Source organism: Trachypithecus francoisi, unplaced genomic scaffold (genome assembly GCF_009764315.1).
Source record: "Trachypithecus francoisi isolate TF-2019V2 unplaced genomic scaffold, Tfra_2.0 Contig01440, whole genome shotgun sequence".
Classification (NCBI taxonomy): Eukaryota; Metazoa; Chordata; class Mammalia; order Primates; family Cercopithecidae; genus Trachypithecus; species Trachypithecus francoisi.
In genome coordinates, this window is record NW_022681431.1 from 14,750,637 (window position 1) to 14,874,151 (window position 123,515).

The 123,515-nt window shown below is 42.3% G+C and overlaps 1 protein-coding gene across 4 annotated transcripts; it reads right to left on the bottom strand.

Annotated features, from left to right (window-relative positions):
• Nucleotides 1-77,994: 77,994 nt before the first annotated feature.
• STMN4 (stathmin 4) lies at nt 77,995-98,934 on the bottom strand. 4 transcript variants are annotated; one of them, XM_033229269.1, is made up of 8 exons: nt 98,825-98,934; nt 86,429-86,519; nt 85,122-85,217; nt 84,405-84,485; nt 83,783-83,991; nt 82,688-82,879; nt 81,943-81,996; nt 77,995-79,592 (listed from the first exon to the last, which is right to left on the bottom strand). In XM_033229269.1, exons 2-7 carry the CDS (start codon nt 86,439-86,441, stop codon nt 81,976-81,978), a joined length of 612 nt encoding a protein of 203 aa, XP_033085160.1. In that variant the 5' UTR covers nt 86,442-86,519; nt 98,825-98,934; the 3' UTR covers nt 77,995-79,592; nt 81,943-81,975. The 4 variants fall into 4 exon arrangements, with proteins under 4 accessions (XP_033085160.1, XP_033085168.1, XP_033085159.1 ...); XM_033229277.1 differs by lacking the exon at nt 84,405-84,485; XM_033229268.1 differs by lacking the exon at nt 81,943-81,996.
• Nucleotides 98,935-123,515: the final 24,581 nt, after the last annotated feature.

The window sequence follows — 123,515 nt, forward strand, 5'->3', positions numbered from 1 at the left end:
ATTCAATCAGTGCTGAAAATCTTCCCCCACACCCATCCACCCACGAGACACCACGCCCAGATGGTGTTGTAAATTATTTTTTTTAACCTTCAAGGAGCAAATAAATAACTCATCTCTTATTAAACTGTTTCAGAGACAAGGAAAAGATAAACATCCACCCAACTAATTTTATGAGCTAATTTATAAGGTTAGTACTATGTCAAAACCAGACCAGAATAGAAAAGTAAATTATACACAAATCCTACTTACATTCATAGATGCAAAAGTCCTAAATACAATGCTTACCTTTTTGCCTTCTTGTGTCTTATCCAGGATGTCTACTCTGGATGAAGCTCCTGCTTGCTGTGCAAGGAGATTGGTAAGGTCTGGTAAGGAAAGTGTGATAACATCTTGGGTCTTTAACTCTAGTTAAATTTCCTCACTGTGTTAACTCATTTGCCTCCTTCCAAGGCCTCTTCTCATCATAAAGGACTCCCATATTAACATTATAGGACTTTTTCTGAGCCATATGAACAAATGACATCACCAGCTTGTATTTTTGCTGTTATTTATAAAAGCAGTAGTTTCTGCTTATCATGGTGAATTCAAAGTACTGCCCTAGGACTTCATCAAGACACAGTACGTGATCTATAAAGGCAAAGACAAGTTTAGGAGCCTCTAAGATTCACAAGGCCTTGGCCAAGCCTCACTTACAGAGTTTGATTTGCCATGCAACTTCCAGAGAGATGCTTTTTTTTTTTTTACGAAGATAGTTTTCCTCCCTTATGAGGGCAGCTGAAAAATCAAGAGTGAAATTCAGCTGAGATAAGTGGATTATTCACTAGCAACTGCAGAAATCTACATAGGGTGGAGTAGAAATTTACATAGAACAGAGGTCCCCAACCCCTGGGCCACATGGCAGGAGGTCAGTGGTAGGTAAGTAAGCAAACCTTCATCTGTATTTACAGCCATTCCCCATCACTCATATCACCACCTGAGCTCTCCTTCCTGTCAGATCAGCGGTGGCATTATATTCTCACAGAAACATGAACCCTACTGTGAACTGCACATGCAAGGGATTTAGGCTGCGAGCTCCTTTTGAGAATCTAATGCCCAAAGATCTGTCACTGTCTCCATCACCCCCAGATGGGACTATCTAGTTACAGGAAAACAAGCTCAGGACTCCCACTGATCCTACATTATGATGAGCTGCATAATTATTTCATTATATATTGCAATGTAATAATAATAGAAATAAAGTGCATAATAAATGTAATGTGCTTCAATCATTCCCAAACCAACTCCCCATCCAATCCTCCCAGATGTGGAAAAACTGTCTTCCATGAAACTGGTCCCTGGTGCCAAAAAGGTTGAGGAGTGCTGACCTAGAAGATAAGCTGAGATCGTAAAACCCAGAAAATCTGTCATTCAAATATAAATATGTTGAATATGTTACATACATATTCTATTAGGTGAAACATATTTAAATTAAGTCCTCTTAGGCTAACTAGACTGCTGTTGACTAGTTCCTGAAAGAAGATGCTCGTGGGTGGCAACAGATGTCTGGGAATAAAAGGACAGAGTGCCTGGAACAGGCCTTTGCTAGCCTCTTAGATCAGAGACTGTGTGCAAACCTGCATGTTGTCTCCCTGTTGTATCCTGAGCTAAGCAAACTGAAACCATACTGCTGGATCTTAAACTGTGAAACTACAATACTCTTGGGAGCTTATCATCAGCTTGCAAGCTGTTGAACAAGACCCCGATAAACTTATTACCACTGGGGACAGGATATAGACTTGTCTGCACTAGAATTCTAACCTTCACCCTAATCCACTTAGCCCCAGCCCAGCTGCAGACATACAATTTCTGATAATGCTTCTTTTTCTATCTGTGTTGATTTTTACTCACTATTTACTTTGGCAAGGCATACTAAGACCTCAGCAGCTTGGAGCTAGCAGAGACATGAAAATGTCTGAACCAAATGGAGTAAAAGCTGTGGGATATCACCCCAACTTCAGAGGTAGGCACAGAAAAGAGCAGTCACATGACCATGCACATTTTTTCCAAAAAAATATGAACTACATTAAAGTAAGGATTTTGTTTTGATTGACTCATTTCTGCATCCCAAGTCTAGATCCGTACCTGGAACACTGGGCATTGGATATATATTATAAATATGTATTACACAAATTGAGGTTTTAATTCTGGTAGCAAGCAGGACTGGGTGTGCAGTTAGATGAGTGTATTGTAGGCAAAGTTAGGAGTCAGATCACTTACAGGATCTCATCCACCCAGTCTCTTCATCAGTAGCAGGACACAAACCACTGAAAATTCCCCTGGGCCGAAACAAAGTTGAATCACAAATTTTAAAAAATGTGATTGATGTCAGACACGCCACACATTTCATTATCAGAAAACAACAAAAACAGTGAGGCAATGTCTAGGACAGGGTTCCTTAATCTCAGCACTGTTGACTTTGGGGCCTGTGGGGGGCTGCGCCATGCATCTTAGGGTGTTGGTCAGCATCATCCCTGGCCTCTACCCACTAGAGGCCAACAGCACCCCCAACCCCCAACAGTTGTGACAACCAAAAATGTCTTCAAACCTGGTCAAATATCCCTCTGGAGTATGGGGAATGCGGGATTTGCCTCCTTTAGAGAAACACTGGTCTACAGTTTTGAGAACAAAAAGGATACAGCCACCAAGTTGTCATTCATATGTGAAGGACACTGCCATGTTCAGATTTCAAGTCATGTAAGATACACCAGTCTTAAAGGGGAAAAATTACTTAAGAATATATTGCAGCCAACTGAATCATGAATCAAAATCAAGTATGGAGACAAAAAAGAAGGGGCTGTGAGTAATAAACCAATATCACAATGACCTTCATTTCCACCGTAATGAGTCTAAATGTGGATTTATTTTCATTTGTATTACAAAGGATTCAGAATTCAAAATAACATTTTCAACTTGAAGATTCATGTCTTTCTTCAATTCTGGAAAATTCTCTATTTTGATTGATTGGGTTCTAGCCAATGGAATAAAATCCTCCCAGATACAATCCTGTCTTCTCTTTCTACAAGCTGGAAGCAGAATACATCAAGACCCTAAAGGACAGCAGAACCTCAAGATGAAGAGAGTTGCTGCACCTCAGTCACTCTGTGGAAGACACACTCAACTCGCATCAGGCTGTTAGATGGGCATAAACTTCTATTGCATTCAGCCAATATATTTTGAGGCATATTTGTTATATTAAATAGCAGTTAGTATCATCTTAAACTAAGATAAGCCAAGGGAGGCATAAAATAGGTGATCCAATGCCGGGAAGGGCAACGGGAATTCCCAGATGAATTGCAAAGGGAGGTCCCAGGACTACAACTGGGAAGTGGTCAAGAGAGCAAAGTTAGTCCACATTAGAAATGAAGGCAGAGGGCTCCAGGAGGGACGAAATCAGAAGGAAAAAAAAGATGGGGATGGGTGGGAACTGGTGAGATTGTGTGAAAAACTGGATCAAGCAGTATTTTGCATTGTTAATGGAGGATATACAAACAGCAAGAAATTCTAACAAAGCCAAGAAAAAATAATCCAAGGAAATCTGCTTTGGGAAATAAGAAGTTGACACAGAAATGTGAACCAAACATCCAACTTAGCTCATCGGGGAGCAATATTCACATTTTCACAATATTGCACACACTGAGTCTTGATCTAAGCAGAAATGTGCTAGAATTCTGCTGTGAGGATATCTGTGCATACATGTGTGTGAGATGGTGTAAAAATGTGAAATCCTTGGCTTCCATCATTAGAAGTTGCCAGATAATTTTGACGACAAAAAAAAAAGTGGGCAAAGGATATGAACAGACATTTCTCAAAAGAAGACATTCATACAGCCAACAGACACATGAAAAAATGCTCATCATCACTGGCCATCAGAGAAATGCAAATCAAAACCACAATGAGATACCATCTCACACCAGTTAGAATGGCACTCATTAAAAAGTCAGGAAACAACAGGTGTTGGAGAGGATGTGGAGAAATAGGAACACTTTTACACTGTTGGTGGGATTGTAAACTAGTTCAACCATTATGGAAAACAGTATGGCAATTCCTCAAGGATCTAGAACTAGATGTACCATATGACCCAGCCATCCCACTACTGGGTATATACCCAAAGGATTATAAATTATTCTACTACAAAGACACATGCACACATATGTTTATTGCGGCACTATTCACAATAGCAAAGACTTGGAATCAACCCAAATGTCCATCTGTGACAGACCGGATTAAGAAAATGTGGCACATATACACCATGGAATACTATGCAGCCATAAAAAAGGATGAGTTTGCGCCCTTTGTAGGGACATGGATGCAGCTGGAAACCATCATTCTTAGCAAACTATCACAAGAACAGAAAACCAAACACCGCATGTTCTCACTCATAGGTGGGAACTGAACAATGAGATCACTTGGACTCGGAAAGGGGAACATCACACACTGGGGCCTATCATGGGGAGGGGGGAGGGGGGAGGGATTGCATTGGGAGTTATACATGATATAAATGCTGAATTGATGGGTGCTGACGAGTTGATGGGTGCAGCACACCAACATGGCACAAGTATACATATGTAACAAACCTGCACGTTATGCACATGTACCCTAGAACTTAAAGTATAATAAAAAAAAACTGAAAAGTCAAGAAATAGTAATTTAAATGTCTATTTAGATTAATCTAAATAGCAAGAGAAAAGGTATATACAGTGGTTGCCTCTAGGAAGTAGATATCTAGGGTGGGAAAGAAAGGCTTAGGAGGCTGCTCTTTGTCATTGTAAACATTTTGCTACTATTCAGCTTTCAAAAATATGTACATGTAGGCTGGGCGCAGTGGCTCATGCCTGTAATCCCAGCACTTTGGGAGGCCAAGGCGGGCAGATCACTTGAGGTGGGGAGTTCAAGACCAACCTAACCAAGATGAAGAAACCCCGTCTCTACTTAAAAGAAAAATTACAAAATTAGCCCAGCGTGGTAGCGCATGCCTGTAATCCCAGCTACTTGTGAGGCTGAGGCAGGAGAATTGCTTGAACCTGGGAGGAAGAGGTTGCGGTAAGCCGAGACTGCGCCATTACACTCCAGCCTGGGCAACTAGAGCAAAACTCTGTCTCAAAAACAAAAAAAAAAGTACATGTATTCCTTTGATAAAAAGAAATATTTTTTAAAAATAAGAATAAAGTCCCACTTCCATCAGGTATTTCTCGTGCAGGGCAGGCAAACCCCGAAGTGAAGCTTAGCCCACTGGGTTTCTGGCTTGGCCCAGGAAAGAATTCAAGGGCAAACCAGAGGCAGAAGAAAACAGCCTTATTGAAGTGTTACAGCTTGATGACTACACCTGCAGAGCAGGATTACCCCATAGGCAGTGAGTAGCAACTCAGAGCACTTTTGCAGTCATATTTATGCTGACTTTTAATTGCATGCAGACTAAAGGGTTGTTTATGTAGAAATATCTAGAGAAGGGATAATAACTTTTGGGTCCTTGGTTCATTGCCACACAAAGGGGCTGTAATGCCCCAATGATGCCATGGCAATGGTAAATTGACATGGCACACTGATGGGCATGTCTGATTGAAAGTTGCTTTGCCCTGGCCCTGTTTTAGCTAGTCCTCTCAATCTGGTCTTGCGCCAGAGCCAAGCCTCTGGAGTCAAGTCCCGCCTCCTACATTATTTCCAATCTTCAGCCTAGATGCAGCATACTTTTTAAATGGTTTATATTCAGGAAAGAGTTAAATTTACCTTAATTGCAGGAGGTAAAAAAAATCATTGTGCTCTGATGTTGCCTTTTGTGGAGTCAATTGATTATTTGGGTTCTCCCTTCAAAAAAACACTGCTAAGAGAATAAAAAAGGACTAGTGCTGAATGTTAGAATCATTTACGATGGGACTGAAATCTAATGAGCGTGCATTTTAGTCACTAAAATGTTGCTTCAGAGTTATAATAAAGAACAATTAGATGGATCTGTGATGCTATAATGAAATGCTATTTCAGCCTGTAAGATGTGAAAAACCTCTTTCTATAAAAACCTCACCAGTGGGCACATTTTAGCTGTTGCCATATCTGCATCTATAGTAACAAATAATTTACACACAATTTGTCCCTCACAAGAAGAGAGTAAAGAAAACACAAATGGTGGTCATGAGCATGTCAATCATATACCTACTCTCTATTTCCAAAAGAAACCCAAGCTCAAATAGCCCATTCCACTGTCAGATCATGGGTTTGAATTTATGTCCAAATTATCAGCTGAGGAAACGTGCCAGTCATGAGGTCTGACAGTGAAAGGAGAGAACACAAAGATCAGAATGAGTGAACTTCCTTGTCTCTCTTCAGCCAACCGTGCCCTACTTAAATTCTCTTCTCTAGTGTTCCTCTTTTTCCACCTTTATCTGTCCATCACGTTCCTCCTCTCTTAAAGCCTCCTCCTCCCATCTCCAATGCCCCTGCAAGGGAGCTTTGAGAAGGCTAAAGATCACTCTAAACCCCTTACTTCCTTTTTCCAGGCCCCCTGTATAGCTCCTGGAAGGAAGTTTTGTTACCCTTATGTGAAGGTGAATGTCTTTATTGATTTTTGAAAAATTCAAACATCCAAATCATTGATTCTAGTCCATGCTCGGTGAATGCTTGATACTGTTTTTGGAACTGAACTGTGCTGGCATCCAAGCTAAGCAAAGTCAATGGAGTGAATGAATAAAGCTTGTGCCAGCCCTCCAACAGGTGTTGACAGTGGGCTGTACATGGGTCATCTGAAAGTTAAGCAGAAAATAATGCTATTCCATCCGAGCCCGAGCCAGCACATGCTAGGAGTGAGAGAGCAGCCACCTTGCTAGACAGCTGCTATCCCACTGGAAGAGAATATTCGTCCTCACTGATATCTGACAGGCTATATTAATCCAGAGAGACTGGAGAGCTTGCCTTCTGCTTTGAGGTCTCCTCCTCCTCCTTCTTCTTTTATTTTATTTTTAGAGACAAGGTCTCTCTCTGTCTCCCAGGCTGGAGTGCAGTGACACAATCACAGCTCACTGCAGCCTCTAACTCCTGGGCTCAAGCTCTCCTCCCATGTCAGCTTCTTGAGTGGCTGAGACTACAGGTATGTGCCACCACGCCTGTCTGATTTATTTTTATTTATTTTGTAGAGACGATGTCTGGCTATGTTACCCAGGCTGGTCTCAAACTCCTGGCCACAAGCAATCCTGCTGCCTCAGCCTCCCAAAGTGTCCTCCATTGTCTTTATAAGAGCCAGCTCATAAGGGGTAGGGAATTCGTCTTGTGTCAGCATCTGATTTCCCACCGCCATCCCTGCGAAAGTGAGGGCAACAGCATTTCTGTGCAGGGAGATTATGTGAAATTCTAACGGGTGGAGAGTGGGAGAAAGGAACGTGTTTCAAAGGAAAAGTAAAAATAGTTGACAAAGGGAGGACAACCCCCAAACAAGAAGGGCCTTCTTATGAATTATATTAATTTTCCCTGCCCGGCCACCTTTCTCCCTTGTTTAGGGGAAGCATGGTGCAGTGGAGAAGAACATAATTCTGCAGCTGGGCTAGCTGAACTGGAATCTTGTCTGCCAGAATACTTTAGGCAAGTTAGTTAACCTTGGGGACTCGGGTGCTTCATCCCTACAAGAGAGCTATAGCACCTATATTGCTGAGAGGATGAAAGCAAATCTATTGCATTAGTCCGTTTTCACGCTGCTATAAAGAATCGCCTGAGGCCGGGTGCGGCAGCTCACGCCTGTAATCCCAGAGCTTTGGGACGCTGAGGTGGCCGGATCACGAAGTCAGGGTATCGAGACCATCCTGGCCAATATGATGAAACCCCATCTCTACCAAAAATACAAAAATTAGCTGGGCGTAGTGGCATGCACTTGTACTCCCAGCTACTTGTGAGGCTGAGGCAAGAGAATCGCTTGAACCCGGGAGGCAGAGGTTGCAGTGAGCCGAGATCACGCCACTGCATTCCAACCTGGCAACAGAGCGAGACTCCCTCTAAAAAGAAAAAAGAAAAAAAAAAAAAACCGCCCGAGGCTGGGTAATTTATCAGGAAAGGAGATTTAATTGACTCACCATTCTGTGTGGCTGGGGAGAACTCCCTCAGGAAACTTATAATTATGGCGGAATAAGAAGGAGAAGCAAGCGGCTTCTTCACAAGATGGCGGAGGCGGGGAAAGTGCCACACTTCTAAACCATCAGATCTCATGAGAACTCACTAACTCTCTCGAGAACAGCATGGGGGAAATTTCCCCCATGATCCAATCACCTCCCACAACGCCCTCCCTTGACTTGTGGGGATTACAATTCGAGATGAGATTTGGGTGGGAACACAGAGCCAAACCATATAATCTATTAGTGCTTAAAACACTACCTAGTATCTTGTAGGTAATCAAGTATGAGTTTTCGTAGCTGTTATTTTTATATTGAGGAGCCTTAGGCCATGTAGCTGGGATGGAACTGAACTTCCTCCTCCCAGGGGCACGCACATACATAACCCAAGATTGGCCAGTCAGAGCACCAATTCATTAGTCTATGATAATTTGTTCCTAGGATGTAAAGAAATGTAAGAAACATTGGGAATATACTTCTTAACATATTATGGGAATATAAAATGATATGGCAACACTGGAAAACAGTTTAACAATTTCTATAAATACGTGCAGCTACCATATAACTAAGCAATTGTACTCCCATTTTCCCGTGAAAAATAAAAAGTCTTGTTCCCAAAAAAGAAAACCTATACACAAATGTTTATAACAGTTTTATTCTTAATAACCAATAATTGGAAACAACCAATATGTCCCTTAGTGGGTCAACAGTTAAACAAGCTGTGGCACACCCATACGGACTACCACTTCCCAGTAGAAGGAACTACTGTAGACACATGCTACAACCCAGATGAATCTCCAGGGAATTACACGGAATGCAAAAACCAATTTAAAAAATTGCATTCTATATGGTTCTATTTACATAGCATTGTTGAAATGACAAATTACAGAAATGGAGAACAGATTGCTCAGGGTCAAAGAGATGATGGGGACAGGAAGGAAATGAGTATGGCCATAAAAGGACAGCTTGAAAGATTCTTGAGCTGATGGAAATGTTCTGTGCAACGTCAGTGTCATAAGATGTCACTATTAGGGAAATTGGGTAAAGGGTACACAAGAACTCTCTGTATTATTTCTTATAATCGCATATGATCCTACAGTTACCTCAAAATAAGTTTAATTAAAGAAAAAAACCACCAAAAACTGTCCCAGATAATTTTAATGTGTAGCCAACGCAGAACATCTGATCTGTTTCCTCCCTATTTGTAGGCTTTTTTGTGTTTAATCCCTTCTTTATTTTGCTTAAATTCTACAACCTATCATTTAAATCTTTCTTACTAACACTTTGAACTTCCTTGCCTTCCATATTTTCATATTTAAAGAGAGTTTCCTGTAAGCAGCATTTAGATAGTTTTTTAAAATCCAATCTGACAATCTTTGATTTTTGTTTATCTATAATGAGAGTATTTTGTCAGTTAAACTTAAGGTAATTAATATTTTGAGTAAATCTATCATCTTATTTTGTTTTATCTTTGTTCCTTTGTTTTTTATTTCTTTCTTATCCTTTTTTGATTAATTATTTTTATTGTTTTTTCTCCATTAACTCATTAATTCTATGTTGTTTTAATCTGTACCCTAGAGGGTACAACATACATCTCTGACTTAGTATATTATAATATAAATTCATGCATTTATCACCTCTCTAAATTAAAGGATCATAGAACTCTTAATTTACCACCACCAAACTTTTTGTGCTATTGATAATGTGTTTTTATTCTGCATGTATTTAAACCCCACAAGACATTGTTGTCAGTGTCTTATATAGTCAACATTCATTTGTATATACTTATTTTATTGCTCTTTATATCTTCCTAAATTTCCGTGCTGCCTAGCTGGAAAGCATGAAGGCAACCTTTGGTTTTTCTTTCCATGCACTTCTGCTAGTGACAAGTTCTTTTAGTTTTTGTTTGTCTGGAATGTCTTCTATATTCTTTCTTCATTTTGAAAAGCATTTTAACTGGATATAATTCTGCATAGGCAGTGACTTCTTTCAATGCTTAAGATATCATTCCTTGCTGTCCTGGCTTGAGTTGTTGGGGTTGAAAAGTCACCTGCACTTTGACGTTTATAGGTCATTTTTCTCTGTCTCCTGTTAAGATTTTTTTGTCTTTGGACTTTAAACATTTTACGCTTGGGGCCTAGGTATGGATTTCCTCTATCACACCACTATGGATTTGTTGCACTTATCATATATGTGACTTGAGTCTGTCATCAATTTGGGGAACATCTCAGCTAATCGTCTTCAAATATTGCTTCTGCCTTATGTGCTCTCTCTCCATCTGGTATTACAATCACACAAGCACTTTCTCTGGGTTCCATGTGTCTCTTACACCCCTTTTCTATTTTATATCCTTTCGACTTTCTCAGAGTTTCAGTCTGTATGCTTTCTACTGACCATTCCTCTAGTTCTTTTTTCAGCAATGTCTAATCTGTTTTTAAATCCATGATTAAATTTCTAATTTTAGTTATAGTATTTTTAAGTTCTAGATTATTTTATAGGTTCAAGGTCTGCAGTGAAATTTTCCATCTTGTCGTCTTTTCCTTGAATATGTTAATCATGGTTATAAAATCAACTTCTGATCATCCCAATATCTAGATCACCTATGGGCTTGTACATATTGCCTTTTCTCTCCTTTTTTTCTAATATATTGTTCTGTGTCTTGGCATGCCTGGTAAATTTTTTTTTGAGTGCCGGGCATTATGTATGAAAAACTATAGAGGCTCTGGATGGTAATATATTATCTTACTTCGAGGAGGGTTTATCTTTCTTCTGGAAGGCAGGTGAGGATGAGAAATTGTACCTTTATCCAATCAGGAGCTGGGATGATACCAGGCCGTTCTTCAGTCTTTGTGAGCACTAGCCTGTTCCTCATTTGCCCCTTCCCCTGGAACATAGCCTTCTCTGGACAGGTCCTGAATGTCTAGTGTCTTTGTCTCTGGAGAAGACCCTGACCCCCTGCCATCCCCAAAGACCACACCCCTCCATGCGGCCCTTCGCTAGGACCCTTTCTCCTTGTGCATTTTGTTGTTCTGGACTTTTCTGCCTTCATCAGAGCCTTGCTCTCCCAGCTCTGAGAAGCTCTTCCCTTGAGTAGTAACGTTAGTTTAATTTCAAAAACTACTTTTTCAATTGTATGACATGGAATTCAATCCTATTTAGTGGAATGTGGCTAATGTATAATCTATCTTTTTTAACAAAGGTCTTTGATCTGCCTGCACTTCGCTGTGGGACACTGGATGAGTCACCATCCTTTGGGGATTGTAAAAAGGGCTTGGTGTCCTCTCGCTCACACTTCATAACTCCACGACTCTCATGGCACACACCAGAGGACAATATTGTTGTGACAAGTAAACTTAGATGGGACATAAAAAGGTTAGCATCAGCAAACATTCATATTTTTCCAAAGGATAGGCCAGCATGGATAACATGGTGAAATTCTGTCTCTACTAAAAATAGAAAAATTAGCCAGGCATGGTGACGTACCACTATAGTCCCAGCTACTCAGGAGGCTGAGACAAGAGAATCGTTTCAACCTGGGAGGCAGAGATTGCAGTGAGACAAGATCACACCACTGCACTCCAGCCTGGGTAAGGGAGCAAGACTCCGTCTCAAAAAAAAAATTTTTTTTAATTTAAAAAAAAAAGAGAATTCTATCAAGACTTGTTATCTGATAAAGTTACAGGCAGGACTGAAAGCAAGGAATGACAGGATCTTGGCTCAATTGTCCACGCCACAGTCACACGTTACACAGGGTCAGGTTCTGAGGTCTACAGCAAAAGATAACACGTAGGCTGGTAGACTGTAGAAAAATATTCTTTTTTTTTTTTTTTTTTTTTTTTGTTGAGACGGAGTCTCGCTGTGTCGCCCAGGCTGGAGTGCAGTGGCCGGATCTCAGCTCACTGCAAGCTCCGCCTCCGGGTTTTACGCCATTCTCTCGCCTCAGCCTCCCGAGTAGCTGGGACTACAGGCGCCCGCCATCTCGCCCGGCTAATTTTTTGTATTTTTTTAGTAGAGACGGGGTTTCACCGTGTTAGCCAGGATGGTCTCGATCTCCTGACCTCGTGATCCGCCCGTCTCGGCCTCCCAAAGTGCTGGGATTACAGGCTTGAGCCACCGCGCCCGGCCAGAAAAATATTCTTGAAGAACTCTTAAGTAGCTAAAAAGGACAGTATGCATAACTAGGGAGGAGACCGATTTTCCAGTTCTTCATAGGTTCAAAAAAGTCTGTTTTTCTTTCAACAATAGAACTTAAGTTGACCACCAAAGTATTTAGTTTCTATTTAAGGGTTATATCATATTTTATGTATTTAATTAGTTAGTTACTGAGAAGGGGTCTCACTGTGTCACCCAGGCTGACATGCAGTGGCAAGATCATGGCTCACTGCAGCTTCGACCTCCTCAGGCTCTGGTGATCCTCCCACCTTAGCCTCCCAAGTAGCTGGGACTACAGGTATATGCCTCCAAGCCCTACTAACTTTTTGAAGTTTTTGTAGAGATAGGGTTTTGTCATGTTGCCTAAGCTGGTCTCAAACTCCTGGGCTCAAGCTATTTTCCCACCACAGTCTCCCCAAGTGCTAGGATTACAGGTATGAGCCACCACGCCTGTCTTTAGAGGTAATATTATATTTTAAAATGTACCTCTAAACACTAAAATCACATTGATGCTACAAGAGACAAATAGGAACTGAGACTATTTAGGGAAGAGTAGATTACACCTCTCAGTGTACATATGGCAAGGGAGGTGTGGTGGGCATCAGTTCACTGAGAAGCGTGACAATGCAAATTACCAATGCTGGTTTCCCTCCACAAGTGTGCAACTAAATTCCCATGAGTTAAGTGTATATATTATATGCTTTTTACTGAGACAGATTATGGGTGGAGGAAGTAAAAGGCTCAAAGGTAAGAGCTACAAGTTATGGAATACAAATTAAATTAGCCAGGGCACTGAAATTCCTAGCTGTGCCACTGTTTCTCAAGTGACAGGAAAATAACTTGGAGTTTAACATAAAAATCCTATAAAAGATAAAAGAGAGATCGCATATCATGTGCCTCTATTAGTGTGAGGTATCACACTTATACTCTTTTTTTTTTTTTTTTTTTGAGACTGAGTCTCGCTCTGTCGCCCGGGCTGGAGTGCAGTGGTTGGATCTCAGCTCACTGCAAGCTCCGCCTCCCGGGTTTACACCATTCTCCTGCTTCAGCCTCCCAAGTAGCTGGGACTACAGGTGCCCGCCACCTCACCCGGCTAGTTTTTTGTATTTTTTAGTAGAGATGGGGTTTCACCGTGTTAGCCAGGATGGTCTCGATCTCCTGACCTTGTGATCTGCCCGTCTCGGCCTCCCAAAGTGCTGGGATTACAGGCTTGAGCCACCGCACCTGGCCTTCACACTTATACTCTTTTGACAATTGAAGTGCTTTTACTGATGCAGAAATAGATCTAAGAGGGAACCCAGCCCATTTATGGGGACCTACTCTCTTCGTCTAAGACTGCTCAACTCACTGACCACATTTCCCACATGCTGGATAGCTGTCAAATGCCTTGAGTTGAGGGATCCTAGTTGTTCTGAGCTCTCTGTTATGTTTTCCCTCCACTTGGGCTTAAATAAGCAAAGTAATAAGTTGCAATAACAATGGAAGTATGACTTGCTGGCTGAGATCAAATATATATATATACACACACACACATATGTATATGTATATATACACAAATATATGTTTATGTATATATATGTATGATATATGTGTTTGATTACTTTTGTGTGTCAGTGTGACTGGGCTAAGGGATACCCAGAGAAGCCAGGTAAAACATAATTTCTGGATGTGTCTCTGATGGTGTTTCTGGAAGAGATTAGCATTGGAATTGGTAAACTAAGTAAAGAAGATCATCCCCACCAATGTGGGTGGACATCACCCAGTCTCATGAGGACCCAAATAGAGCAAAAAGGTGGAGGCAGCGCGAGTTAGAAATCTGTTCACTCTCTCCTTGAGCTGGGGCATCCATCTTCTCCTGCCCTCTGACATCTGAGATCCTGTTTCCCAGCCTTTCAGAGGCTTGCAACATCGCAAACCTCCTCCTCTCCTTCTCCTCCCTCTTGTTCAGGCCTCAGACCTTGCAGTGGGACAATGAGACATCCACCATTGACCAAGGGCTTCCTGGTCCTGGGCCTTCAGACTCAGTCTGAATTACACCACCAGCTTCCTTGTTCACCTGCATGCAGGTGGCAGATCTTGGGACTTCGCAGCCTCCAAAATTACATGAGCAAATTCCTATAATACTTCTCTCTAGAGAGAGAGAGAGAGACGGTTCTGTTTCTCTGGAAAACACTGACACACACACACACACATTTATACACACACATACACATACATACCATGATACTGGTGTCATTTTTATGAAAAAATTCTTTACTTAAGAGGAAAGAACTAATCCACCACCCTTTTTTCACATTGGGCAAGGGCAGGTGTAATTAAATTAAAAATATGCTCTTGGTTGACTTCTAAGCAGCTCTGTTGAATGCAGCGGTGATTCCAAACACTGATCCACAGTCTTACAACCAACAGAGCAATGAAGCAAGGACACGAGCAACCAGTAAGAGGCCGTCCTGTGAGGGTTGATAATAGCTTCTTGCTGCGTAGATGGAGAAGAATCTGGACAGAGAGTTGTGACAAGTTCATGCCCAAAGCTGGTTGGGCTGCTCACACAGCATGTGCATAAATGCCAATAATTAAGCTCCACTAGATGACAGCTGGGCTGTCGCTTCCCACATCCTCCATGCTGGCCTGCCTGAACACAGGCATTCATGCCTTGCCTGGCTTTATCTAAATTAGGCTCCTTTGTAGGAAATGATATCTGAAAGTAGCAACAATAACCAGAAGCAGTTACATTTTGTGTTGATGGGAAATATTAGTGCAAATAACAAAAAAAGAAATGCATATCCAGTGACTAATCTCTTGTGGGAACATTTCCATGGATGGACTTCCCACATTCTTACTTTCTTTGAAATGGAGATGTCAGCATCTTTCCCAGGACTCTGTTCCTGAGGGATTATGGTTGCTGGATTTATTTTGACATCATCATTTCACAATAAGAAGTGTCTAAAGAAAGATGTATCTAAAGAAGTGTCTAAAGAAAGACTTTGAAGACTTCATGAGATAATTATAAACCCATCAGAAGTGTCAGGTGGCCTGTAATAGTGGCTTAAAACTTGGGACGCAGGTAAAGGTGTTAAGGAACAAGTCCTCTCATTCTTTTCTTTTTATTTTTTAGTTAGTTGGTTGTGTTGACCAGAGATCACTAACTTATGGTATGATTGCACTCTTACACGATTGGGTCACACACAAGGAAATAGTAAATGGTTTTCTATTTCACCCACCTGCCTATCTTTTACCCTTCCTTTAAACACATTTAACAGACTCTTGACTTTCAATTAAGCTCCAATTTTTAAAATTCTACTCTAACACTTCCCGTTTAAAGTGCAACCATACTGGGAGAAAACAAATCCATGTCAGGATGTGGCTGGGTCCTGAGTGATAAGCTCAGCTCTCAGAAGCCAGCCATGCCTTGCACAGGATCCAGATCCCTTGGGGGCAGTTACAAGTCATACCACAGCTCAGGGACTGCAGTAGCTCTTACACCTATAATGCCTCAGGTCTACTGTGCCCATGCACTATATTAGGGCTAAGGATAGATATAAAAGCCACGCTCTGTGCCTTCCAATACACATTAAAGGGAGAAGAGAGGCATCTGATATGGTTTGGCTGTGTCCCCACCCAAATCTCATCTGGAATTGAAGCTCCCATAATTCCCACGTGTTTGGGAGGAACCTGGTAGGAGGTAATTGAATCACGGGGGCAGTTTCCCCTATATTGTTCTCGTGGTAGTGAATAAGTCTCACCAGATCTGATGGTTTTGTAAGGGAAAACCCCTTTCACTTGGCTCTCATTCTCTCCTGTCTGCCACCATGTATGACGCGACTTCCACCTTCTGCCATGATTGTGAGGCCTCCCAAGCCACGTGGAACTGTGTCCATTAAACCTCTTTTTCTTTATAAATTACCCAGTCTCAGTTATGCCTTTATCAGCAGTGTGAAAATGGACTAATACAGCATCTTTGCTATATCATGCTGAATAGTAAATACTGGTTAGAGATTTACAGAGGGTGCAGTGATGGGAAGGTAGGCACTGAGTAGAGACTGAGGAAGGTGCCCAGGAGGCCCCTAGACCATGCCTGAGAGGTCTTTCCATCTTTTCTATTTTTCTGTTTCTTCCTATGCTACCATTTCTTCTTCCTCCCACTTCCTTCCTTCTTCTCTTCTTCTCCATATTTATTCATTCTCTTTTACTTTCCCTTTTCTCTTCTCATAGCTTTTCCTCTCCTCCCCTACTCAGACCTCCATTTTACTACCTGCCCCCACTACTCAAACGGGTAATGCCTGTGAATGTTGAATTTCTTGTTATTTTCTCTAAATACCATGTGTTTTTCATGTCTCTGGACTTTGGCACATACATAAACAAGCACACCATATGTTCCAAAAATGTTAGGTCATAGTCATAATGTAATACTTCCCAGCTAAACATCAATCTCATCCATTTCAAGCCTGAGGTTTAGTAAGAAATAAAATATGGCAAGGGGGGCAAAAAAAAGAGTTCACTTAAATCTGAGCTGTTCTCTGCTGAGTAATATAAACAAAATATTTTAGTAGAAAAGTCTCACTGCAAATATGAGTTATATTTTTAAAAAGGAAAAGGCAAAATAGACTTTTGTGGATATAGAGCATTCAATAAGCATCAAAACCATTAGTTTGAAACTAACATAAATCATCTACTTTTAGCCTGACCTTTAATAGTGCTTGTGCTATTGGCATTCTGGGGGGATATTCTATTGTTTAGACTACCTTTCTATCATCAAAATTAAAATCTTTTATACTTTAAAGGATACCATCAAGAAAGTAAAAACAAAACAAAAAAAAGAACGACAGAAAAATGTTATAAACTATGCATCCGATAAGGGGCTTGTATCTAGAATGTATAAAGGTGTCTTACTATTTAATAATAAAAAGGCAAATAACCCAAATTCAGAAATGGACAAAGGACCTAAATAGATTTTTCTTTAAAGAATATACACAAATGGCCAATTTTCACATGAAAAGATATTCAACATCATGACCATCTGGGAAATGCAAATCAAAACCACAATGAGATTCCACTTTACATCCACTAGGATGGCAACAGTAAAAGAAACACAATAACAAGTGTCGGTGAGAATATGGAGAAATCAGAACCCTCAGGGACTGCTGGTAGGCATATAAAACAGTGTAGCTGCTTTAGAAAACAGCCTGGCAGTTCCTCAAAATGTTAAACATAGAGTTACCACATGATCTAGCAATTCTCCTCTACACAAAAACTTCAGTGCATGTTCACAACATACATAGCATTCAAGAGAGTCAAAAAATGGAAACTATCCCAAAGTTCATTAACTGAAGATTGTATTAAAAAAATATGGACTATATCCATGCAATAGAATATTATTCTGCAATAAAAAGAAATACAATGCTAATATATGCTACAACATGGATGAACTTTGAAAACATTACACTAAGTGAAAGAAGCCAGTCACAAAAGACCACCTATTGTACGACTCCATTTATGTGAAATGTACAAAAAGAAATATCTATAGAAAAATACAGTAGATTTGGGGTTGCCTAGAGCTGGGAATAAGGGGAAAGTGGGGCATAAAAATGGTTATTCTTCTTGTAATACTAAAAATGTTCTAAAATTGATTGATTGGCTGTACAACTAAAAGCCATTGAATCGTATACTTTAAGTGTGTGAATTGTATGGTATATGAATTGTATCTCAATAAAGCCTTTAAAAAAAAAAAAAAGACTTTCTGGGACATTACAGAACTGATCCCACAAGCACCCACCCCAGCTCTAAATGCCAGTAGCACTTCTTCCATCGTTGTGACAAACCACTAAAATACCACAGAAATTTCCAAATTCCCCCTGATGGAGGGAACGCATTTCCCCCTTATCGAGAATCACTGGAAAAGAATAATGCTGAGGCCAGGTGCGGTGGCTCATACCTGTAATCCCAACATTTTGGGAAGCCGAAGTGGGTGGATCACCTGAGGTCAGAAGTTCTAGACTAGCCTGGCCAACATGGTGAAACCCCATCTCTACTAAAAATACAAAAATTAGCCAGGCGTGGTGGCAGGTGCCTGTAGTCCCAGATACTTGGGAGGCTGCGGCAGGAGAATCGCTTGAACCTGCGAGGTGGAGGTTGTAGTGAACGGAGATTGTGCCACTGTACTCCAGCCTGGGTGACAGAGTGAGGCTCTGTCTCAAAAAACAAAAAACAAAAAACCACAAACGAAATAAAAATAATGATAATGCTGAATGAGGTGATGAACGAGCACACTGGGGATGCCCAAAGCTCTTGCCATCAGGTGCTCATGCAACAACGAAAACAAAAGTCTCCTCCACTGTTTTTTCTATAAACTACAGGAGAGTCTAAAATCAGGAAAAATAAAATGAACCTTCCTTTAAACCATCCTACATGTTTCTTTCAAAAATGCATTGTGACATTTTCAAAATTCATTTTCTTTCAAAATGCATTTTTCGATGCACTGGCATTGTGACATTGGGAACAATCTCACATTATTTTTTCTGAGGCTACTTTCATTTCCAAAATAGCCAAACATTTTAATCTCTGAAATGGGGGTGTTTTCAAACCCATAATCTAGATAGGAAATGATTTCTGACAGCCTGTAAGAGTGTCTGTGATGCGGTGCTTCCACAGCTCTTCAGTAAAGAGCAATCTAATTGAGAGAAAATATATTGACAATCATGTAGGCAGAGGAGAGGGTGAATATGGAGTGAAGGATTAGAAGGAATGATCTCAGCTCAACATCATCAATGCTTATGTAACAAAAAGAGGTCAAACGTGGAATAAGAAAAGTCAGACCAATGAATTATGTGATTAGTTAGTGAGTGAGAGCCAGAAACTACCTGAGTATCACTGTTATTACACTGGTTGGAATGACAGCCAGCTCATAGGACTTAATATATTAATCACAGCCCTTTAATCTCTGTACATGCTCATTATCATCATCTCGTAAGCATTGGAGTTACATTTTTTTCATCAAACACAAACAAAAAATGTTTTATTTGAAGGAGATAACCCCATTCTGTCCAAAATTGAATGCTGTAAGTCGGGTGGGGCTAAGTGTGGAGTCAAAGCTATCCCTACATGTAGGCCAGTGGCTAATTCTTATCCTAAATGATGAAAGACCTGAGCAGTACGTGATGTGTAGATACATGTGTTGGCAGAACATTTGTCACCCATGGGCTGTGACATGGGGAAGGCAAAGACCAGTGATGGGGTTCCAATTTGGGAAGACATTCAAATGGCACCCACATGTATAAGGGTCAGGCCTAGGAGATTCTAAACATGCAGCCAAAGCAAGACTTGAGAAGACAGATGAGAAACAGGAGATTGGGGTAGTTGTGGTTAAGAGTCTAGACTCAGAAGCTAGACTGGGTGACTTTGAATTTTAGTTCTGCCCGTCGCTCACTGTGTAATGCCGGATAAGCCATTTAACCTGTCTGCGCCTCACTTTTTCCATCTGTAAAATGGGGTAGATAGTCTCTGCTTCAAAGGCTTAATGTGAGGCTTTATTGAGTTACTCACCCAAAGCACGTCGAAGGGTGTCAAGCGCACAAAAATCCCTGGAGCTTTAGTATTCCACCAGGAAAATCTGCTACCAGTTGCTCTCCATATGTACTCCAATACACTACCCACTAGATATCCATGTTGGGGCTGCTGGGAGTGATGGCTTTTCCTTCCTCATAGGAAAACACACCAGGACTAGGGCTATTGGAAGAAGCCAAAATAGTGATTTCTTGTGCTTATTTCTTCTCTTGAGGGCCATTGCCCATTGTAACTGGGAAATGGTCTCACGAATGCCCAAGCCAGAAGGAATTTCAGGGATGTGAGCCCAATTCATCCATTTGCAGAGGAGACAATGTGCTCAGAGAGGTGGTATGAGTTGCCCAAAGTCACTCAGCTATTACAGCAAAAGTAAGCATAGACCCTCGCCACTTACTTTAATACTTTTTTCTATTTCACCATGATTTGGGGCTAGATCTGAATGATTCAACCTTCCACATGGAGGCACAGTGGCACCAAACTAGGGGGCTGGGTGTGTGGTGCTCATAGCATCCATCAAAACCCTGGGCAATTCATCCCTCGAGCTCCTTCTGCATCATCCCGAGATCGCCAGGAATGGCCCAGCTGTCACTTGGAGATGTGAAGAACTCAGGAGGACTCCACAGAGCCTCTTGCCCAAGATGTGAGTTTGGAGACACAAGTGCCTCTCTGAGCTAAGGGTAAGCCCAGAAAATGCCATCATGGACGTTCTCAGGAAAGCTTCAGCAACTGCAAGCAGGGGACATGATGCAAGTCAAAGGAGAAACCAAAGGGGGCAGTTTAAATTTAAACCAGCACAGCCTTCAGAGAGCCCCCACCCTATGCCGAGAGTGCCTCAGTCCTTCCCAGCAAGGAGTTCACCTTCATATGAGCCATGGCAGGGCAGGGATGACTGCTTTTTTCCAGCCCCCTAAAGATACATTATGATTCCCTTTGGGGGCTATCATGTGACAGGGCAAATTGAAAATATTTGTTTTGCAAACTTCACCCCAACGAACGAGACTATGGAAAAGCATGTCATCAAGTGCCTGTGGATATTGTGCTTTGGAAGCTTAAGCGGCCTCTGGATTTCAAGGGAGTGGATTTCATGAACCCTTGATAGATTGTCAAGCCCAAGATAAGGGGTCAAGTCTAAATTCGGAACTTGCCATCTGACTTTTGAAAGGCACTTGCATAGGAACAAAGGTTACCCTTTGTTAACTTTGTTAAAACAATTAGAGGCAGTAATTAAATGTTTCAACCCAATTTCACATATCAAATTTAGTCCTAATTCCAGCTCTTCATGAGAAGAAACCATCTTCAGCCTGCAAATATATTTCATTTCAGGTCCTTTGGTTCAGGAGCCCATGAGGGAATTAATCAAAACCCTGGTTATACATAAAAAATAAAAAATAAAAAAGCAAGGGATTGAGCCCCAGCTAAATTCCCGCACAGTTGCAGCAAGTTTTGATTTACCTGGTGCTTCTAAACAGATGCTTCTGAATTCAAGGCCATGTCCCTTGAACCAACAGATGGTTCTGAAAGGTCATGAACTATTTCGGTGTCCTGATTGGTATTTATTGACACGTTTACCCACACAGGGGACGTTACAAGCAAAGAAATCCTCTATTCTTAGTTAGAGCTTTGGGTTCAAACCCAAGGGTCAGCCCCAAGCCATGGTGAACCAGTATCCATAACCTAGATCAGTGGCTTATAAAACTTTTTGGCCTCAGGATCTCTCTGTATTCTTAAAAATTGATTCACAGCCCCCAAAAAACTTTTGTTTATGAGAGCTGTATTTGTCAATATTTACCATACTAGAAATTAGAACTAATAAAATTCTTAAATATGTAGTGATTCATTTAAAAATAACAATAAACCCATCACATATATAAACATACATAACACATTTTTATCAAATATGAGAACAGATTCTAAAACAAAAATAATTAGTGAGAACAATGGCATTGTTTTACATTTTTGAAAATCTTTCTAATATCTGGCTGGAAGACACCTAGGATCTCATATTTGCTTCTGCATCCAATCTGTTGCAATATGTTGTTTTAGTTAAGCTATATGAAAAAAACTCATATATTTAATTGCAAAATAAAGAAGTTTATAAATATCTTTTTTAGATAATTCTGGATATTATTACTGCTCCACAAAAGTTCAACAAATAGTAATTTCTTAAGGCAAAAAAAGATATAAAATTGTGTCAATTAACTTTTTGTTCATTAATGTGGCTTAACAACCACGGTCTATTTTGCATTTTGCATGGATCTTTTACTCATGCTTGATTTCAGAACATCACACAGTAGTTGTTTGGAAAATATTGATTCACTAAGTTATTCATGTCTTCCAAATGTTGACACATTTCCCTATTACAGTAACAAAAAATCATATTTGTTATTATCACTTCTGGTCTCATCAGAAATGTGTTTAATGTTGGGCAGCTGTCAAGCTAACAGTGATGGATGTAAGGTTTTCAAAATTCCATTTTTCTAATGTCTAAATATTCTCTTGATAGTTTGAATTGCATCATTGGCAACAAATCCATTCAGTGCATGCATATGTCAACACATTGGAAAAGATAAAAAATTTCATGGTATATACTGAAAATAGTTTTATTTAACAGATCCTTCTGAAAGGGTTCCGGTAAGTGCCCCTGCCAACAAGGTTCTGTGGACTACACTTGGAAAAGCACTGGTTTATATGAAAGGCTGGTGTAAGGGCTGCCCCATGCCCCTCCACCTGTATCTCACCTTGGTTCCCTATGTGGCTTAAATAGAGGAAATGAAATGCTTTCCTACTCCCTAGTCACATGAAACAAATTCCAAAATATGAAATAGCTATCTAAATGGGCAAAGAGATTCTAAGAACCAAGAAAGCAAGCCATATAGAAGAAAGAACACTTAACCACTTGACTCCTCTCCCAGAAAGCCCATAATAAGCAGGTGTTCCTAGACTGCTGACTGGTACAACCAAATCCTTCCTGGTACAAGAGTAATAGAGAAATTTTGAGCACCCTCCACCTCCCAACAGCCATAGCATGAAAATTTCATTCCCTGCACTTCTTTTTTAAAAAATGCATTTGTTCTTAATATAAGGAGCGAGATCCAAAGTCTACCAAAGGTGCTAGTACTTCCATTCAGGAAGTAATCAGCAAAATTCCAAAAAAAAAATTTTTAAACCTGCATCTAAGTGAAACTGTTTCTAATATTTTCCCTTTGTTCTAAGACCAGTATCTCAAGACAGTTTTCAAATGACTCTTTGATGCTTTCTCCAGAAGCTGTTTTAATATTTTATTTTCCAAAGTAACTTTTGGTTTTAAAATTGCATTAGGTATATTTTCAAACATACTTAGAAGTGCTAAAATGATTAATTGGGGGGTGGGAGATTAGGCTAAGACAGCTCCAACACCGTGGGTTCCCACATAAGCACACCAAAACCCAACTGAATGTAAACAGTGAAGGGAAACTTGAGCTTAACCAATCAGAAACTGCCAACTCACCTCTAACTAGAGACTTTACCAATCAGGAACCTCCAACTAACCTCTAATTAGGCATTTTCCACTTTAGCCAATCAAATATTTCCTTCATCTTGCTTCCTGGAACACCCTATAAAAGCTCCCCCTTCACACTCCTACAGTGGAGCACTGAACCACTTGGGGTATGGTGCTGCCTGATTCATGAATCACTGAATGCCCAAATAAACTCATTGAGATTTTAATGTGCCTAAGTTTCTCTTTTAACAGAAGTTAAGAAAATAAAGAACCTCCATATAGTCTTTACCTAGATCAACAATTATTAAAATTTTGTCCACATTTGCTTCAGTTATTTCTTTTTTGCTTTCTTTTTTCTTCTTCATTGAAGTATGTTAAAGCAAATTCCAGACATCAAGTCATTTCACTGTACATCATTCAAAAGGCATTTCTAACAACAGTACTTATGTAACCATGATGCCATTATCACATGTAATAAAGTTAACAGTCAACAGTCATTCCTTTGTTTCCTGTGATACCCAGTCCATACAAAATGTTCCCAGTTGTCTCAAAAATGTCAATTACATTTAATTGATTCAAATCAGAATCCAAACAAGGTCCACTCATTACCTTTGATTATTATGTCTGAATTCTCTTTTAATCTAGAGTTTTTCTTTCTTAGTTTTTCCTATGCCAGTCATTGACATGTTGCAGAAACTGTTAACCACGTATAAAATGTTCCAAACTCTGTATTTGTATCCTTGTGGTGTTTGCTTGTTTCTCCATCTTCTTTGTGTTTCCTGTAAATGGTACTTAACCCTGCAAGCTTTATTAGATTTAGGTTCAATTATTTTTTTTGTAGGAATCCTTCATCAGTAGTGCTGTGAGCTTCATATCACATCACACCAGGAGGTATACAATCTCTAGACACTCCACAGTTAGTGATGCATGATGGATCAATGAATTCAGAAGGTAGCAGTCTGATCTCCTCTTCTCCCCCATTACAAAGCTTCCCATCAATCTTTCACCTAGTGCTTCATCTATTGGTGATCATTAACTGCTGCAAAATGGTGAGTCTTCATTTCATGATTGCCTTCACAGCTTTAGCTGGAGCTCTTCTCTAATAATGAACTCTTTATCTCATCATCTAGGGCTTTGTGATAACTCTGAAATACAGGTCATAAGAAAAGATGGAATAAATGTCTAATTCTTTACTTTTAGCTCCTGGCTTTTGAAACAAGTTACTTTTACTTTTGTTCCTTCCAGTGCTGTTCAATGAGCTTTTCCATAAGTATCATTTTGAACCCCTGGCTTTTTATACAGTAAGTATGTTTCAACCAGTTGCATTCATTATTCTTTTTAATATTCAAATATCTCATCTTCGGCCAACAGGAGCCCCTTCTTTTTGGCCCCTGTGTGTTTTGAACATGTACTGTGCATCTTTTATAGCTTACTTTTAGGCCCAATGGAACATTCCAGGGTCTTAATGTATATTTCCTTTCTCACAACTGCATTCAGTTATTCTCCAGGGTTCTTGGTGTTCTTCAATAGCAGCAGTATTTAAGATCATAGTCTCAGTCAATGGAATGTACCCATTGATTATGGGCTGTCATTTCTTTTTAGCCTTTTCAATGGACAAATCTAGAAAATATGTAATTTTGAAATAAAAATTTAAAAGGTTCATACTAATATTTCCTATTCGGGTATTATAGAGCTTTACTTACATTCTCTAATTTTTCACTTATAGTTCCCTTTTTACACTGAAAATTTGGTTTTCAAACATTCCTAATATAATTATTTGTAATATCTTATGCATAAAAGAGATTCAAAACAATAATTCCAATGTTACCCCTAACAAACTATGGAATGGAACTTAATATAATTTTGCTTTATTATGTTTCCTTACTATATATTTCACTAAAAATGTACAGTCAAAATACTGTTTTAAATATTAAGATAGAAATAATATTTTTCTATCTGTGGTTTATTTAAAAACTAGGTGTTAGTGTTCACTTTAGGTTGTTTTTCATTTTTAGATATAGTTTTTAAGTATGTAATACATGTATAGGTTTTGGAAGCCAAAATTACATAACAAAATGTATATTCAGAGACGTTTCACCTCCAAATCTACCCCACACATTTTTCTCTTTCACCTGTAACTGGATACTTTTCCACTTTATGAATGTGCCATCCATCATCAAGTCCTTTATGCTTTATTTTTATGGTGTTGCAATTGTTCAAGTGTACAACCTTGAATATTAGCTATTTGATAGCTTTTCTCATAATGTCTTTGGGATAGAGTCTTAGAACTGGAATTGCATGGTCAAATGATCAGTGACTATGATACTTTGATACTATGATACTGCCAAATTCATCTCTGCAAATGTTACACCATTCTGACTTCCCGTCAGCAATGTGTTAGACTGCCCATTTCCCATGCTTGCCAATGAACAAAGCTGAGCATTTTTTGGCCATATGTTAAATACCATGTTCATTTCCTCTTCTGTGAAGTCTCTGTTGATATTTTTTGCTCATTTCCCAGAAGCTCTTTTAAGATTGTAATTATCATTTCACTTAAATTAACCCCCAAGTCATATTAGACCCTAGACTAAGAAATCCATCTACAATCTATTTCCATTCTCAAGTTTTGTCACTATGTTACTCAACAAGGGCAAAAAGATAGGCTTTTACAAAGCACCACCACAGTCAAAAAACTGCAATGTCAGCAGTATACGATGCGTACTCCATTAAGTTTCATCCTCACAGCAGCTCTGTAAGGGAATATTACTATTACCGCCACAATAATTTGAGGAAATTAAATTTTAGAAATATTAAATAACACATCTAAGGTTACACAGTTAATGACAGAGCCAAGACTCAAACCCATGTCCGTTTCATACCAAATTTTATGCTCTTTATACTAGGCACTGCCTCATGTTGTCTGCCTTATTATTGTTTTAAACTTCATCTGGTAGCTCCTAACCTTTTTAATGTTTTATATCTTATTTCCCCAACTAAATTATAAGCTCCATGATATGGCATTTTAAATATACAGTTGTTTAGGTCTATCAAATTCAAACTATCTGTAGAGTATAGCCATACACTTCTCTGTAGATGGATATTAATACTGGTTTTTGTTTGTTTGTTTGTTTTTAGACAGGGTCTTGCTCTGTCACCTGGGCTGTAGTGCAATGGTGTGATCATAACTCACTGCAGCCTTGAACTTCTGCTCTCAAGTGGTCCTCCCACCTTAGCCTCCCTGGGACTACAGGTGTACACAACAATGCCCAGCCAATTTTTTTAACTTTTTGTAGAGACAGGGTCTCACTATGTTGCCCAGGTTGGTCTCAAACTCTTGGGCTCAAGCAATCCTTCTGCCTCAGCCTCCCAAAGTGTTGGGATTACAGGCATGAGCTTCTGTGCCTGGCAATGCTTTTTCTATCAAGCCTATATTATATATGTATTGTGTGTGTGTGTGTGTGTGTGTGAGAACAATAGGCATACATATATGTGTGTGTATATATATTATATATTATACACATGTTATATATACACACACACACATACACATACATATTCCTTCCTGTCTACATATCTAGGGAATGGTGCATGTATAGAATGATGAGTAAGCCAGATAGTTTTGGAAAATTAATAATTGCAGCAAGGCTGTACAAGGGCTGCCTGATCAGCATTCATCCAGTATAACGAGTGAGTTTTAAAACGTGAGATTAGGCAAATACCTCGAGACTGGAAAAGGCTATTCAAACTAGACCACAAAGTCAGATAGGTCTGACTTTGAAACTTCTGGAAACCTACTAATTTGGGGAATGCATAATAAAGTATTTGATAAATTGAGCCAATACATCCTGATTCTAATTTGACATGTTAGAGAAAGTGGTTGGGGGAATATCACTGAGGACAGAGGCATCAGAGGAGTGAAAGGGGAGAGAAGAAGGGGAGTGTATTGTGTATATCACCGAGACTGGGCCATGCTGGCAACAGTTACAGGCACCATCAAGATACAAGAGCCCGGGGTGGGACAAAAGTGAAAGTCATTTCTGATCTAGCAACAACTATAATTATAAGATATACAGATACACATACACAATATCATCTAAATATAAAACCCCTATTTATATGCTTATTTATATTATTAGGAGAGAAGTGAGAATATAGCTGAACTTAATTCCTTGTTTTGAAAGGGCATGATGCCCAAAAGATGCCATTTTACTCACCTCTGCCAATTAACAAAACATTGGGGGAAATTAAAAGTAAACAGCTAAATTCTACCAAAAATAAAATGTACCTATCATGTTTTTAAGAGGTATATTTAAAAGATAGTGACTTCAAATATTTAACAGTTACGGATCATATAAATGTCATTTGTGCAAGATAAGCTAAAAAACGAAGGTTATATTATTAATATCACAGTTGAGCTTAATGCAAACAATGTGAAATAAGTCAGGAAGGCCACTTTACACTGGTAAAAGGTATAATTCACAATGAACACGTATCATGAATATTATGTGCTGGATCTCTCATCTCCTGCTGCTCTTTTTCTAGCTGTCTCTGCTCCAAGCACACTGGTTTACTTCTTGTGTGAACACACCGGGAGTGCTCCTGCCTCAGGGCCTTCGCACTTGCTGTTCCTGTTGCATGGATTGCTGTAGCCTCAGAAGCTGCAGGCTGACAGCTTCACCTCCTCAGATCTTTGCTCAGCAATTGTCTGATAGTGAGGTCTTCACTGACCGCCCTGTTTAAGGTTTCTACTCCCTTCCCCTGACAACAACCTGTCCTCCTTCCCTGTCTTATTTTTCCTTATAATCTTTATCTCCACCTAGCATACAAGTTGTTTTACTTATTTATATTATTTATTGTCTGTCTGCCTCTAGTGGAATGAAAAGTCCCAGGAATTATTTATCTATTCTATTACTAGACTGAGAACTAGTAGAGTTCCTAGCACATATTGGGTACTCAATAAAGAGTCTTGAATGGTGGAATGAATAAGTTATATTGTATTAGAAATAGAGAAATTTATACAAAACAGTAGTAAGGAGGAATTTAAAATAGCAAAATAATAAAAACTTGAATGAGTGCTTAAAAATACACATGTATGATTTAAAGTTTGATACAAGCAAACATGGAACATTTACACTAACTTGTCATATATTAGGCCACAAAATAATTTCAATGTGTCTTTCAAGGAGAGTTTGTACAGGATGTGTTTGTAAAATTATTGTAATAAAAATGGAAATTAATAACTAATGGGGAAGTAGAAATAACCTTTCCCAAATAATTACTGGATCAAAGAGTACACCAAAACTGCAATTACCAATTATTTACAAAATGAAGCCATGAGAACATGATATATCAAAATGGGTGAATATCCACCAAAGATATACCCATAGGAAAATTGAATGCCTTAACATTTTCATTCCTAAATCGTAAAAACGTAATAAATGAACTAAACATTCAGTTGAGGAAGTTAGAAAGTGAACCCCAAAACAAACTTCAACAAAGTGGGATGATATTGATAAATTTTAATTTTTTTAATATTTAAATATTTTTTAAATTATTATATTAATGAGTTGAAATAAATATATTTATAAATATATACAAGTGTTAGTTCTTTGAAAAAGAAAATAATGTGGAAAAATTTCTGGCTAGTCTACTCAAGAGAAAAAGTAAAAGCAAAAAGTCCACAGTTATATAAAGAAGGAAAGGGAAAGTGGATATATCTATATAGAAAAATTAAATGTTACAATAAAATATAATACTCACTGCTTTCATGTGTTAACATTTACTGAAGACTTTCTATCAGCAGACACCTGTCTTCTCACTTGGTTTTCAAAACCCCAGTGACATTGCAGGTGGGATTAAATACACAAGGGATTTATTGAGGGAGAACACCTGTGAGAGGCTAATGGAAGAGTGTTGAAAAAGTCCAGGAAAGTCATCACATGGAGGGACAGAGTTGACTCCTGTGGAGGAGAAAGGGAGGGAGGGAGGGAGGAAGGAAGGAAGGAAGGAAGGGAGGGAGGGAAGGAGGGAGGGGAAGGGTAAGGAGGGAAGGGAGGGAGGGAGAAAAGAAGGAAGGAAGAAGGAAGGAAGGAAGGGAGGGAGGGAGAAAAGAAGGAAGGAAAGAAGGAGGAAGGGAGGAAGGAAGGAAGGAAGGAAGGAAGGAAGGAAGGAGAAGCAGAAGGGGAAGGAAGGAGGGAAGGGAGGGAGGGAGAAAAGAAGGAAAGAAAGAAGGGAGGAAGGGAGGAAGGAAGGAGGAAGGAAGGAAGGAGGAAGGAAGGAAGGAGGAAGGAAGGAAGGAAGGAAGGAAGGAAGGAAGGAAGGAAGGAGAAGCAGAAGGGGAAGGAAGGAGGGAAGGGAGGGAGGGAGAAAAGAAGGAAAGAAAGAAGGGAGGAAGGGAGGAAGGAAGGGAGGGAGGGAGAAAAGAAGGAAGGAAAGAAGGGAGGAAGGGAGGAAGGAAACTGGAACAGAATGAGCCTTAGACTGTAATGCAGTTATAAGATAGTCTGGGCAAGGCTGATGGGAGTCCTCAAGGGAAGGAGAGCACTCACCAGAGGAGCCCCAGGCATCTCAGAACCTCGACTGCTTTAGAATCCCTGCTTTGCTCTGTCATGGCTGGGAGCAGCCAGGGGAAGCCTGGTCTCAGCTTGGACGCTAGTGGATTTAGAGCATACCACTTGAGGGACATAAAGGAGACTTGAATAATTGTAGAAAAATGCCATTCTATTCCTACATGAAAATATTCAATGAGTCAAAATTTCAGTCCTCCTCAATTTGGATTACACAATTCCAATAAAATATCCAACAGAATTTGGAAACAACCTAGAAAACTGTTTCTAAAGTTTTTCTTTTGTTCTGGATTGATAACTTCATGGTTGGCCATGATAAATTTGAGCCAAAATAAAAATTATTTTAGAAGAGTCATTCTATTTGATTTTAAAGCATAAAAGTATATTTATGAAAATAATACTGGAACAGGTATGAAAATATGGATTAGTGGGACAGAAAATAAACTCACAGAACTATAATATATGCACAAGGATGTATTATGTGTTAAAGCAGTTTAGAACATTCAATATGAACAAAATATGGATTATGCAAAAATAGTAACAAATAACTGGTTTGTAATAATTTAAAATCAGAATCTTACCTCAATCCATACATCCAAATGAATTCCAGATGGAATAGTTAAACTTAGGGCAGGAAATAAAATCCAAGAGCATCAGAAGAAATAATAGATAAATATTTATAGAACTGTGTGGTAGGGGAAATTTTTCCAAACGTTAAACCAAAAGCAGAGGCCTTAAAGGAAAAAAATACTAGATTTAACTAAATAAAAATTTAAAATATCTGTGTATTAGAAAACAACAAAACAAAAATAAATAAATATAACTAATTGGGGTAATATGTGCCAAACTATTTCAAAAGTTAAATAGCCTCCTGATATGAAGAGCAAGTGTAAATCAATAAGAAAAATGTACACATTCCAATAGAACAAAAGTAAGGGACATTAGCAGATAATTCACAAAGTAAGAAATATAGAGGCGAAAAACTATTTTTAATGTGTTTAATCTTACTAATAACGAAAGAAATACAAATAAAACCAATGAAATCCAATTATTGGAATCTATGTTTGAAAAGATGATTCTATCCTGGAATGGTGAGGGTAGAGAAAATGGTATAGCATTGGTGTGAAGTGTGAAGTGGGTTAACTTTATGCGAGGTAGTTTGGCAGTATATTTCAAAAGTCTTAGATTTTTATATCTTTTTTGAGCTAACAATTCTTGGAATGTATCCTAGGGGATTAATCATGAAAGTATGCAAAAAACTTGTCCTTATGGGTAAACATCCCCTCACTGTTTTTGTAAGTCAGTACACACATTTTGAGAAAGAAACAGTCAAAATACTCATTGCCCAAAAAAACTAATTTGGTTAGTTATGATATGTGCTGGCAAATGAATATTAATACAGCCTTTAAAATATACTGTTATAAGAGGAAAATTAATAACATGAAAAAATGTTAATGACACAATTTCAAATGGAAAAAGCAGATAACAATATGTGTATGCCAAATGATTCAATTTTAGAAATACTTTAGAATATATATGCAAAGATAGGTATGCATGCATAGAATAAAGATTGGAAAGCTATCAAATAAAATGCTGTTTTTACCTAAGAGGTAGGATTATTTTTAGTTTTTACTTTTTGCTTATCTATACTTGCCAAATTTCGTGTAATAAACATGTGTTGCTTTTCTAAAAAGTCAGTAAAAGTTACATCAAAAATTTTAATTCACTTGAAAAATGTCTTTCCTATAGATACTATCTGTGACAATAACAGCATCCGAGCAGGAAGGGAGAGAGGCAAAGTCCATCATTTGTCCAAACTGATTTCTCTTACCATATGGAATTTACATTTGTGTCCCATGGGAAAACCTAGATGACAAAAACCTAGGGGGACATTTTTAAAAATGGGACTCCCAGTCTCCAGGTCATTTTTGTGCAACTTCCACCCCCAACTCCTATATTTTAAACTCACAATTTTCTTTTAGGTTTTCCTTGGGTTGCATGTTCCAAGCATAAACTGAATATGAGTTTGTTCACAATTCTGTCTTGTGACTCTGACATCCACACTTTTAAAAGTTAGCATTCCAAGGAAATTAGTGAGTACATTCCCACTCTTCAAAGTTCATTTTTAAAATAGCTCTCCACCCCAAGACTCCCTTTGTCCCCATGTAGCTACTGTTGATGCTTCTGAGATTCATGAGAACAGTGTTTCCTCTGTCAAGTGTTTCAAGTTGCAACCTTCCAGTAATCCCCAGAACTTTAGACACCTTACCTGCACTTATTACAGCACAAATATCTTCTAAGACCCTTTTATCCAGCTACAGTGGAGCATGACTTGATTTCCCCGCAGTATCATATCAGTCCCTTAAATCTGCATAATTTAGAGAAAGTATCAACCCCTTAAAATCAAAGCTCTCCAGTTCAAAATTCTGTATGTTTAGGGGTGACTCCACCATCAAGTTAGAAAAGGATCAACCATACTGCATCCCACATCCTTCTCCTATGATGATCTACTCCAGACCCACAGTTGTGTTTGCACCTTGAGTGAGCCTGTCCTGGCCATCCGTTCACTTATTCATTCAATAAATATCTAGTGAGCACTTACTTTCTCCTGGACACTACATTAGGCACTAGGTAGAAATTGTGAAAGAAAGCCAATGGGGTTTCTCTTTTGCAGAGTGTATACTCTATTGAAGGGGATATCAAATGAATGAACAAATTCTTAAACATTGTGATAAATGCCAACATAGCTAATATAGTGATGAGGCAAAAGAGAAAAAAGAGATTTATTTAAACAGAAAAAGAAGGCTTGCCTCTCTGAGGAGGCAGCATCTCAGCTGGGACCCAAAGGACAAGAAAGAATATCATCTGTTATGAGGGCATGCAGAGGGTCCAGGCTGGGCTGCTGTTGGCCAATGCACGCCTAGTCCTCTTCTTGTGCTGCCAGATGTCCATTATAATTGGCTGGAGTTCATGCCAAATCGGAGGGCCTCTGACATACTGAAATGTTTGAACATCACTTCTGGATACAAGTTAACAGAATAGCATGAGCAAAACTTGTGCAGCAGAAAACTTCCCAACATGTTTAAGAAATCTAAAATCAGCTGTCACGATTGGTAAGTAGTGAGGGGGAGGCATAAGGGAGTAAAGTTTGCAGAAACAAGACTATGGCAAAAAATAAAATTTTCTTCCATGTTCCATAGAAAGCTACTAAAGAACTTAAGCTCAGGACGATGGCTCAGTATGATTTAAGGTGTATAAAAGTTCCTATGGCTACTAAGTGGAGAAGGAATTGGAAGTAGTCTAGGAAGCTACCAATTAATGGTAGCCCAGCTGAGAAATGATAATCAAGATGGGAGATATGAGAGATGAGGAGGTTGGCAGTTGAAATGGAGAAAATTGAAGTTCTTAAACGTATACATCTGGGAGGAACAAATGATAGAACTTGCTGATGAAGTTGGTGAGAGCACAAGAGGAATCAGAAATTCAACCAGATTTCTGACTTAAGTCACAAGTGGATGTTACTTTTTACTCAGAGATGGGAGAGAAGAATTTTAGAAAGGTGGGGTGGGAATCGGTTATTTAATTTGTAACAATTAATTTTGAGGTGCCTGTAGCAGAAATTCAAATGGAGATAAAAAGTCAACATGACCCTTCTGATGTCCCTACCAAATGCTCTGTGTATTCAATGTGTTCAGTCCACTCTCACTTAGTAAACTTGGATGATTCTCAGCTCTGTGTGAACTCTGGAAAGGGTTCTCCTTACAGCTGCCTATCATTGCTCTCTCCTCAAATGTTCTCATCTGGCAGCTTTTGTCTTTTCTGGAAATATCTTCGTTCATCTTCATTTTCTAGAAGATATAAAAATTTGGCTGCTGCTATACTCAGCATCTGAAAGCATTGTATTTTTATCTTTGAACGTCTTTCATTTTTTGGGAAGATAACTTCCATCTGTATAATTTTCACTGGTTTTCCCATGATGTGCCTAAGTGTGCTTCTGTGTGTGTGTCTACATGGCTTGCAACTTAATTCTTTAATCAATCAACTGATAATTATCAATTGATTGATACATTTTTGCTACTTGGCAAAGTTGTTCAGTCTTGGTGTCTTCAAATAGTTTTATAGCTCATTCTTTCTATACTTTCCTTCTGAGAGTCTGAAGTGTGCATGTATGCACTCCCTATGTCTCTTACACTCTCTTCTCTGTTTTCCATCCTTTTTTCTCTGTTTTTCAGTCTTGCTATTTTTTTCAGATCTGCCTTCCAGTTTACTAATTCTTTCTTTAATTATATACAGTCTTGTAACTATATAGTTACAAGCCATTGAGTTCTTAATATTGTTTTTATACATATAGAATTTTTGTTTGTTCATTTTGTATAATGTTCAGTTCTCCGAGGATATTAAAAATCTTTTTTTACAAATCTCCTTAAATATAATAAAGATTTTCTGTCTCTGATAACTCCATTATCTAGAACGATGGGTCTGTTTCTGTTATCTGTTTTTAAATTCTGGTTCTTATTGTATTGTCTTGTCTTGTCTCCTCCCAAGCCTAGTTGTTTTTTGTTGTTTACTAGACATTTAAAGTTCTGGATGTTGATATATTCCTCTATAAGTTATTTACCTTTGCTTTTTGCAAACAGCCAGGAACACCAGCAGTTCTGGATTACTTAAAGATAATTTCACAAATAAAATGATTTGAAACTGTTAATCCTGATCCATTTCTTATTTAGCATTATTTCTAAGGTATAGCTCCTTGAAGTTTCAACCCAGCGTGTTTCTTGGAGCTTCCATATTTGGTACATACTGAACTGTAATTTTTATACCCACCGGCCACAGGCTGCTGTCAGAAACTCTGTTCAAATTCTTAGACACTCAGCCATTTCTTCTTGAATTGATAGTTTCCCCTAAGAGAAAAGAGGCCACAGGGGTTCACCTCTGTAGATTTCCTTCTTATCCCAGATTTTGGTTGGCTTCACGATTTTTCACTGCTTTGTTAATAGGGTTGTTTATATCTTCTATATTCTTACTGATTTTCTCTTTACTTTTCTATCATTCATTGAGAGGGGATATTGAAGTCTCTGACAAATTGCAGATTTGTTTATTTCTCCTTGCAGTTCTTTCAGCTTCTGCTTTATGTATTTTAAATCTATGTTATTAAGTGCCTAAGCATTTAGAATTGCTATGTCTTCTTGGTAATTTTATCTCCTTATCATTATAAAATGACTTTCTTCATTATTCTTTTCCCTAAAATCTACTCATTCTGATATTAATATAGCTTTTATTTAATCATTGTTGTCATGGTATATGTTTATCTATCCTTTTTCCATTAACTTATTTGCATATTTATATTTAAAGTGGATTTGTCAATAGCATATCATCGTGTCCTGCTTTTTTATGCAATCTGACAATCTCTAATTTTTAATTGGAGGTGTTTAGACTATTTGCATTAATATGACTATTTTTATGGTTAGATATAAGCCCACATCTTGCCATTTGTTTTCTACATGTTCTATCTGCTCTTTGTTCTTTTTTTCTCATTTTTGCTTTCTTTCATATAAATTGAGTATCTTCATGATTCCATTTTAAATACTTCATTGAAATATATATAAACTATACATTATATGTAGTATATATACAAAGTATACATTATATAATGTATATATACAAAATATACATTAAATATAATGTACAGATATAAAGTATACATCGTATGTGATATATAGATATACAAAGTATATATACATCAAGTGTAATGTGTGTGTGTGTAGTGGTTTTATACATAGAAAGACACATAAACACATATAGATGTATCTTTGTTTTATTAGTTTAGTGGTTGTGTTAGGGTTTATAACATGTGCTGTTAATTTATCACAGTCTACTTTCAAGTAAATATGGGCTTTATGCATAGTATAAGAACCTTACAACAGTATACCTCCACTTTCCCCATCCCAGGCTTCATGCCATTGTTCTCATACATTTTACTTCTATACACAGTATAAACTCCATAATATTCATGTTATAAACTCAAAAATAATTTGGCTTTAAACAGTCAATTGTATTGTAAAGACTTAAAGAGATTTAAGATATTATTTTAAAGTCTTGTATTTACCTACATACTTATCATTTCTGATGCTTTTAGTTTTCTGTGTAAACCCAGATTGCTATCTAGTATCATTTTTCCTTTCCCTGAAGAATTTACTTCAACATTTCTTACAGTAATGATCTGCTAGTGGTAACTCTGTCAACCTTTGTACGTCTTTACATATATACATATATAAAGTTTATATATATAAAGTATATATTATATATATAAAGTGTGTGTATATATATGTATATATACACTTTAAGTTCTAGGATACATGTGCATAACGTGCAGGTTTTATACATAGGTATACATGTGCCAAGTTGGCTTGCTGCACCCATCAACTCATCATTTACATTAGGTATTTCTCCTAATGCTATCCCTCCTCCAGCCCCCTACCCATCGACAGGCCCTGGTGTGTAATGTTCCCCGCCCTGTGTCCAAGTGTTCTCATTGTTCAATTCCCACCTATGAGTGAGAACATGTCTTTTTAAAAATATTTCTCAGCCAGGCGCAGTGGCTCATGCCTGTAAACTGAACACTTTGGGAGGCCAAGGTGGGTGGATCACTTGAGGTCAGGAGTTCAAGACCAGCCTGGCCAACATAGGGAAACCCCCGTCTCTACTAACAATACAAGAATTAGCCAGGCATGGTGGCACATGCCTGTAGTCCCAGCTACTCAGGAGGCTGAGGCAGGAGGATCACTTGAACTCGGGAGGCAGAGGTTGCAGTGAGCCAAGATCACTCCGCTGCACTCCAGCCTAGGCAACAGAGAGAGACTCTGTCTCAAAAAAAAATTTTTTTTTAATTATCTTACCATTGTTTTTTAAATAAACTGTTGTTAGATTTCTTAAAGATGTAAATAGATTAAAAGAAATGTCACTGGCCCATAATTATACTAAATTTAATAAACTTTTAGTTTGGTTCCTGTGGTTACTATTAGAAGGAAAAACCCTTAAATTGTGTTTAGTAGAATTTATTTCAGTAAGGAAAAGAGAAAAGAAAAATTCATCATTTGAACAGCCTCAGAACCAGAACAGGTTCAAAAACCTCTAATCTGCAATGTGATCAGGCAGTATTTAGGGACAGAAAACAAAAGTGAGGTACAAAAATGGCTAAATTGGTTACAAAGACTGAAGACTTCCACCCAGGCTACAATGGCTATTGCAATTCCGGACTGCTTGACTTTTTTCCCCTTAAAAGTTCGGCTGCCTTTAAGACTCTCTTGATCACTGGTCTTAAGTAAGTTGATTCTTGTGTTTGAGATTATCTGAGCTTTGCAACCTGAGTGTTTATAGCTTTCATCAAATTTGGAATTTTTTCAGGTAGTATTTCTTAAAGTGTATTTCTTCCTAACTTGCTCCTTCAGGGACTCCTGTTACCTGTACATGAGGGTGCTTAAAGCTATTCCACAACTTACTAATGTTTTGTTTTTTTAAAAAAAAAAATTCCTTCATGTGTTTTATTTTAGTTTTTATTTCTATTACTTTAAGTTCTCTAATCTTTTCTTTGGCAGTGTTTAATTCCATCTCCTGAATTTTTTACAATAGGAATTATATTTTTTATCTAGGATATTGGATTTTTCATGGATAGACATTTGTGTCCTTTTAAAAATATATCTCCCATGTCTCTACTTAACATGTTCGATTTTTCCTTACCTTTTTGAACATGTAGGTTTCAATATATGTATAGGTCTTAATAACTGTTTTAATATACTTATCTATTAATTCTATCATTGCTAGCATTTCTGAGTCTCTTCTGTTGATTGACTTCTCTCCTTCCACTCTTTTGCATGCCTAGTGATTTTTTAATAGATGTTAGCCATTGTGAATTTTGTCATGTAGCATGCACTGGCTTTTTTTTTTTTTTTTTTTTTGAGATGGAGTTTCACTCTTGTCACCAGGCTGGAGTACAGTGGCATGACCTCAGCTCACTGAAACCTCCGTCTCCTGGGTTCAAGCAATTCTCTTGCCTCAGCCTCCTGAGTAGCTGGGATTACAGGCACACATCACCATGCCTGATTAATTTATTTGTATTTTTAGTAGAGATGGGGTTTTACCATGTTGGCCAGGCTGGCCTCGAACTCCTGACCTCATGTGATCTACCCGCCTCAGCCTCCCAAACTGCTGGGATTACAGGCGTGAGCCACTGCACCCGGCCTTTGCTGGATATTTTTGTATTCCTATAAATACTCTTACCTTTATTTTGGGACACAGTCAAGTAACTTGGTAATAGATTGATCTTTTCAAGACTTTATTTGAAGTGTTGTTATATAGGATGAGAGTGACCTTTTTTCTAGGGCTAATTTTGCCCCACTATTGACCCAATACCTTCCTGCGTGTTATATGGCATACCCTATGAATTGCTAGGGTTTCCATTCTGGCTCATGGGAACACAAATTACTTCCAGTCCTTTCAGAGTGCCAGGGATTGGTCCCTGTATTTCCTTTGTGTAGATGTTTTCCTGGTATTGGGTAGTTTACTGGCTTGCATGAGCAAATCAGTATGCAGCTGTAGATCCAAAAGGGACCTTCTGAAGATCTCCATATCTCTCCATTCACATCTCTCTCTCTTCTTCAGTACTTTGTCATGCAAACTCTGCCTTGGCATCTTCACACCCCAATCTCTTTCATCAACCTGGGGAGACCTCTAGGCATTGACTGAGTTTCTCTTCACTGCAACCTGAAAACACTATAATAAAAAGGCTAGGGACATCCTTGGGATCATCTTTTTCCCCTTAGGCACCATTATCTTGTGCTGCCTGCTGTCCTGTTTCATATATGTCCAATTTTTTAGTTGTTTAAGGCAGGATAAATCTGATACTAGTTTCTGCAATCTGGCTAAAAGCAGAAGTTGTCACTATGTACTCAGCTCACCACCCATGGCTTCATGTATATAGTATAGTGCAGCTATTCTAATTGTTTTTACTGGGAAGGTGTATCCTGGTTTTGAAGTTTCCTATCTCACTCACCATGATCTGAATCTCCCCCTTGTTCTTACTAGGTATAACTGCTTAGTTCATGCCATGGCTTACCTCTCCTAAAATTACTTTTATCTATACGTTTTCTTCTGAGTTCTCTTTTTTTTTTTGAGAGAGAGAGAGAGGTTCTTGCTCTGCCACCCAGGATGGATTGCAGTAGCACAATCAAAGCTCACTGCAGTCTCAAACTCTTAGGTAGAAGCAATCCTCCCACCTCACCTTCCCAAGTAGCTGGGACCAAAGGCACATGCTACCACACCTGGCTAAGTTTTTTTCGTTTTTTGTAGACATGGAGTCCCACCGTGTTGCACAGGCTGGTCTTGAACTCCTGGGCTCAAATGATCCTTCCATCTTGACCTCCCATCCCTTGAGGTATATAGTCAAGGGTTTTATCGGTCCCATAGGTTCTGTCTCTGATATCTTTTTCAGCACATAGCCTCTATGACAATGACAATCACATTTTCCCTCTTAAACGCTAACCTCTGATTGTTATGTAGCCTCACTTTTTCCCTGTATTTTAAACATATTTTATTAAAATAATTCATTGTATCAATAATCTTATTTTCTTTATATGACATGTTTTATTTTTATCTCCTTTCCTTCCTCTTCATCCATTTCCATATATCTTATCATCATAAGTATTACTCACATTGTAATCTTCATTACCATCACACAATCCCAGCATATCCACCAATTCCAAAGTTTCCCAACACAGTTCCACAGCTAGAGACTAGTTGAGTAAGATAATTAAATGTATCTTTTTCCCACCAGTATCAGATAACAGCTTGAGAAACTCCCTTAATGCATGAGCCATGTTTGCTCATTTGGGACTTTGTGCACTTGATTTGTAGTTATTTATACAGTTTCAGTCACCTATGTGATTCTTCTTCCAAATGATCAGCCTTCTATTTTCATAGCAGGCCCTCCAGTCTGCTAAAGTCCTTTCTCAAGTAACAGTTCCTCTTGTATCCGGCAGAAGAGAACCCTGAACCCGGCTCTGAATCAGCATCCTTCATAACTATATTCACCCACTAGCACCCTAAGGCAAATAGATGTAGATATAGATATAGATATAGATATAGACACACACGTACATACATATATTCTTTTTCTTGGGGATATTTGATTAAAAGGAACAGTATAATCCATGTTTGGACTTTGGCTAAGCTACTTTTTCTATTTCTATACTCTGCTGAGATAACTTGGGCTACTTTTACTGGGGAGAGGTCTTTTTCATCCAGTTTATAGACAGGCCTAAATTGTCTGCCTCAAGACCCTTTTTTCTGCTCCAACTTGGTTACCACTTTGTCTTCTGAGAGATGGAGGGCACTATGGAGTGCTGTCTTCTTGAAAGTAAGAGAAAGTACCACACCATCCTACATCAGCCAAATTAGAAAAGAATTACAAAGAGAAACAGTCCGAAAGGGATATTGACTCAAGAAAAACAAGGAGGCAATCCCAAGTGTGAGTAATTTTTGATTTCTTGGTTTTCTCCCTTGAGAGCACCAACTCCTAACCCAAAGTCCTAAATGTGTCCCTGTGTGCCTGATGCTGGCGCACAGCTCCCAGAACCAAAAGGAGGGTGGAACCCAGGAGAAAGCCTGGAGCTCCCCCTAATGCAACTTAAGGCAATCATTTTATTGGACTTTTTCTGATAAAAGAAAATCTTTGTGTAACTTCTTCCTTTCTCCTCTTTCTCTTCTTCTGAGTGAGTGGAAAGAGGAAAAAGAGAAGCATAGTCTTCAGAGATACCAAAAAGATTCATGTATAGTTCAGAGGGAGAAAAACAGAAAAGAAAGAAGGGAAGAAAAAAGAGAGACAGAAAGGGAAGGAGGGAGAAAGAAAATAATGAAAGAGGAAGAAAGAAAATAAGGGTGGAACAGGAAACTAACATTCCTGGAATGCCCATAATGTTTCCCAAGATGTGCTAGGAACTTCGCATAGGTTATGTGATTAATGTTCATTACACTCTTAAAAAGAAGTGTTTTCTATTATCGCCATGTTATAGAGAAAGCAACTGTGTCTCAGACAAAGAAGATAATTTTGTTGATGCCAAGGTACTGTTTGTTCAAGGCCTGATAATGACCAGAAAGTGGTGTATGAATAAATTGTTCCCTGATAAGGCATGTGGTCATTCAGCAATGATGGTTAGTTGGCAAACCCTGGGAAGAAAAACATGAAAGATCTTAAAATTTGGAGGACCTGGGAGATTTTAGGGGAAGAAGAGTGAAGAGAAGCCACAACTGATAGTAACTGAATAGGCACTGTGCACACAGGGAGCAAAGATGTGCCCTCAGAGTCAGTCAGCAGACCCTGAGTACCACTGAGTTTGGGAATGGGTCACTGTTTTGAAGCACAATGGAGTAATAAGCTACATATAGAAAGAAAGGCTTTTTCTTCCCCAGGGACCAAAGGAACCAGAAGGTCCCCCGTCTTAGACTGGAAAGTAAAAGCAAATTTGAACAGGTAACAGATGGACACACAGTTCATTCATTTACTATTCCCTGCAAATGCAGCAACATGGGCTGGACGCCATGTTACTAAATGAGATATGGTTCCCATAACCCATCCAATCGGGAAATGAAATAAAATAGGCCTAAAATTCACAAAGAAAAATTTAAGGTAACTCACAACTGAATACTATCAATCTGTATACATGAAACTTCTTTATAATCTTTATCCTCAAATTCTTTCAAACTGCAGTAAATTTGTGAACTTGAAACAGCTAACTGAAAAAGATCTCAGATATATTTCTGCCTGATTTATAATGAGGATTATTAGTATAAAAACCAAAATATATGTCTATAAGATTGTGTATTGTAAAACTAAGAATTAATGATTTTGAAAAAAAAATTATCATTATGCAGCCCTCCCTCCAGTCAAATAATCTATTGGAATAACCAAATGTGTGGATCATTGATTCTTATTTAGGTTGGTAATTAAAGTCATTAAGCTGATCCACTAGGTTTGAAAAGGAATAATGCATTGATTACCAATGAAATCTAGGATAAACATTAATTTGTAACTAAAATATCCTAAGTAGAAGTCAATTGTCCACCTTTGGGTAAAATAACTTGTAGGATTGATCAAAAGGAATCTGTCAATTTAGCGTCAACTGGAGAGTTAAAAAAAATATGGAGGCCGGGCGCGGTGGCTCAAGCCTGTAATCCCAGCACTTTGGGAGGCCAAGATGGGCAGATCACGAGGTCAGGAGATCGAGACCATCCTGGCTAACCCGGTAAAACCCCATCTCTACTAAAAAATACAAAAAACTAGCTGGGCGAGGTGGTGGGGGCCTGTAGTCCCAGCTACTCAGGAGGCTGAAGCAGGAGAATGGCGTGAACCCGGGAGGCGGAGCTTGCAGTGAGCTGAGATCCGGCCACTGCACTCCAGCCTGGGCGACAGAGCGAGACTCCGTCTCAAAATATATATATATATATATGGATAGATAAGCACTAAGGAAAAAGTCAGCCCATGTTATAGGAGCAAGACAAGATGGTAGCTGAGCCAGTGGATGCCAAGGAATTGGACAAGAGAAATTAGCTCAGAAAAACAGGTGAACGCGAACCTTAATCACCTAACAAAAAGTGGCCATTGAGCATGAACAACAAGGTAAAATTGTGAAAGCTTCTGTTTTATAATGAAGTAAGCTTCCACCTATGACCCTAGGAGCACTGCCAGCCAAAATACCTTTGCTAGATTTATATGGTTTGTGAGCCTAAAATACCAGTACTTGTGTGTGCTGGAAATAAAAGAATATAAAGCAGAGAGGGAGAGGTGGGAGGATTTGTCAGCTCCAGATTCATCAAGTGGAGCTTGGAAAGAGTAGAAATTTAAAAGTGAGGATGTTTAAATCCCACTCTAGATGTTGGTGTCTTTCGCTGCTATTTTCTTCCCATCCTGCAACCCAGAATTCCACTGTTGTTTGTTGCAGTGACATTGGGAGAAAGGCAAACAATGGGAAAAGAAAGCAAAAGGAGAAGTAACATTTATTGAGCACCTAGCTGCATATCAGGCACTTTGCTGTTTTATTACATACATTATTACACTTGATTCTCAAAGTACCCCATTAGGTGAGTTTTATCACCCCCACTTCAGAAATGAGAAAATGAGGACTCAGATGTATCCTTGCTCATCTCGTGCAACTTGTAAGTTGTAGGGAAACATTTTTGAGCCTAGATCTGTTTAAATCCAAAATCAAACAGAGGCTGCCATATTTGAAGACGCCCGTGAATGGAAATAGCATAATATTACCCAGAGGAAAGCAGTCAAATACCTTCCGTGTCGTGCCCTGTCACAGGCTTTGACTGTGACAGGGCATCCCCTTCAGGTGCCATGCTATTGTTCTTCTTTGGCCATCGGGAGGAGGTTCAGACATATGTGACACTTTCCAAAAAAATGCAGGAGACATGGCCACATACACACAATAAACCGTTAGTGAGGATGACTCCCTGGGGAGACAAGACATATACAAGCAAATACTCAGTGTTCTTGCATTTTCGTGGGATTTTAATGGGTTACATTTTATCATCAATCATAAATTGATTATTCACAAGAAGAAACGTGTTTTTCTGAAAAATGGCTAGCAACATATTGATCCTAAAACATCAAGGAAAATGTGATGAAGTAGAAAATTAATGGAGAGTAAAGAAGTGAAAGTGTTTCAGTCTTTCGAGAATATGGTAATAATCCCGGGCTAAGGTACGAATGACTTATTACTAATGTTGTTAGCCATGTCTTGGACACTGGATTGATTTGTCCAATAAAATTTATCATTAAAGATCATTTATAGGAATAATTGCAATCAGTAGTATTCATGAATAGATAATCCAATTGGAAAATATTTCTTAGATGCCCCAAAACAACAATTAATATTTATTGAGCCTCCGTTATGCACTAAGCCTTTGCTAGGTTGGTGCCAAAGAAAAAGAACTTGGCCAGGCGCCATGGCTCATGCCTGTAATCCCAGCACTTTGGGAGACTGAGGCAGGCTGATCACCTGAGATCAGGAGTTCAAGACCAGCCTGGCCAACATGGCAAAACCTCATCTCTACTAAAAATACAAAAATTAGCTAGGCATCATGGCGGGCGCCTGTAATCTCAGCTACTCGGGAGGCTGAGGCAGATGAATTGCTTGAACCCAGGAGGCGGAGGTTGTAGTGAGCTGAGATCATGCCACTGCACTCCAGCCTGGGTGACAGAGCAAGACTCTGAAAAAAAAAAAACAAAAAAACAAAAAAACAAAAAAAAACTCAACTCCATGTTGGGGAGACCTATATAAGCATATTAAATTACAATCGAACCTGTATGTAATATAATATTTATTAACCTTAAAGGAAGAAAATGAAGATAGATTCCCTATGTGTTAGTGACTATTCCATTGGAAGGGTTTGATTGTCATGTGAATTTTGGGGATGAAACAGGATTCTCATATATTTTAATATGCTGTTGTATGTAGTCAATCTCCAAGAGCATTAACAGGCAATCTTTCGCACACTTGTTGGACCAATGGAACCTTTCTTCGTGGAGCATTTTTATGAAAACCACACTGAGAAATGGTGGTGGTGGAGATAAAACATGAACAGAAAATGACAAAAATCCACTATGGAATAAGATAAGCATGTTAAAAGAAGTGCTTTCTGTCACTCTCAACACTCCAGTTACAGCTCATAAATCACAGAAGAACATGCAAAGAATAGCGACCCCTGCAGTTTGCACAATCTTGGCGGATTTTCATGACCTTGCTATATCAGCCATTATTATCAAAGGATATAATCTGATAGCTCACAGGCATCGGCTCTTCCAAAGCCATAAACATCCCAACACCCTCTCATCACTATAGCAACCCTATCCCAATTACCAATGGTAACAGCCTTTCTTGTGAAAGTACACATTTTTGCAGAACTGGTGCTCAAGCTCCGGGAAAGAAAACACCAGAGCACCACCTGGTGGGCATAACTCTCTCCTGCAAGCTCCCAGACCACTTAGAGGGGCAATGCCTGGCACTCAGAATACCAAGACTTCCTTACTGCACAGATAGAGCCTCCCCGTTCTCAGAAATAGCATGACTATAAAGAATTGGCACAGAAATAAACCTCCATCCTTATCTCAATGGAAAACAATTCCTAAGCCTAGTGGAAAATTCTGGATACATGATAGAAAGCCAAGATGGAAAAGTAGGAAGGAGAAAGTAGAAATAGAAGCATAAATTTGGTCTTCAAGAAATGGATTTGAGGGAGAGGGGAGGAAGAGCATCAGGGTAAATAGCTAATGCATGTGGGACTTCATACCTAGGTGATGGGTTAAGAGGTGCAACAAGTCACCATGGCACACGTTTATCTATGTAACAAATCTACACATCCTGTACATGTATCCCAGAACTTAAAATAAAATAAAATAAAATAAAATATTTTTAAAAAGGAAATGCATTTGATCTGGAAAATAAAGATCCCTCATGAACTCTTTAATGAGATCCGCTTTATCTACTTTAGTACTCAATGAATAGTGAGGAAATAAGTAGATAAATATAACCTTTAAAATGAATGTTTCGCCCCATGCCACAAGGGATAAAAGTTGATCAATATAAACATAAAAATAGTTTAAGATAGCCAATTATGAAACAGCAGTCTAGCAATACCCTTGAAGTCAAAGCACTCTGAGCCCTCCTGGTTTTGTGACCCCATTTAATATTTAAATTCATTTGATTTGATAGATGAGTTTCTAGCATCTATACCAAAAGAATACTTATTAATACATCATACATTTTGTTCATGTCTTGTTCACTTTTAAAGTTTTCATTTGTCTTTTTCCTCTGGATTCTGGCAGAATTTTCCACCTTGGCTTGACTATTTTATTCATGGTGAGTTTACTTATTTACTCACTTATAAATAAAAACGTGTGTATATATGTATAACCAATTCTAATGCCTATCTCAATTCTGATACGTATTTATTTTCCTGAAATACTTCCCAATATCATAGGGATCTTCTTATATTTTTTTTTTTCTCTTCTCAGCCCATTTCACATAAATCTATTTTCTTACCTTTTATCATTAATTTGGTCTATAGCTTCTGGAATTTTTTTGAGACAAAGCAGATGCTATTTAAAATATATTTCTCTTTTCTATGCTAATGAACAGTTCTCAAAGCAATACCAACCATTCCTATGCAACTTAGTGCTATGAAAGCCTTGTTTTGTGCTTTGTCTCTTTTCAGTCTCAGATTGCATTTTCCCTGTTGACACATCCTTGAACAAGGACAATTCTACATGACACTGGCATCGGTGAGTGTCTTTGGGGCCATTTTGCGTCTCTCTTGTTTCTGTGGAGTCCTTATGACAGAACATAAGCTAAAGGACTGGCTGGTAATCATCTACATTACCATTCAGTGACACAGCAGCTGGAGGTGACTGAAAAGAAAAAATCCTTAGGGAGCCCCAGGAGGCAAAATTTACCTTGTGCAGTCTCTTTTGCATATTTTATTGAAGTTTTCCCTATCAAATCTTGTCTATGGTTTGACCTCACTACAAGGTTCCCAGGCGGCTGTGCCTGGCTTTTTCCGTGGCTTTGTTTCTGGAGCCACTGTTTTCCTAGGACAGTGGAGGGAGAGTCCCTAGGGCCGCTCTGGCTTTCTGCCTGAAAGAGCCCTGCGGGACCCCAGCCTCCAGTTCCTCCCACTGCTTTCAGATTAGGTTGCTCCTCACTGGCAGGAGGAATTTCAAGAAGCATGTGTTTCCTTGTGTTCCTGAACCTGCCACCACCTTTCTCCAAGTTAGGGTGTGTGGTATGCAGAACCCCAAAGATGGCCCCCCAAGATGCCCATCCAATGGAAATGGGGTTCTTCAACCACCAGTCTAGCTGCTGCTGTGAAGAGATTTTGCAGGTGTCATTGAACTCCCGAATCAGTTGACTCCAAGCTATCCTTAGAACAGCGCCACAGAGATTATCCAGGTGGAATTGATTTAAGGACAGGAGCCCTTTAAAGCAGAAGGGAGGGGCAGAGGATTTGAAACATAAGGATTAGATGGATCCTTGCTGGCTTGAAAATGCAGATCCCACATAAGCAGGAATGTGAGTGACCTCCAGCTGCACAGAGCTGGTCCCAGCTGCAGCCTGCAAGGAACAGAGGACCTCAGACCTACGACCGGGAGGAACCGGAAGCTGCCAACATGAATGAGCTTGGAACTGGACCTTTCCCATAACTTCCAGATAGGAGTCTAGCCTAGCCAACCCCTTGGTTTCAATGTCATGAGACCCTGAGAGATCCAGCAGAACCCAGGCTAGAATCTTAAACCACAGAACCACAGCTGCTAAATGGGTAGAGCTTTAAGCTGCTGAGTTACAGCGGCAAGAGAAAATGAATACAGGATGTATTTGCGGGCTACTTCTAGAATCCCCTCTGCTCTCTTGAGTTGAGGTTGTGCAGCTTTTCTTGGGAAGGGAGCTTCAAGTTAACCCTCAGTGCCTGCCTTCAATCTGGTTCTATCAGCACGAGATGTAGCAAAAATGCTTTGAGATGGTATTCCCATGTTACAGAAGGGTAAAACTTGGAGATATTAATTTGCACAATATCACACAGCTACACATTTTTAAAGCTAAGATTTAATGCAAGTCCAAAACTCATCTTTTTTCAACAGTACTAATTTTTGATGATATGGTTTTGCCCATGTCAGAAATGTCAAATACATGGCAGGTGTTTCACCATTTCCTTCTCCTCCTGTACTCACGTCAGACGGCTCCCATCAATCACAGGGCTCTTTTGCACTGAGTCCAGATGAAGTCTCAGAATTCTTCCCAAAACAGGGTCCCAAAGCCTACAGTTAGCTACAGTGATTGAAGCTGGTATAAGAAATGAAACTATTTTCCCAACTCCAGACTAATCCACATCAGATAAAAATCCACCACCTGTTTTTCTCTATCCATCTCCTCCTTTCCTTCCCCAGTTCGCTAAACACCTCTTCGGTCTTCTCTTTTAACCACTTACCCAAACTTTTGACCTGGAATGCCACAAATCTAAAAGACCTTCTATTCAGCAACAACAGCCCTTTGGAGACATATCAAAATCCTTTGCCAGTTTAAGCTCTGCCTCTGCCATGTGTTGCATTCAGCACAGAATGACAAGGGGTGAGCAGCAGTGTTAGAACAGATGTGACACATCAGCCTACCACTGTAGACTGACCTTTTTGGAGGAAGCTTTTCCTACCCTCCCAGACTAGGTCAGGTCTCCCAGGTGCACATCCTCTTAGCACCATGTCCTTCCCTACAGAGAACTTACCACTTTTATTCCAGCCTAATTTTCAGGTATTTTTTGTCTTCCCCTCCAGTGTCTTTGCTCCATGAACAAAGGCCACAACTATATTTACCCAGCATTGTCTCTCAGCACCTAGCACAATGTCTAGAACGGCATTCAAAATGTTGTTTGGTTTCCCTGTATTCTGAGATACCCTCCCACCCGCCATGCAATTTTTCCCTAGTGAGCTTGTGGCGTTCAGTGATACCATTTGCATAAGTACAGAAGGATCTAGGCTTTGCTGGACATCTTTGGCTTTTCATCAATATGTCATCAGTCAGACACCCGAATTATTAAAGGTTACATAGCCCCAATTCTGGGAGGGGAAGCAGTGGAAGAACAAGTTGCAGAGGCTGCACCTGAGTGGCTCTGTTGAAGAGGGGAGGATGTCGGAGCCTACAGTTACCAGACCCTGTGCTCCTTGCATCCTATTGATCTACCATCTCTAATGTATTTCCTCGTGGTTTAAGTTGCCTGCTTTGCTCTTTGAAGATGCAGTCTGGGCAATATGAAATAACTTTTGAATTAAAAGATTTGAACTGAAATGTTGCCCTTACCACTGTGTGATCTGTATGATCTTGGAAGAGTCACATTCTCTCTCTAGGCATTAATTTCCTCATCTGGCAAATGAGGGGTATGGACTAACGGTCTCTAAGGGATTGTCTAGCCCAAAAAGTCTGTGATTAAATGAAGGAAACATTAAGTCAATAGATTTGTCAAGAACATGTCAGGATATTATGCCACTATAGTTTGTTTGTTTGTTTATGATGGAGTCTCGCTCTGTCACCCAGGCTGGAGTGCAGTGGCATGATCTTGGCTCACTGCAACCTCCACCTCCTGGGTTCAAGCAATACTCCTGCCTCGGCCTCCTGAGTAGGTGGGACTACAGGCATGCGCCACCATGCCTGGTTAATTTTTGTATTTTAGTAAAGATGGGGTTTCTCCATGTTGGCCAGGCTGGTCTCGAACTCCTGACCTCAGGTGATCCACCCCCCTCGGCCTTCCAAAGTCCTGGGATTACAGGCGTGAGCCACCGTGCCTGGCCCACTATAGTTTTGATTGCAGAATGATGAACATTCTGGGCTCCCCGTTTAATCAGCAATATCTGGAATAATAACTGCTTCAGAATTGCCAATTCGCAGGGATAGGTTCCGTCACAGTCTAGTCCTGAACATGAGACCTGGAAGCTTTCTCAGTGGGGGAGGCATTATACTGGCTTCCTACTCAATAGCTGTTCCATGCATCTTCCTTACTGACAGCCTGACCTCCTACTTCATTCTCAATATAGAGACTAGAAGTGCCAATGTTCCCTCTACCAGCAGAATTCTTCCTACAACAGGGTCCCCAGAGCCTACAGATAGCTCCAGTGATTGAAGTTGGCATAAGAAATGAAAATATTTTGCCATCTCTAGCCTAACCCATGTCAGATAAAAATCCACCACCTATTTTTCTCGACCCATCTCCGCCTTCTTTCCCCCAACCCGCTAAATACCTCTTTGGTCTTCTGTTTTAGCCACCTACCCAAACCTTTGACCTGGAATGCCGCAAATCTAAGAGATCTTCTATCCGGTGACAACAGCCCTTTGGAGACGTTGTAAAGTCCTTTTCCGGTTTAAGCTCCGCGTCTGCCATGTGTTGTAATCAGCACAGAATGTCAAGGGGTGAGCAGCAGTGTTAGAACAGATGTGACACACCTGCAGCCTACCACTGCAGCCTGGCCCTTTTGGAGGACGTTTTCCCTACCCTCTACCAGCCTGGCAACCTGAACATAGAACATGACCACATGAGGCCAAAAGACCTGAAGAGAAGTGTACAGATTTGGGTTTTCTTCCCAAAGAAGAAGAGGTGGGCAGGATAAATTTCTTCCTGCTTGTGGATGCAGTTGTCTGAGGATATAATTCTCAAAGCAACAACAGCAGCCACTTTTTGACCACGAGGTAACCAACCCAAATGGAAGCCAATGCGGTAAGGAAGGCAGAACAGAATTTTTTTTTTAATACAGATTTTTAATGGTCTTATTAAGCCCTTCAAACCACGTTTGAACTACCTTCCTCAGAATGAGAAAAACAAAATCAACTGTGAATTCTGTATCTGAGATGCTTATAGCCCGCCTTTCTAGCATAGGGTACATTCACTCCAGCTGGTTTACCTCTTGCTATCAAAATACATAGGGCCTTTGTTGGTTGTTTGGATTTCCTCTCAGTGTTGTGCAGACCAACAAAATTTGGGGGTCTATTAAAGTAAATATGCTTTAAAATTAGTGATTGCACTGTGTTCTTATTTAACACATCCATTCAGGAAACAATATGATTATGAGCATGTACTTTGACCAGATCGCCTAAATTTAAAACTCATGTCCACCACTTACTACTTCTGGGATCTAAGGAAAGTTACTAAACACTCTACCTCGGTTCTCTTTTCTGTAACGTGAGGCTACAACCGGTATTTACCAGAAGAGCTGTTCTGAGGCTTTCATGAGTTAACATATAATGTGCTTAGGATAAAGCCTAGGGTAGAGTAGCTGCTCCTTAAAGCTAGCAATTACAGTCAACCCTCCGCATCCACAGATTCTGTATCCATGAATTCAACTGTAGATCAAAAATATATTCTAAAAAAAAGATGGTTGCATCGAACATGTACAGATTTTTCTCTTGTCATTATTCCCTAAACAATACAGTCTAACAACTACTTACATAACATTTATGTGGTATTAGGTATCATAAAGTAATCTAGAAATGACTTAAAGTATATTGGAGAATGTGCAGTTTTTTGTTTTGGGGGTTTTGGTGGTTTTTATATGTTTCTTGTTTTATTTATTTATTTTTTTTTGAGACGGAGCCTCTGTTGCCCAGGCTGGAATGCAACAGTAAGATCTCAGCTCACTGCAACCTTCACCTCCCAGGTTCAAGTGACTTTCCTGCCTCAGTCTCCCAAGTAGCTGGGATTACAGGTGCGTGCCACCAGGCCTGGCTCGTTTTTGTGTTTTTAATAGAAATGGAGTTTTGCCATGTTGGCCAGGCTGGTCTTAAACTCCTGACCTCAAGTGATCCACTCGCCTCAGCCTCCCAAAGTGCTGGGATTACAGGCATGAGCCACTGTGCTGGTCTTGCACAGTTTACATGCAAATACTATGCCATTTTCTATCAGGGACTTGAGCATCCTTGGGTTTTGGTATCTTCAGGGATCCCAGAGTCAATCCCCCATGGATACTGAGGGATGCCTGTTCTTCATACCCTTGACTGTATAATTTTGGGGAATTACTTAAAATTCCCTGAGTCCTGGTTTGCTCATCTGTAAAATGAGAACTATCATACTGCACTCATATTTCTTGTGAGAGTTCATGCTGATACCCAGTACCGTGCCTTAATACAGTAACTCAATGTAAAAATGCTACTTCATCCTCACTGAAGTCAGAATGTTTTTGTTGGCATACCAACAGAGCATAAAATATTTTGGAGAATTGCTGTGAGCAGGAGTCCTGGTGTTGCTAAATGAACTATGGAATGATTTGTTTCCATTGTGTTACATTTTAAGGCAACGGGAACTGCGATTCAAAGAAATTCTTAGGCAAAGCAAATATCCTCTAATTTATCTTTTCTGCAAATGGAGATTTTCATATATCACATTTGCCCGAAGAAAAAATGGCTTATACTGGATGTGTACTTGTAACAAGGATGCAAGAAATATTTCTCTCAAACATCCAGTTGCAGCATTCACAGAATTCAGGGTTTGAGGCTACCTCCCAAGTAGACTGCATGTATGCTTCTTGTTTCTAGATGGGGATCTGAGTTTTAGTTTTGTATTTTCCCTTCAGCAAGCAGGGAAATAAGTAGAGCCCACTGTATGGCAATGACCCCAGAGCTTGGCAGTTTTGTACAGCTCAAAGAAGAATAACGTTAGAATCTGATGAGCACTTAATGAATGGCCATCCTGTATACTTCCGCACACCCCTGAGCAAGTTACCGCTAGTTTTCTCACTAGTAATAAAGTGGAAATATGTCTACTTCCTTTTATTTTGGGAGGATTAACACAGATTGTATATTTGAAATATCTGTTCTGCACTTGGACACAGGGAGGGGAACATCACACACTGGGGCCTGTCGGGGGGGTGGGAAGCAAGGGGAGGGAGAGCATTAGGACAAATAGCTAATGCATGCAGGGCTTAAAACCAAGATGATGTGTTGATGAGTGCAGCAAACCACCATGACACATGTATACCTATGTAACAAACCTGCACGTTCTGCACATGTATCCCAGAACTTAAAGTAAAATAAAATAAATAAATAAATAAAATACAAACATTATAGATGTGTTTTACATTATGTATTATATAAAATTAGTAGACAAAATTAACTCTTTTTCTATTACTTTTAAACTAGGGAAAATGTCATTTTGAATTGTGTTATATGCAATTTTTAAATTTGAAAAATCGTTGTTTTAGGTAAAAAGATAGACATTAATTTAAAATCCTACTTCAGTATCTATTTTGTATTTCATAAGTTTAACTTTTGAAAATATTTACTTTTCATATCAAGAATTCTGGACCATCTTATTGTTTTATTTGGTATTTGGTATTAAATAAGGCATTATTTTTAAATAACCAATCATCCAAAAGTATTCAGTTTTGAAAAACAAAAATATCTTAAAACAGGTAGTTTATTATTATTAGCCTTGTGATGATTATATGGATATTTAAAGTTAATTGAATGTGCATTTTGAACCCAACATTCCTAGAATGGAGGGAATAAAAATAATTTCTATAAAGCAAAAAAAAAAAAAAGAAATACCTGTTCTGCTATAAATCATAGCTATTATTATTTACAATATTATATTTAGCACCTACTTTGGAGACATGGTGAGGGCATGGGATAAAAATATGAACGAGCGACGTGTCCTTTAAAATATCTCTGAGCTCTTTCTCCCCACAATAGGTTCTGGGTTCATCCTGAAAAAAGTTAAAGAGAGCTGAAGAAGGAAGTTAACTTTTCCACTCTTCTCTCAGCCAGGGACCAGTGAGATGGCCTGAGGCAAGTCATTTGAAATCTAGATTCACATATTCATAAAATGTTGGCAATAACATCCATTATTCTTATCACAAAGAAGTAACTTTAGTGTCAGATTGATGTAATGAAGAAAAGAGGAAGGAAGGAAGGAAGGAAGGAAGGAAGGAAGGAAGGAAGGAAGGAAGGAAAGGGAAGGGAAAGGAAAGGAAAGAAAAGGAAAGGAGGGAGGGAGGGAAGGGAAGGGAAGGAGGGAGGGAAAGGAAAGAAAACGGAAAAAAGTAATTCTGGAAAATACTTTTAAACAAAAGTATTTAAAAATACTTAGAAAATATCTTAGAAAAATACTTAGAAAAATGTCTTAGAAAATACTTTTAAACAAATTATTTATCTGATGCCTACATACAACTCCGTAAAGTATGGAAATTAAAATAGCCTGGCTCTCTTTGTTATGAAAGCCAAGCAGGATATTTTTATAGCCAGAGCCTATTGAACTCAAACAAACTGAAATATTGATTATATTAAGCCAGAATGCAGTTGCCAAACAGCTAGTCAGGACAGACTCCCGGTTTCTGGTTCAGCCTATAAAGAACTGGAAGTTGTTGGCTATGCTCATAACAAAAAAAAAAACACTGAACACACTGAAAATCGGCAACTCTTCATAGATCCATCAGAGAATTGAGGTCATGGGGTAAACCACTGCCCCCAAAATTAAAGAAACAGACTGATACAGAGAATCACAACTTACCAGAGCGGAAACCTCTATAGGAACCAGTATTGGAGTAGTAAAATCTAAACTGTAGCTGAAAGATTGCTGGGGGCTCAGCAAGAACAAGTCGTAGGGTTTAAAACTCCAAGAGAGGCCAGTCTTAGTGGAGCCCCCATATTTTGTGAATTTTTCCTCCAGGATCTCTACCAGCTTCTCATAGTGAAGGTCAGAGAAAAATCCCCTCTTGCTTCCAGCAGGGAGGTAAAATAGCAATTTTGAAGTATGCCCAGAGAATTCTGTTCTTCATAACAAATCCTACTCTCAAAATAAACTATTTTACCAGACCCTAACTGACTGGGGTTTTACTAAAGCCTAACCAATCTGGGGAAAGGGAAATACCAAAGTCTAGACCCCTCTATCCTTCCTGTCCCACCTAAGGAGGAGAGGAATGAGAAGCACTCGTGTAGGTCCCAGCCCAGGATACAGGTTCACTACATGACAGAATTCTAATCGTAAGACAACAAGCACTCCCCTTTCCTCCACACCTCACCAATGCGTCAATAGAGCTCCTTTTTAATAACAGGGGGATACAGCTGGAAGCAATGCATATCCCAGACCTTATTTAAGAAAAGGTCTCTAGGGAAACCTAAAGACAGCAGGGGAGAGAAAACAAGGATGCCAGAAGAAATTTAGCCTCTGACACCTACAACTATAACAAACAGTAAATACAGTATAACTCCTAGATAGATAAAGTCTCACATTAGAAGCCTGTTTACCACAGTTTCTTTTACCCAATAAATCCTATCAAGCAAAATATACTACAATCATGACAAAGTATACTACAATCCAAAAACATATTCTGAAGACAGAGCAATCATCATAACCAGATTCAAATGTGGCAGATATATTGGAATTGTTAGACCAGGAAATAATTTTGTTTTCTTTTTTTAATTTTTTTTTATTATTATACTTTAAGTCCTAGGGTACATGTGCACAATGTGCAGGTTTGTTACACATGTATACATGTGCCATGTTGGTGTGCTGTACCCACTAACTCGTCATTTACATTAGGTATATCTCCTAATGCAATCCCTCCCAGCTGTCCCCTCCCCACAATAGGCCCCGGTGTGTGATGTTCCCCTTCCTGTGTCCAAGTGTTCTCATTGTTCAATTCCCACCTATGAGTGAGAACATGCAGTGTTTGGTTTTCTGTTCTTGCGATAGTTTGCTGAGAATGATGGTTTCCAGCTGCATCCATGTCCCTACAAAGGACACAAATTCATCCTTTTTTATGGCTGCATAGTATTCCATGGTGTATATGTGCCATATTTTCTTAATCCAGTCTGTCACTGATGGACATTTGGGTTGATTCCAAGTCTTTGCTATTGTGAATAGTGCTGCAATAAACATACGTGTGCATGTTAGACCAGGAATTTAAAACAGCTGTGGCTAATATACTAAGTGTTCCAATGGAGAAAGTGGGAAAGATACAAGAAAAGACGGGCAATGTAATCAGAGAAATGGAAAAATCTAACAAATAATCACAAGGAAATGCTAGAGATAAAAAACACGGTAACAGAAAGTAAGAATGCCTTTGATGAGCTCATAAATTGACTAAACACTGCAAAGGGAAAACATCAGTGAGTTTGAAGAAAGTTCAATAGAAACTTCTAAAACTGAATGCAAAGATTAAAAAAGATATATTAAAAACACAAAATAGAATATCCAGGACTTGTGAGACAATTACAAAAAGTATAAATATAAGTGGAGAAATGATAGTCTTTTCACCAAAAGTTGCTGGAACAATTGAATACATATAGGCAAAAAATGAACATCAATGTATACTCAGATGATATACAAAAAAATTAACTCAAAATGGACGAGAGATCTTAATTTAAACCTAAAACTATAAAATGTCTAGAAGACAACATTGGAGAAAAATATTTGTGTCCTCCAATTAGGTGAAAATTTTGTAGCTATGACATTAAAAGCACAATCTATGAGAGAAAAAAAAAAAACTGATTGAATGGACTTCATTGACATTAAAAACTTCTAAAGAAACCATTAAGAACATAGAAAAACAAGTCACAGACTGAGAGAAAATATGTGCAAAAAATATGCTAATTGATTTGTATCCAGAATATACTGAGAATGCTAAAAATTCAACAATAAGAAAACAAGCAATCCAATTTTAAAAATGGGCAAAAGATGTAAACAGAGACTTCACCAAAGAAGATATACAATTGAGAAGTAAGCACATGGAAAGATGCTCCACATTATTAATGATAAGGAGAATGCAAATTAAAAGCAACAATAAGATACCATTGCATACCTATTAGGGTGGCTGAAATTAAAAGGACTTTCCATACCAAGTGCCAGTGAGGATGTGGATGAACTGGAAATCTCATACATTGCTAGTAGTGACGTAAAATGTTATAACAACTTTGGAAAACAGTCCAACAGTTTCTTAAGAAGTTGGCCAGGTGTGACGGCTCAAGCCTGTAATCCCAACACTTTGGGAGGCCGAGACGGGCGGATCACGAGGTCAGGAGATCAAGACCATCCTGGCTAACACGGTGAAACCCTGTCTCTACTAAAAATACAAAAAAAACTAGCCAGGCGAGGTGGCGGGCACCTGCAGTCCCAGCTACTCGGGAGGCTGAGGCAGGAGAATGGCGTAAACCCAGGAGGCGGAGCTTGCAGTGAGCTGAGATCTGGCCACTGCACCCCAGCCTGGGCGACAGACGAGACTCCGTCTCAACAACAACAACAAAAAAAAAAAAAAAAAAAGAAGTTAAACATATGCCTAACCATATGGCCTAGCTGTGCCATTCCTGGGTATAAAACCAAGAGACAAGGAAGCGTATGTCCACACAAAGACTTGTCCATGAATGCTCATAGCAGTTTATTTTTATTTCCCAAAACTGGAAGCAACCCACATATTCATTAACCAGTAAACAAATAAACTTTGGTAAATCCATTCAATTAAATATTACTTAGTAATAAATAGACAAACAAATACAATAAAATAAAGCAATGAACCATTGACATAGGAAACAACATATATGAAACAAAGTAATTATACTTGATGAAAGAAGCCAGACCAAATAAAGATACATACTATATGATTCCTATTAAGTCTAGAAAATTCAAGCTAATCTGTAGTTACAGAAAGAAGATCAGTGCTTGCCTAGGCGTGAGGAGGAGGAGATTGATGGGAAGAAAGGAGTACAAAGGGCTACAGGAAACTTTGGAAAATTGTGGATATAAATGTATACATGTACATATATGTCAAAACTTATCAAATTATACACTTTAGATATGTACAGTTTTATTGTGGGCCAATTATATTCAATAAAACTGTTAATTAAAACATAAATCATCTAAACACTCCCAATTAAAAGACAGATAATCAGATTGGGTAAAAAATGTCAGACTCAGCTATGTGCTACCTATAAGAAAGCCAGTCCAGCTTTATTTAGGTTTGCACTAACGTGATATGTCTTTTTCACCCTTTTACTCTAAACCTTTTTGTATCTTTATATATGAAGAGTGTTTCTTGTAGGCAGTATACATAGTGAAGAGACAATACCTGAAGTTTATTGAAAAATAATGGAAAACCTCAATCTGCAGATTCAGGAAACTCAGAGAACCCAAAGCTGATAAATAATTCCTCTCTCCAAAAACTCACCACACACTTTGACACATCTGCCAAAAACCAAACATAAAGGAAAACTTTGGAAGGCAGGCAGAGGAGAAAGACACATTGCATACAAAGAAACAGAGTAAGACTAACAGCAGACTTCTCATTAGGAACTATGCAGATGAGAAGACAATGGAGAGAGATTTTTAAAGTACCACAATACTTCCTTCTTTAGATCTAGACTGAGTAAAGAAAAAAGAGGCCAGAAATAAACTATGAGGTTTAGCCTAAGTAATCCCAGGTGTGAGGAAGCATAGGAATATGAAGGAAGCTAATAGTAATCTCTAACAGTAACATCTTAAGTGGTTACTAAGTTTCTTGTACTATACTAAAGTGTTCCAGGTGGCGTCAGTGATTTCTCATGCCCCTATGAAGTATCCGTACCTCCATTTTACAGAAAAGATGCAGGCATTAAAATTGTTCATCCTTTGGAGAACCAGAGAAGCTGCCTGTGCAGGTATTTCAAAGATTAAATCCATGACATACCAGGTTGGAAGGCAAGGATACAGTAGAAATCCAGTGTCAAGAGTCACTGGAATCTGAAAGATCAGCATCAGGAGAAAGACGATGGTTGGCAATATGTGAGCAAACAGATGACTGCCAGGAATCAGGATAGGAGAGATCAGAAATAAGAAGATTGAGAAGGGAGCTGGGTTAGAAGGAGATCATTAAAGAGAAGAGGTAGAGGTCTTGAGTGGTTCTACGGCACTTCCTTTTACCTTCTATGCAGCTGCAAAAAGAATCTTTCCCAGGGGCATTATCTAAGCTGTCCCAGGACCTGTCATTCATCAACAGTCATTTATTCAGCACCCAATAACTACTGGATGCTAAGAATACAAAGAAGAAACCACAAATATTGTTCTCAAATAATGTAATTAGAGGCAAATAAATTAAGAGATTAGAAACAACACAAAGTAGCAGAATTGTAAATTCCAAGGGAAGAGCAGACTTTGAAACTACAAAGGCTTCACAGTGGAGATGAGATTTGAGCTGTTCTATGAAACAAAAGCAGGGAATAGACAGGTAGATGAAAGAGGAGCACACTCCAAGCATGAGGACAGACAAAAAATTCGGAATACGTATTTCACAAGAGACAGATTGTAAGTAGATTACTCTGTAGGAAAAAGAGCTTTGCAAAAAGGAATATTAAGTTAGGATTGGTGAGATAAATGCAGGAATGTGTGAACTCTTGAATCCAGACTGTAGGGCAATACGGGATGTTCCATTTTCCAATCATTTTCTATTCCAATCCATTTCTATCTCTATTCTCTAGAGTCCCATAACCTGACAACCAAGATTTATGCTCATAAGACTGTATTTCTAACTCCAAGTACACAACAATCCCCTGAAATAACCAAGAAAAAAAGAAGGTAAGAAAATTAAGTGCACATTACCACGAGTGTTCAAATACTTTTCTTGAATATTAGAAATTTAAAAAGATTAATATCCTGTTTTATTTGAGATATTCAAGACTTCTGAAACTAACTAAAGGTAGCCTGATAGCAAGGTGTACCTATGTTCTTAAAACTTTCCATATGGTTAAGAGTATTTCGGCCCGGCACGGTGGCTCAAGCCTGTAATCCCAGCACTTTGGGAGGCCGAGACGGTCAGATCACAAGGTCAGGAGATCGAGACCATCCTGGCGAACACAGTGAAACCCCGTCTCTACTAAAAATACAAAAAACTAGCCGGGCGAGGTGGTGGGCGCCTGTAGTCCCAGCTACTTGGGAGGCTGAGGCAGGAGAATGGCGGGAACCCAGGAGGCGGAGCTTGCAGTGAGCTGAGATCCGGCCACTGCACTCCAGCCTGGGCGACAGAGCAAGACTCCGCCTCAAAAAAAAAAAAAAAAAAAAGTATTTCACTCCTGCCCTTTCACTGAAGCATGTGGTTTATACGTGAAGAGATGTAGTGACTTTAGAAGGGGCTTAGCATTGCTCAGTTATTCTTTCTGTATCATTGAGCACAGGGCATTTCAAGTGGCTTCAGAAGACTCCCTTCTTTATAGATTCAAGGAATCCAAATAAAATCACCAAGAAGAAGAGATGCATGAAGGCTATACTTCCTTCCCATGAGAAACTTAGCCTGCAATGACTCATATACTTAATCTTAAAGTTCCTAGAAGCATCTCCTTTGGGTATTCGAAGCACATCTTAGTTCACCTCATTGAGTATGCACAACATACCCAAGTTCTCTCAGCCTGTGGGAGGCACAGCCAGAAAGTTCTTGGTGTTTTGGAAAGATCTTGGGTTCTAGAGTCAAGCTGATTAGAATTTAAATCCTGGTTCTGCCACTTAGAAAAATCTATACTCAGTCTCTGAGATCTTCAGCTGCTCTTTAAAATGGGTTCAAGAATGCCGACCTCCTGGGGTTTCATGATGATTAAACTGAATGAGGTAATATAAGCTACATGCCAGCCGTAGAATAGGCACATAGTGGGAACTTCATGTTTGTTTTCTTCTCCAGTTTCCAGTATGAAATACAATCTTAAGATTATAAAATTTTCCTTTGGTATTTATAAAGAATGAATCTCAAATTAAATTAATTCCACTCAAATAATACTACTAGGAATTCAACCAAAAAGACATTTAATGTATATTACCATTAACCCATAGAGAAGCCACGTAACAGACCAAGGGAGAAAGTGTGAAGGTCTCATTACAAATGAATTTAGAGACAGTTTTCTCCTTCCCTAAGGCAAAAATGTTCCACTGCCTTAATTAAACCTTTCAAAATTTGTTTTGATTTTCCCTTCTATTCCTTTGAAATCTTATCTGATATTAGTCTTCAGGCTTTCTTCTCTCCCTTATCTGCCATCTGGAGCTTCTATTAAACATGCACACACTTTCTCTCTGTCTCTCTGTCCTTCTGTCTCTGTTTCTTTCTGTTTTTGTCTCTCTCTCCCTTCCCCCTGCATCCTGCCCATAAAATACTTTTAGTCCCCTGGAAAAAAAAAAAAAAGTAATTATAATGTATTTCTGTAAAGATACCCTTCACTACTTTGCTGGCAACAAACTGTGAAGTTCTGAATATGAGAATGTGTGATCATTTCAATGACAGGCTGTGAACAGATTTTTTGTCTTTGCAAATCACTTGCAAATCATTTTAATTACCTGTAGATTAAGTCCAGATTTCTCAGTCTGACATTCAGTGTCCTTCCTAATAGTCCATTCATTCCAGGCTCATCTTCTACCAACCCCATTGTAAATGGTCTTCTGGCCACTCTGGATAATGTACTGTTCCCTGAACACAACAGCCTTTCAGGGAATGCTGCCTGGAAATTGTGCATACCATTGCATTTACCCATACATAAGCTCCTTGAGATGCCTTCACCCACCCCACTTCTCTACCCGATGATAGCATAAAAATGCCAAGGATTCATTTTCAATGTCACCCTCACACAGGCAAGGCTAAGCATTCCCTCTTTTGTGCGCCTTGAAAACAACAAGTAATGGAGCCTATCACCCATTGTTTTGGTTGGTGAAATGCGAGTCTTCCCCAGTAGAACACAGGCAGACCTCAGAGATATTGCAAGTTTATTTCCCGATGACCACAATAAAGCAAATGTCACAATAAAGTGAGTCACATGAATGTTTTGGTTTCCCAGTGCCTGTAAAAGTTATGCTTGCACTACACTGAGTCTAGTAAGTGTGCAGTAGCATTATGTCTAAAAAAGCAATGTGCATATCTTAACTGAAAAATACTTTATTGCTAAAAAATGCTAATGATCATCTGAGCCTTTAGTGAGTTGGAATCTTTTTGTTGGTAAGGGGTCTTGCCTTGATATGGATGGCTGCTGACTGATCAGAGTGGTGATTGCTGAAGGTTGAGGCATTTAAGAAATTGCTGTGGCCAATTTCTTAAAATAAGTCAAAAATGAAGTTTGACACATTGATTGACTCTTCCATGAAAGATTTGTTTGTAGCATGTGATGCTTTTTTATGGCATTTTACCCACTGGAAAATGTTTGACTTCTTTCAAAATTGGAGTCAATCCTCTCAAACCCTGGTGCTCCTTTATCAACTAAGTTTATGGAATATCATAAATCCTTTGTTGCCATTTCAACAATGCTCACAGCACCTTCACCAGGAGTACATTCCATCTCAAGAAACCACTTTATTTGCTCATTCATAAGAAGCAACTACTCATTCATTCAAGTTTTATCATGAGGTTGCAGTGAGTCAGTCATATCTTCAGGCTCCACTTCCATTTCTAATTCTCTTGCTATTTCTACCATATCCGTAGTTCCTTTGTTCACTGAAATCTTGAACCCCTCAAAGTCATTCCTGAGGGTTGGAATCAACTTCTTCCAAACTCCTGTTAATGTTAATGTCTTGACCTCCTTAGGGAGTCTCTCTGAACCTATTCTGTTTCAGGAGGCTGCCCAACTGGCAAAAAATATTAAAATTTAAAAAATATATATTTTGACCTCCTCCCTTGAATCACAAATGTTCTTCATAGCATTTAGAATGGTGGATCCTTCTATGGTGAATACTAACAATAAGGCTGTTTCACATTCTTATGGTTTTTCTTTTCACTGGAGTAGCCCTTTTCATTTCATTCAAGAACTTTTATTTGCATTTACAACTTGGCTAACTGGCAAAAGAGGCCCAGCTTTTGACCTGTCTCAGCTTTCAACATGCCTTCTTCACTAAGCTTAATTATTTCTAGCTTTTGATTTAAAGTGAAAGACATGCAATTCTTTCTTCCCCTTGAACACTTAGAGGCCATTGTGGGGTATCAATTGGCCTAATTTCAAATTGTTACATCTCAAGGAATAGGGAGGTGCAAGGAGAGGGAAATAGGCAGGGGAAAGGCCAGTGGTTGGAGCAGTCAGGACACGTAATGTTCATCCATAAGTTCACCATCTCATGTGGACGCAGTTTGTGGCACTCCTAAACAATCACAATGGTGACATTAAAAAATCACTGATCACAGATTACCATAACAGATATTATAATAAGGGAAATGTTTGCAATATTGACGGAATTACCAAAATGTGACACAGAGGCACAAAGTAAGTACATGCTGTTGGAAAAAAAATGGTACTAATAGACTTGCTCGACACGGAGTTTCCACAAACCTTCAATCTGTAAAAAATGCAGTATCTGGGAAGCACAATAAAGCAAGTCATGCCCGTATACGCTTCGTGATGGCAGGGTCTTCCATATCCATCATCCCAGAGCTTATGATGCATTGTTACAATCTCAGGATGTGGGAAGGGCAAGAAAAGTTTCTTCCTCTGTTATAAAAGCTGAGGTTGCAAGTCTGAAGTGAATTTGAATTCCCTGGGGTTAGAGATCCAGGTTTCCTCCACCTGGTACCTCCATGCATGCCTCTTCTCCCATCTTCACCTCTGGATCCAAGACTATGATTCCATCACATCAACATTCAATCCAGCAGATGAGGGGGAAGAGAAAAAGGTTACATTAAAAACACTCCTGGAAGTTGTATATACCATTTCCACTTCTGGCTCAGAAATTGGTAAAATGACAATACCTCGCAGGAGCGGAGGCTGGGAAATGTAGAGTCTTTAATCTTTACAGTTTCATTATGCAAATTAAACACAGGCCCGTGAACCAGACATCCTCCAACCACCAAGACTTGCAATCATTTGAAGTTATGCTGAAGGCAAGTTAAGGTGCAATACGTTTAGCATTCATTAGTTACTTCATCTTCAAGCATATACTTTCATACATATTTATAGCTAGGACATAAATTTAACTGGATCATGTGTTAGGATATTATTGCAGTCACTGCTTCTGAGATTGCATATGTCTACTTTTAGCAGATTGTTCTCCCCAGCTTTGGTTGTTAAACATAGAGCTCCATTACTCCCCTGATGGTGTTAATGAAAAACAACTCATGAGTGAGTTACATAACTTAATTGTAATCGAGAACTTGACCTAGTTATATTACCTAAGGAAATCACATCTTAAATTCACCATGCCCTCAACTGAATACTTTCCTCCAGAACTTTACCCTCCTCCCATATTCTCATCCTGAGGTAGCGTCATCATTTGCCTAGCAGGTCAAGTCAGAAACCTGGAAATCTCTCCATTCAATCACCAAACTCTGTTGATTCTTCCTGTTCCAATCCTTTCGGTTGCTCCATCATTATCAGAGTGTTTGTTCAGGTCCTCGTCTACCTGGTCTGCTACACCTTCCCTGACTGGACTTTCTGCTTCTGGTCACAGCCCCTCCTCGCTGCTGTCGGAATGCCCACCAGTTACAAGTGTGCTGCTCCCCTGCTTTCGATCCTCCCTAACACACACAGGATCAGGCCTGTGATGGTTAATATCAGATTCAAGGATGGAAAGTATTGTTCCTGGGTGTGTCTGTGAGGGTGTTGGCAAAGGAGATTAACATTTGTCAGTGGACTGGGAAAGGCAGACACACCCTCCATCTGCGTGGGCACCATCTAATCAGCTGCCAGCGAGGCTAGGATAAAAGCAGGCCAAGAACACAGAAGGACTAGACTCGCTTAGTCTTCCAGCCTGCATCTTTCTCCCGTGCTCGATGCTTCCTGCCTTCAAATATTGGACTCCAAGTTCTTCAGCTTTTGGACTCTTGGACCTTTGACCTTCGACCACAGACTGAAGGCTGCACTGTTGGCTTCCCTACTTTTGAGGTTTTGGGACTGGAACTGGCTTCCTTTCCCCTCAGCTTGCAGACGGACTACTGTGGGATTTCACCTTGTGATCGTGTGAGTCAAGAACCCCTAATAAACTCCGCTTTATATATATACATCTATCATCTATCATACTTGTTCTGTTCCTCTAGAGAACCCTGACTAATTCTATACTCATGCTCCTAACTCCCACCTCTGCTGGCCAAGTGAAAATCCTGGATCCTGCCAATCCTTTCAGCTCCAATTCCTGGCACATCCCCTTGGTGCCCTACACTGTCCTTTAAGAAGCTGTTGTCACTTTCACTTTGCAAGTGCTGATCCCTCTCCATCTGGAAGACTCTTCACTTCCTTCCCCTAATTTCTTCTGTCTCTTTCTTTGCCTGCCTGATCTCCCCTAGTTATCCTTCAAAAGTCAGCTCAGTCAGACATCATTCCTCTGTGAAACTTCCTCTGCCTCCCCTCCTCCCACCCCCCTGTAAAACAAGGCCCTTCCTCCAGTCCACTCACATAAAACATATGCTTTTATTATATGACTTATCACATTATTTTAAAACTCTAATTATCTTATCGATTGCAAGATATTTGAAAATAAGAAGTTTTCCTTGTTTATATTTGCATCCTCAGATCCTTGCACAATTCCTTTTTTTTTAAGATAAGGTCTTGCTCTGCTGCCCAGGCTGAAGTGCAGTGGCACAATCCTGGCTCACAGCAGCCTCAAACTCCTGGGCTCAAGATCCAGCTGCCTCAGCCTCCAGAGTAGCTAGGGATACAGGCACATACCACCATGCTCAGCTAGTTTTTAAAAATTTTTTGTTGAGAGAGCATCTTGCTATGTTGCCCAGGCTGGTCTCAATCTCCTGGCATCAAGCAATCCTCCTGCCTTGGCCTCCCAAAGTGCTAGGATTGGAGGTATAAGCCACAGTGCCAGGCCTCTTGCACAATTCCTAACACATGAGGTCTCAATAAAATGAAAAAACAAACAAATCATCATTCTGGTATGCATAATTTTATATGGCTAAGAATAACTGAATGTATAATTTGATATTCTGTTTTTTCCAATTAAAATTATATAGTAATCTTTTAAAATTTTTATACAGGCTAGTGAGTCAAGCTCTCCCTATAGTCTTAAAATTTTTTTATCAACATTTATTGTATAACTGTCCTATATTTTTAGAATATTTTCGCTATTGAAGTACATTTGCATTTGTTGCATTTTTTGATATTGTATTTAATACTTTGATGAACTTTATTGTTCATAAATATTTGTGTTTCAGAATATTTTATTTAGAATAGATTGTTAGGAAGCAGAATTTCTAGAAAGAGAAAAAGTAAGTCAATGGATGTGGACCCTTTTTGAGGCTTATGTTTTATTAGGCTGGTCCAGAGGTAATGGTAAAAACCTTAATTATTTGTGCACCAAGCTAGTAAAATGACCAAACCCATTTGGATTCACACAGGCAGTATATAAGAGCAAGCATCTCATTTTGAAAGAGGTATAGGCCAACCAGAAAGCGTCTACCACAGAATGAAAAGAATTTGAGGAATTGGTAAAGCGTAACATACAATCAGTCATTGAAGGTACACGGGGCTGGGTGCAGTGGTTTACACCTGTAATCCCAGCACTTTGGGAAGCTGAGGTGGGTGGATCACTTGAGGTCAGGAGTTCAAGATCATCCTGGCCAATGTGGTAAAACTCCGTCTCTACTAAAATACAAAAATTAGCCAGGCATTGAGCTGGGTGCCTATAATCCAGCTGGTATCCTGGGAGTTTGAGGCAGATCTTTTCAAATATTTGAAACACTGTCATGAGGAAGAAGCAGCAAATTTTGAGAACAGTGATAGAAGAACTCACTACTAGGTACTGAGTGTCTGCTGTGTGCCAGGCATTGTGTTACGAGTTTTTGAATCTTCATTTCACAGATAGATAACTAAGACTTCAAAAGCTTTCATCGCTTACCTGGTCACAGAGGTCACTAGTAGCAGCTCTGGTATTCACAAATCCAGGTTGCACTGGCTCTAAAGCTTGTGTCTTAATCTCCACACCAGCACTTCCCAAACTTTCCCATCAACGTGAATTTAATGGTAAAAAATAGTGAAAGCAGATCCTTAGGTAGGTGGGGTATAGATGAAGCTAGCCGCCTATAAGCAAGGGAACTCCTAGAAGCTTCATTTTGCTTTCAATCTATGTGCATTTTTACAGTCGCTATGGAAAACAATACAATAGTTCCTCAAAAAATTAAAAGTAGAATTACCATAGGATCCAGCAATCCCGCTTCTGGGTATACACTCTATAAGGAAAGAGAAGTAGAAATAGGACAGGAGGGTTTTCCAGAAGACCCCAGGAGTCCTATGGACATCTTTCAAGGCCTGTGCCTTAATGGTATTGAAAAGAGAGTAAGAGAGAAATCACCCTATGAAATATGTTATGCTTTAGCACTTCCACTTATGTTGTATTTCTCATTACGTTTTGAATATTTAGCATTCTTAGCATGGCATAGTTTTGAGTCTCCAGACATGTAAGTTTATATAGTTAAAATGCTTGTGAGTATTTGCTTGCAACTAACAAAGATAAATCAAATAACTGATAGTAGAATACATTCTATCTGTATAGGAAGTAGGAAGACCAATGCCCTCTACCTGCTTGCTACAGGCTGCCTGGTGACCCTAATATTGGATTTGTATATTTTAAGGATAATTTATTGAGCTATATGCTCTTGACCCAAAATTCTTTGCTATGGCTGTCAAGGACATTGTCCCTCAGATTTTTAACGGACTCTTATAGCTAAAAGCAAGATGAGAAACCAGAATACCCAGAAACTACTTGATCAGGCATCAGCATGATTTCAGCTTGGAACAAGCCTCCCATCAGCAAGTTACTTTTATGTTTGAAACTAGAGTGAGACTTTGATTTAAAGAGAGATGATTGCTTGTAGCTGAACAGTGTGCATGTGTGTGTGCCCTCAAGTGTGTGCATGCATGCATTTGTACACGAGCTTGGTAGATTCCTAATTCTCTATCTCTCCTGGGAGCTAGTATTCTCATAGTCAAGCTGAGACTGTATTTCTTCATTATTAATACACATGCTACTGAAAAGTTTCTCAGATACACAGAATTCTTATTAAAAATTATAGTCCAAGGACATTTTTCAGGTTTCGGATTCTCCAATGAGAAGAAAAAAGCTTGACATTCTGATTTTATTTTGGCTTAGAGTGCTTCTTTTCAAAGGAATTTTGTTTTCCAGAATCAACACAGCTTTTAATTAAAGCATATCATGTCTGCCCATCTTCTTTTCTACAAATTAGTGCCATTTTGTACTATAAGAAATTAAAGGTGAGAAATAAAAATTTGGAAAGGACAAAATGTCAATACTATTTATGGAAGACCTTATTGAAAATCCAAAAGAATTCAACAAGTATATTCCATTTTTCTATATGAACTTGCTTTTTTGAAAGAGTTTTTGTAGTTTGTGTCTTTCCAAGGAATGTGTCTATTTCATCTATTGTGTATTGGCATCAAGTTCATCGTAATATTCTCTTATTGTCTTTTTAATATGTCCATGGTCATATTTCTTCTTTCATTTCTTATATTGGTCATTTGTGTCTTCATTGTTGTTAACATAATCAACTTACCAGAATTCTCTCAATTTTATTAATCTTCTCAATGAAACCATTTTTGTTTTCATTGATTTTTTTCTATTGTCTTTCTGTTTTAATTTCATAGATTTCTGCTCTTTATGATTTCCTTCTTTCTACTTTGGGTTTAACTTGCTGTTCCTTTTCCTTTTTTTTTCTTTTTTTTTTGTGACGGAGTTTCACTCTGTCGCCCAGGCTGGAGTGCAGTGGCGTGATCTTGGCTCACTGCAACCTCCACCTCCCAAATTCAATGTCTCAGCCTCCCAAGTAGCTAGGACTATAGGCGCACACCACCACACCTGGCTAATTTTTGTATTTTTAGTTGAGACGGGGTTTCACCATATTGGTCAGGCTGGTCTCGAACTCCTGACCTCATGTGATCCACCTGCCTCGACATCCCAAAGTGCTGGGATTATAGGCCTGAGCCTCTGTGCCCAGCCTTGTGGTTCCTTTTCTAAATTCTTAAGGTGGAAACTCAGATTATTGATTTAAGATCTTCCTTCTCTTCTAATTTGGCATTTAAAGATCTAATTACCCTCTAAGCATTTATTTGTGTCCTATAAATTTTGATATATTTTATTTTTGCTTCCATTTAGTTTAGAATATTTCTAATTTTCCTTGTGATGCATGCTTTCACCCATGAGTTATTTAGAGTATGTTGCTTAATTCCCAAATATCTGGGATTTTCCAGATATCTTTCTGTTACAAATTCTAGTTTAATTCCATCATGGTCTGAGAACCCAATGTGTGTGCATTCTACCTTCTTAATTTTTTTGATACTTATTGTATAGGCCTGAATATGATCTATCCTGATGAATGTTCCATGTGCACTTAAAAAAGGACATATATTGGGCCACCCCTGTAATCCAGCGCTTTGGGAGGCTGAGGCAGGCGGATCACAAGGTCAGGAGTTTGAGACCAGCCTGGCCAACATGCTGAAACCTTGTCTCTACCAAAGATACAAAAAATTAGCCGGGCATGGTGGTGCGTGCCTGTAATCCCAGCTACTTGCGAGGCTGAGATAGGAGAACCGCTTGAACCCAGGAGATGGAGGTTGTAGTGAGCCGAGATCACACCATTGCACTCCAGTGACAGGGCGAGACTCTGTCTCAAAAAAAGGTATATTCTGCTGTTGTTGAGTGTGGTATTCTAATGGGTCAAGTTAGTCAATTGTTTCTCCTTTCAGTTCTATGGAGTTTTGCCTCATGTACAATATTGGGAAACTCTGTTGTTAGATGCACATACTCTTAGAATTGTCACGATATCTTTATGAATCAATTCCTTTATCATTATAAATTGTCCCTTGTTATCTCTGGTAAAAATCTGTGTTCTGAACTCTACTTTGCCTTATATGGATACTGCCACTGCAACTTTTTTTGATTAGTGAATATATAGAATATATCTTTATTCATTCTTTTACTTTTAACCAATCTTTGTATTATATGTGACATGGGTAACTCTTGTCCAGCAGATAGCTGAGTCTTGCTTTTTTCCAGTGTGGCAGTCTATGCCTTTTTCATTGGCGTGTTTAGACACTTAAACTTAATGTAATTGTCAATATGATCAAATATACCATCTTGCAATTTTCTATTTGTTCCAGTTGTTCTTTGTTTCCTTTTATTTCACTGTTTCTCTCCTGCCTTGTTTTGGTTTTTTTAGTATTCCACTTTATCTCCAGTCTTGGCTTATCAGCTATAACTTTTTGTTTTTGTTTTCATCTTGCTTATTGTTGTTATTGTTGTTTTCATTGTTGCTCCAAAGTTTACAATATACATCTTCAACTTATTTCAGTCTATCTTTGAACACTGCACCACTTCACCTATAGTGAGAGACTTTACAACAATATATGGAAGTTATATGCTATATGTACATATGTACATAAGTTATACATTATATATTCCTCCTCTCCTTTTGTGCCTTATTATAGTACATTTTAAACCCTACAGTGCATTGCCATTAACTTTACTTTAAACATTTAAAAACAAGAAAAAATGTCTTTATATCTACCGAATATTGATGATTTCTGATACTTTTTAGCTCTTTATATAAATCTGATAGCATTTTTCTTCTGCCTGAAGAACTTCTGTTACCACCTTTCAGTTTAAGTCTGCTAGCAATGAATTCTTTCAGATATTGATGTAAGTGCTTGATGGGTTCTTCTTGCCCACCGTCCAGGAGAGCCAATGCCCTGAGAACAGCAGGTTTTGTAGCAAAGAAACAGTTTTGTAATCACGGGGCCAGCCCAGCAAAAGGATGAGAGATAACTCTCAAATCCACCTCCCTGATAATTTGGAGGCTAGAGTTTTTCAAGGATAGTTTGGTGGGGAGGGGGCTACGGAATGGGGAATGCTGACTGGTTAGGTCAGGGATGAAATCATAGTGGGATGAAGCTGTCTTCTTGCACTGAGTTGGTTCCTAGGTGGGGATCACAAGACCAGGTGAGCCAGTTTCTTGGAGTGATGCCAGCTAGCACATCAGAATGCAAAGTCTGCAGGACACCTCAAACACCAGTCTTAGGTTTTACAATAGTGATGTTATCTATAGTTACAACTGGATAGGTTACAAATCCTGTGACTTCCAGCTACGTAATTCCTGAGCCATAATTCCAACCCTGTGGCTAATTAACTAGTTTTACAAAGACGGTTTCAGTCCTTGAGCAGAGAAAGGAGTTAGTTTTAGGAAGGGACTGTTGTCATTTTTGTTTTAAACTATAAACTAAATTCCTCCCATAGTTAGTTTGGCCTATGCCCAAGAATGAGCAAAGACAGTTAGCTTATGAGGTTGGAAATAAGATGGAGTTAGCTATGTCAGATTTCTCTCACTGTCATAAATTTTGCAAAGGCAATTTCATTAAAAAATTAAAAATGGTGTTGGGCACCTGTAGTCCCAGCCACTCAGAAGGCTGAGGCAGGAGAATGGCGTGAACCCAGGAAGCAGAGTTTGCAGTGAGCTGAGATCGCGCCACTGCACTCCAGCCTGGGAGACAAAGCTAAACTCCATCTCAGAAAATAAATAAATAGATAACTAACTAACTAAATAAATAAATAATCTTAAAAAAGTCTTCACATTTATTCTTGAAAAATATTTTTGTTGGAGATAGAATTTTAATTGTCCAGTTTTTTTCTTTCAGTATTTTAAATACTGGCTTCATGATTGTATAAATTTGCTAGGGTTTTCACAGACTGGGTGATTTAAACAACAGAAATGTATTAGCTAACAGTTCTGGAGGCTGCAAATCCAAGTTCAAGGTGCTGGCAGAGTTGTTTCTTTCTAAGGCCTCTCTATTTGGCTTATGGATGATCATCTTTTCCTTTTCCTTGTGTCTTCAATCTGTGTGTCTATGTCCTAATTTCCACTGCTTTTAAGAGCTCCAACTATATGGGATTAGAGCCACCCTAATGACCTCATTTTAACTTAATCACCCCTTTAAAACTCCTATGATATGGTTTGGCTCTGTGCTTCCACCCAAATCTCACCTTTAATTGTAATAATCCCCATGTGTCAAGGACAGGAGCAGGTGGAGGTAACTGAATCATGGCGACGATTTGTCCCATGCTGTTCTCGTGATAATGAATGAGTCTCAGAAGATCTGACGGTTTTATAAGCAGCTGGCATTTCCCGTGCTGGCACTCATTCTGTCTCCTACCACCCTGTGAAGAGGTCCCTTCTGCCATGATTGTAAGTTCCTGAGGCCTCCTCAGTCACATGGAAGTGTGAGTCCATTAAACCTCTTTCTTTATAAATTACCCGGTCTCAGTTATATCTTGTCAGCAGCATGAGAACGGACTAACATACCCCATCTCCAATTATAGTCACATTGTGAGGTACTAGGAGTTAAGGCTTAAACATATGCATTTTGGGGATATACATTCAACCTATAACAATTTATTTCTGACAAAAATGTGCTGTGACTCTTAGCTTTACTCCTCTGCAGTAATGTCTTTTTTCTCTAGCTGCTTTTGGGATTCTCTTTATCACTGTTTTTCAACAGTTTGGTTGGGATGTTCTTTAGGATTTTTTTGTGCGTGTGTTTTTCTTTTCTGTGTTTATTCTTTTTGTTGGAATTTTAAAATCTGATGCTTTATACTTTTTTCAAAATTTGCATATTTGAATAAACCATTCAAATTTTGAGTATTTTGAATAAGCCATTACTTCAAATATTTTCTGACCCCTACCCCAAGGTTCTCACCTCTAGAACTCAAATTTCACATATGTTAAAGCGCTCTGTCTTATTCCACAGGTCACCAATGCTGAAATCGCCTTTGCAAAATTATGGCTGAGGCAGTGAAAGATCTAACCTAACCAATTCCATCTTGCTTTTAATCTCCAAGCTGTCCTTGTTCCTTCCTGAGTGTAGGCTGAATTAACTTTGGAAGGAACTTAGCTTATAGTTTATAGTTTAAAACAAAGACAATAACAGCCCTTTCCCAAAACAAACCTCCTTCTTGCCTAGGGACTAGACCGCCTTTGTAGGATTAACAAAGTAGCCACAAGATTAAAAACTTTAGTTTACGTGTCATACAGAGGGAGGCTACAAGATTCTGACCCTCCCAAAACTGCTCCTGAGATCAGTGCTTGAGATATTTTGCAGACCCTGCACTTGATGGATCAGCTGGCACCACCCAGACCAGCACAAGAGGATAGCTTCAACTTCCCATGACTTCATCTTCTAACTAACCTATCAGCAATCCTGGCTCTCTGACTTTTCCCCTACCCACCAAATTGTCTGCAAAAGCTCTGATCCCCGAATGCCTGGGGAAACTGAATTGAGTAATAATAAAACTCCCATCTCCCACACAGCTGATTCTGCATGAGTTACTCTTTCTCTATTGCAGTTCCCCTCTCTTGATAAATTGGCTCTGTCTGTGCAGTAGGTAAGGTAAACCCATTGGGCAGCTACAATGCCTTCTTCATTTCTTTAGTCCTTTTCCCTCTCTGCTTTGTTTGGGTCATTGCTATTGTTTTGTCTTCAAGTTTTCTTTTGTGGTAGCTAACCTGTTGTAAATCTCATCCAGTACACTTTCTTCCAAATATTTTATTTCTTATTCTAGAAGTTCCAGATGGCTCTTTTTTATGTCTTCCATTTCTTTTATGTTTTCCAGTACTTCCTTGAACACTTGTATCATGATTTTAAGGGCTGTTTTAGAATCCTTGCCTGCAAACTCCATTTTATCTGTAATTTCTATATCTGTTTCCATAGATTTTTCTCCTAATTATATGTAACATTGTTCTGCTTCTTTGTGTGTGTAATAGATGTTTACCGGATGCCAGGTATTTTGATATTTACATTGTTGGGTATTGGGTTTTGTTAGATTATTTTAAATTGATTTGGACTTTGTTTCCAGAGAGACAAAACTCATCAGAGAGAGATATATATATAGGTGGAAAGATAAGGGATTTATTAGGAGAATTGACTCGCTCAATTATGGAGGCTAAGTGCCAAGATAATCCATCTGCAAGCTGGAGACCCAGGGATCCCTGTAGCATGGCTTGGTCCAAGTTCAAAGGCCTTAGGACCAAGGAAGTTGATGGTGTAACTCTTGGTACAATGGGAAAGGCCCGAGAGCCAGTAGGGCAAGCAGAGATGCCCGCTGATGTGTATCCTGAAGTCTAAAGAACAGGAAACCTAGAATTTTGATGTCCTAGGGCAAGAGAAGAAAGGTATCCAGGCTCCAAAAGAGAGTGAATAAGAAGTTGTCCTTCCTACACCCTTTTGCTCTATCCAGGCACCCAGCCAACTGAATGGTGCCCACCCATGCTCAGGGTGGATCTTCCCCATCCAGTCCACTGATTCATACACAACCTCCTTCAGAAACAACCTGACAGATACACCCAGGGCAGCCCAATCATTCTCATCAGAAGCAAAAACACCTGGGCTTTTCTTTCAACAGAAGGAGGAGGATGGGTTCAGTGCCTACTGAAGCTTTGAGAATAATTAGTGCAATAATTGAGAATAAATGGTATTTTACCAGCTATCTGGGCATTCCTTAATCCAGTCAAGTTGACACGCCAAATCAACCATCACACACTTTGATTCTTTCAAGGCTCACTTTTAAGCTTTGTTGGGGTGACTCCAAAGTAGCTTTTTGCTGGGGGAAGGCACTGAGTAGGAGAACAGAGTTAAATCCAAGGACAGAAAGCAAACCAAGAGAAAAAGGTCTCAAGCCATGGAGAGGGCACAAAGCAGTAAACCAAATCAGAGCAAAGATCAGAGACTAGCAAAGCTGAAGACTTGCATTCCTGGAAAAGCCAGTGTATATTTAAACTGCAGAAAAGCTTTGTGTTTATATGTAAAACTGAGCTAGGTTCTCGGATTAGCTCATCATAAACATGTTGGGGTCCGCGTGTTTCCTAAACAAAGGAATGAACACGCAAGACAAGACAAACATGGCGGATTTTCTTGAAAATCCAGAAAGTCAGGGAAAGGTCAGAAAAACAACAGTGTGTCTTGTGACTTGGTAACATTCCACAAATGACTGTATAAAATAAAGCGGAGCGTGTCGTTCGGCGTGGCCGCCATGTTTGTCTTGTCTTGTGTTGTCTTGTGTGTTCATTCCTTTGTTTAGGAAACACGCGGACCCCAACATAAACAGGGTTCTCATTTACATTCAGAAGTGAAGAGTGACGTGAAACATTCTCTTGGTGCACAGCTAGCATTCTTGGTCCCTACCCACTCACTGGAAGCACTGTGCCTGTCTGCTCCCTGTGTCCACCGAAATTATTGCCGCACATTTCCCAAGTGCCCCCTGTGGGAAGCATTACATCCCCAATGAAAGCCACTGGTGTAGGATCAAAGGATTTAAAATATGCCTCTCTTTTGCCCTTTATTGTCCCCATTTCCTCATCCTGCTGCATCATCAGGGAAATCCAAGGGCCCTTTTCTGTATACACTCTTCCTGGATGATGAGTTCACTCACTCCTGTGGCTGCAGCCAGGGCTTTAATGCCCATTCCGATGCCCACCCCTGCGTCTCCAGCCCTGCCTCTCCCTTTGTGCCTGTTCAAAGTCTGCTCATCCTCCAAGGCCCAGCTCAGATTCTGCCTGCTCCCCTAAGGCTCCTCCAAGGATTTCAGCTGACAGTGACCTGTCCCTCCTCTTGCCCTTGGAGACACTGCCTAAGGCTTAGTTCTTAACTGTACAGAACTCATCAAACTGTGGTCATGATGGGCCTCCGAAAACCTGTGATTAGATTTAGTCATTTCACAATGTATATCTACGTCCAAACATCATGTCATACACAATACATATGTATAATTTAATCTGCCAATGTTAATAAATAAATAAGATGTTTAACAACCAGTGGGAATGGATGCCAGCCATAGTGAAACTGCCTTCGCAAAGATTACGGCAGTGAGAGAAATCTACCATCACTAAGTCCATTTTGCTTCTAACTTCATAAGCTAACTGCCCTTGGTGTAGGCCAAACTAACTATGGGAGGGATTCAGTTTCTAGTTTAACTTTTAAAGCAAGAATGATAATAGTTCCTTCCTGAAACTAACCCCTTCCTTATTCAGGACCAAAACTGCTTTTGTGAAACTAATGAAGGGCCACAACCTTAGAATCATGATAGCAGCCTGAACTCTGCATAGTTAAGTGATAACCAGCCATTGTTCCCTGGCTTGCTTACTGCTCAGATGTCAAGTAGCTGGAGGTCACAGGATTTGTGACTTCCCCACTTGCTCCTATAGATAACATCACTATTGGAAAACCTAAGACTGGTCTTTGAAACATTTTCCCGACTTTTGCATTCAGGCAGACCAACTGAGACCAGCTAGACCTGAACCTGAGACTCGTGCCAAATAGCTGACTCCACAGGGCCTGTGACCCCCACTCAGAAACTGACTCAGTGTGTGAAGACAATTTCAACACTCCTATGATTTCATCCCCCATCCAGTTTGCAGCATCCCTTCTCTAGCCCCCTGCCCACCAAATTATCCTTTAAAAACCCTAGACTCCAAGCTCCTGGGGAGCTGAATTGGAGAAATATCTCCCATCCTCCTTCTGGGCTGCCTTGAGATAATTAAATGTTTTCTCTGCTGCAACAGGCCTGCTGTCTCAGTGTATTGACTTTTTCTGTGCAGCAGGCAAGAATAACCCACTGTGCTACGGTAACCATGAAGTGAGCGTTTGGGGGCCCCTGTGGCACCAAGTTTGAATCCTGTAGTCTTTCTGGATTGTGGGGAGGCACAGAGACTCCCAGGGGAGGGGCTGCATAGCTGGAATGGCAAGGTCATCAGCCAAGCAGAAGGGACACTGGATGAATCAAGACTGACAATAGCTGTAAACCACTAGTTTGCCCACCCTGACATATACCAACTTGACATAAATTCTGCCAATGACCAAAAATAATTGAAAATGAGGTGAAAGCTTATTAAATCTAAAAAAAAAAAAAAAAAAACCCTGGGGAATGACTTGCTAAAATGTAGGGTCCAGGGCAACACCCTCAAAAGATACTATAACTCTGGGTGATGAATTCCTTTCCCAAACACCCAAAGCAAAGAAATCTACACTTCAACAAGCTCTCAGAGGGATTCTGATGTAAATTGAAATTTTAAGAGCCATGGCTTTGGTAGTTTCATGTGTGTCTCAACTGATTTGTAAACTCTTTCAGTGCAAGAATTGCTTTTTAATGCTTGGAAGCTAGCCCCATGCTGAGCACATAATTAGACTTTTCAGTTTTTAGTGTCAGGAACTGGGGATTATTCCAGTTCTGGGGCTGCCTTGGATGTGGGTTTTAGTCTCCTGTATAGTAGTCTTCATCAGCCATCTCCATTCTCAGTCTTACATTCAGTGCTGCAGTAAAGTCCTCACAAATGAAGCTTTCAGATAAGACCCCAACCTCTCTTTCAACAGAAATGCTGCTCTTAATCCCATCCTATATGGTCATTCTGGAGTAGTCACTGCCTGAACATGAAGATTAATAAACCTGATTTCTGTTTTCAAGGGACATCAAGTCTAAGAGATGGGAGGGATAGGTACATAAATAATTACACCATAATCTAAGTATGTAAGAAATATAGAAACACTGGCAGAGTTGGGAAACTTAATATCTGGGCTGAGTTTAAAAGAATGAGTAGTAATTAATTCAGCCAGGAGAGCAAGCCAAGCAAGGGAACTGTATGGGCAAAGGATGGGAGTGTCAGTCAATATGGTTTATCAGAGAATGAATGGCCAAGGGCAGGAGATGGATGAGAGAGAGTGCTGGGAACAAGGCTTCCTCTTGGCCCGGTGTATTCCAGTGGGGAAATGGAGATGCTATGGGTAAATTTGTGAAAATAGACTCTTGAGGCCATCCATGTGCTTGTCTCTGTTTGCTCAGAAAAAGTTGATTCTTGATGGAAAGGCCACAGCCTCTCTTGCTTTCTCAACCACAGCAGCTTCCTAAAGCCTCCTGGGCTGCAGCCTGGATGTCCTGGCTCTGTCTCCATGTTGATTCTAAGGCAGTAACCTTCAAAGGTTGTCTGTCACCCCCCGATAAGAAATGAACTTTATGCTGTGACCAACACATACATATACAGAATATAAAATTGAAACACAATTTCCACGAAATAATGCCTCCATTATCACCTGTCATCCATTTTGATATTGTGTTTTTCTATTCTAATCCACTTAAAAAAAAAAAAAAAGAAAGGTTGGGTGGGATCCACTAAGTTGATATCAAGATCCAGTGAGTCACCACTCACAGCTTGAGAAACCCTATTCTGGGACTCAAATCCTAGTTTGGAGGTGTCAAGAAGCAGCACACTCCAGTGGCTAAGAATATGGACTCTGGGAAAAAAAACCACCCAATTCAAGTCCCTGTTCTCCCGTTTACTGCCTGTGTGGCCTTACCAAGTTACTTACCCTTTCTAGACCTCAATTTTTTTTGTCTGCAAAATGGGATGATAAGAGTACCTACCTCCTACAGGTGGTGTGAAGATAAGTGAGATAATATAGATGTAAAAGTCCAGAAAAGTGCAGGGCATCTAGTAAGCGCTGCTTAAGTTAGCTGCTGCCATCATCATCACCATCATCATCATCATCATCTTTGATCCTCCTGTTATCTTATTTTAAAATAAAGCTAAATAATAGTACCACTGGTGAGAAGGAAAAAAAAAAAGGCTATACCAAAGGGTTTATTTGCAAAGCTGCACAAAACTACATAGTGTGCAGAGCAGAGTAGGAAGAGGCCCTGCGATCCGGTTAACACAGGCAGCCCCTGCACTCATGTTTGCAGGGGAAGGGAGGAGAGGAGCTTCTTTTCCAGCCATGGTTCAGTGTCCTGGAGTCCAAGACTGCTGGGTCTGGATGCCTCCTTTGCCTTCTACTAGCAAACAGTTTATTTCCTTGCTCACATTTTCTAATCTACCTAGAATCTCAAACCCCCAAAGCATGGAGGACTTCTGCTATGGCCTCCATGTTGCTGGATGTTGCTGGCTCCCCCAATTCACAGGTCGAACCCTAATCCTGACACTACAGACTTAAGAGCTAGGGCCTGGCCTTAAGAGGTGAAATCATGAGGACTCCACCCTCATGAATGGGATTAGTGCCTTAAGGAGGCTTGAGGAAACCCTTTTGCCCTTTCCTTATGCCATGTGAGGATGCAGCAAAAAGGCATCATCCTTAAAGCAGATGGCAAGCCCTCACCAGACACTGAATCTGCTGGGGCCTTGATATTGGACTTTCCAGCCTCCAAAACTGTGAGCAATCAACTTCTGCTATCAATGACCTAGTCTAAGGTATTTTGTTATAGCAGTCTGAACGGTTGTGACTAAGACAACTTCCTTCTTACAATGCATCTTGGGGACCGTATTAGGATGTGAGTTCAGTGAAAGGAAGATTGAGTTTCTTTTCTCATCAGTTTAGTGCATGCTATCCAATCAAGATGAGCCCACAGGGGGGATTTTAAAAAACAAAAGAGAAAACCTTTCAATTATGCCAAAGGCTGGCATGATTCAACCCACCTCACCCCGGCTCCAGACGCTTGAATGGCAAAATTAAGGAAGCAAAGGAGCATCTGCCATCAGATGGATGAAAGCCAGATTTCGAGAACTTTTTAACAATTACCCAAAGGACACATTTGGGAAATAAAGCACTGGACACTTGGAGTCAATGTTTCATTGGTCATGATGATCAAAAAATGATGGTTCACACACACACACACACAGACCTCATCCCACCTGCTGCAGGGCGGAAGCAACACCTCTGGTCCTCACACACCGTCTGGCTGGGCTCTCTGGTGCGCCCTGCAGCCGCTGCCCCACCCAAGACTCTGTCCTTCACCCTGAAGTTCTACTGCCCTGGTTTTCATCTCCCCTCAACACGGTACCTGGAGGCTCAATGTCCAGGTAGAGATGTGAAAATCCGATCTGTGCTGGGCAGGGTTGCAACGTCCTTGGGTTCTTCTCCATCTCCCTTTCCCAAACTCTCTCCTCTCCCCTCTCCCACCCCATCATTGTTCCCCGGAAACAAATAGGATGGCTTCACTGGTCAATTCTTAACATGTACAAACACCAAAAGCAGAGGAAACGCCCCTTGGCCACCCCCCTCCCCCCAAACCCCAGTGCTGGGAGTGCAGCCGGCGGGCGAGGCTGCCTGGAACGTGGAGCTGCTGGAGCTGTCCGGCTGACCTGGAAAGTTCTTTGACCTCTAGGCTTTACCTGGAGGCCTCTTCCTTCAGCTCCTTGTTTTTCCTCACCTCCTCGGCGTGCTTGTCCTGGAAAGGAAGGGAGGGAAAAGGGCAGGTCACACAAGGCTGCCCCGGGGACAAGAAGGGAGGCCAAGGGGCAAGAGAACCAAAGGCAAAGAGTGGCCACCACAGGCAGTGAAGAGCTGTGTCTGCAAATGCATCCTGAGAGGGGCAGAAGGTGGCAGGTGAGGCTGGCAGGAAGCAGGGGGTGAGCCTACTGGTGCTGCCCCAGGGAGCTCAGGGGCCTGTGGGTGTCAAACTGCGGCAGGGGCCCACCTTACAGTGACCCTAGGCACCGCCCCCCCAGCCTCTCCCTCCCTCACCTGGCCATTCTGTGGTTCGGATTAGATTGTATAGCTTGACTTAATATAAGGAGCTGCTGGGGGTAGTTTGTGCCAGAGGAGCAGGCAGAACAGACAGGCCTCACTGCAAGCATCTCCTACAAATCACATGCACCTGCCTGCTGCTTCTAGTTCTCATCCATCTCCTCTGTGAGAATTGTCTTATCCCTCCTGGTGAAAGATGAGGACTCTTTGATTTTACTTTGTTATTATTTAAACAAAAATAGAGATGGGATCTTGCTATGTTGCCCAGGCTGTTCTCTCACTCCTGGCCTCAAATGATCCTCCCACCTCTGTCTCCAAAACTGCTGGGATTACAGGTGTGAGCCACTGTGCCCAGGTGTGGACTCTTAAAGTACAAATCAACAGAAGAATTTTGAAAATGTTGCCCAACTCCAAAAAGTGGACTTTCTTATACCTATCTCAAGAGAACCTTCTTTTATTTCACAGGGTAGAGCAGCCAAAAGATGGCATCTGCCTTCCAAGGCCCATCTGCAGGAGGATCTTGGCTGGCTCACTTCTCCAACCAGGCCTCAGTTCTCTGATCTTTAAAGAGAAGGGCATAGACAGGAGGCTTTTTCACCCCTCAAGTTCCGTGATGTTTAGTGTTCACCTGCTCACTGTGCAGATTGCTGGGTTCTCTATTAGACGGTGACTTTCCTGTGGGCAGGGACCACATCTTTCTCTTCTTGGTATTTCCCAGTTTCTACTATGGCACCTTACAGATGGCAAGCACTCAACAAATGTTGTTCCTCCCAGAGCCTGGCACTATCACATCCAGATGACAGAATCAGCCTGAAGTAGACCCACTGAGACAGCCCAGGTTTTCAGGATAAACTATAAATTATAAATCTGTCCCTGCAGACACCCTAGAACTTTCCGTGGCCTAGGAGTGAGGAGTGATGTGCACAGGGCAGGGGTTCCCAAACTTTGGTACGTATCAGCATGACCTGGGAAGCACCATCCCTAGACAGCCAGGGTTAGTATTCTGGGGAAGGATCCAAGTATCTGTATTTTTGAATTTGATACCAAGCGAGTCTGGTACATGGGGTAAGTGACCCACACAAACACTGGCATAGCAGGCTTTGTTGAAGGTGTCCGTGGCCTGGTGCACAGGTGGACAGGGCAGAAAACATACACCCAACTCTCACCCAACCTCCTGCCTCCACCAGTGGGTAAAGGGGAGAAAGGGGGCCGAGGTCCCAGAGGGATGCTGCTCCCTCAAATGTCTGCTCTGACATCACACCTCTTTGAGTCTACCCTACCTCCACAGCTATCACTCTACAATATGGATCTTTCCGATCTCTCTGCCTCTGAATCTACTAATCTCTCTGCCTCTGAATCTACCTCCACTCTTGGGTGAGCTCACTGGGCAGAGCCCTAGGTTCTGCACCCCATTTCCTTGGCCTCCAAAGTATCTCTTGATGACAAAAGACTGGCAGGACAATCATGGGCTGGTCTCCCTGAACCACTTGGACTTGGAGCCAAAGAGCTGAGTGCTAGTCCTAGCTCCACTGCTTATTAGTTTCGTGACCCTGGGCAAGTCATTTGACCTTTGTTGACATGTTTTACTCATCTGCAAAATAAGGATAACACCTGTCCAGCTTGCCTCTGGGACTTGTTGTGAGGATACTGGCGAGAGGAAATGAAAGTGTTTTGCAAAGAGTCTCTCATGTGCTATATCCTGGGTCGGGTGGAGCCTCAGTGATCTGTTTTGGGTCTGGTCTCAGGGCCATGCCCATCTTAGCTCAACCCCAGATTTTTGTTAAGAGTTTGCTCCAGGTCATCCCTCCATAACTGGGGAAGCCTGAGGGCCGACCCAGATCACCTCCCTCCCATGTGGCACTTGGTGGAGGCCTTGCCAAGTTTCGCAGGCTGGTGCATCAGAGCACAGGGGCTGCCTCGTGCTGGCCAGTTCCAGGGCCTATGCAACATTCAGACCCCTCGTGAAGAAACCAGCTCCTTCTAGGACCTGTTGCCAAGGGCCTGAGACTCTAGGTGGATGGGTAGGAAGGAGCGGGGACCACGCTGCTCACCATGGGACGAGGCCACCGATCAGGTCCCGGGAGTCACCGCGCAGCAGGCGGTTCCTGGAAATAAAACACAGAGCTGGAGCTCTCCCAGGAGCTGCAGGAGAAACTGGGGCGGCCTTGAGACTCAGGAAATGAGGCCAGCATGTTCTCAGCAGAACGGGCCGATATTCTGCTGACACACAGAACCAACCCCGGCCTCATGTTTCTCACATTTAGGTGACACCGTTCCATTTATTGACAAAAGGCAACATATTGGAAGGACCTTTAACTCACTGGGTCTGTGTCAAGAGGTTTAGAGAGAATCATGTTTCCTGCTCAGTGGGAATCTCAGCTCATCATACCCATGACTTAGAGCCAAGAGCTCAAGAAAGCATCTTTCCTTCCATCAAATCAGTCCATTCAGGGATGAAGCTAGGAATGCACACCTGTTTGTCTATCTCTACTCCTTTGTATTAGATAGGCTTCTTCTAGAGAATCAGACATATACTCTCCCTAAGGCAATGAAGGATTTTAATTGTGTAACTGTGCAGAATATTCCCCAAGGAAACCCTGAGTCTGGTTCCTGTTTCTTGCCTCTGACTTCCCAGATCATCCTTCGGAACTCTCTAAGGATCCTGCCTAAGAGAAAGATCTCAATTCTTGCCTGAGGCTGCTTCCTGTCTGAGATGATCAGTAGGTCCCCGCATACGTGCTGCAGAAGGAAAACAGCGTGTCCCAGGAACCTCCTCTCTAGCCAGGGACCCCTCACCTTCTCTTGCAGCCGTTCCAACATGGCGGCGAGGTGGGCCTCCCGGTTCTCCTTATTGGATTCCATCTTCTGGGCCAGTTTTTCCTTAGCCATCTTGATGAAGTTGTTGTTTTCCTCAATGGCTTTTTGGATCACCTCTCTCTCATGCTCCCGTTTCTCTGCTAGGTGTTTCAGGAGCTCCGCTTCCTGGTACTGGGGAAGCATAAAGGCAGAAGGAGGTTCTTCACAGTGAGTGCGCCGGGGTTTATTTTCACCATCATGGCTGAAAAGCTGCACACCCGGAACACTTGCCTCCCTGGGCCTGGTCCCCAGCCCATTAGCAGGAAGCAAGGACATTTCCTAAATTCTCCCCACCACTTTCGGAGCCTTCCACATTCTTTGATTTTTTTTTTCCCCCAGCCTTTTCCTAAATACCTTCACGGCCCTTTTGCTCATTGCCATCATTCATTCATTCATTGATTCGCGAGCACTAAATGATCTTATACTATGTGCCAGGCACTGGTCTAACAGCTTGGGGTAAAAAAAAGTGTCATAGAGAGAAAACATATATAAATCACTAAAACCCAGACTAGTGTAGACATATACCCTAAGGTGTAGACAGGATGCACTGAATGAATTCACGATAGGGGATTATTTTCTGATTGAAAGATGAAGAAAAGCTACACGTAGAATATGGCATCAGAATCAAGCCATGAGAATCCATAGAAGGCATCCCGGGCCTGGAGATGCACTGCACCATGATCTACTCTCCCTCCTCCAATGAAGAAGCTCTTTCCTTAATTCCCTAGCCTTTCCCTAAATCCTTACTGTTTGTCAAAGTCTTATTTTTGCCACCATGCATATAAGGCCACCTCTTGGAGGAAGGTGGTGCAATGTACTATCCCCCTAACCAAACTGTGAGCTCCGAGAGTTCAAGCGTGTTTAGTTCTTTGTTTCCCTCAATGGTGTCTCATTCTCCACCGCACACTCGGGAGATGCTCCCTAAATATTGCAGATTGCTGATGAGTTTACCCCAGCTCAGGTCCACCACCTGTCTTCTCCACCTCCCTCCCCTTTATGCTGAGAGGGAGGAAACAAGGAAAGGGCAGCATGTACCTTCCTTCGCTCCTCAGCCGCTTCTAGTTTCTTCTGGATCTCTTCCAGGGATGGGTCTCGCCGCCTGGGCAGGGAGGCGTTGAACTCGGGCACCCCATCAAAGGAGGGTGGCTTCAGGATGACTTCGAAGGACTGGCCCGAGGTGCATTTGTTCAACTCGATGACTTCCATGTCGGAAATGACGCACCAATTCAGGTCCACCGTGTCTGCTACAGAGGGTAGAGAAAGAGTTGCTCACGTCCTGAAGAATGCACAGGCACTCAGCCAGCAAGCAGCGCATGCGCACGGGAGTGGGCGAGCTGGGGCCCCAAGCAAGCTGGAGACTGGGGTCTGGCTCAGTCCTGCACCCTAGCACCTAAGGACGATGGCCTCTGACGGGGCTGAAGGAGTTTGTAGCCACAGTGAGGCTTCAGCCCCCAAGAGTAGGGGGTCCCAGGCAATGTGATTTCCTACGACGCTGGCTGCTTTTGCCTTTGCTTCCCCCACCAGCCTCCTCTGACTGCTGAGCTGCTCAATTTATCATCTGTGGTGACAGGCAGGGGTGCCTTTCAGCCCCGCCCACCCCCGGCCACTGCCCATCTGACGCTCGGCCTGTGGAACCCCTCCGCTGCCTCCCTCCTACCCTGCGCTCTTCTTTCTCTCCAGTCAGCACTGTCTTTCCGCTGGCTTTCATCCTTCCTCCTACACTGTCTCCCACACCAGCCTAGACAGAAAAAACAACCTCAGGTCATCCGAGCATGCCTGTTCCTTGGTGCCAGACCAAACCAAACCCATCCCTGCTTCTAACCAGGACATTAGGAGGTGACCTGGTCCCCGAGCACCCCTAGTGAGGACGTGGCCACCCAGTGCTCCTTGCTGGTGTCTTGGGGCTGTCTGGGCTACAGGCCCCACATAGCATGGCTGTCACAGAACTTCTTCCCACCTCTGGACTCTCCCAGAGCATTCTCTACCCTTCCCAGAGGAGACCGGTTGACCTGGAAACTGACTCACATCGCCTCATCTTCTCTTCTGGTCTAGATGCTCCCCACAGACAGAATCTCTGTCTAGCTCACCTTTGCATACCCCCCAGTCCCGATTTGCTGGACGAATGCACAGAGGTGACAAGATCGAGTGCACTCTGGGGGCGCCTGATGCAGACCTTCGTGGCCTCCCCCTAGTGCCCAGGCTGCACCACTGCAGCTCAGACCCTCAGGCTCACCCGCTGTGATTTCATCGGCACTGGGAAGGAAACTGTGTCTCGGGATGAGAGTTTCACTGAACTGGGGTCGGGGTGCAGGACCCATGAGGACAGGACACAGGGCCCCCCGCCCCTCACTTTCCTGGCTGAGCCTTCACTGACCTTCATATTTGTAGGAAGACTTATTCAGGGGATCGGCCAGGAAGCAGGAGCAAAACAAGGAAACCAGCGGAAGCTCCTTCATCTTCTCTTTGTAGGCTGCGGAAACATCAAGTCAGGTGAGGATGGCGCCTCTCCTAGCCTCAGAAGCCAGCGTCCGCGCGGGTCTGGGGCTCTGAGCAGCCCAGTGTTCCACAAAGGCACTCAAACCACGCAGACCCACGCGGAGGCTGGGGATCCAGGCCTTTTGCCCTGAGCCCGCTGTTCAGGATCCCTGTGTGGGATTCGAACCCACTCCTGTTTCCTAGGGAAACCTGAGCCTTCCAGAGCATCAGATCCTTCTCCACAGGATGTCTCCTCCCCTTCCAGACCAGAAAGTAAAATGCCCTCATGGAAAGGTCCCAAGCAGCAGTGCCTCAGCTCTCTATCCCCCAACATCTGCTCCAGGACATTCGGATTCTTTTTCTCCAGGACACAGGAGACCCACACTCCATTCTACTCCAAATACTTGGCAACACTGGCCTGCGGGGTTAAGGAGCTAGATAGGAGGGGGCTGTCCTCACCACCATCCCTCTAGTCTGCCCCTCATAAGGTCAGGCTGTGAGCCTTCTCTGACCTTTCCAACAGAGTGCACAGAGCCTGGAGGTCGCTGGTGTCCCCAAAAGTTGGAACATATCCCCGCCACCTATCTGTGTTTGGGATGTCAGGAGCCAGAGCTGCCCTGGCTCCTGAAAGTCCCTCCCCCTACCGCCCTGGGCCCGTATGTCTGGCTGCTCCAACTACAGCCCTTAGCTGACCCCTACCTAGCACAGCGCAGGTGTTCCCCCCATCCTCATTTCCTTGTACAATTTTTTGTTGAGATGAGGGTCTCAATATGTTGCCCAGGCTGGACTCAAACTCCTGGACTCAAGTGATCCTCGTGCCTCAGACTCCTGATATCGGGGACTATAGGCATATGCCACTACACCTGGCTTCCTTTTACAAATTTGAAAATACATGTAACTGCAAAAATAATATATAGGCATCATAAAATCTAAAAAAAAAAACCACATATACAGATGAGCAAAAGGAAGAAAATCTTAGCTGTGACACATCCCCCACCACTTGCTTAACTTGTCGCTTATGGTGACAAGCAGTGGTGTGCCTTCTGTCACTGCCTGCATGTTCCCATGCCTCCCATCACTACCTGTACCGCCCCCCCACCCCGTGTGCTTCCTGCCAGCTGTGTACTTCCCTGCTTCTGTGAGTACATGTTGGGTGAGGGCAGAGGGAATAACCTATGCCCCATCACACATGGTTTTTGTACCTACCAGCAAGGGTCATGTTTCTGGGATCTGGTGGCTGAATCTAGCTGAAAGTCACAGAGTAGGTCTGTCACCAGCTCAGGACGCTGTCGCCAACCTGAGAAAAGGGGAGGACAGGATTTTAACATCGATGGATTAGACAGGTTGTTCTCATAAGAAAGGTCTTTATACACTGGGGAAGGAATCTCAGGGGTACCTCATTTGCTCTTCCTCCAGGCCCTCTCCCCACCAACTCTCCCTGGGGGTCCCCCACCCCAACCTCCCTCCCACAAGACACTAAACAAGCTCAGATTCCATGCACTAATGATACTTCATAATTGGCTTTCCAATCTCAAGCCCCCCAGTGCATGCAAGCATGAGTTTCCCAAAAACGTATGGATCAAGGGGTGCTCTTCTGTCTCCCTCCGTAGCTCAAGAACCTGGCGCAATTCAAGGCTTAGGGTGAGAGGCAAATCCTCTGGCAGAATCAGCTGGGAGGCGTTCATAAAATAACTGTCCTGAACTTCTCCCCGCACACGCCCCAGAACTCTTTGGGCCAATTCTGATATGGGATGACAGAGAATTGGACATAGGATGTTAACAGGCCTCTTCAGATACCTCTCACCTTCCCTTTCCCGAGACGACTGACCTAAGCTGTGTTTGACCCTATTTAAGACAATCCGGGACACAGGAAAGAAAAACATTAAGGAATCAAGTCATCATCACAGGGCCAGCACACTGCCAGAAATCAGTATGAGGAATTGCCGTGGGGCACAGAGATAGGGCTTCACAACCCCGGAAGCCTGGGAGGGGTCCCTGGTGTGGGTAGCATCTGAGTGGTGCCTTGAGGATGAGTTAGAATCAGACAGGAGCTAGCAGGAGGGCATTCTGCAAGGGAACATCATGGCCGAGGGTCAGGGTGAGAACACCGCTCAGTGTCCATGGGATCAGGTTGAGCTGGTTGACGCTAGACCAGAAAGTGGGAAGAGGAGGGAGCGGGGCAGGAGACGAAAGAGGAGAGGCAAGGAAGGAGCAGATCTGGGAGGATCAGAAGGGTGGAGGTCATTGGAACCCACGAAGGCTACTACCAAGAGAGTGAGGAACGGCCAGCAGTGAGTGGCCATCCTCAGGACCATTTGATCCTCGGTCACCCTCTGTGGTCACTGTGCCAGGGGAGGGTGGCAAGAGCCAGCAGGCTCACTGCCTGCATCCTCACCAGCCAAAGAGACTCTGAGACCCACTTAAAGCCCCTTGCCTTTCTGTGCTGGCTGGGGACTGGCAGGAGGAGGCAATGGGGCAGTGAACTCAACTCTGGCTTTAGGGCGAGACCAGTGTGGGGTCAAACACAAGCATCACCTCTCTTACCAGGTCTCGCTAGTCTTTTTCTCCATCTTAATCATGCACAGAGCTGTACAAATTAAATGAGAAAAACCCATGCATAGCATCCAGCAGACAGGAAGCACTGAATAAATGTTAGTCTCTTTGCCCTGTATTTTGCATCAGGGCTGCTACCAGGTGCCACACGCCTGCTTCACAGCCATTACCTCTGGCCCCGCAAGTAAGGACTGTTGTTTCCATGTGCAGATGGGGAAACTGAGGCTCAGAGGGTTTATGTGCCTGCTCAGGATGATGCAGCTAGCAAGTTAGAGTGCCCATTTGAGCCAAGGTCCAGCTGGACTTAAAGTGCTTTGTTCTCCTTGTTCTTGTTGTGCTTTGGAGCCAGAGGCCCCTGTCATTGCAGCACAATGGGTCCTCTCTCTGCAGAACTAAACTGGTCCTGACGGTACCAGTGAGTCCCTGAACAGACAGGCAGGCCTGGTGCCTGCATGCGACTTCCCTGGTCATGACACCCCATCCCACAGTCTCTGCTCATGGCCAGGCTGACTGACAAGTCACAGTGAGTAAGCCCTTGCCAGAGAGGCAGTGGCCTTGGACTTCCACCTGGGGAAAGGATCAGAAGTGGATAGGTGGAGGGCAGGTAGAGAGGGATGCCTGAGAAAGAAGGCAGACTGAGTAGGAGCAGGCAGTTGGAGTCATGGAATGTGTCCCCAGCCCGAGCTAGAAAAGATGATAGGACCCTGTGCTCAGGGAGCACTCTACACCCACCACATTATCCTAGTCAAACTTTGCATGAAGCTGGCTTAAGCTGACAAGATAGGCATCATCAGCTTTGCTTTCAGATGAAGAACCTGGGGTTCAGAGAAGTTAAGACGCTTGCCTGAGGTCACACAGCTCTAAGGGTGCAGAGCTGAGTCTAGTCTCCACGTCTCTCGACTTGTAAGTTCTTCCACTGTAACCACTGAACCAGCTTTCTACATGGAAGGACATGGGCTAGGAGTTTTAGGAACACAGAGAAGGTCGGAAAGCCAGAGAAAGAAGACCAGGGCAGGAAACAAGAGATGTTGTAGAGGTGGGCAGAGGTATGCATGGTCATAGTCAAGGGATTTGCAATGGAGACCTCTCAGTGTTACAGGGTACGGACTGCATGTTAAAAATGTGTGCTTACCGAGCAGCTGCTATGTGATAAACTCACTTTAATTTTCATCATAGCCTCGTAAGGTAGGAATTACTATCCCCATTTTATAGAGAATGAAATTGAGGCTCAGAGAAGCTAAGTGCCTTTTCAAGGCCATTCAGTATAGTAGGCTAAATAACGTCCCCTGCATACACACATCCTCATCCTAACCCCCACAACCTGTGAATGTGAGCTTATTTGGAAAAAAGGGCTTAATGAAGGATCTCAAGAAGAGATCATTCCTGCTTGCCTGACAAAGCCTTAAACCCAATGGCAAGTGTCCTTATAAGCGAGACAGAGAGAAAAGAGAAGGCCATGTGCAGACAGAGGCAGAGATGGCAGCAAGGCAGCCACAAGCCAAGGAATGTTTGGGGCCGCCAAAACCTGCAAGAGGCAAGGACAGATCATCCCCTGGAGTCTTCAACAGAGTTCAGTCCATTGACATCTCAGCTTTGAACTTCCAGCCTCCCAGTTAGTCTTAATGTGATACAGTAGCCCCAGGAAACTAATGCCCTCAGGAAGTGACTAAGCCAGGGCTCAACCCCATGGTTTTTTTCACCTCAGGTACCAGCCAATCCTAGCCCTTCGGTTGCTCCTGAGGAAGACCAGGAAATTCACTGCACCCAGCAGCAACAAAGATCAAAGGAGGCCCCTCTGGAAGGTCAATGTGGCAGTCATTCCGTCAATATCCAGAACCAGAGCTAGAGCTCAGGATGGCAGGCCCTCCAGCTCCTGCCTGGTGGTCACTCTCAAGCACTTCTGATGGACACAAACTGGTTGGTCAAGAGCCAAGGTCTCCCTGTGGAGCTGAGGCCCTGTGCTGGCAGGGATTGATCCAGCGGAGGAGGTAGAGAGAGGACTCAATTTATTTACGTATTCATTTATTTAGTAAATTCTGTGCCAAGCCCTCTGCTAGATCTTCAGATGGCAAAGATTCGAGTGTGGCCTCATCCCAGGCTGTGATGAGGTTACTATGCAATTGAGGTTCTGCAGTGCCTATCACCTTGCAATGACTCTGAACCTGACTGTGTGGTGCCAGGGATGTGGACCAGGTTTACTCAGGAACACAGGAGGCCCATTGGATTGCATGCAGGGTGCAGTGGGACAGAATGCTAGAATAGGAACTGGAAGATCACAGAGCCCTCCAGACCAGTGAAGGACTTTGTGCTTTATCTCCCACCCAGTAGGAAGCCACTGATATCTTTTGAATGAGGGGAGAAGGGAACAGTGATGCTGATAATAATAGCAATAATAACAACTACCATTCTTAGGCAGGAAAAGCACAACTGTTATCTCACAGCACAACTGTTTCTATTAGGTTCTTTGAGAACGAGGACGTTGAATCTCAGCAGTTACTAAGTAAATTACACCATCACACAGGTAGGTAGGGGCAGAGCTGGGATTTAGGTCCTCATGTGTTTCATTGGAAAGCCTGTCTCTGTCTCTTTAGGTTCTGCTTCTAGTGTAAAAATATTCATCTGGCAGCATTCGTTTGGGGAAAAATTTAGGAGGGAAAGGCTGGAAGCCAAATAGCAGTATGGGTACAAAGTGTGGGTCGGACCTGCTGGATTGAGTTCCACTCTGACGTTTTCACATCTCACCCAGCACTATTTTTCCGTTTACAAACTGATCCATACATTTCCCCCAGCACCAGCATCTAAGAGTCTGTACAGAAAAGCAAGGAACCAGAGCTTTTTGTTGATGGCTTGAACCATTAGCATAATTGTTAAGAAATAAATTAATGGGTGATAATCCCACCAAGCAGAGAGCCAGTCATAAGGAAACATGGAATGAGTAAGTTTTGATTGGAGGCAGACATGGCTGAGAGTGAAGTTGTAGGCTGTTGACTGAGGAGGGATCTCATGGTGGGACAGTGGGGAGAAAAAGGTGCTTAAAGTAAAGAGATCAGAGCCCTCAATTTCACCCAGAACATTTGAATGTCAGAGATGGACAGAACAGGCAATCACAAGCCCGTGGTTCTCAATTCAGTGCAGTCTCACTCCCAGAAACTATGTGGGACCTTTCAACGGTCATGAGACTGAGGATGCTACAGGCGTTTAGTGGGCAGGGGCTGCGGAGTCTAAATGTCTTGCATTGCACACATCAGTTCCACACAATAAACAACTGTCCCTTCCAAAATGCCAATAGCCTCCTTCCTGGGGACCAAAGATTCTGAGGTCACGCAGAGAACTCCTGGCAGAGATGGGATGGATTCCAGTGTCAATGCCCTTCTCCTTTATACTTGTTCCTTCTCTGCCCCCAAACACCATCCTGGATAGAAGAGCTTTGAATGAGAAAGTGGATACGCAGAAGGGAGGCCCCAGCAGGGCACTTGCTTGCAACCCACACTCCAAGGTTTTCAGCTGATGTCCAGATAATTCAGCTGATGTCCAGGGCAGACAGAAAAGCACCAAGCTCTCAGATGACACGTGGCCACCTGCTGGGTGTATGCCTGACCTCTCAGTGCCTCTGACTGCCCACAGGACAGAGTGAACAAACATTTTATTGGTGACTGGAAGAAATGCCCCAAGAATGCTTTATGTAGAGTAGTTTTGAGGGATAAGCAGATAATGCATGTCCCAGTGGCTTGAATAGAGGTGTACCTGGCAAGGGTTTCAGAAGACAAATCTAGAAACTCTGGCCAACAATCAGAATGAATACTTCATGGTTATGGGGGCAATGAATTCTGACTAAGGTCCTCTAGCCACAAGCAGTACAGGAAGGTGGTTCTTTAAGTCTGTGCCCTATTGCCAGTCTTCTTCAAAATCCAGTTGAGGTTATATATTTACCTGAAATTAGCTGCATAAGCTATCTAAATGCCACTTTATTTGCTTTGGGATAGACTCATGTCAGCTCAGAACAGTGCCCCTGGTTATTTCATGCTGATCAAAAGGCTCTGATTGGCAGCTATGGGTCTTCTTTGGGTTTAAAATCAAAAGGAGATAAATTATTTTTTCATGAATGTGGTTTTCATTCTTTCTACAATATTTATTGAGTATTTAATTCTGTGCCAAGCCCTCTGCCAGATCCTAAAATAACCACAGGAGTTTTTGTTGGTGGGAAAGTAAAACAAGTCCCTGGGTGGGTCTCTAGAGCCACTGGAGCCCTTGGAAGCTCTGCAGATGCTCTGCAGGCCTCAGCATGGTCTGCCGCGATAATGTGGACCATGCCATAAAGGGAGGAGGACTGGGAATTAGAGCACAAACCAAGAAGGAACCAGTAAGACATACGGAGGGAAACTGGGCAAAACAGAACAGTGTGTGATTCACGGGGTCTGGGGAAATTGGCATTGTTTAATCACCTCTTAGGCTCTTGCTTCCAAGAGCATGATGAGGAAGAGATGATGGGTGTCCTAGAGGTCAAGCTCTCTGCCCATTCTGCAGTCCCAGATCATCCTAGATCTGCGCTCAGCTCCTTTCTCTGGATACATATTCTGCAATTTGTTATCCAAACTCTCGAGTTGCCTAAAGCCCATCATGAATCAGACCAACCAGTCCCAGGCTCCCGCCTTTTCTGATCTGTTCTGTTCTCCTGCCTCCCACCACCAGCCTCTGACAGCAGGACCCTAGGGGAGTGGACACGCAGCTCTCGGTTTTAATTAATGGAAAGGCCAGCAAGCTTTGGGCTTCGGTGGGGAGGGATAGGTATGCCTGTGTGTGTGTAGGGGATGGGGTGGGAGCACTCACATGTGTGTGCTGGGGATGGAGTGGGAGTGTTCAGATGTGTATATATATGTATATATATATACATATATGTGTGTGTATATATGTATATGCAGAAGAATTAGCGTGACAGAAGATAAGTTCAGGGGCACGGACTTCCATTCTGGGCTGCTGGAGAGTGTGCGAGGCACGTGATCCAAGTGTTGTGTGAGGTCCTGGGTTAAAAGCACATGAAGGCATCAATATATAGGGCAAGCCCTTTTAATCTTACTCCCAATAACAACAATGTAATTGAATATTGCTTTACGATTACATCTAGAGGCATATGTGCATCTTATAAGTAATGCTTTAACTACAAACATATTCACATTATATTTTAGAAATTCTGTGTGACAGAAAAAAAGAAAATAAATCCCTGTTGTCTTACTACTTTATGCTACTGGCATTTTCTTCTAGGTTTTTTTCCCCTCTGTCTACTATTTTTACACAAGCAAGGAACCAGGGCTTTTACAGAAGCAAGGGAATCTACACTAAAAATGTTTTAAAGATAGAGATGGGGTCTCACTGTGTTACCCATGCTGGCCTCAAGCTCCTGTGCTCAAGTGATCCTCTGGCCTCAGTCTCCCAAAGTGCTAGGATGACAGGCGTGAGCCACCGTGTCTGGCCAGGGCATGTGCATTTTATCATTTTATTCCCCACACCAAATCCTATACACACTTAATAGATCATCAATTTAGGTAAGTGACTTGATTTGCCCAAAGTCATACGAGTAGAAAGTGGTAAAGATGGGATTTGAATTGAAATCTTATATCAAAGCCCATGCAATTTCTGATAAAGCTCCATGCTATGTCCTCATATCCAAGGTCATCCTAGATGTAAGTGCAATGGATGATTGCTGATGGCATGTGATTGAAAGGCAAGCAAATACCCCATATCAGCCTCCCTTCTATGGGTGCATTCCATGCTTAAAATTCTCACCATTATATCTATCCTTCAGCTCCGGCATTGTCTCAGAGAGTCCCTGTTAAAATGCACACACCTGACCTATCAAGTGTACTAAATTAACTCATCTTCATATCAGCAGGGGACAAGCAATGAACCTTGTAGAAATTCCCAGAGGTCCAGCTCTCTGCCCATTCTGTAGTCCCAGAGTTAGTAGGAGCCATGGAGCTCTCCGGAGTTTCCATTCCTTCCTCTTTTCAGAGGAGGAGACAGGGAGACCAAGAAGTGTCTTGCCTGAGGTTTCAGAGAGAACAGAGCCAAGCTTCTGGCCCACATTCAACTACACTGACAGAAATTCCTTATCTTTTGCAATATTGCTCTTGTTTTCTTTATTCTTTCATTCTCCAATGCTTTGTAAATTGTACATATTGCTTTTAATTTTAGCTTTATGTTAAAATCTTTTATGTCTATGTTTCACTACATTAAGAATGAAAGAGTATCTAATGATTTTATTTGTGTGAGATGAGAGGTTTAGCAACAAACCTCTCTGTACAAACCTGGTTCTGTCAGAAAGATCTGGATTTTCAGTTCTGGATTATCGTTATTGAGTTCTTTCTTACATTATTCATCCAACAAATATTGATTGAAGATCTACTGTGTGCACTATGTAAAGCACTAGGTATACAGCGATGATCTTACAGACACATCCCCTAGCCTCAAGATGTTTGACATTTGCATTGAGCTTTATAAATGTACCAATTTTAACTAGACAATGACTCTAAATTCTGGTGTTTTCTTTGCTTATGACCATCATTGACACCATGTGGAGTTTTTTTTTTTTTTTTTTAGTTTCTTTAATTTGATAATTTTTTTATTAGCTAGAGTACTTGTTGGAGTAATTGTTTTTCAGAAAGGGATCATGTTTTGTTTTTGTTTTTGTTTTTGTTTTCTTTTTTTTGAGATGGAGTCTCCCTCTGTCACCCAGGGTGGAGTTCAGTGGTGTAATCTCAGCTCACTGCAACCTCTGTCTCCCCGGTTCAAGCGATTCTCCTGCCTCAGCCTCCCAAGGAGCTGGAATTACAGGCATGTGCCACCGGCATGCCCAGCTAATTTTTGCATTTGCAGTAGAGATGAAATTTCACCATATTGGCCAGGCTGGTCTTGAACTCCTGACCTCAAGTGATTCGCCCACCTCAGCCTCACAAAGCGTTGGGATTACAGGCGTAAGCCACCGTGCCCAGCTCATGGTATGTTTCTTAAGTCCTTATGCATCTGGTTTGATGGCAGGTGCAGATGCTAGACAACCCTGTCCAGGATCAATAGCTGAATTGTGTTTGTGTTGTGGGCAGACAGAGCCTGCCTGAAAGGTACTACCCTCTATCCAACTCTTTCTGCATACTCAGTGTGAACTTTTCTCTCTCTAGTCTGGCTGTCTAGGCACAGACCCACATGGTCCACTGACACTCTGCTCATCCTCCCCTACTGGGTCCTTCATCCTGGATCTGAGCTCAGCTCCTTTCTCTGGATTCATACTCTGCGATTTGTTATCCAAACTCTCGAGTTGCCTAAAGCCCACCATGAATCAGGCCAACTAGCCCCAGGCTCCCACCTTTTCTGATCTGTTCTGTTCTCCTGCCTCCCACCACCAGCCTCCGACAGCAGGACCCTAGAGGAGTGGACACGCAGCTCTCAGTTTTAATTGATGGAAAGGCCAGCAAGCTTTGGGCTTCGGTGGGGAGGGATAGGTATGCCTGTGTGTGTGTAGGGGATGGAGTGGGAGCACTCATATGTGTGTGTCGGGGATGGAGTGGGAGCACTCACATGTGTGTGTAGGGATGGGGTGGGAGCACTCATATGTGTGTGTCGGGGATGGAGCGGGAGCACTCACGTGTGTGTAGGGATGGGGTGGGAGTGTTCAGATGTGGGGGTTCATGTGTGTGCATGCATATGTAGGTGGGAAGGGGGCAAGTGTGCATGTATTCGTTTGTCTTCCTAGAGGGACTAGAAATGTAAAACTCTGGGAAAAAAAACAAAACAATTTTTAAATGGCAGGGAAGAATTTTTGGTATCCATCCCTCCCTAAAGAAAAACAGAAAAAGCGACCTTTCCCAGGCTGTCACATCTTTAAATACAGCAAATGTTAATTTAATAAGCAAACCAAATTATACATGATGCATGTTTATTTCTCAAGCTTAAAAAAAACAGATTGGTTCCCGAAGTGGCATTACAAAAGTTACACTTTACATGTTGTATGATTCCCCAAAATTTCCATCCCTCCTCCCACAAAAGCAGTTTCATTTCTCCCCATCCATGTCTTCAAAATCTCCGGGAATTCTATGTTTCCAAATGAGAATCTCCAGGTAAGTATGAAATAATATAAAGATATCAGAGGGAGCAGGGGAGACAATCTTAGGGGTTCTTGAAAAATTAAGCCTTTCTTTGATTATGATCTTGATAATTAAATATCTCATTATTTAAAAGCACGAGCACAAAAGATCTGAATTTTTCCATTCCTTCTACACAGTTGGTTTAATATAGACACTATTCTCCTTCTTTCTTTATCTCTCTCTTACCTTCCTAATTTCTTTGCCCCATGTTCCTTTTCCCTGCTCAAGTACCCTATTCTCTGAACCTCAATTTGTCAGTCTTTGTTGCTCTATTTTAAAAGTCATCAATCAGCCCACATCCCCCACAGGAAAAATGTGGTTAAAATGGCCTAGTCCAGTGAAAGAAGACAGCCACTTGGCTTTTGGGTTTCTTTTATTGAACCAAAGTGAAATCTAGCTATTAAGCAGCCATCCAACCAAAAATGCAGGACACTTCCACTGTCCCTCCACCTCCGGTCGACAACCTGGCCAGTATGGACAATATAAGACCAAACTTCTCCATCTTTGATAGGTCTTTTAGAATGAAGCAACTCACTAAAGAAGGACAGCTTCCCATAAAAAACAATATTTGGATTTAACTGCAACTTAAAGGCACTTATTTTTTGCCTGGGAATAGGGACACACAGTGTACAACATGGATAAGCCTTGAGGACATTAGGCTCAGTGAAATAAGCCAATCACAAAAAGACAAGTACTGATTCCACTTATCTGAGGTACCTAGAGGAGTTAAAATTATAGAGAAAGAATGTAGGATGGGATTTTCCAGGGGCTGGGGCACGGGAGAATGGGGAGTCAGTGTTTCATGGGTATGGAGCTTCAGTTTTGCAAGATGAAAAGAGTTCTGAAGATTGGATGCACAACTACATAAACCTTAATACTACTGATATTTACACTTAAAAATAGTTAAAATGGCAAATTCTATGTTATGTGTATTTACCACAGTTAAAAATAAAAAAAAAAAGGTTGACTATCTATTGGGAGTTTTTCATAGGCTTGTAGTCTCAGGATTAGGAGAGGTAATTAGAGGTCACTTAGCCTAATGTTTCTCAAACTTTCTTGACTGAAACTCACAAAAAGTGCTAAATTTTATATTATGATCCAGTATGTATATGTCATGATACGGACATATACACATATGTATGATTATGGATACAGACATATATGTACATTTGTACAGACAAATATAACATAACTGATATGTAACTGAAGACAGCATAGGAAGCATTATTTATCCTATTACATGAGATGTGCTCTAATTATTTTCTACTTTATCTTATTTCATTTTATTAAAACAAAAAACCATTTACAATCCATAAATTGATTTCACAGTGTACTAATGGGTCTCAGCCTGCAGTTAAAACACTAACCTAGACCAATCCCTAACATAATGCAAAAATCTCCTCCAAAGCCTCCCGGCTGGGTGGCCATCCAACTTCTGCTTGAATGCCTCCAGTGTTAGGGAACTCACTTCCTACAGGGCAGCGTGCTCTATGGTAGACCCATCTAGCATTTTCAGATCCTGCTCACTCCAGAGCTGTTCCAGGAGTGGCCTAGGTGGAGCTGAGAATACCAGGAGGGCTGGGACCAGCTGACAGGTGCTCAGTGGTTTCCAAGTGGGGTGAAAGTACAGCTCCTAGCAGCAAAGTGGAGGGTTGGGCTGAGCCAGACACTAGGGCAGCATTGCTGGGAAACTCTGGCTTCCTTCTGTGGAGCTGCCGATCAGACCTTTTCCCCTCTGCCTTCTCACTGCTCCAGCACTATGATTATTTCCTCATCTGAAGGATGATCTCATTCCTCTAGCACCCGCCTGTGGGAGAGGTTTCTTCCCGCTGGGAGGCGGGGGGCTCAGCCTCAGGTTGAGACAGATTCCCTCATATTCCCTCTCAACCTCCCACCCATCCCTCAAGCCTCAGCAGGCCACCTCTGGCCATTCCCACCTTGTATTCTCTTGGTCTTGAGACGAGGGGTATCCCTTCCCGGGGTATTCAGACAAGGGCGCATGAACATTCCTAACCTCTCCCTCCCACCCCCATACACACACACACACACACACACACACACACACACACAGCATTCTGGAGACCTGCCCATGTTCAGGACAACAAGACTCCACCACACCTGATTGTGTCTTCCTGGGAGAAATAAAACAAAGACAGCACCACCACGTGGGGAAGGCTGGCCGCTGGACATCAAAACCCTGGGTCCCAGGATGAGAAATGAATGATGCCTAAACTCCTGGCGAGGGTGGTGGGCTGAATAAGGAGGGGGGCTGGCCAGGGTCCCAGTCAGTGGCCAGGGCGTGGCAGTTCTGGGTGTTTGCAGTTTTCAGCTTTGGAGCCAGCCACCTCTGGCCAGGTAGGATTAGGCTGACCTCAGGGTGGGGCGGGGCCAGGAGGAGGTGATGATCTCATTGCATCCTGAGAACCAAGAGAAAAAAGTAACCCGTGCATAGAGCTGAAGGAAAAGATGGGTGATAAAAATGGGAATGGGAGACAAGAAAAGCTGTGTCTGAGGAAGAAAAGGTAAAAACACAGGAGAGCTTCCCACTTGAAAGGGATCTTCAGGTCACAGCCAGCTGCAGGGGCAGCCAGACTTGGCACAAAACCTTTCTCTCTAAGCAACAAAACATTTTTATGCAGAAATAACTCACCGTAGCATCTGACAATTCCCATCCATCCTGCCTCTCCTGAGCTCGGAATAAAAGTGGCACCTGGAGCCTACCCTCACCCCTTGGCCAAGCGCCATTCTTTTTGCCTCACCCCCTTTCCCCCAAGATCTGACAAAGTTTAAATGATTGAGTAAAACCAAAGGTGACACAATAGGTGCTAGGCTCCTCGCTTCTCCCCACTGTAGCTGCTGTCTTGTTTTTTCTTTTGCCTGAAAAGCCTCAAATTAGTTGCATTTTATTTCTACTTACGTGCAGTCCAGTTAGAAGCGAGCTGCTCTCTTCCTCACTCCCTCAATTAGTGGTACCCTGGGCTTCTCTCAACATCAGCACCACTGCTCGCTCTCGCCATGACATCACCTCCAAGCTCTGTGATTGGCCAGCAGTGGGTTGCTTGGCAATTGGACAGTCTCCTCTGGTGGAGCAGGGATTGCCTGAGTGAGTAACTCTTAGCAGGCCAGGGAGTGGAAGATGATGTCAGACAAAGAGCCTGCTTTCTCTGCTGCCTGTGGAGCTGGAGAACCAGAGGGGTGAGGGTGGAGAGGAAGAAAGAAAGAGGGAGTGGTACAGAGAAGGTTGGGGGGAAGCCACAGCTTGTGAGCTGGGGGGATAATGAATGATTTCCAGAATCTTTAGGTCCTTTAAATCTGGGGGTGAGAGAATATGGAATCCAGAGAAGAAATAAAAAAGAACAGATGAACCCTAAAAATAGCTTCCTGGAGGGCTTGGTGCCTGTTTCCAGCTCTGTCAGAAGGGCTGGTGGGTTTGAACGATGACTCAGAAGGCGGGGGGTTGCAGGGACTGCAAAAACCCCAGGATTGGGAGCTGATGAGGGCCCTGCACTGGAGTCTCTGGAGAGTAAGGCTTCCCTCTGGCCACCTTTGCAAAGGTATCAGCCACATCTCTGCTGACACTAGTGGGTCCTCACTGCCCCTCTCATCCAGCCCTCCTGGGCCTTCCAGAGGGAGCCACAGGTAGGAAGGTGGATTGGTCATGACACTGGTGATTCCTAAATATGGTGGATTTTTTAAAAACTTCAATAGGTTTTTGGGAAACAGGTGGTGTTTGGTTACATGAATAAGTTCTTTAGTGGTGATTTCTGAGATGTTGGTGCACCCACGACCCGAGCAGTGTACACTGCACCCAGTGTGTAGTCTTTTATCCCTCACTCTCCTGCCACTCTTTCCCCCAAGTCTCCTAAGTGTCCATTGTATCATTCTTACGCCTTCACGCCCTCATATCTTAGCTCCCACTTATGAGTGAGAACATATGATGTTTGGTTTTCCATTCCTGAGTCACTTCACTTAGAATAATGGTCTCCAATTCCACCCAGGTTGCTGCAAATGCCATTATTTCATTCCTTTTTATGACTAAGTAGTATTCCATGGTATATATATACACACCATGGAATGGTATATATATAATATATATATTTATATATATATATATATATAATATAAAATATATATTTATGTATATTATATATATAATATATATAATATATATATATATAAAAAACATTTTCTTTACCCACTTGTTAATTGGTGGGCATTTGGGCTGGTTCTATATTTTTGCAATTGTGAATTGTGCTGCCATAAGCATGCATGTGCAAGTATCTTTTTTGTACAATAACTTCTTTTCCTCTGGGTAGATATCCAGGAGTGGGATTGCTGGATCAAATGGTAGATTTACTTTTAGTTCTTTAAAAATTTTTCACACTGTTTTCCATAGTGGTTGTACTAGTTTACATTTCCATATGGTGGACTCTTGAGGGGAGATGACGGGTCAGTGATGGTGGCTTCTGTAGTTCCCTCAGGGAATGGGGGAGCCACTAACATAACCTTCACAGGCTGCTGCCCTCAGTCAGTGAGCTGGAGAAGGCAGGGTGAGGCAGGAGAGGAGCCTGGCAGCTGTGGAGCGAGAGCCTCTCCTCCAGAACACCTCTCCAGATTAAAGCCCTTCAAGATGTGTCCATCATCCCCACATTCCACCATCCAGCCTGGCCTCATGTGTCCTTCTTGGAGGGGAGGGGTAATTTTTTTTTTTTTTTCTTTTTTGAGACAGAGTCTTACTCTGTCGCCCAGGGCAGAGTGCAATGGCGCGATCTCGGCTCACTGCAACTTCCACCACTGGGGTTCAAGCGATTCTCCTGCCTCAGTCTCCCACATAGCTGGTGCCCACCACCACACCCGGCTAATTGTTGTACTTTTAATAGAGACAGGGTTTCACCATATTGGTCAGGCTGGTCTTGAACTCCTGATCTCGTCATCCGCCCGCTTCAGCCTCCCAAAGTGCTGGGATTACAGGCATGAGCCACCGCGCCCAGGGAGGGGTAATTTTATTGTGGCCAAACATGTACAACATAACACTCACCATTTTCACTGTTTTGAAGTGTACAGCTCACTGCCCTCATGGGCACACACATTGTTGTGTAGCCATCACAGCTTTGCATCTCCAGAACTTTTGCATCTTCTCCAATATTCATATGTAACCAGTAATCAATAACTCCCCTTTCCAGCTAACCCAAAACCGCTTTCTGTCTCTATGAATTTGCCTATTCTAGGCACCTCGTATCAGTGAAATCGAACAGTATTGTCCTTTTGTATCTGGCTTCATTCACTTGGTATGTCTTCAAGGAGCATCCATGTTGTGGCGTGTGTGAGAACTCCATCACCTTGCTCCCCCTCTCCTTGTTTTTTCAACCGAGTCTTGCTTTGTCACTGAGGCTGGAGTGCAGGGATGTGATCATGGCTCACTGCAACCTCTGCCTCCCAGGCTCAAGTGATGCTCCCACCTCAACCTCCCCAGTAGCTGGGACTACAGGCATGCACCACCACACCCAGCTAACTTTTGTAGAATCAGGTTTTCACCATGTTGGCCAGGCTGGTCTCAAACTTCTGGGATCCCACCTGCCTTGGCCTCCTTAAGTGCTGGGATTATAGGCATGAACCACCATGCCTGGCACCTCACCCTATTTTAGGAGGGTTTGTTAACCTTCTACCACCACGCCCCTATTGACTGAGAACACGAATAATGACAAAAGTTGCCTTGAATTCAGCCCATGCTTTGAAGTTATTATTTTTAAACTACAATAGCATCAATGAGCATTTGAAAATCATAGTTAATGCATGGATGTCACGTGTTCACCCTGCAGACTGTGCTGGGGAGTAAGTAGATTCTCAAGCCCTGGCATGAACCCCTGACCTGCATCCCACTGCCAGGATCTGCAGGCTGGCATCTCACCACAGCACCCCGTGTGGTTCTCCAGGAGGCCCCATGCAGACACACATCTCCAAGCCCCCACTTCATGTCAGGAGGGGAGGGCCCCAGATAGGCTGCCAGCTCCTGGCCAAGGGGTGGCCAGCATGAGGAATGAGCCCTGACAGCCCTTGAGGTTTTCAAAGCACACCAGGACTGAATCTATGGCGTAATCCCCTCAGCAGGGCTGCAAGGACGGCAGGACGAACACTGTGCTGTTTGACATTCAGTGAGTGTCATTGAACAACACACTTATCATTCATGCCACATGCCACTAACCCAGGACCCTCAGCCACCAAGCTGAGCCATTTCAGAGGGAATCAGGGCAACTAAGGATATCAGAAAATCATTCCCTCAACATGTGGAGACAGGAGAGTCCACACTGCATACGAGGCTGGAATTTGGAGTCCAAGCAAACCCCAAATGCATGGTTGTCCTGGCTGTGAAGGGGGCCTCTCTGTCCTCCCCCAGTATCTTCCCTCCCAGCCCTAAGAAGTCTGGAACTCTACAAATCTGCTGGCTCTGGAAAGTGAAGGATGGGGAGAGAAGGCAGTGGGTTGCCATGGTGATGGCAGCCAATCAGAGATCCTCTGCTGCTAGGGGAGGAGCAAGTTCAGTCTGAGTCCCCCTCACTAACTGTGAAGGAGGGTGGGGCTGGAACAACGGGGGATGGGGAGAAAGAGACCGGACATCACTGCCTAACAGCAGAGACCAAGGTGGGGGAGAGGGGTCATGGGGAGGGCTGCTTTATTTCTAGGATTATGTAGTTTCCATTTGGTACTAGGCTGTGATGGTTACACACACACACACACACACACACACACAACACACACCCAGTACATCTCACAACTGCCCTGTGAGAAAGAGTTTATCCATCCCATTTATTAAAAAAAAAAAAAAAAAAAAAACCAACTCCGATGGGAAAGGTAACCTCAAACAGCCTACCTGTTATGTAGCAAGGCCTAGATTTGAACTCTGGGGAACGGGATGCGGGAGACACTGGCGAGAGACTGAGTAAGGTAAGCAGGGTAGAGCCGCGGCTCCAAAGACCTACTGGGTGGGAGAGTCCCTGGGACTTCCCTGAGATGGCATAAAGCAGTATGTTGCTAAAACAAGAAACACAGTGATGGGAAGAAAATGTACGAAGAATCAAGTCCATAGAACCAAGGGTGAGGAGAGACCAAAATCAGAAAAGAAATCAGAAAGGTCAAAACTAGGAGACTCAGAAGGATGGGATGGCGATCAGGGAGCAGGTGGGGGGGAAGGCGAGGTGGGTGCTGTGCTCCTCACACCACAATATGGAAAGCCCCTGTGAGCGTCGCTGAGAAAGGTGGGCTGGCCCTGGACCTGCCAAGTCAACTTCGGGTTAGACCTGTTGCTTGTGATCAATCCACTCAAATGCTGGACTTCAATCAAAGGAGCATAGATCCCACACCGCACAGATCAGCAACATCACCTCTGCAGATACCACCTCTCACAGCCCAAGTTGCACTACAGCAACAATACTTGGACGGGGTGTGTGCAGCCATTCCCTGAATCCCCACGCATTGCCTGGCTGCACCATGGGGACCCAATTCCTATATCTCTGCCCAGGAATCCCAGGGCAGCCACTGCTCAGTGACTTGACTTCATACAATAACTCACACTCACAGCCTCTCAGGCACAAAGGAAGGGGCCCCTGCCCTTCTCAGAGGTAGTTCTACCATAAGACCAGCTGGGAAGTCACCCTGAGGACTCTCATGGAGCCTGGGATTTCTTCCCAACCCTCAGAAAAAGTGGACCTAGTCTCACATGGGAATTCATAGCATCTAATCCGTACATGCGTCTCTCTTCCACTCACACCGATGTGGTTTGTAAAAACTATAGAACATCAAAGGGAATTTATCAATGGGAAATTGCAGTTTGTGGGATTTTCTTCTGTAGAATTTGTTGAATTGAACATTATCAGTTATTGACTTGAAATAAGTAAAAACATGTTTGCACTGTGTAATTTTAAAAACGTGAACTCTGTTGTGTCACCTGAAGAGTGGCTGTCCTGACTCACATGCTCTGGAGACACTAGTGGCTTAGATTTTCCTTCAACCAATTAAAACACAAATCAACTCAACCGATTTGAAGCCAAGCCAAGCCGGATTGCTAGAGCTGTTTGTTTATGCCCATGGTTAGATTTGTTAACTAAATTGTAATGGCGGTTAATATTTATAACCACAACATATGATGTTTATAAAAGCAATATTTATCAAGTGAGCTAAAACCTGTAAATCACTTAGAACAGTGCCTGGCACAAAGTATGGGTTCAGTAAATGTTAGCTATTATTATGATGTCATTAAATACAAGAGCAGACTGTAAATGAATCTTAGGTTTGCAAGTAACAGAAGCACATTCCAAGGTTGTTTATTTTTTAAAAAAAGAAGACAATTTATATTAAAATCTAACAGTAAAACAAATTTTAAATATTCACTAGGCACGGTGGCTCTCACCTATAATCCAAGCACTTTGGGAGGCCAAAGCAGAAGGACTGCTGAGTGCAGGAGTTCAAGACCAGCCTGGGCAACATAGCAAGACCCCATCTCAACAACAACAACAACAAAAATTTAAGAAACAAAAACAAACAAAACCCATTCAACCCATTTAGAAAAGGGGCAAAAGATATGAAGAGATGTTTCACCAATGAGGATATACAGATAGCAAACATATCAAAATATTCAACATTACTACCATAAGGCAAGTGCAATTTAAGACCATGATGAGGCCTCACTTGAGGTCAGGAGTAGGAGACCAGCCTGGCCAACATGGCAAAACCCCATCTCTAATAAAAATACAAAAATTAACCAGGTGCAGTGGCATGTGCCTGTAACCTCAACTAACTGGGAGGCTGAGGCAGGAGAATCAGTTGAAGCCAGGAGGCAGAAGTTGCAGTGAGCCGACATCGTGCCACTGCACTCCAGCCTTAGAGACAGACAGGACTCAGTCTCAGAAAAAAACAAAACAAAACAAAAAACAGTAGGCCAGGCATAGTGGTTCACACCTGTCATCCTGGCACTTTGGGAGGCCTAGACATTTGATCTCAGGAGTTCAAGACCAGCCTGGGCAACATAGTGAGACTCCTGTCTCTATTCATTAAAAGAAAAAAAATAGTGACAAATACCAAATACTGGTGAGAATGCACAGAAACTAGATAGCTCATGCATTGCTGGTGGCAACGGAAAATGGTACAACCATTCTGGTAAGTTGTTTGGGGGTTTCTTAACTAAACATATACTTGCCAGATCACCAAGCAATTGCACTCCTGGGCATGATTCCAAGAGAAATGAAAATATATTCACACAAAAATCTGTACACAAATATTCATCACAGTTTTATTCATAAAATCCCCAAACTGGAAATAACCAACGTGCCCCTCAGTAGTGAACGGATAAACAGACTGTGGTTTATCCATACCATGGAATGCTATTTGGTAATAAAAAGGGATGAACTACTGACACACGGCAACTTGAGTGGATCTCAAGGGAATCAAACTGAGAAAAAAAAAAAGCCAGTCTCAAAAGGTCACAAAGTGTATGATTCCATTGATAGAATATTCACAAAAGGACAAGATTATAGAGGTAGAGAACAGACTGGTAGTTGCCAGGAGCTAGGAATGGTGGAAAGGAGGAAGGATGACTCTAAAAGGGGTAGCAAAAAGAAAATCTCTGTGGGATGGAACAGTTGTGTGTCTTGATTGTGGTGGTAGTTACACCAGTCTACACATGGGATAAAATGACATAGAACTATAGAAACACATTGCACCCATTTCTTGGTTTGACATTGTACCACAGTTTTGTAAAACGTAACCATGGGAGGAACTGAGTAGATGGTAGGTGGGACCTCTCTATACTATGTTTGCAACTTCCTCTGAATCTCTAATTATTTCAAAATAAATAGTTACCAGAAAAGAAAAGGGGAGAAAAGGGGAGTTGGGAATAATTTATGGAACCCAAAACAGAGGGTTCTTTCCAAAAAAGAAGAGTCAGGAAAGCAATCATGAGTCAGTTATTTCTTTCTCTCTCTCTCTCCCTCTTTTGTTTTCTCTCTCCCTCTTTCTCTCTCCCTCCCTTTCTTTCTCTCCCACCCTTTCTCCCTCTTTCTTTCTCTCCCTTTCCTTCTCTTTCCCTCTTTCTCTCTCCCTTTCTCTTTCCCTCTCTCCCTTTCTTTCTCTCTCCCTCTTTCTCTCTTGCTCTTTCTCTTTCTCTCCCTCTTTCTCTCTCTCCTTCTGTCTCCCTCTTTCTCTCTCCCTCTTTCTTTCTCTCTCTCTCCCTGTTTCTCTCTCTCCCTTTCTTCCTCTCCCTCTTTCTCTCTCTCCTTTCTCTCTCCCTCTTTCTCTCCCTTTCTCTCTCCCTCTCTCTCTTCCTCTCTCTCTCTCTCCCTTTCTTTCTCTTTCCCCCTCTTTCTCCCTCTCTTTCTCCCTCTCTTCTTCTGTATTCCTCTGCATCTCTCTCCTCTCTCTGCAAAGCTGAGTCATTCATCTTTGCAGACCACCTTCTGTGCTGCTCCTGCATGTGGCTGCCTCACAGCCATGAAGGATGCCAGCGCTTTTTGGTGGTACTAGTGTTTGTTGTAGTTGGGCCACACAGAGAAACCCATTAGCCTTCTCTTAGATTCAGTTCAAAGCTCTCAGGAAAACAAAATCCACTAACCCTGCCTAAGCCTGGAGTCCATGCCTCTTCCCATGGCAGTGGGGTCGCACAGTACAGATGTAACTGCCTCCGGGAATACGGTCACTTCCTCCTTTCTACACAGAGCTGAGGTCCTGATCCCAGGCAACGCCCCTTTCTCCTCCAGATCAGTCCCAGATGGATGGGTCGCTAAAGCAAATGACAAAAGCCCACCATCTATAACCCACCTGATACGGAACACTGGCAGAAAGGCTGGCCAGTAGTCACAAAGCTTTCCCACTTAAACACAAAGAAGGAAGGACCCTCAAGACAGAAGCTCCTGGGCAGGCTACTGGTGTTGAAACCACCTTTCCAAAAATTATTATCAGTGAGAAAATTATGGCAGTGGGAGAGATCTGATCTAGCCAAAACCCATCTTGCCTTTGGCCTTCAAGCTGCCCTCAATTATTTCCAGGCTTTGGACAAGCTAACTTTAGGAGAGATTTAATTTACAGTTCAAATAATAATCAATAAATAATAAAGTTTAAATAATAACAGCCCTTCCCCAAAACTTTAGCCTGTGTAAAGTTAATGAGACATCGCCAGGCTAGGAGGAGGAGAGGAGGCTGAATTCGACTAAGGTGCAGACATAAACAACTGCCAGCCATTACTTCGGAGGTCACACGATATGCAACGTCCCCAGTCTCTGGTGCAAGTAACATCACTATTGGAGAACCTAAGATTGGCCGTTTGAGGTATCTCTTCAGGTTTTTTGCACATCTGATGACCAGTGGCCCCACCTGGGCCCTCCAACTGCTCCTGAGGCCCCACCCAGAAGCAACTCAGTGTGCAGGAGGAACACTTCCCATGCCCCATGATCGCGCTCCCAACCAATCAGCAGTAACCACCCGTTGCCTCAGTACCTCCACCCCTTCCTTCAAACTGCCTTTGATAAACCCTAGCCTCTAAATGCTCAGGAAGATTGATTTGAGTAAGAACTCTGTCTCCTCCATGGCGTGACAGGCCTCAGGTCCATTAAACTCCATGGTCTCCAGGAATTGCTTTTGTCTGTGCATTGGGCAGGAAGAACTCATCAGGCAGTCACAGTGTAAAGTGTGAACTGCCTCCCACGGGACACACGACGAAGCTTGTGGCCCCCTGCATGGTGACTCCAGCTGACACCCAAGAGAGTTCCTTGGTGAGCCAGTAAACCACTGTAGGCTCTGCCCACAGGGATATTGCCCTTGTCCAGGGTCCTCCAGGCCCACCTCGGAAGGAGACTGAGAAGAAAACGACTGTGGTCATGTGATACCTTCTGGAGGCAGCTGGCAGCCTCCGGGCTTGGCCTGCAGCTTGCCTGAGGGATGAAGGCGCCCTGTGTGTGGTTGGTTGGTTTGTGTTGATCTAAAGACCCTGTTCTCCGGGCTTGAGGTTTTTTTTTTGGCAGCACAGCACCTATAAAACCTTAACTGGCAGCCCGTCGATTTAATTTAGGGAGACTCCATTTGTTGAAAGCTGTTTCTAAACAACTTGCGAAGCTGAGCAGCCGAGCTGGGCCCTGCCTGTGGGGTTGCAGTTTCTTACAGGAAGGCGGAGGGCCCAGGTTCTCCGCTTAATGGATTTCGCCTTAGGGTGCGAAGGGCAGTTGGGAAAGCCCACCTTCACCTTGTTAGCTTGTAGATCATCCCAAACCTGGTTCCAAAGGGTGCTTCACAGTGGGAGGCACCCCCCATCTTGTCCAGCAAGAGGGTGCAGAAAAATGGACCAGAAGAAGTTTGGAAGATTCAGGGTTTCCCAGCTCCCCTGGCCTTTCCTGAATGTCCTTATTCCAAGTGCCAGAACCTCACTGTTTCATAATTGGTGCACCAAATTTAGTTCTCGATGTAGGTTGCTGCAGAGTGTAACTGCTGCAGCTCTGTGAGTCCTGTGATTAACTTCGAGAATTGACCCTAAGTGGTCTCAGATCCTATACTATGAGCAGAAAGGACCTCAGGAGCAGAGTTTGCATAACTGACCTAGTTTTCCTGGTTTTCTCCATCTACTTTAAGCCCAACAGCCTCAGACTTGACCCCATGCACTTTACTGAAATCCCAGTCACCAGCACGGCCTGACATCCTTCAACATGGCCTTACAATCCCCTAAAGCCTCTGTCTCAGTAGAAAAACTGTCCAAGTTCCAAAAACCAGCAACACTGATTTCACCAGCTGTTTCCGTTTGTATATCACTGACAGGCAGCCAGCTTCCCCCATCGCAGAATGATGGGATCCTATTGTCTCCGCGCCCTGAAACGGGTCAGTTACGTGGTTATGTGCGGCTTCATTTCCTAGTACCAGGTTGCATCTTATTTAGAGTTCATTTAGCTGCAAATTAACAGAAATCTACTCCAAATTACGATAAGCAAAAACAGGAAATTCATTCAAGAAAGATATCACAAACACCAACACAAAAAGGACAGCTGGCTGGAATCAGGAATCAGCAGCAGCTCTCTCTCTCTCTCTCTCCCCCCCCTCCCCCCCTCTCTCTGCCCCCCCCTCTCTGCCCCCCTCTCCCCCTCTCTCCCCCCCTCTCTCCCCCCTCTCTCCCCCCTCTCTCCCCCCCCTCTCCTCTCCCCCCTCTCCTCCCCCTCTCTCTCCCCCTCTCTCTCCCCCCTCTCTCTCCCCCCCTCCCCCCCTCTCCCCCCTCTCCCCCCTCTCTCCCCCTCTCTCCCCCCTCTTCTCCCCCCTCTCCCCCCCTCTCCCCCCCCTCCCCCCCTCTCTCTCCCCCTCTCTCCCCCCCTCCCCCCCTCTCCCCCTCTCCCCCCCTCCCCCCCTCTCCCCCCCTCCCCCCCTCCCCCCTCTTCCCCCCCCTCCCCCCTCCCCCCTCCCCCCTCCCCCCCTCTCCCCCTCCCCCCCCCCCCCTCTCCCCCCCCTCTCCCCCCTCTCCCCCCTCTCCCCCCCCTCTCTCCCCCTCTCTCTCCCTCCCCTCTCCCTCTCCCCTCTCCCCTCTCCCCTCTCCCCTCTTCTCTCTCTCCCCCCCCTCTCTCCCCCTCTCTCTCCCCCCCTCTCTCTCCCCCTCTCTCTCCCCCCCTCCCCCCCCTCTCTCCCCCTCTCTCTCCCCCTCCTCTCTCCCCCCTCTCTCCCCCTCTCTCTCTCCCTCTCTCTCTCTCCCCCCTCTCTCTCTCCCCTCTCTCTCCCCCCTCTCTCCTCCCCCCTCTCTCTCCCCCTCTCTCTCCCCCTCTCTCTCTCCCCCTCTCTCTCCTCCTCCTCCCCCTCTCCCCTCTCCCCTCTCTCTCTCTCCCCTCTCTCTCTCTCCCCTCCCTCTCTCCCCCCTCTCTCTCTCTCCCTCTTCTCTCTCTCCCCTCTCTCTCTCTCTACCTCTCTCTCTCCCCCTCTCTCTCCCCTCTCTCTCTCTCCTCTCTCTCTCTCTTCTCTCTCTCTCCCCCTCTCTCTCCCTCTCTCTCTCTCCTCTCTCTCTCTCCCCGCTCTCCTCTCTCCCCTCTCTCCCTTCTCTCTTCTCTTCTTTCTCTCTCTCTCTCCCCTCTCTCTCCCTCCCCTCACTCTCCCCTCTCTCTCTCCCCACCTTTCTCTCACCCCCACCATCTGCGTCTTCCATCTCCAGGACACATCCCCTCTCTGCTAGCCCTCTCTCCATCCTGATTTCAGAATGTCCAGGCAAGAGAATCCGTCTGGCTCACTTTAGGTCAGGTGTGTGTGTCTGGTGCCAAGGATTTTGACCAGGGGGTGGCCTGCATTGTGCAAATCTTTATGGGGTAGGGGTCCTGTTCTGGGGGGAGGGTAATGGAGAGCCCAGCAGACACACCACATGTGTGCTCCATCAGGGTCAGCAACTAAAAAGCAAACGGTAATATTGTGCTCATTACAAAAATGCCTGAACCTAAGTTCATTGCCAGTGGTGGAACATTTTAATTGGGTTAGGCAAGCTGGGGATGGGAAAACGATTTGCCTTATGAGTATCCTGACCTCTAGCACTACAGCTGCCTCTCCCCATTGCAGAATCCCCAGGGGCTGAACACCCCTAGAGATGTCAGAGCAGGGTGTGAACAAATGAGTCTTTTAACATGGGTTGTCAAAAGGGCCAGAGACTGGGAGGGAAGGAAAGAGGGCCACCTCTTCCCCAGCTGTCCAGTTCTATCTGCTGCATGCTTTTATGTGCTGAAGGTGCTGGAACCAGGGATCTGGAGTCCGCTCTGGAGTCACCCAGCACATTCCCTCCCTGCCGCACTCAGGAGCACTTGACGAGGAAAGGGCCGGACTGGTCCACTTTCCCCAGCACCCTAGGATTTAGATTTAAGGACAGTAGGGACTTGGAAAATCATAAAGTAGGTTTTAAAAAGGGGTGGAATAGGAAGAAACGCATACAGTCTGCTGTGACTGCTAACAAAACGCTGCTGTGACTCTCATGCCTCTTCCTTTGTAGTTTAGGGTCGGCCTTGTTCTGCTCACTGGGTTCAAAACCAGTTTCAGATATACATACACCAAATTCAAGCAAGCACAGCAATTTTTTTTTTTTTTTTTTTTTGAGACAGAGTCTCTTGCTCTGTTGCCCAGGCTGGAGTGCAGTGGCAGGATGACGCTCATTGCAGCCTCGACCTCCTGGGCTCAAGCAAGCCTCCTGCCTCAGTCTCCCAAGTAGCTGGGACTACAAGTGCACACCACCATACCCAGCTAATTTTTGTATTTTTTGTAGAGACAGGGTCCCACTTAGTTGCCTAGGCTAGTCTTCAACTCTGGGTTAAAGCAATCCTCCTGCCTCGGCCTCCCAGAATGTTGGGACTATAGGGGTGAGCCACCGTGCCTGGCCTGCCTGACTCTTCTTGTTTCAATCAGATAATGGAATATCATCTTTTCAGTCCCCAAAGCAGCTTCAGTTCAATGATCAATATATCCCATGGAAACTTCTGACTCTGACGTCACCACTCTGGCCCCCCTCCAGCCTGGGCATGTGTGCGGGTGGTGTCAGCTCCTTTTCTGCCCCTCTTGCCCCATCTGCCAGAATGGGGATACAAGGGATAGGAAGGAGAGTGAGGGAAAGAAAGGTCGTCCAAGGCTGTGATGGTCATGATGATGACCTTGGCATTCTCTGGGCCTTGTAGGTGTTTAGAGCTTACTTTTCCCCTTGTAGCACTTTGAAGAGTTCTTCAAAGAGCCTCCCTCCACCTGCCACCCATTTCTTATTTTTATTTACTTAAAAAAAATATTTTTTAGAGACAGGGTCTCGTACTATCATGCAGGCTGGAGTGCAGTGGTGTGATCATCACTCACTGTAGCCTCGAACTCCTGGGCTCAAGTGATCCTCCCACCTCAACCTCCCACAGTGATGGGATTACACACAAGCCACATCTGCTCCTCAGGGCATTGTCACATGCCCTTTGTTCTGACAAAGCTGGCAGACTGTCCCTGACGCAGCAGCCTCCCTTTCATCTGCCATCAGAGCAGTCAGCCAAGCATGGACACTCTCTGTTGAATTGCTCAAGCAATGGTCAGATGGTGGCCCACTGTGACCTCCCAGCTCCAGGAGCCACATAGCAAGTATTCCCGTAGTGCATTCATGTTGGAGGAAGAGAAAGACACATCTTTCATTCTTCATGGTTGTGGAAGCTTGGACTTGGGGTGGGAAGGAATTGGAATGGTGGGACTGGGAGGAAGGATGAGATCACAGCATACCAACAACACCCTTGCTGGGCGCGGTGGCTCACGCCTATAATCCCAGCAATTTGGGAGACTGAAGCAGGTGGATCACCTGAGGTCAGGAGTTCAAGACCAGCCTGGCCAACATGGTGAAAGCCCATCTCTACTACAAATACAAAAATTAGCTGGGTGTGGTGGTGCACACCTGTAATCCCACCTACTCGGGAGGCTGAGGTAGGAGAATTGCTTGAACGCCGTAGGCGGAGGTTGCAGTGAGTCAAGATCACGCTATTGTACTCCCGCCTGGGAGACAGAGTGAGACTTCATCTCAAAAAAAAAAAAAAAAAAAAAAAAAGGAAAGAAAAAGAAAGAAAGAAAAAAAGGAAAGAAAAGAAATCCACCTTCTAACCTCAGCTCTGCCTTTGATTTTCTAACTTCTTACAGGCTGAAGAGGGAAGTCCACTGAGATTTGCAAAACAGGCTATCAGCCTTCCTTGGATACCCTGATTTGGGGTCCCACTCCTCACTTTAGACTGTGGCAGGGGTGGGTCCTGTTTTCTTAGAATCTTAGCCTGAAACAATAACAACAATAGCTGCTAGACACCGATTCTTGAACAGGCCAGGTCCTCTGCTAAGTTCTTGACATAGATTTTCCACAATAAACCTATCTGGTGGGAATGACTATTACGGGTTTACACATGAGGAAGCTGAGCCTCAGGGAGGTTAACTAATTTGGCCAAGGTCACATGGCTACATGGTGGGGGCAAATGAAGAACTGGAGTTTTCTGACTGCAAGACTCTATGTTGCACTGGACCCAGGAGTAAATACTTTATGTCGGTTGACATTATGAAAGTAAAATTCACGGTTGTGTGTCAGCCTTCACGGAGTGTACAGCCTAGATGGGGCAGACGTTACCTCATGCTCCTTCTCTTCTACTCATCCTGCCTTCCTCCTCACAGGAAGCCCCGCCTTCCCCACCCCACTCCACTGTTCCTTTCAGTTCTTGAACCGAATGTTGTCCCTGCACTTGCACAATACCTTTTACTCCCATTAGACTATGAGCTTCTCAAGTTCGAGGACCATGTCCTGTTATCCTCTTATCCTCTGCATGTATCTCAGTGCCTGGCAGAGGCTCAAACACAGTGAAATTTGGGAAGTCATGAAAAAAGAAAAAAACATAAACAAACAAATAAATAAACAGGAAACAGACTGCCCTTGGCTATCCCAACCTGGGCCTGAGGATTTGGCTGCAGAACTTGAGGTCCTAGGTGTTGTCTGGGATGGAGAAAGGAAGTGGGTTTCATGCTCCCAGACTGTAAGATGAGGGGGCTGATCCTATCAAAGGCCCCTTTCAAGGACGATCACCACAGCTCTTCAAAAGTCCAAAGAGAAGAAAGAAGGAAGACAGTGCATTGTCTCTGTCTGCTTCATTTTTTTCCTTGGACTGGGTGGAGCATTTCAACAGAAACCCATGGGCAGTGCAGGTATTGGGGATTCATCCAGCAGGGTTCTGAGCCCAGAATGTAGGAAACATCCCAGGAAGAAGGAAACAAAGAAGAGTACTCTTGGGGCCAAAAGCTGTAGCTGGAGTTATTCCGCAGTAATATAGAAGTAGACTTACTATCTCCTGGGTAATGCATTTCAAGTTTTGAACACCTGTCCCCCAGGTGAGCTGTTAGAACCCAGGCCACTGTAATTTAAGACCCACCTTCATGGACTCTGAGGGAGGTTACACGGGATTCTGTAGAGGAGGAGCCTACAGTGCTGAGGACCTATGTCATGTTGGGTCTCTGTTTCTTAGGGAGATTATGAAAATTGACCAGAATCAGAAAAAGACATTGTCAAATTTCTTCCCCATCATGGTCCATTGACTTTGTTGTTGTGGGTTTATAACTTGACTAACTTTGTTATGGTGTCTCAGAAAGAGGAGGGAAAACTGGGTCCAGTCTACCATCTTGGACAGAAGGGCCTAACATTTATTTTCATTTTTGACACAGGAGTTTTCTTTCTACGAATTTATCCTAATTGAACAGGACGCCTAAAATACAATGTATATGCAAATGTGTAAGTGTGTCCATTGCAGTACTGCTTATAATGGTCACCTGGTAGGATTTTTTCTTTTCTTTTTTGAGATGGGGTGTTGCTTTGTCACCCAGGCTGGAGTGCAGTAGCATGATCTCAGCTCACTGCAACCTCCAACTCCCAGGTTCAAGTGATTCTCCTGCCTTAGCCTCCCGAGGAGCTGGGATTACAGGCACGTGTCACCATGCCCAGCTAATTTTTGTATTTTTAGTAGAGATGGGATTTCACCATGTTGGCCAGGCTAGTCTCGAACTCCTGCCCTCAGGTGATCCACCTGCCTCATTCTCCCAAAATGCTGGGATTACAGGTGTGAGCCACCGTACGCAGACTTGTCCTGTAAATTTTAGAAGTCAATTATGATATACTCAGCACAAATCACTGGAGCCAGTAAAACTGATGCCATAGATTTCCATAAAGGAAAATGGTACATTTATGGAATGTCTATTTAGTTGAAAAGGTTTACAGCCACTAAATCCTACACATTTGAAGATATTAAATAGCAAAGAAAACAGTAAGTGAATAAAAGGGCTACAAAAATGTAGTGTGATCTAATTTCTGTACAAATCTCACACTTTTGAGTTTAAACATATAAAAAGAAACTGCATAAAAATGTTTAATAGTATTAACTCTGGATGGTGGAATTCTGGGTGATTCCTTATACATATTTCTGAGTGAACATACATTACTTTATGTATAAATATATGGTATATATTATAATGTACACATGGTATATGGTATACTTTATATATGGTTTGTATAGTATGTGTATTTAAATATACTTATATAGTTAAATATATTTATATAAATTATATATAAATTTATATGACATATGTAAATATATATTTATATAAATTTATGTATAGTATATATGTAAATATATTTATATACACCATATATTTATATAGATTTAAGGTGTATATATGTGCACATATACACACGTGTGTGTGTGTATATATATGCACATATACACACACTTTGTATCTATAAAACCTGCCCGTCTGCTCTTATTCAGTTTATTTCCATTTCCACCTTCTTACTCCTCTATCTGGCAAAGTACAGCCAAGAGTTGAGGAGGGTTGTTTTTGTTGCCCCTATGGCTTAGGAAGAGTTAATTAACTCCTAATTAACTCATTAGACTGGGAGGAGCAACTGAGTTCAGATTGGATGACAGTGACATCATGCCAGTCCCGGGAGCCAATAGCAGCGCCCCTGCCGACGAAGTTTCTTAAGCCCCGGATGCCTTAATGAGCCTCCTGCACCCGCTGGGTAGTAGTAGTTGCCGTTCTATATGCGGCCGGCTGGGCTCCGTGGGCGCCCGCCCTGCACACCCGGACCTTCTAAGCTGTGCCTAGCGAGGGCCCCTTCCCACTCTAGTTCCTCCCCCAGCACCTCTCTTCCAGGGCGTCACCAGTTTCTCTCCGGGGAACTTCGCCGCTTGTTTCTCAGCAGGTGACTGCGTCCTGCTAATGAGTCAAGGCGGCGACTTCCCTTGTCCCCATATTTTTCTCTTCCCCTCTCTTGGGACCCAGCCCAGGGGTTACGCCCGCTTTCGCTTGTGGTGAGCCATCCTTATAGCCTCGCAGCTCTTAAAACAAAACCCTGTGTCCAGGGCACCAAGAAGCACGTACTAAACCAAACCTAACCGACTGGCGTCTTCACACCGCGACCCTTTCTCACTATAAATGTCAAGCTTCTCATTCTAGAAAACAGGAGGAGTGGCGGGGGGCGGGGGGTGGGGATAGGTGTCAACAAACGTGTAAACAGCATCCAGAGATATCCATGGCTAACAGTATCTAAAATATGATAGATTTACAAATTTGGCATCGCATTGACTATAGTTTTGGGTTTGGCTTTAGCCAAGTAAGCATTTCCTCGTGTCTTTAAATATTCTTGTTTTCTTAATTTTGTTTTTTAAGTGGCTTCGTAGCATTCCAGCACATGGAATAATGCACCGAACTCTTCCCCTACTGTTGGATATTTAGATTACGTTCAACTATTTTCTATTTTAAATAATTCCATGATGAACGATCGATCTTTTGTACATATTTTCTTGTCCTAATATCTGAATATTTCCTTAAGATAAATCTTACAGTGAGCCGAGATCACGCCACTGCACTCCAGCCTTGGCGACAGAGCCAGACTCCATCTCAAAAAAAAAAAAAAAAAAAGATACATGTTAGTGAAATTATTGTTTTCCTAAAAATATTTTGCTTTTTTTTGTTATTCCAAATTAAATAAAAATCACTTCGTCTAATTTAAAACCAGACCTCTAGGTATTTCCAGTTATGACTGCTTATTCTAATTAGTTTTTTAGATTTCAGTAACGTTTTATAGTTCTGTTTTAAAATTTAATTCAAGGTAGTTTTATATTTCGGTTGCTATTATGGAGTCTTATTTCCAGCATATTTTCTTCCTGAATATTGCTGATATCAAGTGTTCATATTTATAAATTAATGTCATTTGAATTTACTTGTCTTTTATTATCAGTTGATTCTATTGAGTTTCTAGGTAATCATTACACCACCAAACTTTCAGTGTATATCAAAGAACTTGCCTCAGGTATTTGATGGCTTTTTACTTTCCAGGAAAAAAAAATCTCTTTATATCTCATTTTGCCCTTTTCCTTTGAATTCCTGCCGGAAATGATCACCATCCTGTTTTGTTTGGATCTGTTTTGTTAGAAACCGGACTCCTTGGTACTGTGATCCAGTTGGTGATTTAGTTTGAGATATTTTTTATCGGAAGTTAATTATAGGTTTTTTAAAATTTGAGAATCTTCGTTTTTAATAAGAATATTTAGATAATGTGTATCTGCTGGCATAGCAATGACGACATTTTCTTTTATGACTGTTTCATTTGTTGTCATTCTTTCTGCATAGACTATCTTTTTCCTTCTCTATGTTTTCATGTTTTGGAAGAAATATATGCTGTTTTAAAAGTCTCCTAGTGTTTCAGTGGTCCCTGAAAGCAACCTTTCAACATATATTCGTTTCAATATCAGAAATACATAATAAAACAATACTTTAAAAAAGAATTCTGTTCCTTCCCTCCTCTTTTCCTCCATATGGGGATTTAAGAAATTTTACTTCCCTTGCCTCCAAATTTTCTGGGGTTGGTTACTATAATCTGGAGTTATATAATATGATCACTGTTGTCAAATTCTATTTAACATTATATATCATCTCTTCCAAGAACTTTTGACATTTGCAATATAACACATATTCAATCAAATTATTCCAAGTGGGGTTCACTTATGGCATATTTTCTGAATCCTTGCATTTTGAAAATGTCATTTATTTTACCTTTGCACAGCTTTGTCTGGATACAAAATTCCAGATGATTCACAATCTTTCTCAAAATTCTGTACATATTTTCCCATTTGTCTTTTGGCAAAGCAGACTGATTTTTATTCCTTGGTAATTGCTAGGTTTTTGTTGTGTTGTGTTGTTTTGCTTTGTAGTCCTGGATGTTATTATAATTTATTTTGTATCCTATAATTCAAAGTATTTGCCATGAATTTGTTTGGAATGTGACAAGCACTTCCAGTCTGCAATTCTGTCAGTCATTTTAGTTTTAATTTGTTCTTTTTTTTCCTATAATTTTTGTTAGACTTTAATCCTTCCTCTGCCCTCCCTCTCCTCGCCTTCCCTCCCCTCCTCTTTTTCCCCTCTCCCTGTCTTCTGGCAATGTTTCTCAAATTTGTCTTCCATGTCGCTTACTCCATTTTTCTGTCTTGGTTACAGTTCTGTTCTTGACTGTCTCTTCTATGAGTTTCACGTCCGCTGTGATCGTCTCAGTTTCCTTGCAGTTTTGCTCTATGTCACTCACTCCCTTCTCATACTCAGCCTCCTGTCCTCTTCCTCTGTCTGTTCCTGCTTAAAGAGACGACTCCTTATTAAGGATGCCAAAGCTTCCTTCCAGGTACTGCAGATGGCCTTTTAAAGAGATTATTTTCTTCCACAGAATCTTCAGGATAATTCCTCCCCTTTGTTCTGTGGTATTTTGTCATGCCCCCATGTTGTTTTTATTTTATTTATTTATGTTAAGAGACAGAGTCTCACTCTGTCGCCCAGGCTAGAGTCCAGTGGTGTAATGACAGTTCATTGCAGCCTCGAACTCCTGGGCTCAAGAGATCCTCCCACCTCAGCCTCTCGTGTACCTGGGACTACAGACACACACCACCACGCCCAGCTAATTTTTAAAAAAATTTTTTGGAGAAACGGGGTCTCGCTTGTTGCCCAGGTTGGTCTGGAATGCCTGGGCTCAAGTTATCCTCCCTCCTTGGCCTCCCAAGGTGTTGGCATTACAGACGTGAGCCACTGCGCCGAGTCTGTTGTTTTTAATTAATAGACTCAACACCAAAGGAGGTGAAACCTAAATCCTAAATTTCCTCAGCTCCACATAAAATCCACACAGGAGATGAGACGGGTACAATGAACAGTGGTTGGGGTGACCCAGCTGCCAGCACCCTCCCAGCCTCTCTCAGCATCAAAGTGGGGTGGCTCTGCTGTCTGAAGGTGAAATCTTCTATGCCTATAGCTCTCCTGAAACTATGAAAACAAGGACTGACAAAAACACAGAACAAGAAACTACAAACCCACATGCACACTGGAAAAGGTGCTTCCTATCCCTGCCACACTGTCCTGTAGGAATTCCACCTCCCAGGATCCACCATGTTGCCACCAGTACCCCCTCCTCTCTGCCCAGTTGCTTCCTGGAGCTTGCAGTTGCTAGGATGGGTACTGACCCCAAGCTAAGCCATCCTATCCCCTGTGACCTGAACGTATATACCCAGATGGCCCGAAGCAAGTGAAGAATCACAAAAGAAAATGGCCGGTCCCTGCCTTAATTGACGACACTGCCTTGTGAAATTCCTTCTCCTGGCCCATCCTGGCTCAAAAGCTCCCCCATTGAGCACCTTGTGACCCCCACCCCTGCCCGCCAGAGAACAACCCCCCTGTGACTGTAATTTTCCTTTACCTACCCAAATCTTATAAAACGGCCCCACTCCTATCTCCCTTCACTGACTCTTTTAGGACTCAGCCCGCCTGCACCCAGGTGAAATAAACAGCCTTGTTGCTCACACAAAGCCTGTTTGGTGGTCTGTTCACATGGACGTGCGTGACGGAGGGATGAAGGACAGATGAAAACAGTATTCCTGGCCACTTCAAAAAGCAGCTGGAGAACAGTAGAGAGTTAGGACATGTCAGGAAATTCCCTTAATTCAAATAATGCCCTGATGCTCAGGAGAATGGCTAGATCTCACAGCCTCAATTTTTGTTTCTGTGAACCCCGAAAAGCTGAGACAGGTGTCAGTTAATTTAAAAGTTCATTTTGCCAAGGTTGAGGATGTGTGCCTGTGACACAACCTCAAGAAGTCCTGATGACATGTGCCCAAGTTGGTCAGATCACAGCTTGGTTTTATCCATTTTAGGTAGACATAAGACATCAATCAATGTATGTAAGGTATATATTGGTTCTGTCCGGAAAGGGGGGACAACTCAAGCAGGGAGGGGGCTTCCAGGTCACAAATAGATGAGACAAACAGCTGCATTCTTTTGAGTTTCTGATTAGCCTCTCCAAAGAAGGCAATCAGATACGCATTTATCTCAGTGAGCAGAGGGGTGACTTTGAATGGAGTGGGAGGCAGGTTGGCCCTAAGCAGTTCCCAGCTTGACTTTTCCCTTTAGCTTGGTGATTTGGGGGCTCCAAGATTTATTTCCCTTTCACATTTCCCAAATTCGCTTTCTCCCTGGGGGTTGATTCAATTGTTAGGCATTCAATTGTTTAGGACTCAACAAATGTCCAGCTCAGTAACCGCCCGTCACATGCTGCAGATATCCCTGGAGCCCCACAGTGGCAGTCCTCCCTTAATTCCTACAGCTGAGACCAGGCTCTCAGAGAGCAAAAGGGCATGCTGCAAGGAGTAACCCAAAAGCCCGACTCTGCAGCACCCAGACCACCTCTTTAGACCCCAAAGGTCCAACATCGGAACCTCAGTGGCGATGGTATAGACCCCAAAGGTCCAACATCGGAACCTCAGTGGCGTCTGACCCTCGGTGTAGACAGGGGAGAGGGAGGAAGGGACAAAGCACCTTTCGATGTGTCTGGGTGGCTGCTGGAACTCAGGCTCCACGGGCTTCATAGTTAGGGGAAATCCTCCCCAATTTCTGCCAGTAGGTTGGCCATCCATCACTTTTTGTTGGTCATCGGTGTTTTCGTCTTTGCTTCTGTCTTCCCTGGTACTGGGCAAAGCCATGCTGGGGGCTGCAGGCTGTATGCTGCCTTAAACGAGTCGATGTGTTACTTTCCATCCCCATTGTACCTGAATTCGGGGTCTTTTGGCACTGCTGTTCAACGTGTTTATATTTGCATCTGTTTTGCCGCCTTCCTTTGGTTGCAGTTCTGCCTCTATTCACTCCTCATAGGTCTATAACCTGAATCCTCAGCCCGCCATCTAAAATGTGCCTGTGCCGCATGACTCCATATCTCCAGTGCGGATCCTGGACTCCAGAGCTCTCTAATGGCCTTCCCTGCAATTATTTTGGGGACATTCCACCCAATGTCCCCAAACACTGCACTGACCCCACCACGTTCCAGTGACCAGCACCGGTCGTTCAGGACAGAAACCTGGCAGCCTCCTTTCTTCACCTGGTCCAGTCTGTACACGGTCTACCTGGTAATCCCACCTCCACCAGGATTTCTAACCGCCCACTTCTCCTCACATCGCCTGCCTTACCCCTACACCCCCTGTCTTAGTTCAGCCCCTCATCAACTGAACTGCCTGGATTATACCACATTTACTGCTGCAAACTCAGATGTTTTTGAGATCTAGGGACAGTAACACCAGGAGACTAGGGTCTGAGGTTCAGCTCTGTCACTGATTAGTCCTGTGATCTTGAACAAGCCCTCTGACCCCTTTTTGGAGCCTGTCTTACATGGTGCTCAGGTAGTAGGGATTACAATAGAGCCTACATGAGATGCTTTGTTAAGTAAACAAGGGAGGTTTCGCATGCCCATAGCCAACTTAAGAGGGGGTGGAGAGTAAAAAGCACCAATATTTTTTGAGCTCCAAGTATGTGCCATACCCTGATTGGGGCACTGCTCACACACAGCCTCCCTCCATCCTCGGTGCTCCACACTGCTGCCTATCCAGAGAGCAGGGGAAGACACAGATTCGTGTCCCTAGAAGGGGGCTCTATGCAACACGGCTGCCCAGACCCTCCAACTCGTTTCCATGTGCCTTTATGTTCCTCCTGGGTCCACATTGTTCCCAGACTGTCTGTTCTCTGAACTGTTATGCAAATCCCAGCTAGCCCAGTATCCATAGAAACCAGAATCTCCCATCTTCCTCAGCCTATTCCCTGGCAGAAGAATCCCACCCAGGTGACACCCACAAACAAGGACAAACAGCGCCCCAGAGAAGGGGAGCTTCCCCGTGCCCTGGGCCATCAGACTTCAGTACTTATTGTTTAGTAGTTCCTGAAGGCGTTGGTCAGGTCCTCCAGTCATGGCTGGGAGGAGTGAGTGGCACAGGCCAGTGCAAGAAGCTGGATTTTCTTTTTGAAATCTGGAAGGGAGATGCTGTAATCCCAGCATCTCACATCGCCAACAATCATTTTTGTCCAACCCAAATAGCTCCACTGCCACTGGAAGTTAAGGTCACCTTCACAGTGGACATGAGTCAGTATCTGTCATCATCTTTAATCTCATACATACAAGTACATATGTCATCTCTGGAACATAACAGCATGATTTCACCGTGCATAATCGATTACTAATTTTATGAACTTTTTTAAAGATCTCACTCCTCTCCAGAATATCCTTTCTTATGCCTAAAACATTATGACTCATTAGTCTTTTTTCCACCCTAGGGTCAAAACATGAGACAAAGTTTCTGCTCCCAATCCCAGGTTCTGGAATATTGGCCAGCAGCAGCACCCTGAGTCAGCAATCCCTACTGTGCACAAGACATAGGCTTTTGCTAGTGACATAAATTATGAATCACAGGACGCCAGAATGGAATGACCTGGAAAACACATGCAAATGTCCAAGTTACCCTGTTAACAGAAAAATACAATGGCTATATCAATCTTGCAGCTATTTAAATAGCAGAGCCAGGGAAGACAACAGTAAACTCCCAACTGTGCCAGATCCTCTTCTAAGTGTTTCACACATTTGCTCATTTAACCTCATACCCACCCTATGAGGTAGGAACTCTTACTGCCTTCATTTTCCTCATGATGAAACTAAGGCACAGAGAGGTTAAGTAACTCCCCCAAGGTCACACAGCGGTTGAGTCAGAGTTTAGGTCCAGGTTGTCCAATCTGGTATCCCAGCCTCTTAACCACTAGAAACCTTTGTAAGGGTTCTAGTGAATTTAGATTTTAAAAATGTACATTGAGGCCAGGCACAGTGGCTCATGCCTGCAATCCCACCACTTTGAGAAGCCAAGGTGGATGGATCACCTGAAGTCAGGGATTTGAGACCAGCCTGGCGAAACCCCATCTCTGCTAAAAATACAAAAATTAGCCAGGTGTGGTGGCACATGCATCCCAGCTACTCAGGAGGCCGAGGCAGGAGAATTGCTTGAACCCGGGAGGTGGAGGTTGCATTGAGCTGAGATCGCACCACTGTACTTCAGCCTGGGCGACGTGTATTGAGGTCTCAGGTTGAAGGTTTCTGCTTTGCTTTTTCTCTGTTTTAAAACCTTAAGGTGAAGTATTTAAACACAAACAAAAAGTAAAATCCATCCACTGAATGGACTGCATGAAAACATCAGTAGAAACCGCCCGCTTGAGAGAAAAGGATTTTAATAACATCTTTGGGGTTTTTGCCTCTTGGCTGGGATGCTCAGGGATGAGAGCTAGAGCTGTCTGCTCTAAATTATAATGTATTGGGGTGAACAGAATATACCCATCAACAGGATATGTGCTATGCATACAATATCTCTGGGAAGATTGAAAAAAACTGGTAATATATGTTGCCTACTGGGGGGGTTGCTGAGTGTTTGGGCAGAAGGAGGAGACACACTGTTCTAGTACATTTTGTACCTTTGGCATTCACAGCCATGTAAACGGATTATCTAATCAAACAACACAAATTAAAGACAGGCTCCTGCTTGTTGTGAGTGGTTGCATGCCTGTACTTACTGCTTTGAATCCTTTTTTTTTTTTTTTTGGTTCTTACAACATAACCATTTTCTTATGCTACTGAAAGTTTTTCATGAACATGAGTTTTATGCAAACATTCTTGTTAAAAATCTGAAGAAATCGGAGCACTCCCAACACAGGTTAACTTCTACTTCTCATTCTCTCACTTTTATTTGGGATTTGTCACC

Coding starts and splice junctions, on each gene's coding strand:
- STMN4 (XM_033229268.1), bottom strand. Junction 83,992..84,404: donor GAGAGAAAGAAGAGCGCAGG/GTAGGAGGGAGG, acceptor TACCCTCTGTAG/CAGACACGGTGGACCTGAAT. Junction 82,880..83,782: donor CGGCTGAGGAGCGAAGGAAG/GTACATGCTGCC, acceptor ATGCTTCCCCAG/TACCAGGAAGCGGAGCTCCT.